This window comes from Oncorhynchus keta, chromosome 11 (genome assembly GCF_023373465.1).
Source record: "Oncorhynchus keta strain PuntledgeMale-10-30-2019 chromosome 11, Oket_V2, whole genome shotgun sequence".
In the NCBI taxonomy this organism is placed as follows: Eukaryota; Metazoa; Chordata; class Actinopteri; order Salmoniformes; family Salmonidae; genus Oncorhynchus; species Oncorhynchus keta.
Window position 1 is genome coordinate 52,341,138 of NC_068431.1, and position 123,798 is coordinate 52,464,935.

General features: G+C 41.7%; 7 protein-coding genes across 14 annotated transcripts; 3 read left to right on the forward strand and 4 right to left on the reverse strand.

Annotated features, from left to right (window-relative positions):
* Window positions 1-6,990: 6,990 nt before the first annotated feature.
* LOC118390793 (E3 ubiquitin-protein ligase TRIM39) lies at window positions 6,991-13,952 on the forward strand. Its single transcript, XM_035781501.2, has 10 exons — window positions 6,991-7,081; window positions 7,544-7,639; window positions 7,840-7,973; window positions 8,120-8,200; window positions 10,040-10,141; window positions 10,419-10,544; window positions 10,690-10,824; window positions 11,419-11,470; window positions 11,590-11,643; window positions 12,083-13,952. The coding sequence occupies exons 2-10, from the start codon at window positions 7,597-7,599 to the stop codon at window positions 12,616-12,618; spliced, it is 1,263 nt and encodes a 420-aa protein (XP_035637394.1). The 5' UTR covers window positions 6,991-7,081; window positions 7,544-7,596; the 3' UTR covers window positions 12,619-13,952.
* Window positions 13,866-25,019, reverse strand: tp53 (tumor protein p53). The gene is made up of 11 exons (XM_035781269.2): window positions 24,844-25,019; window positions 24,222-24,359; window positions 23,932-23,977; window positions 23,504-23,713; window positions 19,870-20,056; window positions 19,537-19,649; window positions 16,641-16,750; window positions 16,290-16,435; window positions 16,000-16,097; window positions 15,774-15,877; window positions 13,866-15,593 (listed from the first exon to the last, which is right to left on the reverse strand). The coding sequence occupies exons 2-11, from the start codon at window positions 24,302-24,304 to the stop codon at window positions 15,500-15,502; spliced, it is 1,191 nt and encodes a 396-aa protein (XP_035637162.1). The 5' UTR covers window positions 24,305-24,359; window positions 24,844-25,019; the 3' UTR covers window positions 13,866-15,499.
* Window positions 25,020-28,169: 3,150 nt separating this feature from the next.
* On the reverse strand, window positions 28,170-61,246 carry LOC118390578 (G protein pathway suppressor 2-like). 4 transcript variants are annotated; one of them, XR_004826968.2, is made up of 13 exons: window positions 59,801-59,969; window positions 58,738-58,855; window positions 52,620-52,729; window positions 52,412-52,524; window positions 50,426-50,511; window positions 50,244-50,323; window positions 48,195-48,372; window positions 47,787-47,870; window positions 45,034-45,110; window positions 44,720-44,815; window positions 44,345-44,428; window positions 28,718-28,852; window positions 28,170-28,310 (listed from the first exon to the last, which is right to left on the reverse strand). XR_004826968.2 is itself a non-coding variant. In XM_035781271.2 (13 exons), the coding sequence occupies exons 3-13, from the start codon at window positions 58,829-58,831 to the stop codon at window positions 28,772-28,774; spliced, it is 1,083 nt and encodes a 360-aa protein (XP_035637164.1). In that variant the 5' UTR covers window positions 58,832-58,855; window positions 60,670-60,787; window positions 61,094-61,246; the 3' UTR covers window positions 28,170-28,771. The 4 variants fall into 4 exon arrangements, 3 of the variants coding, with proteins under 3 accessions (XP_035637164.1, XP_035637163.1, XP_035637165.1); XM_035781271.2 differs by lacking the exon at window positions 59,801-59,969 and adding exons at window positions 60,670-60,787; window positions 61,094-61,246 and having other exon boundaries at window positions 28,170-28,852; XM_035781270.2 differs by having other exon boundaries at window positions 28,170-28,852.
* Window positions 61,247-61,408: 162 nt separating this feature from the next.
* On the forward strand, window positions 61,409-64,490 carry LOC127906202 (uncharacterized). The gene is made up of 2 exons (XM_052457451.1): window positions 61,409-62,109; window positions 62,476-64,490. Exon 2 carries the CDS (start codon window positions 62,980-62,982, stop codon window positions 63,925-63,927), a length of 948 nt encoding a protein of 315 aa, XP_052313411.1. The 5' UTR covers window positions 61,409-62,109; window positions 62,476-62,979; the 3' UTR covers window positions 63,928-64,490.
* Window positions 64,491-68,423: 3,933 nt separating this feature from the next.
* On the reverse strand, window positions 68,424-72,260 carry LOC118390579 (gamma-aminobutyric acid receptor-associated protein). Its single transcript, XM_035781273.2, has 4 exons — window positions 72,030-72,260; window positions 71,573-71,651; window positions 71,371-71,489; window positions 68,424-71,161 (listed from the first exon to the last, which is right to left on the reverse strand). The coding sequence occupies exons 1-4, from the start codon at window positions 72,117-72,119 to the stop codon at window positions 71,081-71,083; spliced, it is 369 nt and encodes a 122-aa protein (XP_035637166.1). The 5' UTR covers window positions 72,120-72,260; the 3' UTR covers window positions 68,424-71,080.
* A 9,278-nt stretch (window positions 72,261-81,538) lies between these two features.
* LOC118390580 (CTD nuclear envelope phosphatase 1A-like) lies at window positions 81,539-97,748 on the reverse strand. 5 transcript variants are annotated; one of them, XM_052457453.1, is made up of 8 exons: window positions 97,108-97,742; window positions 93,532-93,644; window positions 91,902-91,968; window positions 89,851-89,969; window positions 89,650-89,721; window positions 86,989-87,099; window positions 86,611-86,722; window positions 81,539-82,195 (listed from the first exon to the last, which is right to left on the reverse strand). In XM_052457453.1, exons 2-8 carry the CDS (start codon window positions 93,535-93,537, stop codon window positions 81,837-81,839), a joined length of 846 nt encoding a protein of 281 aa, XP_052313413.1. In that variant the 5' UTR covers window positions 93,538-93,644; window positions 97,108-97,742; the 3' UTR covers window positions 81,539-81,836. The 5 variants fall into 5 exon arrangements, with proteins under 5 accessions (XP_052313413.1, XP_035637168.1, XP_035637167.1 ...); XM_035781275.2 differs by lacking the exon at window positions 93,532-93,644 and having other exon boundaries at window positions 97,108-97,338; window positions 97,520-97,723; XM_035781276.2 differs by lacking the exon at window positions 93,532-93,644 and adding an exon at window positions 82,324-82,408 and having other exon boundaries at window positions 82,039-82,195; window positions 97,108-97,713.
* Window positions 97,749-105,049: 7,301 nt separating this feature from the next.
* senp3a (SUMO specific peptidase 3a) lies at window positions 105,050-115,445 on the forward strand (the record flags this gene model as incomplete). Its single annotated transcript, XM_035779561.2, has 10 exons — window positions 105,050-105,722; window positions 105,993-106,172; window positions 110,211-110,325; window positions 110,592-110,739; window positions 111,076-111,123; window positions 111,371-111,448; window positions 111,722-111,859; window positions 112,449-112,532; window positions 112,624-112,674; window positions 114,192-115,445. Coding segments are annotated over 10 exons (1,626 nt in total), but the record flags the coding sequence as incomplete, so codon positions are not given.
* Window positions 115,446-123,798: the final 8,353 nt, after the last annotated feature.

The window sequence follows — 123,798 nt, forward strand, 5'->3', positions numbered from 1 at the left end:
TGTAAGGAACAAAATGATGAACAAAAATATTAGACGCAACATGCAACAATTTCAAAGACTTTCGAGTTACAGTTAATATAATGTTGCATTTATATTTTTGTTCAGTATACATTGCCTTCATAAAGTAGTCACACCCCTAGACCTTTTACACATTTTGTTGTGAATTGAAAGAAATTCATCTATGGATTTCCCATGACTGGGAATACAGATGTGCATCTGTTGGTCACAGATACCTTTAAAAGAAGTAGGGGCGTGGATTAGATAACCAGTCAGTACCTGGTGTGACCACCATTTGCCTAATGCAGTACGACACACTTTGCATAGAGTTGATTAAGCTGTTGATTGTGGCTTGTGGAATGTGTTCCTAAACCTCTTTAATGGCGGTGCAAAGTTTCAGAATATTGGCGGGAACTGGAACACGTCGATCCAGAGCATCCCAAACATACTCAATGGGTGACATGTCTGGTGAGAATGCAGGCCATGGAAGAACTGGTACATTTGCAGCTTCCAGGAATTGTGTACAGATCCTTGTGACATGGGGTCGCGCATTATTATTCTGAAACATGAGGAGATGGCGGCAGATAAATGGCACGACAATGGGCCTCAGGATCTCGTCACGCTACTTCTGGGCATTAAAATTGCCATTGATAAAATGCAATTGTGTTCATGGTCCGTAGTTTATGCCTGCCCATACCATAACCCCAACGTCACCATTGGGCACTCTGTTCACAACGTTGACGTCAGCAAACCGCTCGCCCACACGGCACCATACATGTGGTCTGTGGTTGTGAGGCCGGTTGAACATACTGTCAAATTCCCTGAAACGACATTGGTCGAGAAATTTACTGCAGACATTCCTGCAGTCAGCATGGCAATTGCATACTCCCTCAAAACTCGAGACATCTGTAGCATTGTATTGTGTGACAAAATGTTACATTTTAGAGTGTCCCTTTATTGTCCCCAGCACAAGGTGCACCTGTGCAATGATCATATGGTTTAATCAGCTTCTTGATATGCCACACCTGTCAGATGGATGGATTATCTTGACAACGGAGAAATGCTCACTAACAGGAATGTAAACAAATTTTTGCACAACATTTGAGAGAAATACGCTTTTGTGCATATGGAACATTTCTGGGATCTTTTATTTCAGCTCATGAAACATGGGAGAAACACTTTACATGTTTCATTTATATTTTTGTTCAGTGTATATATGTATATATATATATATAATGGTGTGTATAGACATTATGGACAGTATCTGAATAGAAAATGTGTGTACAGCAGTAGTTATATAGGATGAGTCATGACTAGAATACAGTATATACATATAAAGTGGGTCAAAAAGTATGTAAACATTATTAAAGTGACCGGTGTTCAATGACTATAGATATAGGGCAAAGCAGTCTCTAAGGTGCAGGGTAGAGTACCGGGTGGTAGCCCGACAGGAAGCTCCCAATGGTACATCTATAGAAGTTTGTGAGGGTCTTTGGGGCCAAGCCAAATTTCTTAAGCCTCTTGAGGTTGAAGAAGCGCTGTTGCACCTTTTTTTACCACATTGTAGGCTGGTAGCCTAGCGGTTAGAGTGTTGGGCCAGTAACCAAAAGGATGCCGATTCAAATACCAACAAGGTGAAAAATCTTTTGATGTGCCCTTGAGCAAGGCACTTAAACCTACTTTACTCCGGCGCATTGTACTACTATTGCTGACCCTGTAAAACAACACATTTCACTGCACCTAACTGGTGTATGTGACAATAAAAAACATATTTTTTTGAAGGGACCATTTCAGGTCGTCAGTGATGTGCATGCCAAGAAACTTGGAGCTTTTGACTGCCTCCACTGTGGCCCGTAGATGTGGATGGGGGCGTGCTCTCTCTGCTGTCTCCTTCAGTCCACAATCAGTGTAGAAGGAGAGATTATTTTCCTGGCACCACTCCACCTGGGCTCTCACCCCCTCCATGTAGGCTGTCCCGTCATTGTTGGTAATCAGTCCCACGACTGTTGCGTCATCAGCAAACTTGATGATTGAGTTGGAGACGTGCGTGGCTACGCAGTCATGGGTGAACAGGGAGCAAAGGAGGGGGCTGAGCACACACCCCTGTGGGACCCCTGGGGCTCACCGTGGCGTAGGTGTTGTTGCCTACTTTCACCACTTGGAGTCGCCCCGTCATGAAGTCTAGGACCCAGTTGCACAGGGAAGGGTTTAGACCCAGGGACCTGAGCTTCGTGATGAGCTTGGAGAACATTATTGTGTTGAAGGCTGAGCTGTAGTCAATGAACAGCATTCTTACATAGGTATTTCTCTTGTCCAGGTGGGATAGGGCAGTGTGCAGTGCAATGGCGGATCTATTGGGGCGGTATGCGAATTGTAGTGGGTCTAGGTTGTTGGAGAAAAAGGGGCCGGAGGACGGGCTGCCTTCTAAGAATTTGTAGGCGATCGAATAAACCCTCACTTCGTTCCATTCTGCTAGCAAATGTGCAATCTTTGGACAATAAAATAGATGACCTACGCAGAAGATTTAAACTACCAACGGGACATTCACGGAGTCGTAGCTGAACGACGACACTATCAACATACAGCTGGCTGGTTATACACTGCACCGGCAGGATAGAACAGCGGCGTCTGGTAAGACAAGGGGTGGCGGACTATGTATTTTTATAAATAACAGCTGGTGCACGATATCTAAGGAAGTCTCGAGCTATTGCTCGCCTGAAGTAGAGTATCTCATGATAAGACGTAGACCACACTATCTACCTAGAGAGTTTCCATCTGTATTTTTCGTAGCTGTTTACATGCAGTCAGAGGCTGGCACTAAGACAGCATTGAATGAGCTGTATTTTGCCATAAGCAAACAAGAAAAGGCTCACCCAGACAGAGGCAGCGCTCCTAGTAGTCGGAGACTTTAATGCAGGGAAACTTAAATCCATTTTACCAAATTTCTATCAGCATGTTAAATGTGCAACCAGAGGGAAAAAACACAGAGACGCATACAAAGCTCTCCCTCACTCTCCATTTGGCAAATCTGACCATAATTCTATCCTTCTGATTCCTGCTTACAAGCACAAATTAAAGCAGGAAGCACCAGTGACTAGATCAATAAAAAAGTGATCAGATTAAGCAGATGCTAAGGTACAGGACTGTTTTGCTAGCACAGACTGGAATATGTTCTGGGATTCTACCGATGGCATTGAGGAGTACACCACATCAGTCAAAAGTCCATTGATGATGTCGTCCCCACAGTGACTGTACATACATACCAACCAGAAGCCATGGATTACAGGCAACATCCGCACTGAGCTAAAGGCTAGAGCTGCCGCTTTCAAGGAGCGGGACTCTAACCTGGAAGCTTATAAGAAATCCCGCTATGCCTTCAACGAACCATCAAACAGGCAAAGCGTCAATACAGGACTAAGATTGAATCGTACTACACCGGCTCTGACGCTTGTCAGATGTGGCAGGGCTTGCAAGCCATTACAGGCTACAAAGGGAAGCACAGCTGAGAGCTGCCCGGTGACATGAGCCTACCAGACAAGCTAAATTAGATGGGCTAAACTACTTATATGCTCGCTTCGAGGCAAATAACACTGAAGCATGCATGAGAGCACCAGCTCTTCCCGAAGACAGTGTGATCACGCTCTCCACAGCCGATGTGAGTAAGACCTTTAACCAGGTCAACATTCACAAGGCCGCAGGGCCAGACGGATTACCAAGACGTGTACTGCGAGCATGCGCTGACCAACTGGCAAGTGTCTTCACTGACATTTTCAGCCTCTCCCTGTCCAAGTCTGTAATACCAACATGTTTCAAGTAGACCACCATAGTTCATGTGCCAAAGAACACAAAGGTAACCTCCCTAAATGACTACTGACCCATAGCACTCAGGTTTATAGCCATGAAGTGCTTTGAAAGGCTGGTTATGGCTCACATCAACACCATTATCCCAGAAACCCTAGACCCACTCCAATTTGCATACCACCCCAACAGATCCACAGATGATGCAATCTCTATTGCACTCCACACTGCCCTTTCCCACCTGGAAAAAAGGAAAACCTATGTGAGAATGTAGCTCAGCGTTCAACACCATAGTGCCCTCAAAGCTCATCAATAAGCTAAGGGCTCTGGGACTAAACACCTCCCTCTGCAACTGAACCCTGGACTTCCTTATATGCCGCCCCCTGGTGGTAAGGGTAGGTAACAACACATCCACATCACTGATCCTCAACACAGGGGCCCCTCAGGGGTGCGTGCTCACTCCCCTCCTGTACTACACTCATGACTGCACGTCCAGGCACGACTCCAACACCATCATTAAGTTTGCCGATAACACAAAAGTGATAGGCCTGATCACCGACAACGACGAGGCAGCCTATAAGGAGGAGGTCAGAGACCTGGCCATGTGGTGCCAGGACAACAACCTCTCCCTCAACGTGATCAAGACAAAGGAGATGATTGTGGACTGCACCATCGAGAGCATCCTGACTGGTTGCATCACTACCTGGTATGGCAACTGCTCGGGCCTCCGACCGCAAGGCACTACAGAGGGTAGCACGAACTGCCCAGTACATCACTGGGGCCAAGCTTCCTACCATCCAGGACCTCTATTCCAGGGTGAGTCAGAGGAAGGTCCTAAAAATTTTCAAAGACTCCAGCCACCCTAGTCATAGACTGTTCTCTCTGCTACCGCACGGCAAGTGGTACCTGAGTGACAGTCTAGGTCCAAGAGGCTTCTAAACAGCTTCTACCCCCAAGCCATAAGACTCCTGAACTCCTAATCAAATGGCTAACCAGACTATTTGCATTCTCCCCCCCCCTCCCCCTCTTTTACACTGCTGCTACTCTCTGTTGTTATCATCTATGCATAGTCACTTTAATAACTCTACCTTCATGTACATAATACCTCAACAAACCAGTGCCTCCGCACATTGACTCTGTACTGGTACCCCCATGTATACAGTCTCGCTATTGTTATTTTACTGCTGCTCTTTAATGACTTGTTACTTTTATTTCTTATTCTTATCTGTTTTTATTGTTTTTAACTGCATTGTTGTTTAGGGGCTCATAAGTAAGCATTTCACTGTAAGGTCTACCTACACCTGTTGTATTCGGCGCATGTGACTAATACGATTTGTTTTGATTTGATAAGTAAACACAACCTCTGGAGACATACAGTATGAGTTTTATTTTGTAGCATGACACCTCCTATCAAATTAAGGCTAGTCTGTGTATACATTTACACTACCATTCAAAAGTTGTGGAACACCTACTCATTCAAGGGTCTTTCTTTATTTATACTATTTTCTACATTGTAGAATAATAGTGAAGACACTAACACTATGAAATAACACAAATGGAACCATGTAGTAACCAATTTTTTTTTTAAACAAATCTAAATATATTTGATATTTGATATTCTTCAAATAGCCACCTTTTGCTTTGTGAAATGTTGTTCCTTCTTAATGTGTTTGAGCCAATCAGTTGTGTTGTGAAAAGGTAGGGGTGGTATACAGAAGATAGCCCTCTTTGGTAAAAGACCAAGTCCATATTATGGCAACAACCGCTCAAATAAGCAAAGAGAAAATACAGTCCATCATTACTTTAAGATATGAAGGTCAGTCAATAAGGAACATTTGAAGAACTTTGAAAATTTGCAAAACCATCAAGCGCTAGGGTGAAACTGGCTCTCATGATGACCGCCACAGGAATGGAAGACCTAGAGTTACCTCTGCTGCAGAGGATAAGTTCATTAGAATTACCAGCCTCAGAAATTGCTGCTCAAATAAATGCTTCACAGAGTTCAAGTAACAGACAGATCTCAACATCAACTGTTCAGAAGAGACTGTGTGAATCAGGCCTTCATGGTCGATTTTGCTGGAAGAAAACTACTGCTAAAGGACACCAATAATAAGAAGAGACTTACTTGGACCAAGAAACACGAGCAATGGCCATTAGGCTGGTGGAAATGTGTCCTTTCGTCTAGTTTCCAAATTGGAGATTTTTGGTTCCAACCGCCATGTCTTTGTGAGACGTGGTGTGGGTGAACAGATGGTCTCCACATGTGTATTTCCCACCGTAAAGCATGGAGGAAGTGTTATGATGTGGGTGTGCTTTGCTGGTGACACTGTCTGTGATTTATTTAGAATTCAAGGAACACTTATCCAGCATGGTTACCACAGCATTTTGCAGCAATATGCCATCCCATTTGGTTTGGGCTTAGTGGGACTATCATTTGATTTCAACAGGTCAATGACCCAACACACCTCCAGGCTGTGTAAGGGCTATTTTAGCAAGAAGGGCAGTGATGGAGTGCTGCACCACATGACCTGGGTTCCACAATCCCCTGACCTCAACCAAATTGAGATGGTTTGGGATGTGTTGGACCGCAGAGTGAAGGAAAAGCAGCCAACAAGTGCTCAGCATATGTGGGAACTCCTTCAAGACTGTTGGAAAAGCACTCCAGGTGAAGCTGGTTGAGAGAATGCTAAGCGTGTGCAAAGCTGTCATCAAGGCAAAGGGTGGCTATTTGAAGAATATCAAATATCAAATACATTTGGATTTGTTTAGCATTTTTGGGTTACTACATGATTCCATTTGTGTTATTTCATAGTTTTGATGTCTTCACTATTATTCTATGATGTATAAAATAGTAAAAAATAAAGAAAAACCCTTGAATGAGCAGGTGTTCTAAACTTTTGACCGGTAGTGCATATAAATCGAGTACCAAAATCTGTGGTGTATTTTAATTTCGTAGATTTGATTTGTTTAACAAAGTTCATTGACTTTCTTTCTCTGTCGTTATGTTAAATCATATGCAGTAATAAAAAAAAGAAGAGCATCTCTACATTCAGGTAGATAGTAAAGATATGGTGGGTGATTTTGATCTGATGAAGGCTCGATCTGCTGGGATTGGGAATCCATAAAAAGGACCAAAGGTCGAGCTGATAGCAGCGTGACTCTCTGTCTGGGAGACTCAAGTCTCTCTGTACCAGAGGCTTTTGGTATTTTAGCTCTCTCTCACCGTAGCAGACGGAACACAACCTGGTCTCTGTCTCTTTCGCTTCTAGGCCAGGACCCTCACAGGGTAAGAGGTTTTTATCAGTTATATATATGTGCACTGCTTATATCAATTATTATGATTACCTCTCCGTTTAATTAGTGTCAATTTAAACATGCTCGATGAAGTTGAACTTGTTTTGGTTATCTTTCAATCAGTCTTGTGTGACATTTTTGTCTTTGCGAGGTGAGTCCATGTGATTATTACCATTTCATACAGTTATAGTAAATGTAAAAAATACAATTTTCTTTATTTCGCAATGATAACCAATAGCATGTCCTGTTCCTTTTGCATGGATGATAGTTATACGGATCGATAGGATATGTGACATTAATTGCCGCAGGTTTGCATATTGATTTGTGCTATTATTTGATAGCTCAGTGATAAAAGAAAATACCAATTCGCACACGCACTGCCAAACTGATCCGGCAGGCAACTATGTTTGTGTTGAAGAGAGTACTAAGGCCTGCTATGTGAATGTTGTTTCAGATTCTACACCAATAGCATTAAAAAAAGCAAGTGGCTCTAAAAACATCCAAAAAATGAGTATTCTCAAGAAGAGTATTCTCAAAGAGAAGAAGATCAGTAAGTTGTTTACTATTGCTGATTCAGCATTGTGACAGACTTCCTATGAGGCCTCTATATGATATGTAACCATGCCTGTAAGCCCCAGTAGCTGCATATGCACATAAGAAAACATTCCTTATCAGACAGATTTCATTTTAACCCATGTAAAATGTGTGTAATCAATTGACAAAGTTTGGTTTTGTGTGCATGTGTGTCAGAATTCGACGATGTCGAGGAGAGTGCAACGCAGAACAGCTCAATCGGGGCAGTACGATGGGAACTGCCAGAAGACCTACAGACTCACAACTCGGCACCTAAACTACAATTGAGCAGCAAACCATCCAGACAAAAGGTACAGGATGTACATTACAGTCAGAGAGAGAGAGGGAGAGAGAAAGAGAGAGAGATTGAGAATAAATTATATGGATAATGGCAGTGAAAGTGAGAGACAGTGAATTGACAGCTTGATTTTTCTTTTTTCAATCTCTTTCCTTATAGGGCCTAAAGGACCTGCGTAGCCTGCAGGACTGTGTTAGATTCATCACACAGTGGAAACAACAGGTGGAGGTCGTCTGCAAGGTAGGCCTGAGACTAAATATATAAGGTCTGCAAGATAGGCCTGAGACTAAATATATAAGGTCTGCAAGATAGGCCTGAGACTAAATATATAAGGTCTGCAAGGTAGGCCTGAGACTAAATATATAAGGTCTGCAAGATAGGCCTGAGACTAAATATATAAGGTCTGCAAGATAGGCCTGAGACTAAATATATAAGGTCTGCAAGGTAGGCCTGAGACTAAATATATAAGGTCTGCAAGATAGGCCTGAGACAGAAGATCTGTCTGGGCTGGGCCTTACTGTATAAGGTTTGGTTAGGTAGGCCTGAGACTAAGGGACTGGGTCCCAAGTTGGGCCCAAATCCTTTGTTGTATGTATATTTGTATATTTCTTGATCGGTCTTAATTCGTATGTGTAGGAGTACTGAAACACTGTATGGGAGCCGGCATTCTGTTGTAGGGTAATGTAGATTGACAGTTGAAATCATCAGTTACCCCTAGGTACACACACGGTATACTGGTATGTATAACACCTTTTATAAACTGGATGGTTCGAGCCATGAATGTTGATTGGCTGACAACCGTGGTATATCAGACCGTATACCATGGGTATGACAAAACGTTTATTTTTACTGCTCTAATTACGTTGGTAACCAGTTTATAATATCAATAAGGTACCTCTGGGGTTTGTGATATATGGCCAATATACCACAGCTAAGGGCTGTATCCAGGCACTCCGCGTTGGGTTGTGCATAAGAACAGCCCTTAGCCGTGATATATTGGCCATATACCACACCTCCTCAGGCCTTATTGCTTAAATATACTGAGTAAATGAAGCAAAAGGAGTGTAAATTAATCTCTGTTTTAAATGTACTTTTTGAAAGCTTTGTGGTTGCTGAGCAGATTCAATTGAAACACATGTCAAATTCTATTGAGTCCCGTTCTAACTAAAATGAGACAACTCAGCTTGATGTCTTAGTTTTTTATGGCTTAATAATGGAGTTTATTTCATGCTGTTAGAAAATGAATTTCCTGGTTATGGATTTGTCATTATGGTTTCCTGGTTGAGTTCTTTCGTTGTCTGCTTATGGATAGTAAAATCACTTCACATCATTTGAAGAAACTAAATGAAATCACTAAAGGAAACCATGCTTTGTTTTGGATTTGATCATTTGAGCTAAATATTATGCATCATATTCTATCTACAGTGTAGATGCACTGTATGTCAGTACGGCATGTAGATTATAGAAGGTCATATGTCCCCTTAATGAAAAACTACGACGAGATTTGAATCTGGGACAAGGAGATGTCGAAGTACAAAATCCCCCAAAACCAACTGATTAAATGGATCGCCGTTTATCTTAACCTTTATCCTGAGTCGTAATCCAGAGTGGCCCTTGACAAGGAAATAGAGCCTTCACTGTGGTTGTTTTATGGGTCTTTCATAAACGTTGCTCAGGACTGTATGCCATAAATCCATGGATCACTGTGGTTGATAAAAAAAAACGGTATAATTCTTATGAAAGAACTTACCAGATACTGGATCTAAATTTGGTGGGGGAGACGCTACATCAGCTCATTTGGGACAGGAGTGGGTATGGTGGGCTGACATATGAATGGGAAGAATCTTTGGGGCAAATTACAGAACGTCTTGCAAACCTTGCTTCAAATACTATTTGAAGTCATTTAAAATACTTTATCTGTGCTTGATTGAGCGTGCCTGACTTAATGGACCAATAGAACAGTCACACAACTGTAAACACCACCCATCGAGACTCTAGGCAGGCTAGAGGAAACGCTAGTATTTGAGTGTAAATTACAGTGCTGTGTAAGTCAACTTTTTGTTGTGTGTTGTTCTGCAGCGCAGTAAGAATGTCAGAGTGGACCAGCAGAGCGAACAGAGTCTGGAACAGTGTCGTAAACTCATCCTCCAATGGGCAGAGGAGTTGAAGAGAGTGGACACAGTGAGTGTGTTACTAACAATATTCTCACAAATCTCATCTCGAGCTACTTGCATATTCATACTGTGAAATATGGATGGGGTTGACTTGGACATGACAGAAAAAGAGTAGGGGGGGAGTGATCTCCTATACTTTACTACGATGTGAATAAATCAAACCAGGATGATCAATTGAGCATCCATTAATCTTAACTCTTAACAATTATTTATTTCATTTATACGAGACACTGACACAAGCACAATAATTGGCTATACTTCATATGTTTTACTCTGTCCCACAGAGTCCCTGGATACAGGAGAGATGTGACCTCATTGACCTGGAGAAGAACAGGGAGGATCCTGAACCCTCCACACAGGCAGAGCAGAGGATCATGGAATGGGCTAAGGAGCTGCAGAGTGTCACAGAGGTGTGTGTGTTTTTGCCAGCCATAGCCAACATTTCTGATTGGCACATATCATTGGTGTAGGTAGAGGTTGCCTGATCTAGGGTCAGAGTCAGTCTCAGTAAGATCAAATTCATTAATGAACCTTGCACTGTTTCTGTCCATTCAGAGATGTGGTCTGATGAGGGATGAGCTGACCCAGATGCTGAGACGGCTGGAGTTGAATAAGAAGAAGCTGGTGACTCTCCTCCCCTTCCTGGAGTTTATCACCTGGTCTCTACTGAAGGAACAGGACAGCAGCACGGTGAGGCACACAGCCCTAACCCTATGTTCAATTCTGACCCGAAACAAAACCCTAGCTTAATGTCCACATGCTATTTCAACCCTAACCATAACCCTGCCACCCACACATTTCTCTCAAACTTTGTAGGATCCAGTCTTATTAAATATCTTTACTATTTCAAGCTATGATTGGTACCATTTACCTTTTTCAGGTGCAAAACACACCATTTGAGTTAGGTTTCGATTCACCTAGAATATTGTCCTCGGATAACATATTGTCAATCAAAAGGGGAGGACAGCTCCAGATAAAGTTCATATACGCAAGCAGTGATAAGGCAAGCCGCCTAATCAAAGGGGCTATAGGCCAGCCAATATAAATCGTTATCAGATCAGACAATTCATCAGCAATACTTCATGCTGACCTTTCTATTACCGACAGTTGAGTCAACAGTTTTGGAATGAAATACTACCCTCTAGAACTGCCCATTGGTATCAAAGTGCCCTCCTTTATTACTCTTGTTCATGCCCTCTAGCCGCTGCTCTCTTTCTCGATCATCCACATCCACTGGCATTGCCCCTAATTCTGACGCAACCCTTCTCTTTGCTTCTCCTATAGGGTATCATTCCCCAGCTATGGCTGGCTACGAAACAACGCACCTGGAAAACAGGTATGCCCCCCCCCCTAACATCCAAATCTCTGTTTTCTGGCTGTGAATGTTTGAAAATGTATTTTTTACATTTGAATGTTATTGAGGTATCTTATCTTCTTCTTCTCCTGAATTGACAGAAACACCTAAGTACATCCCAAACTCAGTGTGGAACTGGATCTGCAGTGCTTCGGGTAATTATGCTTCATTTGCTGCATTTCATAATTCAGTACAGTGTTTTACCAACTCAGGTACTCCCAACAATGCATATTTTTGTTGTGGCCCCCGAAAAGCACACCTGATTCTACTTGTCAACTAATCATAAAGCCCTTGACAAGTTGAATCAGGTGTTTCTGTCTGTGGCTACAACAAAAATGTGTGCTGTTGGGGGTACTCGAGGACCGGAGTTGGGAAACCCTTCAGTAGAGTGACATGAAAATGTATTTTGATGGACAGATTTGATTAGATTTTTTTTTCTTTTAACGCAATTACAGCCACACAGGTGGACACAGTGCTTTCAGAATAACAGAGGATAATAGAAAAAAAGGTTTGCACAAATAATTTCAATTGTGGGTCCTCTATTGCCCTGAAACTACACTAAAACCTCTCCTCTCATGTTGTCCTCCTACATAGTTGACATTAACTTGGACCCTATGACCAACCACCCATGGCTGCTGCTCTCAGACGACCATAAGAAGGTCCAGGAGGCTCACTGCACGACAGAGGTGGCCTTCAGCACACAGCGCTATGACTGCTGGCCCTGCGTCCTGGGCTGGGAGGGCCTGTCCTCTGGACGTCACTACTGGGAGGTTACCCTGGCCAACAACGGATACTGGAGGGTCGGTCTGACCACCGCCACGTCCAAACGCCACGGTCGCTTCCCTATGACCCCCGCAGAAGGCTACTGGGCCCTGTGGCGCAGCACGAGGCAGTTCTATGCCTGCACCAAGACAGAGACCTCCTTGCCCATGGAGATGCTGCCCCGCAAGGTGGGCATCTTCCTGGACTACGAGGAGGGTCAAATCTCCTTCTACAATGCGGAGACCCGGGCACACATCTATACATTCACGGATAACTTCAAGGAGAAGCTGTATCCTCTGTTTGCTCCACTGGATGGACGCACCCTAATCACCATCTCATCCCCGAAGTATGTCACAGATGTCGACTAGACCCCCCCCTACCTAATCTTAGAACCTCAAACTCATGTGTGTCAGAAGAGCCTACCCTCTACCCATCATAGGGGCAGTTCCTGCTCGCACTGGACTAAAAAACTAACTCAGTGAAGATTCTCAGGTTTAGGCTTAATCAGTGTGAGGGAAACAACCCTATGGTGTACAGCAACATTGATCCTGGAACCGTGACCTCAAAATATCTGTTAAGAGCCCTCCTATTGCCTCCATGGATGATACATCTAGTATCTATGAAGTATATATTTAGTATCTCGACTGAACAAAAATAAACACAACATGCAACTATTTCAAAGATTTAGCTGAGTTACAGTTCACATATGGAAATCAATCCATTTATATAAATTCATTAGGCCCTAATCTATGGATGCAGGGGCACAGCCATGGGGGAGCTAGGCCCAGCCAATCAGAATGAGATTTTCCAAGCCTCCCAAGTGGCGCAGCAGTCTAAGGCACTGCATCGCAGCGCTAGCGTCGTCACTACAGATCCGGGTTCAATATTGGGCTGTGCCGCAGCCGGCCCGCGAGTCCCAAGACGCAGTGCACAATTGGCCCAGCATTGTCCGGGTTAGGGGAGGGTTTGGCCAGTAGGGATGTCCTTGTCTCCATCGCGCTCTAGCGACTCCTGGGGCAGGCCGGGCGCATGCACGCTGACAGTCACTAGGTGTACGGTGTTTCCTCTGACACATTGGTGCGGCTGGCTTCTGGGTTAAGCGAGCACTTTGTCAAGAAGCAGTGCGGCTTGGCGGTTCGTGTTACGGAGGACGCATGGCTCTCGACCTTTGCCCCTCTCTCTCGTACCGGAGTTGCAGCGATGATCATGCTGTTTAAATCAGCTTCTTGATATGCCACACCGGTCAGGTGATTGGATTATGTTGACAAAGGATAAAATGCTCACTAACAGGGATGTTACCAAGTTCTTGCACAAAATAAGCTTTTTGTGCATATGGAACATTTCTGGGATCTTGTATTTCAGCTCATGAAACATGGGACCAACACATTCATTTTTGTACACAATATATATGAGGAATGAACAGAACTTCAGTTGGTTTAATAGCCATCAATATGAACTAAAATTGATCAAGCTTGGACCAATCACTTTATGAAATATTTTCATCATAATAATGTAATGTGAGATGTATTGCCGATGCTTTTACATTCCATGCATGCTGTCACACTTACTAATACATATAATCTGTATATACAATAAATCGCACAAAGCCAAACAATGAATTTTTTTTTTTTTTCTTTAATAATTTTATGAAAAAGTCCATGTATTTCTGTTGCAGTGTAATAAAGTGTTTGTTTGGTAGATATTCTGGTGTATACACTTTCTCTTAACAAAAATGAAAAATGAAAAAGGGTACAAAAATTTTAAGATACAAAATTACAAAAAAAGTTAAGAATCAATAATTGGACCTTAAATATCCACCTAAGGCTGCAATTAACACTTTTTTACTAGATTTCTGCAGTGTCTTACAAACTCCTGTTCTGAAAACAGCAAGCATCTACCCGTGAGGGGAGTCTATTTGGCAGAACAGTAGAAGGTTCTCTACTCCAAACTTATTCTAGGCACACAGGACCAAATCAGCTACTCTTCCAGTAAGGCTGTCTTAAGATACTACCAAAGCATACATCATGGTAAAAAAGGGTTTCGCAGAACAGACATGTTGAGCTAGACACGTATAGGCAGTGGCAGGACAAAAATACTCAACTTTACGCTTCACAATATAAAATGACTTGGGAGGTAGATGTTCAGATGTTCACCCATTATTCAAGTGAGGATCTTATCAATAGGCCTTGCTAACTAAACATCATCAGTTATGAACTACAGTCAGGCCCCCTGTACTCTAATACATACTTTTCTTTCATATGCAAAAATGACTGAGTGATGGCCATGCTAGGTTGTTAGCTAAATGTACAGTGCAGAGAACACAGGAAAATGCACGTACTATATAGAAAAGTAGATAATTTCACAATTCTGCAAAAAGCAAGACAGTCTCACAGGACAGGAGTTCATTGTCCTCTGAGAGTGAATAAAACTATAGAACAGGGATTCAGGATCTGCATGGGCCACCAACCAACTGATACGGGCAGCTTTGGTGCACACAAGCATGACAGAATAATAACCTCAACCTGCACTTAAGAGACCTAAAACAGCTTGCTAACATCAGGCTAGTAAGCTGCAAGCATCAACAGTTCAACCGTACTTGCATTCCCTCAATCAATAGAAAGGAAGGTTACTTGGCAGAACAGAAACTAAGCATAATGGGTTAATTCTCTCTCTCTCTGGTTGTTCCACCTCAAAAAGCACAAGAAAGAGAATTAACACTCACCATCTCAGATTGTTCTGAAATCAATTCTGTAGTTGGTAACAGATATGATTAACATTCCTGAAACATTTTGTTGAAATATAATTTAATCTGAGAAATTAAGTTAATTGATTGCACCCAAATTGACAATTTTAATAGGATTCAGATAACACAATATAGAGCTCCATACTACTTGTCAAACAGAACTGAAACTGTATACTGGATGTTGGGGGTGGGCGTTTGACATTTAGGTGGCGTTTGACATTTATTTTGGGATTCATCATGTCTTACTCATTGGTAGGAAGAGGTTTTAGCCAAATCAGATGTTGGGTACTATATTTCTTAAATATTATCTGAATCCTATCAATTAAAAAATGGCCAACTTTTGTGCAATCAATAAGCTTAAATTCTCCAAGATAAAATGTACATATCAACAAAATGTTTTAGGAGTGCCAATCTTACCCGTTTCTAATTACAGAAACAATGTCAGAACAATGAGATGGTGGGTGTCATGGCTTGATGAAATGACATGGAACGACTCGTTCTCCTTCTCAGTCAGAGTCGCTCTTCTCCTCCTTCACCAGTAGTTTCTTCCCTTTCTTCGGCCCCACTCCGAAGTCCCGTTTGGCAACTCTCTTGGTGAGGCTGTAGGGGATTTAATGTTTCATTTGAATAAGACTCGGAAAAGGAAACGACCCACACACACACACACACACACACACACACGAGAGAGCCAAATGCACAAAAGGGAGAATTGTAATGTTGCATAAGGGAAAGAGAGCGGGAGAAAGCGAGGATGTGTGTCAGAGAAGTTAGTCAACTCACTGTTTCTGACGGTATTTTTCAGCGTCGGCAACAGGCACCAACTCACTCAGTTCAAGACTGTCATTGAACTTCTTCAGCATCTCATATTTTTCCTTCCCTCGAATCTGGATGGGCAGATGAGCCCAGTTACACACAGTATACACAAACAGCCAACAGCAGACTAGTGACTAGGCATCTCTGAAGGGGACGAGACAAACTTCCATTGGTCTGTTCTCTGAGCAGTTACCTGAAGAGTGTAGATCTCATCGTCACTCACAGCAGGGGAGGACTTGGTCTTCTTACTGGCCTCAGGCCGAGGGGCAGGCAGGGAGGCCTCCTTCATAGCTTAGAAGAACACAAACATGACACACACGATGAGGAACTGCTCACACTCAGGGTCATAGGTCAATGTCAACCTTTATCAGCCATCATCCAACTTTAAAGTGCAATGTCCAAAGATCTGGCATCTTTCTTTTTGCCATTTTATGTTAATCCCAACCCCAAGACCACCGCTTTAAGATTGTCAGGATCAATTACCACGTTTGATTCCCTGGGCAGGCTTGGTCTTGGTCTCCAGGGTTGTCTCCTGCTGCTTCTTCAGGTTGATCTCCTCTGTCTTCCTGTCTCGACCAGGACAGGCACACACACGCACCTCAAAGGAGCGCCGACCCAGGAGCTGCCCCCTGCAGAACGGGAGAGGAAGTTCCCACCACTGTCATACTATGACAAGACATTAGTTGGGGGTCAACCCAGGACCAGGGTTGGGGTCAATTCTATTTTAATTCAGTCAAATGATGCTTTTATAATTAGTAAAATGAAGAAGAAAAGACAAAATCAAAAACAATCAATGGAGCAACAGTCTAAAATGGATTATTAGATGACACTCACTCCTGTGTCTCCAGGGTGATGATGGTGAGGATGGGTCTGCGGTTCATCCCTCCCATACAGGAGCTGTTGCACATGAAGTTGTAGAGCACAGTGGTACACTCTGATCCCACCTGGGAAACCAGATAGAGAGACAGCTGTGACTGATGGACACCCCCAAACACACGCTCCCTCTTACAAAACATATACAGTGCTGTGAAAAAGGATTTGCCCCCTCTCTGATCCTCTCTACTTCTGCATATTTTTGAAGCGGAATGTTAAGCAGATCTTCAACCAAAACCTAATATTAGATAAAGGGAACCCGAATGAACTAATAACACTCACATAAACAAATGTATGCAACACCCAATACCCTTGAGTGAAAAAGTAATTGCCCCCTTACACGCAACTGGTTGTGCCACCTTTAGCTACAATGACTCCAACCATACACTTCCTGTCGATGTTAACCAGTCGCTCACGTCACTGTGGAGGAATATTGGTCCACTCTTCCATGCAGAACTGCTTTAACTCAGCGACTTATCTGTCCATCGAACATCCTTCCTAGAGTCTTGATGATCATCCAGGTGCTTTTTGGCAAACTTCAGTCACTTTTAAGGATGAATGCCATGTTGAAAGTCACTAAGCTGTTCAGTACTGGCCATTCTACTGCCAATGTTTGTCTATGGCGATTGCATGGCTGTGTGCTCGATTTTATACACCTATCAGCAACGGGTGTGGCTGAAATAACAGAATCCACTAATTTGAAGGGGTGGCAACATACTTTTGTACACACACACGGGATGTAACGTTTCACCGATACGCATCAGTCCCCAGTTCAAATGTTAAATATACAAAGTGCAACCGATCCAAATGTAGCATGCATCGGTCAGAAAAATCGCTTAAAACGTTATCAATCATCGGTTCACAAAATGTATATGCTCATAACCTTTTATCTACCTTCCAAAAATACCTCTCATCCTTCGTAACAACTGATGCCTCCCCTATGGATGTAACTACGTTGACATTCATTGATCTACAAGTCATTTTGCATGCCGAACAACCCCAGGCAATATCTGTAGCCTAGCCAAACTGCGGGCTGCTTCCTGGAGTGACCAATGAGAGGTAGGTGGCCTATTCCTGATCTTGCACATCTGCACGGCCCCTCCAGAACTCAAATGCGTGTAAAAATGGCTTGCACAATATTAGGTTTTAGTTGAGTGTCAACTAGGGCTGCCGCGGTGACCGTATTACCGCCACACTGGCAGTCACGGGTCATGAAGGCTGTCAAATTTCACATGAACGTTTAGTCGCAGTAATTAGGCTTCTCCAAGCTCTGATGCTGCTGATGGTCATTAGTAGCCTAGCAAACTTGCTAACTGCCTGGTACTCAGCACTCTATTGTCCCTCTAATCACTCTGACATAAATGAAAATGTGATCAAAAACCTAATCAAACACTTCATGAGAGCCCATGAGCTCATGTTGCGCAACATTTCTATAGGCTATGCAATTGAGCGAGAAAACAGGGTGATGGCCTCTACTAAATAGAGGAGGATTTCATCAGCTTTCTATAGGCTAGGCCTACTATATTTATTTCTTAACTTTCCTAATATTAAGCACATTGCTTATATTTACAACAGGAGTGTAGCCTACCTGGCTGGCATGAAAATGAACAACAGGAAAAGCGTCCTCCATTCACTATTTTAGTGCATAGATTACATGTATTTTCCCCCTGCTTCGAGACAGGTGCACGATAATGGTCCATTCTAAATCAAAACTAATTTCACACACATTTAGTATATGTAAAGACAAGGTTAAATCAAGAAAAGTCTGATGGGTGACAATACTAGCCTATCACTTGTGAATTATATATGGAACATTCGTGCTTATGGCCTACTGCCGTGTGCGCATAGCTGCGCTTATAATGTGAAGTAGCCTAATAGTCTATCAATATTTTAAGCCAAACGTTCTGATCTGTTGCATCAGCCCTCACTGAGTAAAAAAATTGTTTGATGCTAGTGGTTCTATTAACTGTCCCAGACTATGTTTAGAATATTTATTTTGGACAGAATAGAATGTCAACTTCTGTACTATGGGGGATAGTAGATTGGCTAGTGCTAGTGCTTTCGCTGTTCATTAGGCCTACTCATCTTGTTGGCTGACGAAAAATAAATGTGGACGATTCTTCCAATATCTTCAATATGCACCTCAGAATTGGATAAGGACATGCGTAGTTAAGTCCCTGATGTGTCTGTCTTCACTTGTAGCCTGTGAGAAAGACCCGATCGTGTGATAGAGAGACGTGTGAGTGAGGTGCTTCATTGCAGGCAGCACTCTGGGAGAAGGGCCACAAAAGGCATGGCTTTTCTTTAGGGTGCATTATGGCCACAAAGGGGATGCTGCCCGGGAAATCAGCTTCTCAAATTGTGAATGAGAGACAGACAAAGTGTATACAGCCTGCGCAAAAAAACAAAGCAGAGCTGATGCCTTTCAAGTGACTTTTTTCAAATCAGAGTTCATGCAGCCTTACAATGCATTAAAATCAAAACATATAGCCCAACGTTTGTAGAACAACTAAAGTTACTAAAGATATTTCTTTGTTAACCGCTCAATGAATAGCCACATGTGCACTCCCTCAAATCGTTTGAAGAAAATATTATTTATATTTGATTAATCTTTGTTCAATTGTATTCTTCATACAACAAAACAATGTCATGGAATTCTAAGCAAATCTTGTCTGTTAAATGAACTAGTGTATTACAGCCATATGGCATAGCCAGACCAGGACGACTCAGAGTATGCTATTCTGTTCTTCTGAAATAGACTACATTTTCTTCATATCATGTTTCTTTAGACCCATCTAAAATAAATCATGGATTTATTGTGAAGGTGTAGGCTATATTACATAGATTTAGATCCTACCTGAGGAGGCTCATAGGGGACGAGCACGCTCTGTCTCAGAGTGTTACGATCCTCCATATACTCTGATCGCTGGTTCCCCTCAACTCTGACCAGGTGACCTCGCGGGACAGGACCTAAGGCACAGAAAACACGAGTATTAAGCGACACACTGAGGATATCCTACCAGTCAAAACATTTGCGTTACTCATTCAATAGGCAACAAGTGTAAGTATAAAATGACATTTAAACTCCTTTTATAGCGTGGACCCCCTTATACTGCATCAAAGCACATTCTAGATCAATCTAACATGTTTTAGTATGGGTAAGAGTAGCCTTTCCTGCTGTGTTGTGTACCTTCGTTGTTCTCGCTGGTGCTCTGGTGGTGAGGGCAGCGTCTCACCACGTCAGCCACGTCACTCAGCTTCTTATAGATGGCCAGGGCTCGTACCACTGCCCCAGGAGGAGGAGGGTGGTCCACCACGATCTGAACTGGACAAGTCTTCGCCAACTGGCAGAACAACTTGTTCAGGTCTGGCGAGTACTGGAGAGAGAAAGAGTTTGTTAAATCAGAAACAATATATAGGTCTTTGTTTAACCTGTCAGCATTGTTCTAATCCCAGTGTGATAGATATTATGGCAACAACATACAAACTTCACCATACGAAATTTGGTCACTGGATCCAAACGGCGGGTGTCCTCATCCAATTCGGAGGTGCATATTCTCAGATTCCGAGGTGCATATTGAAGATATTGGAAGAACTGTCCACATTTACTTTGTCAGCCAACAAGATGAGTAGGCCTAACGAACTTCTATTTTTCTGATAGTTTGATTGAACTCACAAAATTATCATGTATACATGTCCAAAATTCACAAAGTAAATCCGATTCCCCATTGTTCTTGTCTGACTCTGCCCTGAACCTTTCCAAGTCCCCTTTGAAGCGTCGGACAGTAGAAAATGTAGTTATTTCTGAGCACTTAGTTTAGATCTAATTAGTGAAGGAAATTTGATCATTACAAGTAGTTTGGGCAAAAGAGGAATCTCTTTACCTTCTGTGTAAAATCCTCTTGATTCTTATCAACTGTATTAAAACTCTAGGCTGCTGTGGCAGCCCAGTATCCTCCAAATAAACATCACTCCTCTCCTGATATACTCTTCAGATTCTGAATGAGTCCCGATATCAAGCTGCTCCCCCAGTTCATATGGCCAGGACTGAAACCCCTCCCCCAGCCCTGCTTTGAGGCAAGTCAAGACATGTCCTCACAGGCAAACTTTACCATTGCCATTTAAACCTTATGCTTACTATGCTTTATTAAAACATTCCAGTGAAAGTATTATGTTTTACGACAGTACAATGTTAGGCATTATTAATATTACGTTTTTTTTTAGCCGCCACATTGCAAATGTACCATTATAAAGTAAATGATATAGCTCCCATCACATTTACAATGCCTGAATACAATGAGTTACATTGTACAAGTTTGATACCAACATCAGTAACATTGTTGCAAGTAGAAGACGTTTATGCGAATGTAACCATTTCAAATTAAAGTATTTTTCTGATTTTATTTCACAAAAACCCATAAACACCGAACAAAAATATAAATGCAACATGTAAAGTGTTGGTTCCATGTTTCATGAACTGAAATAAAAACAAAATGTTTTCCGAATGCACAAAAAGGTTCTCTCAAATGTGCATAAATCAGTAATTTCTTCTTTGTTAAGATAATCCATCCACATGACAGGTGTGGCACATTAAGAAGCTAATTAAACAGCATGGCAATTACGCAGGTGCACCTTGTGCTGGGAACTTATGAACTGTAACTCAAGAAAATTATTTTAAACGGTTGCGTTTATATTTTTGTTCAGTATATAATCGATATGCTATGTACGAGATACCTACTGGTGATGGAAGTAAGTTACTATTATAAAAAGACACTAAGATCAATATGAGATATTGTAATATCAAGCCCACACCTCATGTGACTTGTTAATTGTTTACTCCATGTGTAACTCTGTATTGCTGTCTGTTCACACTGTTATGCTTTATCTTGGCCAGGTCGCAGTTGTAAATGAGAACTTGTTCTCAACTAGCCTACCTGGTTAATTAAAGGTGAACTAAAAAAATTATAAATATGTGTATACTGCCACATTAACATGTGAACACTATGATCACATCCCCAAAAACATGAATAAAACATTGGGTATCAAGGTGCTAATAATTAAGAATAAGAGTGTTAAAAGAGAACATTTTACTGACCGGCAGTCAAACTGAGCACAGGACGCAGGGCGGGGAGGTGTCGTGTTAGTTAAATCTCTTATAGCAAAGATGGGGTTGTTGAAATCATAAACAAACCCGTCGTGTCTTAGGACAATGCCTTGTGAATCAGTGTTAAAAATCGACAAGATAGAGAAGGGCCACCATGAGACTCGTCTAACGTGTTGATGGGCCAAGTTGTTCAAAGATTTAGATTAAATCTAGCAATTGATTTTACAATAACAGAAAAGGATGATCCTGCCATGTTCTTGTGTGGCAAGGCTCCCTCTTCCTCTTTGAGACCTTCTGCTACACCACACAGATAAAGGAGGACTGGACTTTATTTAACTTTCTGCAGTGGCCCAGGTGATTTACTATATGCATTCAACGGATGCTTAACTGGATACGTTTGACTATATACTCGTCTGCAAATGTATGAATAGACTCTAGGACGATTAAGTGTCACAAAAAAAAAAAAGAAGGACTACCTTGTTGACCAATGTTGAATGGAATGTTAGTTATATTCAAAATTATCAACTCAAATGACAAAAACTACGGTGCTATACCGGTGCATTTCCATGTAAAAAGCCCCATGAGCACTAACGTGAAGTCCATAGGAGCACATCGAATTGTGTCAAATGAATGCTAAGAGTCTGTTTGTTTAGAAATTAAGGCATATGTACATTTCTCAAACATTTCCCGTCGGAAAAAACATGAAACAATGAAAGTTCACAGAAGTAACACGTAAAGTAAAACCAAATAATTAGTTAACGTTTCCACTAATAACAATTTAGTTTATGATTTATTAAGTGATTAAAATGCATCATTCTGTTACCAAATTGGTAACAGAAAGACAACCCCCCCCCCCCCATAAAATGGGGAATTTATCAAATCAAAATGTTGTGTCAAATGCACCAAATACAACAGGTAGACCTTACAGTGAAATACTTACTTAAAAGCACTTAAACAACAAGAACAACAAAAAATATTTTAAAAAGCTGTTAAGAAGCCTTTTGGACATAGACTTGGCGCTCCGGTACCGCTTGCCATGTGGTAGCAGAGAGAACAGTCTATGACTAGGGTAGCTGCAGCCAATTATATTGCCTTCCTCTGACACTGCCTGGTATAGAAGTCCTGGATGGCAGGATGCTTGGCCCCAATTATCTTAGTTTAACTAGGTACGTCAGTTAAGAACAAATTCTTATTTACAATGACAGCCTAGGAACAGTGGGTTAACTGGGACGTACGCACTACCCTCTGTAGTGCCTTGCGGTCGAAGGCTGAGCAGTTGTCATACCAGGCATAATGGCTAGGGAATGCGCTTGTTTGTGTTGTGTAACTGGTTAAAATGCCAAAACTAAAGACCCCCCCCCCCAAAAAAAAAAGTGTCAATGAACTGTTGACTGCAAAGTAGGCCTACTTGGCAGAAGAACATCATCACGAATTGCCTATCAATCAGGTGGGCATTTGTTTTGCCACATACATGCAGTACAGAATATTTTTTTCCCAGACATCAAAAGTGGTCTCCTGATGTGGTTTAAGCACTGTCGTGGACCAATGTTGTTCCTATGAAAAAGTGTGATTTGTTTGTGAAAACCTGAAGAAAAAAAACTGGGGGAGACTCAGAATTCTTCAAGGAAAAAAAGTCCTATTATTTTTGTGAAAAAATTAAATACAAATATTTTAAAGGCCCTAGATACATAGGTGAGGGTGTCAAATCCCTTAGACTTACTGTGCAAGTGACGGACTTGGCTGTGCTGGACTGGAGGAAACGTAGCTGGAACCCCAGGGCCCCGGGGTAGTCAGAGGTGGTTGGTACGGTGGAGGTAGGTGGCGAGCCAGTGTCCAGGGTAGAAATGGAGGGCTGGGGTGCAGGCTCCGTTGCAGACACCTCAAACAGACTCGGATCAAATTCCACCTGGAGAGGGGCCTCCATCATGAGCTGCATGTAAGAGAAGTATGTTTTTCTTAATACAACGAATGGTATCAGAGCAATACCTAAAAAAGATGGTTAGGTAAATAGTGCACTGCAATGGAGAGACCACCATCTGTTTCCAGCAACAACGAAATTGTAACTTGAGACAACATTAAAATAACTGGCAAAATAGTACATAGAAATAACATGCACAAGGAAAAATTACTTGCTGCAGTGAAACGTACATTATCATATCCCACCCAAGACTCGGTTACAGGTGGTTGAACTGCCCTGATATGAGAGAGAGAGAGAGAGAGACTTTAAAACAACCAAATGCAGACATTGATCATGCCACAATTCAACAGTTCAGATTGTCGAAACTTTGGAGCTGATGGTGATAGCAACAGCTGCTTTGCTTATGTCTACACTCACCAATGGTCATAAACCTGAGGATGGAGAGACACAACTGAGGTAGAAACAAAACATATTTCAGTATCCGACTCATTCAATTGTAATACTGCACGTTTTTTCTTACATCAGGTTCAAATTCATTTTCCACAGGTCCTCGAAAGACTCCTGGCTGAGGGGAAGAGACACGTTCTCCGCCATATCAGCCATGATGTTGTTCTCTAGCACCCCAAAGCAGCACGCAGGGAAGAAAAGCCAACCGGGGCTGAAAGGAGACAAGCAATTAGAAACATGCAATAAGAATGAGATGAAATAAGCGTTACAGTATTTACCATCTAACGTTAAACAGGATAAAATAAAAAAGACATATCAAAAATGTAAATGTAAATGTAAAAATGCTTAGCTCGTAGTAATTAGAATGGTAGGGCTCAAACATGCTAAGTGTGGTTCAAAACGTTGTCTTTCATACGTAACAGGCTCACTTCCGTGTTATTGCCACGATGACTATGCAATAGCTAAGAAACGTACATAATTTCAACACAATCGAACGTTAACTAGGTATAAAACAATGACGACGTACAATCTCCCTTGCTGGATAACCCCCATTCAAGGCAGTCTCATAGATCAAAGAAGTACAGTCATTGGCTACCTGAATGATGTATAACAAAACCCATAAGCCACAAATCAAGCAATGTTCTCTGGAAACTAGATTGCTCTGATCATTTGGTGGTGGACGTGAACTAACTTACCTTCTCCGATCTGATTACCCCGAAACTCCTGATTGCAGTGTTGCCGGTGAAGTGTAGCTAGCGAACTCGGTATATGTACATTCACATTTGTTATTTCCGGGGGTGTTAAGTTTGCCAGCACAATATGTTTATACTTTTCTTCCACGCGTTGGGGAATCCCCTAAATTTGACCTGTAATATGGGCGGAGTCAAATGGGTCATCCAGTCAAATCCAACCAACGAAAAGTAAATTAATTCAAATCAAGACTGCGCCGAGTGGATCGATAGATTTATAATATAATTTTAGTGATGTAAATTATAGTAAACTTCAAATAAAATACCAAAGGAATATTTTCATGTTGTATGACCAAGTGTTGATGGGTGCGTTCCAGAAATAGTCTCCCATGGAAAACGGACAAGTTTGACATTCCAGATACATTGGAGTTGTCCCGCTAGCAGTGGTGTAAAGTACTTAAGTAAAAATACTTTAAAGTACTGATTAGGTCGTTTTTTGGGGTAACTGTACTTTACTATGAATATGTTTGACAACTTTTACTTCACTACATTCCTAAAGAAAATTATGTACTTGTTACTCCATACACTTTCCCTGACACCCAAAAGTACCCAAAAGTATCCCTGGTCACCCCTACTGCCTCTGATCTGGCGGACTCGCTACACATGCTTAGTTTATAAATTATATCTGAGAGTTGGGAGTGTGCCCCTTGATATTCGTAAATAAAAATAAAAACTATAAAATGTGAGCTTTGCTTAATAGAAGGAATTTGACAATATTTATACTTTTGATTCCTAAGTACATTTGACCAATTACATTTACTTTTGATACTTAAAAGATTGGGTACTTTTCCACCACTGCCCACTAGTAGTGGGGGCTTTGCGCCCAAGGAATACTGTAACACGGGCTGGTGTCTACATAAGGCCCAAGTTTTTATGGAACAGGGAGCAGATCCTCACCTTTGCACCACAGGATCATAACATTTAGCAATCTGTCAGCTCTCTCTCCATCTTGCAAAGGCATGAATAATCTGGAACGCACCCAAATGGCCTGTCCAGAGCTGATTATTACAAAAGTGACATAAAATTATGAGAAGATGCTTTTATAGATTCAAATGAACAGAATACAAACCATTTACATGTCCACTTCACCGATCATACACCCACCTTCATATGAACTTGGACAGTGAAGCTACATTTTTTTTACATTTGGCTCTATACTCCAGCATGTTGAATTTTCATAAATATGTTTTAGCACTTTATGTATATAGACCCATCCGAGTGCCTTCATTTCTAAAACGGTAAATCAGATATGTATGAAAATACCCTCAAATAAAAAGGTGACAGTCTGTACGGTTGCCACCTATGAAACATTTTGATTTCAAAATGCTGGAGTAAAGAGCCATTTTAGCTTCACTTTCAAAACACAGGTACATGCTGGATTGCAATCCAAAAACACCAGAAAGAGTAGTGTGACGATTGCAGAGCCTCCATTTCTTTATATTAACTGAAAAAGTAGATAGACGTTTCAGTGGATATTTCATCATTTTCTTGACCATCTCAAAGTCAATACAGGCTACATAGTTATAAAATCCAACTTTTCAAACAAACTTTTGATATAATCAGATAAATGTGTAGACAAATACTTTACAGGGAAAACAGAGAGATTCTCTGAACATCCCTTTCTGCTTCTCTACCTCATGGGCACATACAATGGCTCTCTGTCACAGGCACATTCCGGACATGGTGAACAAGACTGACAAACAATACATAACTAACAAAACCAATACATGCAAGTAAATAATACATATATAATTCATTCAAATAATTATTGTAGATAATAGGCAGAATCTACCGCACACTTAAGTCAGATTAGTGAAGGCGCTGGAGGCAAATCGCTAAACTGGAGAAACAGGGAAAAAAACCTATCCACACACTTCGACAGATGCAAATGAATTTTAATAGTAGCTAAGCTGTCGGTCAGTCGACCTTTACCTTAAAGTAAATTATTCAAATAATTCATAAAATACTTTAAAAGCCTAAACACTAATGTATCAGTGTAAAATATATTTCTCAGATAGAAAAATGGGACTAATTACGTTAAAAACCTCCGAAACCATACGTTTAATTGAAATATGTATAAATTAACAATTAAAATTGCTCGACTGCGTAGCGTGTTCATCGAATATATCAATGGCAACCTACTCCTGCAATTGAATCACCCACCTGTCATCGGTGACGCCTGGAAAAGTAGTAGAGAAAGAGGTCTCCGTGAGTGGGTTTGAAACTCTGGGGAGATGGAAAGATTGAGGGGTTGCATAGAGATCCATGATAAACAATAGTGAACAAAAGACGTAAAATTGCTCCTATAATTCTGACTAAAAGCCCGGAAATAGGAGGTTTGGTCTGGGTATAGTCAAATAGAAGGTCAAAACATCAGGAAAAGAGCATCATTGGTAACCAATTGTATTGCTTGAACAGTTTCGGAAGTAGAAATCAACCGTTTTTTTATTTTTTTTAAATAAAGGAACACCCTCAAGAAGACCCCGTTATCTGTGAGGAAAATGTATAAACTTGAAGGATATTAGCCGATAGCCACCATGATTGAATGACAAATATAGGAAGAAAAGAAAATTGAGTAGTTGACGTCAAATGGAAAAGGAAAAAGCTATATACGAGAGAGAAAAAGGAAAACAAATATAAATATAAACACTCGCTCACTCCAAAAGCAACTGTACAAAATTCACAAAGATACATCACCCACATAAAAAGTCAAGTCATCCCAGTGCTTTCAACTACAAGAAAAAAGACTCAGTGATTCATTCAAATAACACACTGGTTTCAGTTTCATCAGTCCCATAGCAATGTGAAGAGTAAAATCCAGAAGGGAACAGGTCGAATCCAAAAACAGTAGGCTATATTTTGATATCTATCTCGACCTACTTATTTTCTCTTAAGTTGAAATCTGAAACATGACGAGTCACTGGAGAGCAGGCCATTTTTTTGTCATTTTTCGCGCTCTCCCTCTCTTCCTAACCACTAAAAAGTGCATAATCAACTTCCGCCCTTCTTCTCTCTCACAGACTGGCATATATTCAAGACTCTTCTGCATGTGATCCTTTAACACTTTGTTTTATGCTTTACTTCTTGTGAATGACCTCTCCTTAGATTCATCGCTGTATGAATAAATGTTTCTATTCCAAGCCATCATCTCAAAGTTCTTTCTTTCGTTTTTACAAAGATTAAGACCTTCACTTCCCTCCCACATATCTTGTCACATGTTCTCTTCTTACACATCACCATACGCCTCTGCATTAAATAAAAGCCATCGCATGTTTAATTTTCAAGTGCAATTTAATAAAATTAGTAGATTTTCATTTAAAAAGTTTAGGAAAATATGGCTTCCACAAATGCAGCATGTTTATTAAGTGAATCGAAGAGTTCTTCCTTGCAAATGATCATTTCCTCCATGGGCCCTGAGAAGGGTTTACATTAATCATTTAAAATGTTTTAAATAAGATTAAGAACAAATATTACGAGTATTTTAAGAGGCCTTCATTATCAGTAAAAAGTGAATAGCACAGAGTACTGAAGCTTGGGTTCATTTGCTAACACATCAACAATGAAAACAGCACCATTGTTTGGAATGCAAATATTATCATTCTGAATCTACCAATTCTCTATCATAGTATGTCATGATTGAGACCCCCGTTATGAAACAAAGCTTATCTATTGAAATTCAGATTTTGTTATATAACATTTTAAAAACATGCTAATGCATACTGAAAGTAGTCAATATACACATTATGGGATATAATGCAACATTTTGGCAGAAGAAACGCTACATTGATGTACTATTTCAGCAGTTAAAGTTGAAGCCTACATCTGTGCGGAGAATGATGCCAATCCCTAATTGCTGGTGGTGGTTGTTGCCAGTTTACTTGGTGTGGTGGTAGAACCTCTGTCCTGATTGGCTGTGGGAAAGGTAGGCATGCCGAGGAGAGCTCTGAAACGTTGCCTGTAAAAGACAAACAAGAAAGCATGAATAGATCCTTTAGAAACATCATACCATAGAAGTATAATTTAGTTATGCCATTTGTAAGCATCACGTCTAACTAAGCATGAGAATGACGAGTCAGTCAAATCAAAGCTAGGGTGCATCTAGCCTAAAAGTGACAAATACTCTATTCCATATTGTGACTAATGTTGATTTTCATGATGTATTCCTAGTATTTCGTCAAAGCCATTACCATTGGCCATTTGATCTACCTGGCAGCACCAAGGCTGTAATGGGTTTTGCTGCCCAGGTAGGTAGGGTTGTGATAGGTAGGGCTCTGCATTTAGGGAGAGTTATAAACTGACCTCAAGAGGCTGATAGTGCATCTTCTCACACCACGTGTGAATTAATTGTCACCCGTGCATACCATAATTATATAACAGAATTATTCAATTAGTCCAAAATAAATTCCCAACCATGTGGATTGACTTCAAAAAGGAAATTACTGTCAACACTTATTCCAGAGAAGAGGCAAAGTTGCAGGGTCTCTGCCCAAAATCTGCAGATTGAGCAGACTTGGTCAGCGTTAAGCAGACCAAGTGAGGAGTTTTTGTATTGGGGGGGGCAATGAGTGTCGAATTTGGTAAAGGTAAGTGATTTGCTATTTTGATACAGTAGTTTAAGGCTTATTGGATCAAATAGAAGTTCCATAGTGCTTAGATTGTTAGCATTGTATTAAATATTTTCTACAAAAAGATCATTGTCTAGCTAGAATGTTCCCACTTGATCTCGCCTCCTTCCACCTGCCTTTCACCTTTGCGGACATGCATTTCTATTGTTTGAGCCCTGTTCCCGGAGAAATACCGTCCTGTAGGATTTCACTCCAGCCCTAATCTAGCACACCTGATTCTAATAATTAGCTGGTTGATAAAATGAATCAGGTTAGTTACAACTGGGGTTGGATTGAAATACTAAAGGAAAGTAGCTCTCCAGGAACAGGGTTGGAGAACCCTGGTTTGAGGGGTCAGTCAAACATCTTGTATAAAAGTATGTATTTCTAAAATGGTCAATTGTAAACACCATATTAAGGTTCATTGCATGACAAAAAATTAGCAGGTCTATTTCGTTCCAGTAGATAGCCTAATCTGTCCATCCACAAATTACCTGTGGCAAGATGGTGGCATAACACCAGACAACAGAAAGAGCTGGCCACTACTATCCCAGAGATGACCTCTGCCCTCGACTTGCAATTAAAACAGTAAATTAATTTTTATTTGATTTATTTCACCTTTATTTAACCAGGTAGGCAAGTTGAGAACACGTTGTCATTTACAATTGCGACCTGGCCAAGATAAAGCGGTTCGACACATACAACAGAGTTACACATGGAGTAAAATAAACATAGTCAATAATACAGTAGAAAAATACATCTATATACAATGTGAGCAAATGAGGTGAGATAAGGGAGGTAAAGGCAAAAAAAAAAAAAAAGGCCATGGTGGCGAACTAAATACATTTACATTTTACATTTAAGTCATTTAGCAGACGCTCTTATCCAGAGCGACTTAAATTGGTGCATTCACCTTATGACATCCAATACAATATATAGCAAGGAAAACACTGGAATGGTAGATTCGCAGTGGAAGAATGTGCAAGGTAAAGATATAAATAATGGGGTGCAAAGGAGCAAAATAAATAAATACAGTAGGGGGAGAGGTAGTTTGGGCTAAATTATAGATGGGCTATGTACAGGTGCAGTAATCTGTGAGTTGCTCTGACAGCTGGTGCTTAAAGCTAGTGAGGGAGATAAGCGTTTCCAGTTTGAGATTTTTGTAATTAGTTCCAGTCATTGGCAGCAGAGAACTTGAAGGAGAGGTGGCCAAAGGAATAATTGGTTTTGGGGGTGACCAGAGAGATATACCTGCTGGAGCGCATGCTACAGGTGGGTGCTGCTATGGTGACCAGCGAGCTGAGATAAGGGGGGACTTTACCTAGCAGGGTCTTGTAGATGACCTGGAGCCAGTACGAGAGCGTACAGGTCGCAGAGGTGGGTAGTATATGGGGCTTTGGTGACAAAACGGATGGCACTGTGATAGACGGAATCCAATTAATTGAGTAGGGTATTGGAGGCTATTTTGTAGCCGAAGTCGAGGATTGGTAGGATGGTCAGTTTTACAAGGGTATGTTTGGAAGCATGAATGAAGGATGCTTTGTTGCGAAATAGGAAGCCAATTCTATATTTAACTTTGGATTGGAAATGTTTGATGTGAGTCTGGAAGGAGAGTTCAGTCTAACCAGACACCTAGGTATTTGTAGTTGTCCACATATTCCAAGTCAGAACCGATCAGAGTAGTGATGTAGGACGGACGGGCAGGTGAAGGCAGCGATCGGTTGAAGAGCAGGCATTTAGTTTTACTTGTATTTAAGAGCAATTGGAGGCCACGGAAGGAGAGTTGTATGGCATTCAAGCTCGCCTGGAGGTTAGATAGCACAGTGTCCAAGGACGGGCCGGAAGTATATAGAATGGTGTCGTCTGCGTAGAGGTGGATCAGGGAATCGCCCGCAGCAAGAGCAACATCATTGATATATACAGAGAAAAGAGTCGGCCCGAGAATTGAACCCTGTGGCACCCCCATAGAGACTGCCAGAGGACCGGACAGCATGCCCTCCGATTTGACACACTGAACTCTGTCTGCAAAGTAGTTGGTAAACCAGGCAAGGCAGTCATCAGAAAAACCGAGGCTACTGAGTCTGCCGATAAGAATATGGTGATTGACAGAGTCGAAAGCCTTGGCAAGGTCGATGAAGACGGCTGCACAGTACTGTCTTTTATCGATGGCGGTTATGATTTCGTTTAGTACCTTGAGCGTGGCTGAGGTGCACCCGTGACCGGCTCGGAAACCAGATTGCACAGCGGAGAAGGTACGGTGGGATTCGAGATGGTCAGTGACCTGTTTGTTGACTTGGCTTTCTAAGACCTTCGATAGGCAGGGCAGGATGGATATAGGTCTGTAACTGTTTGGGTCCAGGGTGTCTCCCAATTTGAAGATGGGGATGACTGCGGCAGCTTTCCAATCCTTGGGGATCTCAGACTATATGAAAGAGAGGTTGAACAGGCTGGTAATAGGGGTTGCGACAATGGCGGCGGATAGTTTCAGAAATAGAGGGTCCAGATTGTCAAGCCCAGCTGATTTGTACGGGTCCAGGTTTTGCAGCTCTTTCAGAACATCTGCTATCTGGATTTGGGTAAAGGAGAACCTGGAGAGGCTTGGGCGAGTAGCTGCGGGGGGCGGAGCTGTTGGCAGAGGTTGGAGTAGCCAGGCGGAAGGCATGGTCAGCCATTGAGAAATGCTTGTTGAAGTTCTCGATAATCATGGATTTATCGGTGGTGACCGTGTTACCTAGCCTCCGTGCAGTGGGCAGCTGGGAGGAGGTGCTCTTGTTCTCCATGGACTTCACAGTGTCCCAGAACTTTTTGGAGTTGGAGCTACAGGATGCAAATTTCTGCCTGAAGAAGCTGGCCTTAGCTTTCCTGACTGACTGCGTGTATTGGTTCCTGACTTCCCTGAACAGTTGCATATCGCGGGGACTATTCGATGCTATTGCAGTCCGCCACAGGATGTTTTTGTGCTGGTCGAGGGCAGTCAGGTCTGGAGTGAACCAAGGGCTATATCTGTTCTTAGTTCTGCATTTTTTGAACGGAGCATGCTTATCTAAAATGGTGTGGAAGTTACTTTTAAAGAATGACCAGGCATCCTCAACTGACGGGATGAGGTCAATGTCCTTCCAGGATATCCGGGCCAGGTCGATTAGAAAGGCCTGCTCACAGAAGTGTTTTAGGGAGCGTTTGACAGTGATGAGGGGTGGTCGTTTGACTGCGGCTCCGTAGCGGATACAGGCAATAAGGCAGTGATCGCTGAGATCCTGGTTGAAGACAGCGGAGGTGTATTTGGAGGGCAAGTTGGTCAGGATGACGTCTATGAGGGTGCCCTTGTTTACATATTTAGGGTTGTACCTGGTGGGTTCCTTGATGATTTGTGTGAGATTGAGGGCATCGAGCTTAGATCGTAGGACTGCCGGGGTGTTAAGCATATCCCAGTTTAGGTCACCTAACAGAACAAACTCTGAAGCTAGATGAAGGGCGATTAATTCCCAAATGGTGTCCAGGGCACAGCTGGGAGCGGAGGGGAGGGTCGGTAGCAGGCGGCAACAGTGAGAGACTTATTTCTGGAGAGATTAATTTTTAGAATTAGAAGTTCGAACTGTTTGGGTATGGACCTGGAAAGTATGACATTACTTTGCAGGCTATCTCTGCAGTAGACTGCAACTCCTCCCCCTTTGGCAGTTCTATCTTGACGGAAAATTTTATAGTTGGGTATGAAAATCTCCGATTTTTTGGTGGCCTTCCTGAGCCAGGATTCAGACACGGCAAGGACATCAGGGTTAGCAGAGTGTGCTAAAGCAGTGAGTAAAACAAACTTAGGGAGGAGGCTTCTGATGTTGACATGCATGAAACCAAGGCTTTTTCGATCACAGAAGTCAACAAATGAGGGTGCCTGGGGACATGCAGGGCCTGGGTTTACCGCCACATCACCCGCGGAACAGAGGAGGAGTAGTATGAGGGTGCGGCTAAAGGCTATCAAAACTGGTCGCCTAGAGCGTTGGGGACAGAGAATAAAAGGAGCAGATTTCTGGGCATGGTAGAATATATTCAGGGCATAATGCTCAGACATGGGTATGGTGGGGTGCGGGTACAGCGGAGGTAAGCCCAGGCACTGGGTGATGATGAGAGAGGTTGTATCTCTGGACATGCTGGTTGTAATGGGTGAGGTCACCGCATGTGTGGGAGGTGGGACAAAGGAGGTATCAGGGGTATGAAGAGTGGAACTAGGGGCTCCATTGTAAACTAAAACAATGATAACTAACCTGAACAACAGTATACAAGGCATATTGACATTTGAGAGAGACATACAGCGAGGCATACAGTAATCACAGGTGTTGAATTGGGAGAGCTAGCTAAAACAGTAGGTGAGACAACAACAGATAATCAGCTAGCACAACAGCAGGTAAAATGGCGTTGACTAGGCAGGGAGGGTCGGATTAACTACACAGAGTCTGAGTGCGGCTGGGGCCGACAGATAAAACATAAACAAGCAGAATGGAGTACCGTGATTAATGAACAGTCCAGCATGCATCAGCTATGTAGCCAAGTGATCAGTGTCCAGGGGGCAGGGGAGCTAGAGTGGCGAGTATTATGCAGGTAAAAAAAACTGGCTGGCTGTGCAGAAGGTAAAGGCCGCTAGCAGTGGCTAACAATGACTAAATATCTTGTAGCTAGTTTTTTTTAAAAACGTTTTTTTAACCTTTATTTAACCAGGCAAGTCAGTTAAGAACATGTTCTTATTTTCAATGACGGCCTGGGAACAGTGGGTTAACTGCCTGTTCAGGGGCAGAACGACAGATTTGTACCTTGTCAGCTCGGGGGTTTGAACTCGCAACCTTCTGGTTACTAGTCCAACGCTCTAACCACTAGGCTACGCTGGTTAGCTTCTGGAGGTTCTTGAATGTGTTCAAAAAATTTAAAATAATAGCGATTCCGTATCACATTGGGTGAGGCAGGTTACCGGAAGGTATAATCGAATTAAAAATCGAAAAGAGATTGAAAGTAAATATGGGTCCGGTGAGTGGTTGGGACGCGGCGATTCAGACGGTTAGCAGGCCTGTGCTAACAAGCTAACAGTTAGTAGGCCGGGGCTGAACAAGCTAACAGTTAGCAGACCGAATTAGCAAGCAAGGAGATAGCAAGGGCTAGAAAGTTACCCTTTGGGGGACGTCGCGATGGGGTGAGTCTGTTTATGCCTCTTCATGCGGTGACATCGATATACCGGTCGTGGGTCCGGATATTGTAGCCCAGGAGTATGCTTCGGTGGTAGCACAGGAGCTCTGGCCGGGCTAGCTTCAGGCTAAATGGATGGAAACGCTAACCAGGAGTAATCATCCGGGGTTGCAGTTAGCTAGTTGTGAAGATCCAGCTGAAAATGTTCCGTTTGCGGCGGGAATCCGGGGATAAAAAAATAATAATAGGTCCGTTATGCTCTGGTTAGAGTCGCGTTGTTCGAACTGGCGAGAGCTTTCCGCGCTAAAGGTTAGCTGATGACCGGTTAGCTGAAGACCGCTAGCAATGTTTTGCTGACTGATAGCTGGTAGTTAGCTGGCTAGCTTCAGTTGAGGGGTTCCGGATCCGAAGTAAATATAAATACTTTAGAAAAAAAGCAGATCCGCGCTACATTGGGTGAGGCGGGTTGCAGGAGAGTATTTAGAAGTTGAGGTTTAGCAAAATGTTTTAAAAGATATCCGAAGAAAAATATGTTTAAAAAAAACAAAACAATATATACAAGGGGCACGACAAGACGTCTGACTGCTACACCATCTTGGATTGTAATTGGATTGTAACTTTCTGAAGGACAGAGTTTTGAAAGCAGTGGAATTACAGTACGATAGCTAAGGAGATGGACATAATTCTGGCTTTTGATTGCAAATATGCAGAGGGAGTCGAAAAAAGAACACACAGAAGGCACCGGATCAAATCTTCAAACTAAGGGCAACCATGTTATCCGTGACAGAGGGAGAAGCGTCCATCCACGTAAGAGAGTCTAGCTAGCTACATTTTTAGATATTACACGCCTCTAATTTTGTCAGAAAGTCGATTTCAGTTGAAGTGAAAATGTACTGTTAGCTAGCTAGCTAGCTAGCTAGCTAACGTTACATGTATGATCTGTGTCGTAATATTATTCATATCTCAGAGCCATTTGCATTGTTAGTTATAGCGTAATGTTAGCTAGCTAACATTGAACCTGGTTGGTTAGCTACCTGCAGATTCATGAAGAGTAGTAACATTATGAGTTGGGATTATGGTTCATTGTTTAGCCAATGTCTAAACAAAAAAAGACTCCACTATGGAAGTAACTATTAAAATAGAATGTTTATGATGTCATTGCGACAACTGTCGATAAACGTAACTGGTAAATCCGCTCTGGCTATCTACTCCGATTTCAGAGCACTCATCTGAGACTGCCAGAGTGCAGAATAACTGACGAATTTACAAACGCTCAACACCCGTTGAATATGGCCTGTACCAGTAAACGTTGGCAAAAAAAGTCTAATTAAATTGTTACCAGCAGCAGAGTCGCAGTCACCAACACTCTGGTTAACATAAACCAACCTAACCAGCTCTGTTAGGGCAAGTAAATTGGTCAGAATGAGCTGTTCTCTTTTGTGTATGGAATTAGCTAGCAAGCTAGCCAACGTTAGCCAGTTAGCTTGGGTGCATGACTGCTTGTTAGGTCAGAACGCTCGGATCAACCCCTCAACCCAGTGTGCGCTCTGAACACTCCGAGAGCGAAACACTGAATTTACGAACAGCCAATCTGACAACGCTCTGAGTTTACGAACGCCCAGAGCACACTCTGGAACTACAGATGAAATTTATGAACACACCGGTAGTCAACACTGACTTTCAACTCCCTCCAAAGACTTGTTGTGGACAGGTGTCTTTTATACTGATAACAAGTTCAAACAGGTGCCATTAATATAGGTAACGAGTGGAGGACAGAGGAGCCTCTTAAAGAAGAAGTTACAGGTCTGTGAGAGCCAGAAATCTTGCTTGTTTGTAGGTGACCAAATACTTATTTTCCACCATAATTTGAAAATAAATTCATTAAAAATCCTACAATATGATTTTCTGGATTTTTTGCCCCTCATTTTGTCTGTCATAGTCGAAGTGTACCTATGATGAAAATTACAGGCCTTATCTTTTTAAATGGGAGAACTTGCACAATTGGTGGCTGACAATATTTTTTTGCCCCACTGTACATAGCCATGGAATCACCGGTCACTAATAATGGAACACTAGTCACTTTAATATTTACATACTGCTTTACTCATTTCATATGTAAATACTGTATTCCGTTCTGCTGTATTTTAGTCAATGCCACTCTGACATTGCTCGTCCTAATATTGATATATTTCTTAATTCCATTATTTTACTTTTAGATGTGTGTGTATCGTTGTGAATTGTTAGATATTACTGCACTGTTGGAACACAAGCATTCCGCTACACAATTAAAGAAGATAATCAGAACTGGAAATGTTAACTGCTGTAGAGCGTTCTCAACAAACACTTCTCAGACCAGGTAGTCAAGACAGAACTTAATTTATTGATAAGGCAGAGAGAAGAATTTCCCATCCATCGAGTTAGACTCAACCATGACTCCATGGTAATCATCCCAGTCTTTTACTGGCCAACAAGCTATGCATAATGATCAATTAGCCGATATAGCTACTACTGAATCAGACACAGTGGAATTATCAGAACCCAAATTAATTAAAGAACCTTACACCACTGATTGTTAATCCACATCAAGCCAGACTAAGCCCTTTCTAAAATAATGAAGAACTACTCTTCTCAACAGAGGAAGCCACCTTGCCGGGAGCCCAAATCTCTTTCAAAGAACTCAAAAGAGCATTGGATAGCATGAATAAAGGCAAAATCACCTGGATGAGATGGTATTCCCTGAGGTCCATTTAAAATTTTAGAATCAATTAGGTCCACTACTGCTCGGAATTAACACAGCCGTTCATTTGGAAGAGATGTGAAGACAGCACTAACGTCACTTTTTTTTTTTAAAGGATGCCACCCAGTTCTCACTATCGCCCCCTATCTTTGATAAACACAGATATTAAATATTAAAGAGTTTTTCAAAATGTTATCATCCCATTTCGAGACTTTACTACCCAAATTGGTCTACAAGGACGAAAGCAGGTTTGTTAAACATTTATCCTCTGCAACCTCCGACTATTACACATCTTAAATGCTTCATATGAAACAGCTCCTTGGGCTGTTTTATCTCTCAATGCAGAAAAATCTTTTGATAGACTAGATTAGTCATATCTTTGGTGTGTCTTGGAACATACAGTTCCAGTCACACAACTACTCATTCAAGGGTTTTTATTTTTACTATTTTATACATTGTAGAATAATAGCGAAAACATCAAAACTATGAAATAACATATGGAATAATGTAGTAACCAAAACAAGTGTTATACAAATCCAAATATATCTTATATTTGAGATTCTTTAAAGTAGCCACCCTTGTCTTGAAGCCAGCTTTGCAGACTCTTGGCATTCTCTTAACCAGCTTCATGAGGTAGTCACCTGGAATGCATTTCAATTAACAGGTGTGCCTTGTTAAAAAGTTAATTTGTGGAAATTCTTTCCTTCCTTAACTTCTCTAGGGTAGGGGGCAGCATTTGGAATTTTGGATGAAAAGCACGCCCAAATTAAACTGCCTTCTACTCAGGCCCAGGAGATAGGATATGCATATAATTAGTAGATTTGGATTGAAAACACTAAAGTTTCCAAAACTGTTCAAATAATGTCTGAGTATAACAGAACTGATTTGGCAGGTGAAAACCTGAGAAAAATCCATTCAGGAAGTAGGATGTTGTTTTGTTTGTAGTGTTCTATTCAATGCCATTACAGTATCCATTGACTTAGGACTCAAATTGCAGTTCCTATGCCTTCCACTAGATGTCAACAGTCTTTAGAAATTGTTTCAGGCTTGTACTCTGAAAAACGAGGGAGTAAGAGCAGTCTGAATGAGTGGACCCTGCCGTATCACAGAGCTATTTCATGCGCACGACCGAGAGAGTGCCTTCCTTGTTTACCTTTTATATTGACAACTTTATTGTCCGGATGAAATATTATCAATTATTTAGGCTAAACACAACCTTAGGATTGAATATAAACATCGTTTGACGTTTCTATGAACTTTACGGATAAAATCCAAATCGTTTGTCTGCCTATTGTGAATGCGTTTGAGCCTGTGGATTACTGAAGAAAATGCGAACAAAAGAGGTTTTTGGAGAGAAAGAGAGACTTGATCGAACAAAAGGAACATTTATTGAATAAATTAAGTGCAAACATGTGAAGATCATCAAAAGGTAAGTGATTAATTGTATCTCTATTTCTGACTTGTGTCACTCTTCTACTTGGCTGGTTACTGTTTGTAATGATTTGTCTGCTGGGCTATGTTCTCAAATAATTGTAAGGTACGCTTACGCCGTAAACATTTTTGAAATCTGACAGTGGTTGGATTCACAAGAAGTTAATCTTTAAACCTATGTAAAATAGTTTTATCTTTCCTGAATTTTTATAATGAGTATTTCTGTATTTGAATTTGGCGCTCTGCAATCTCACTGGATGTTGGCCAGGTGAGACGCTAGCGTCCCACATACCCTAGAGATGTTAATGCGTTTGAGCCAATCAGTTGTGTTGTGACAAGGTAGGGGTGGTATACAGAAGAGCCCTATTTGGTAAAAGACCAAGTCCATATTATAGCAAGAACAGTTCAAATAAGCAAAGAGAAACGACAGTCCATCATTACTTTAAGACATTAAGGTCAGTCAATGGGGAACATTTCAAGAACTTTCAACGTTTCTTCATGTGCAGTCACAAAAACCATCAAGCGCTATGATGAAACTGGCTCTCATGAGGACCGCCACAGGAAAGAAAGACCCAGAGTTACCTCTGCTGCAGAGAATAAGTTCAACTCAGCTCAGATTGCAGCCCAAATAAATGCTTCAGAGTTCAAGTAACAGACACATCTCAACATCAACTTAAATGGAAACTATGTGAAATCAGGCATTCATGGTCAAATTGTTGCAAAACCACTATTAGAGGACACCAATAAGAAGAAGAGACATGCTTGGGCCAAGAAACACAAGCAATGGACATTAGACCGGTGGAAATCTGTCCTGTGCTCTGATGAGTCCGAATTTGAGATGTTTGGTTACAACTGCTGTGTATCTGTGAGACACAGAGTAGGTGAACGGATGATCTTCCATGTGTGGTTCCCACTGTAAAGCATTGAGGAGGTGTTATGGTGTTGGGGTGCTTTGCTGGTGACAGTGATTTATTTAGAATTCAAGGCACATTGAACTAGCATGGCTGCCACAGCATTCTGCAGTGATACCCCATCCCATCTGATTTGCACTTAGTGGGACTATCATTTGTTTTTCAACAGGACAATGACCCACCTCCAGGCTGTGTAAGGGATATTTAACCAAGGAGGAGAGTGATGAAGTTCTGCATCAGATGACCTGGCCTCCACAATCACCCAACCTCAACCCAATTGAAATGGTTTGGGATGAGTTGGACTACAGAGTGAAGGAAAAGCAGCCAACAATTGCTCAGTATGTGTGGAAATTCCTTCAAGACTGTTGAAAAAGTATTCCTCATTGAAGCTGGTTAAGAGAATGCCAAAACTGTGCAAAGCTGTCAAGGGTGGCTACTTTGAAGAATCTAAAATACATTTTGATTTGTTTACAGTTTTTTGGTTCCTTCATGATTCCATATGTGTTATTTCATAGTGTTGATGTCTTCACTATTATTCTACGTTGTAGAAAATAGTGAAAAATTCATAAAAACCCTTGAATGAGTAGGTTTCCAAAATTCTGACTGGTACTTTGTGAATTGGTAAAATTTTGTAAAATACTATATGCCAATCCCTCAGCCATAGTTATAACAGGTAATATCTGCACTGCTCCTTTTATAATCACTAGAAGCAGCAGACAAGGTGAGAGAGCTGCTATTATTATTATTATCCATGGAACCCCTGGCTCAGACAATTCGTCAAATCGAAAGTAACACCACTTTCCCTCAAATCTACTGAGGACTTAATTTCATTATATGCAGAAGACATTTTACTATAACTAGACAATCTTTTAATCACCCTCGAACACATTGAAAATCATAGATTAATTTTATAACTTGAGATGAAGCTGAATTACAGTGCATTCGGGAAGTTTAGACCCCTTCACTTTTTCCACGTTTTGATACAATTTCTATTTTTGCAAATGTATTAAAAACTACATAAGCATTCAGAACATACATTTACATTACATTTAAGTCATTTAGCAGACGCTCTTATCCAGAGCGACTTACAAATTGGTGCATACACCTTATGACATCCAGTGGAACAGCCACTTACATTTACTCAGTATTTTGTTTAAGCACCTTTGGCAGCTATTACAGCCTCAAGTCTTCTTGGGTATGGTGCTACAAGCTTGGCACACCAGTATTTGGGGAGTTTCTCCCATTCTACTCTGCAGATCCTCTCAAGCTTTGTCAGGCTGGATGGGGAGCATCGCTGCACAGCTATTATCAACTATCTCCAGAGATGTTCTACCGGGTTCAAGTCCGGGCCACTCAATGACATTCAGAGACTTGTCCCGAAGTCACTCCTGCATCATCTTGGCTGGGTGCTTAGTGTTGCTGGCTTGTTGGAAGGTGAACCTTTGTCCCAGTCTGAGGTCCTGAGCGCTCTGGAGCAGCAAGATCTCTCTGTACTTTGCTCCGTTCATCTTTCCCTCGACACTGACTAGTCCCTGCTGCTGAAAAACATCCCCACAGCATGATGCAGCCACCACCATGCTTCTCCGTAGGGATAGTATTGGCCAGGTGATGAGCGGTGCCTGGTTTCCTCCAGACGGGACGCTTGGCATTCAGGCCAAAAACTTTCATCTGGGTTTCATCAGACCAGAGAATCCTGTTTCAAGATCTGAGAGTCCTTTAGATGCCTTTTGGAAAACTCCAAGCGGGCTGTCATGTGCCTTTTATTGAGTAGTGGCTTCCGTCTGGCCACTCTACCATAAACTCTGGAGATCTGTCAGAATGACCATCGAGTTCTTGGTCACCTCCCTGACCAAGGCCCTTCTCTCCCAATTGCTCAGTTTGGCCGGGTGGCCAGCTCTAGTAAGACTCTTGGTGGTTCCAAACTTTTTCAATTTAAGAATTATGGAGGCCACTGTATTCTTGGGGACCTTCAATGCTGCATAAATGTTTTGGTACCATTCCCCAGATCTGTGCCTCGACAGAATCCTGTCTTGGAGCTCTACGGACAATTCCTTCGACATAATGGCTTGGTTTTTGCTCTGACGTGCACTGTGTACACACACACACACTGACCAATCGAATTTACCACAGGTGGAGTCCAATCAAGTTGTAGAAACATTTCAAGGATGATCAATAGAAACAGGATGCACCTGAGCTCAGGTGAGGCTCATAGCAAAGGGTCTGAATACTTGTGAAAATACGGTATTTAATTTTTTTTAATTTTTTTTATACATTTGCAAAAATTTCTAAACCTGTTTTCGCTTTGTCATTATGTGGTAGTGTGTGTAGATTGAGGATTTTTCATTTAATCCACTTTAGAATAAGGCTGTAAGGTAACAAAACGTGGGAAAAGTGAAGGGGTTTGAATACTTTCCGAATGCAACGTAAATAGACATTTGATTAAAATAAATCTATATACATCTTTCATTCACTATAGAAATTAATGTAAAAACTTAAAAATGGAGAGGAAATCGCGATAACAGACGACAGTCTCAACCTTAGCCTACATAACATTCTAAAGCATTAAAAAAAAACATAAAGAAATAATAACGTAACCTAGGCTAGCACATGTGAATAGAGTTTTAGTATGGTTACGCTAATTGTCCATTGTGATAATAACCGATAATGATTGGCACTGGTGAATAAAATACTTGACCATACGATGACGCGGTTCTTTCAACATCAACGGAATTGTTTGAAACTGAGAGATATTTGTAATTGTACATTTGCAGAGCTTTTCCAGAACGGATTAATTTCGCTGCGGTTTGGTTTTGCATGGTGTGTGTATTGGTCCAGTTCTAATATTCTCTGGTGAAATTTGAAACAGAAGATAACCGCAGACTGCTTACCTTCCAACTGACCATTTGTTGGGGATTTTTTAAAATTCTGTATTGCCTTGAGAAATGTATGAGCTGGTTGATTGAAACTATTTTCAGAGTAAACCGGGTTATAATATGGAGTTGAGTTTCTTTGACCTGATGAAATGTATCCACACATTTACAGTTAACTGTCTGGTCTGTGCAGTGTACCTCATGTGTCAATGACTGCTAGTTCTGTTTTGACTTTATTGTAGGTGAGATGAATTCTGGATTTGTGTCTCTCAAACCACTGGATGAGGTCTAGTCGGCTCTTTGCATGTTAAGCAATTAGAGAAAGTTGCTTCTGCAAACCCTCAGCGTTAACCAACAACTTCTCCACTCTTAAGAGATCTGCTTCTCCGCCTCCACAAATCATGAGTAAAAGTGCAGGTACTCTCTGAATGATATCCGACAGCTTTGTACCAGGTACCCCATCGGGTTTTACATGGCTCGGGAGGAAGCTGTGTCAGCAGAGGGGAACTTGTTTCTGTAATGGGTCTCTGAGATGCTCTTTCTATCTAAGCTTTCTTCCTGGGCAATGTTTGAAGATGTTATTGATGACTGCAGCAAGTTTGTCAACCTCTGGGAAATGAGTTTGCCAGATATTGCTGGCAAGAGCCACAACACGGGTATTGCCAGTCAAACGCAACAATTTGATAACAACCCCCACAGAATGTAATTGCATGAATTCACCATGCATCTTGAATTGTCTGACACAAATCGAGTTATCTTTTTAAAATCAACCTAATAATATTGTAGACATGTTTAAATACTTTCAGACAGTGTTGAATAGTGCACTCCCTATAAATACACTATCAGCCAGAACAACTTTTCAATCTTCACCCAGCTCTCCTTGCAAGACAATCAAAATATGAACATATTGATCCAGTGTGTCAATTGAGTCGTCCAGTGTGTCAGTTTTAGTTCCTCTTCGTGTTTTGTGGCTACCTTTGGTAGATGTCGACTCCTGAGTTGGCTCCACCTAGGGACTGTGCCTCTGTTTTTCACATGTTTATATTTAATGAATGCGCGCATTTCGGGGTTATCAACTTTTTCTAGAGGGATGTTGGCACTTGCGAAACCCTCCACCATATCCTCCAGGACCACCCACCTGACTAAACGATCTTGGCCAGTAGTCCTAGAATTCTTATGAGACGGCGTAATGTTATTTCAAATGTCCGTCTATCCTGTCTTTGTGTTTACGAGCTAATGCTAAGTTGCATGTTTGGCTGAATATATTGTCGTCATCTGCAAAGAGCGTCCCTGTGGAGTATTGGCGCGTACTTTTTCTTAAAGCTATATTCTTATTTTGGAACTTTTCTTTCTCCTTCCATGGTTGGTTTCATCGACTCTCCATTTTAACTGCCCCATTTTTATACCCACCGATGACCAGAAATTGAGTCAGTTGGAGAGGATCAGTTTGAGCAAAGTAAGGTGCAGAATCACTTATCTACAAAAAGAGTTCCTTGCCAAAAAAAAAATGTATTCGCAGAACTACGCCTCCAATGGATCAGGCGAACCCCCGCAAAACACGCGTGTACATCCAGCCATTGATTGATTGGAAACAGCTTGTGTCAAATATAATTTCCTAGAAATTTCTGACAGCTGCGTCACTAGCAGAATAAGGCTGGAAATACCGGTAAAAGCACAGTGCTACATATCATCAACCAACACTCCAGGCCCTAGTGATAGGATACTCACTGGGTGAGACTGCTGTGGAGGAGTTCCATGAGTGAAGCTTCCTGGAGAAGCCGGACGGGGGGGATGGGTGTATGGCAAGCCAGACTATTCACACAGAACAGGAGGAGCAAGAAAGGAAGACATGACGTTATGAATTGATAAGGATAACTGACTAAGTGGCTTTGTGGTGTGTAATACCAGAGGGAAGAGGGTAGTACATACAGCAGGGTTGTATTTATTAGGCACAAAATGGAAGAAAACTGAGTGAAATGGAGAGGTACTAACTACACCGGTCCAATAAGAAACTCTTGTTTCGTTCTTCATTGCAAAGCATTTTGCTACTTTTGTCCTAATGAAGACGACCCAGGGCAGGTGGGTAAAGAGGGTTGGCCTTACCTTGGCAGGAGGGATCTGCACTGTGAGGGAGGGGGTAGGCAGCAGGCCTGCAGCACTGGCATGAAGAGCCTGAGGGTGCACGGACCGTAGAGCACTCTGAAACCACCACAAAAATACAGCAGACAAAGATTAACGGACAGTTACGTGTGAGTTAACCACAGACAGCCCGTCCACAAACAGATACAGTACACTGCTTGTGATCAACCTCTAAAAAGGTTTGTTTGAACACTGTATGGTTTATAACACTTAACACCATATTATTTAATTGTGTGCAATGCTACACTTCCACTCTACAAGGGGCCCAACAAACTCACAGAGTCAGTGAAGCCAGATTGTTGATTGGCATGTTCCAGTTGCTTCTGTAGAGGGATCCCAGCACTAGGGATAAATCCTGGTGACAAAATACAGAATATGTATAAAAGAGAAAAATGGAGGGAAGCAAGAGAAGTGAGTAGTAGTTTAAGCAGAGCATGCGACTAACTTTATTTCCTCACCATCCTGGTACCATCTGGAAGTGCAATTTCAACTGTCCCAAACTGATCTTGAACGGTCCCAAAATTAAAATAGTTCCAAAAAAATGTTTTGATATGCCAACATGGGTCTTTTGCAGTGCTTTTAAATGAATTGGTGTATTTCTGAGACAAATACAGAGAGTCTATACTACATCAAGTTAATTTGTTAAGAAAAAAAACGTCTTATTTTGAATGAACACAGGCAAACATCCATTACATTATTAATAAATTACAATTGATTAACTGAACATGCTAACCACATGTATACAATATATCTAAGAGAGAACAAACAATGTTATTGTGAACTGGTTACGGAATAAACTTAAGACATTACATTCCACCAGCAGCTGCCCCCTTAAACTACAACATACAATAAAGAACGGCGTGTGTGTGAGCGAGTGTGTTCCGCAGCCTTCACTGTCTCCGATTCACACTCCCTCTTCAGTCAGTGAAGAATGGTCACCTTGACCTGATTGACCGCCACCACCTGCTAACAGCCAGGGACTAAAATGTACTTTTTGGTACACCAGCCACTGTGACAGGTATTCAGATTTTTACCAGCCCAGATAAAAATTAAATCTCTAAAATTACACCAACAAAACATTTTTAAAAAAAACACAGATGAGCACGCTTTGTAATGTTTCTAAATCATGTGTTAGTAGCAAGAAGTAGTGTGTTATGTTGTTTAATTTCATAAAACATTTTGTGACCTAAGTCTTTTAAACAGACACTTAAAATGTTCACCGTGGTAATGCATGTTTTCGCCTGTGAGATTGAGTCTGACTAGTACCCACATTGCTTCTCCCTAGCAGTTGAAACTCAAAACATTGAAAAACCTAGCTGGTGAACAAAACTATATAATTAGCCAAGGAACACAAGGACAAAGTCTCACTTCAGTAGACTTCCGTTTCAATTAAATTAAAACAAACATTTCTGCCTGTGCATAAATAGAATACCATAGTAGATAGCCATAGCCTCAGCTCTGGGCCGGTGGACACGCAGACAGGCTGAGAGAGTAAAATGTGCATTCTAATAGGCCTATTTGCCCAACATTGGAATGATATTCTAATACACATTTCCATAACCTACATAATTACGTATGCGATGCCGAGCCAGCCATATAATTATTTGAAACCTGGACGTTTTACATAGCCTACAGCCAAAATCCGATCATAGAAAAAAGCAAAGATTTCCTGATTTGCCATTGAAACCAGCATTTCTTCTTCTACTGTCCAAAGGCAGGAAGGCACAATCCTATTGTTGCATCTTAATTGATTCCCTCTTTGTAAATTCCTACTATTATATCCATCTCTGTCACATTCTAAAAATAAAATATTTTTTAAAAAAAATTTAATTTTTTAAATCGCTCGCATCAGGTGCACGTTTGAGAATGGTGTTTTCGCATGGCCGAGACGAGTAAACACATTGCTGCGCTTATGTGAATTATTCATAGTTTATTAACTTTTAAGCTAAATATTATGAGCCGTTTCATTGGCCGCATCTTTGTGTTTAATTTTTTTTTCTGGCCCATAGTCCCACAACTGTCCGAATGTCTGTTTTGAACTGTCCCAGACATATTTATCGTCTAGGGCTGTTACAGTCTTGTAATTTGAGGTTAAGATAATTGGCCAGGCCAATGTACATGTCACCAACATCACCGTTGGGGGGAGGATTAGGCATATCAGACTCAAAAGAGAGGAGGCTTTTCTCTGCAACTTTACTATTATCATTACTCTTCGTTATTATTATTATTCAAGTTATTACCTCAAAATATTAATCTAGTATACAAATTAAGAAATGTCCGATTGGAGAGGAATTCCACAAAAAATATAGATTCCAATTTTGTCGCACTAAACCACTCACATCAAGCCCATCGCGTTTTTCCCTCCACTTTTCCCAAACAATTCGCATAACGTCACCAATGCTTCTGCGATCATTCTATGTGGCAATATTTTTGTTCAAAGTAGCAAGAGGACACAGTAACTAGAGAACAATCAAATACTACTGGAAAAATAATACGTTGCTGAAAATATTATAATATAGGCTATGCATCCTGTAGGATGAATCTTGAAGAGAGCTGGGCTACGTTTCATTCAGTTGCACCACATTTAATGAGAGGAAACGCAAAACTGGCACCTGTCGTCATTCCCTGCACTTCTCCACCCCCATGCATCTAGCGGATTAGCTGCTCGAGCATCCAACGACAGTTGGGAAAAGGAGGAGATGTAGACTAAGTTAGCAAATCAAATGCTTATCATCATTAGTAAACACTCCCGCTATTAGGTCAAGTTCACCTACATCAAAATGTTTATAAAAAATAAATACAGGCCTATTTAAACGTTTCTTTTAGGTTGTTTAATTTTCATGACGGACATCATCCATAAACATCAGTTATGGTTATTCAATTACTGACAGAGTCCTAGGTGCAGTCAGTACACCAAGCCATCCCAGCGCCTTTACGCATAAACCTTCTTAAACATACTGTGCCACAATCACGATAGGGCCTACGACAACATACAGATTTTAGTAGACACAGACACACAGGTGAAAGGTACCTGGCTGAGATGTAAAGTGGCTGTGTACAGCGTAGCCCTGCTGCTGTTGAGGCAGGTACTGCATGGCCTGGAAGGCTGAGGCACCTGGACACAAGAAGGGACATAGCGATGGGGTTTATGAATGAAGCATGCACAAACATTAGGTATCTCATTCTCATAATAACCGCAACATGGTCACCTTGAAAAAACATAATACCTAAAGATTCAACACCTGTTCCCAGATCCGTTTGTGCCATCTTGACAACTCCATTGATCGTTGTCAAACATGCTTGGCATTACAATGACAATAGGAGCGGGCAAGACAACAGATCTGGGAGCAGGCTACCAGACAAAATGATTTGCTTTAACATCTCACATAGACAACACGTCTCTGAAATAACAATTACATTAAAAATTCAAACCGGTCACCTCTGAGCTGTGAGCTGCTGGCGTAACTGACAGGGACAGACTGGCTGGGGGCGAAGGGAGTGCCGTGCTGTGCCTGGGTGAGCTGGCCGTAGGGGCCATGGGCTGCCTGGCTGGATGCATACTGCCCATGCTCCAAGCCTCCGGAGCTCATCCCTGGCTGGCTCTGGTAGTGACGCCCCTGTCAAACAACATACAGGACACGTTTTCAGGCATTCACTGTACTGGAATTGCATATATTATATAGTTATTACATTCAAGCCTGAACTAAATAAATTCTAGAACAATTAAGTACAACAACTAGGGCATCTTGTGTCCCCAGTCATTCCTCAAGTCACTGAAGTCCTAATTATAATCAACAGGAACAAGTGCCTGCTGCATACACTGACTAAGGTGGTTGAGGCCAAACTCTAAGAACCCCATTTCTAAACTGAACCAAAAGATAAAGGCAACATTTAACAGTTTCAAAGATTTCACTGAGTTACAGGTCATATAAGGAAATCAGTCAATTGAAATAAATTCATTAGACCCTAATCTATGGATTTCACATGACTGGGAATACAGCCACACTGTCCTTGTGGCTATCAAAAACATGGAGTACCAGTATATACAACATAAACGAAAAAATAAAATCTCTTATTTCCTTTTCAAAACATACACACTCCTTCACTCAAACGCTCATGCACACATACACATCGCGGTGATAAGTCTGCCATGAATGGAGTAATGTCACAACGCCTGTGGGCTTCAAGAATGTACATACTGTTTACAGATGTGTTGGGGTGTGGATCAGAAAACCAGTCAGTATCTAGTGTGACCACTATTAGTCTCATGCGGCGCAACACATCTCCTTTGCATAGAGTTGATCAGGCTGTTGATTGTGGCCTGTGGAATGTTGTCCCGCTCTTCTTCAATGGCTGTGCAAAGTTACTGGATATTGGTGGGAACTGGAACCCACTGTCATACACGTCGATACAGAGCATCCCAAACATGCTCAATGTGTGACATGTCTGGTGAGTATGCAGGCCACGGAACTGGGACATATTCAGCTTCCAGGAGTGTGTACAGATCCTTGCGACATGGGGCTATGCATTTTCATGCTAAAACTTCAGGTGATAGCAGGGCATGAACGGCACGACAACGGACCTCAGGATCTTGTCACGGTATCTCCTGTGCATTCAAATTGACATTGATAAAATGCAATTGTGTTCGTTGTTAGAGGTTTATGCCTGCCCATTTCATAACACCACCTCCACCATGGGGCACTCGGTTTACAATGTTGACATCAGGAAACTGCTCGCCCACACGACACCATACACATTGTCTGCTATCTGCCCAGTACAGTTAAATGCAGGATTCATCCACTTTTCCAGCATGCCAGTGAACATTGAATGTGAGCATATGCCCACTGAACTCGGTTACAACACTGAACTGCAGTCAGGTGAAGACCCTGGTAAGGATGACGAGCTCGCAATTGAGCTTCCCTGAGACCGTTTATGACAGTTTGTGCAGAAATTCTTTGGCTGTGCAAACCCAGTTTCATCAGCTGTCTGGGTGGCTGGTCTCAGATGATCCCGCAGGTGAAGGCGGCAGATGTGGAGGTCCTGGGCTGGCGTGGTTACACGTGGTCTGCCAAATTCTCAAAAACGATGTTGGAGGCAGCTTATGGAAAAGAAATTAATATTAAATTCTCTGGCAACAGCTCTGGTGAACATTCCTGCAGCCACAGCATGCCAATTGCATTCTCCCTCAACTTGAGACATCTGTGACATTGTGTTTTGTAACAAAACCTTATATTGTACCCAGCCCAAAGTGCACCTGTGTAATGATCATCCTTTTCAATCAGCTTCTTAATATGCCACACCTGTCAGGTGGATGGATTATTTTGGCAAAGGAGAAACACTCACTAACAGGGATGTAAACAAATTTGTGCACAAAATAGAGAGAAATATCCTTTTTTTGCATATGGAACATTTCTGGGATCTTTTATTTCAGGTCATGAAACATGGGACCAACACTTAACATGCGTTTATATTAAGTCTGCTCACTCACCGGAAGGACAGGGGACTGGAAGAGCTGTTTACTCCGTTCTCCTAGCAGGGCAGCAGAGCGGCCGTGACTCACTTGACCCGCTGATCATTGATATAGAGAGGAAGGAGACAGAGAGAAAGATAATACACAGCTTGTGTGTATTAACAATCAAACTTGTGATGCATAAAATCTATGTGAATTACCTTGCATGCTGAGCAGGTGTTGTCCTGAGTGGGAGTGGATAGCCATGCTGGGCTGGTACGTAGATGATGTCAGGGTTGTCATATCACTACAAGAAAACAATAATGTCCATAGTCACACACTAGCAGTCACAATGTGTGTATGTGTACGGTAACAATGTTAATGCTAATCTATAGGCAAATAGGACTCAATCTCACATCAAAAGCCAATAACCTAAGTAGGTTGCTGGGGAATGTGGGGATGTGTTAGCCTGGTGGTCCCAGATATGTACAGTGGGGCAAAAAAAATATTTAGTCAGCCACCAATTGTGAAAGTTCTCCCACTTAAAAAGATGAGAGGCCCGTAACTTTCATCATAGGTACACTTCAACTATGACAGACCAAATGAGGAGAAAAAAAAAATCCTTAAAATCACATTGTAGGATTTTTAATGAATTTATTTGCAAATTATGGTGGAAAATAAGTATTTGGTCAATAACAAAAATGTATCTCAATACTTTGTTATATACCCTTTGTTGGCAATGACAGACAGACATTTTCTGTAAGTCTTCACAAGATTTTCACACACTGTTGCTGGTATTTTGGCCCATTCCTCCATGCAGATCTCCTCGAGAGCAGTGATGTTTTGGGGCTGTTGCTGGGCAACACGGACTTTCAACTCCCTCCAAAGATTGCGGTTGAGATCTGGAGACTGGCTAGGCCACTCCAGGACCTTGAAATGCTTCTTACGAAGCCACTCCGTTGCCCGGGCGGTGTGTTTAGGATCATTGTCATGCTGAAAGACCCAGCCACGTTTAATCTTCAATGCCCTTGCTGATGGAAGGAGGTTTTCACTCAAAATCTCACGATACATGGCCCCATTTATTCTTTCCTTTACACTGATCAGTTGTCCTGGTCCCTTTGCAGAAAAACAGCCTGAAAGCATGATGTTTTCACCCCCATGCTTCACAGTAGGTACGGTGTTCTTTGGATGCAACTCAGCATTCTTTGTCCTCCAAACACGATGAGTTGAGTTTACCAAAAAGTTATATTTTGGTTTAATCTGACCATATGACATTCTCCCAATCTTCTTCTGGATCATCCAAATGCTCTCTAGAAAACTTCAGACGGGCCTGGACATGTACTGGCTTAAGCAGGGGGACACGTCTGGCACTGCAGGATTTGAGTCCCTGGCGGCGTAGTGTGTTACTGATGGTAGGCTTTGTTACTTTGGTCCCAGCTCTCTGCAGGTCATTCACTAGGTCCCCCCGTGTGGTTCTGGGATTTTTGCTCACCGTTCTTGTGATCATTTTGAACCCACGGGGTGAGATCTTGCGTGGAGCCCCAGATCGATGGAGATTATCAGTGGTCTTGTATGTCTTCCATTTCCTAATAATTGCTCCCACAGTTGATTTCTTCAAACCAAGCTGCTTACCTATTGCAGATTCAGTCATCCCAGCCTGGTGCAGGTCTACAATTTTGTTTCTGGTGTCCTTTGACAGCTCTTTGGTCTTGGCCATAGTAGAGTTTGGAGTGTGACTGTTTTGAGGTTGTGGACAGGTGTCTTTTATACTGATAACAAGTTCAAACAGGTGCCATTAATACAGGTAACGAGTGGAGGACAGAGGAGCCTCTTAAAGAAGAAGTTACAGGTTTGTTAGAGCCAGAAACCTTGCTTGTTTGTAGGTGACCAAATCCTTATTTTCCCACCATAATTTGCAAATAAATTTGTTAAACAACCTACAATGTGATTTTCTGGATTTCTTTTTCTTCTCATTTTGTCTGTCATAGTTGAAGTGTACCTATGATGAAAATTACAGGCCTCATCTTTTTAAGTGGGAGAACTTGCACAATTGGTGGCTGACTAAATATTTTTTCCCCCACTGTATGCGCTGTCACACCATAGATGTGGTCAAGACAGCACATACATATCTGGAACCACAAGGCTAAGGATAAGTGATGTTTGTAAGACCTCCAGAAAGTACATTCAAGAGCCAGTAGAGCCTTTACCTCTGTTCTTTCCTCCGTCTCTTCTCCTCCTCATGGAGCACTTTCTTCAACTGGAGGAAGAGCTGGTGTTTCTCCTCTTGTAGCCCTTGTAGCTTCTCCCCCATCTTCATGATCTAAGGCAGAGCGAGAGGGACACTCAAAGAGGAGTTGAATAAAAAAAAATAGAAAGAAGCAGGCACGGGCCAATGTAAAAATCTCAATAACGCACCTGCTCTTTTGTCTCATCTAAAGACATTCTCTCCTCCACCTCTTTCTTCCTCTTCCTTTCTTCCTCCTCCTTCTGCTTCTGCTCCATCATTTTGTCTACTTCTTCTTCCTCTATGACACAAGGTTGGATGAGGGGGTTTACAAGGACAGGAGTTGGTATCAATGACCACGTTCACATGCACACCAATATCCTGTTATTATTCGGGATACTCAAGTATTTTTCTTATGAGTTGGCGCACAACATCATATCCTGTTTACAAAAGCTTGTAACCCAGTTATGAGAAACCCAGATAAGATGCCTGGCATACTCTAATCTAAGACGGGATACTGTGGAATGTAAACATCTAACCCTGTTTACTGTTGTTTGTGTGTTCTGTGCAGGCTTAGGTTTGCATATCATTGGTGTTGCGTGATGTTTTCATCGGATTGCCAAACAATTCACTTCAAACAGTAGCATTCCTGAGCAGTTCAATCCACCATAATAACTTAGCCTATTATAATGAATTTACTACTGGCTACTTCAACCCCTAACTTAGACAATTCTGATTATAATTCCCGAAATCTGGTAGGCCATATTATAATTTCAGAAATTTGGTAGGCCATTTGTTTGTCATAACTTTTTGCCCCAGAAGACTAACTGAAAGTATTGCTCACCAGAATGTCTTACATTGACATAATTAACTAGATTACTAATTAATTCACTCTTTTGGGATAGGGGGCAGCATTTTCACTTTTGAATTAATAGTGTGCCCAGAATGTGCCTTCTACTCTGTCCCAGATGCTAATATATGCATAATATTATTAGTATTGGATAGAAAACACTTTGAAGTTTCTAAAACTGTTTGAATTATGTCTGTGAGTATAACAGAACTCTTATGGCAGGTGAAAACCTGAGAAAAATCCAACCAGGAAGTGGGACATTGAGGTTTGTAGTTTTTCAAAGCTTGGCCTACCGAATACACAGTGTCTATGGAGTCAAGTTGCACTTCCTACGGCTTCCACTAGATGTCAACCGTCTTTAGAAACTTGAATGAGGATTCTACTATAAAAGGAGGGGCTCAGGAGACCTGTGAGTCAGTGGTCTGGCAGTGTCTCAGGCTCGTGACGCGCGCACCCGACAGAGTTAGCTCTCGTTCCATTGCTTTTCTTCAGACATAGGAATTCTCCGGTTGGAACATTATTATTGTTTTATGTTAAAAACATCCTAAAGATTGATTCCATACATCGTTTGACTTGTTTCTAAGACCTGTTACAGAACTTTGAGTTTTTGTCTGGACGAAGAGCTCACGCCTCATGAAGATGGATTACTGGGCTGAACACGCAAACAACAAGTGGCTATTTCACCATAAATTATGGACTTTATGGGACAAATCAGTAATTTATGGGACAAATCAGTCATTTATTGTCGAACTGGGATTCATGGGAGTGCCTTCTGATGAAGATCAAAGGTTATTTCTAACTTCTGTTGACTCCAAAATGGCGGATATTTCTCTGGCTGGATTGGGCTCCAAGCACCGTTCTCAGATTATGCTTTTTCCGCAAAGTTTTTTTAAAAATCTGACACAGTGGTTGCATTAAGGAGAAGTCTGTCTTTAATTCTGTGAATAACACTTGTATATTTTATCAATGTTTATTATGAGTATTTCTGCAAAATCACCGGATGTTTTGGAATCAAAACATTACTGCACGTAACGCGCCAATTTAAACTGAGATTTTTGGATATAAATATTCACATTATCGAGCAAAACATACATGATGTCCTATGAGTGTCCTCTGATGAAGATCAAAGGTTAGTGATTCATTTTATCTATATTTCTGCTTTTTGTGACTCCTATCTTTGACTGGAAAATGGCTGTGTTTTTTTGACTTGGCTATGACCTAACATAATCAATCATATGTTGTGCTTTCGCTGTAAAGCATTTCTGAAATCGGACATGATGGGTAGATTAACAAGATGTTTCTTTCCTTTGCTGTATTAGACTTGTTTTAATGTGTGATATGTTGCATATTTCATAAAAAATATTGAATTTCGCGCGCTGCCTTTTCAGCGGAATGTTGTCAAGGGGTTCCGCTAGTGGAACGCCTGCCCTAGTAAGGTTAACACCAGTAAAGATGTATTTTGTTTAGGGACCAGGGAGAAAACGCAATAACTCCAAAACAGTAGAAAGACTTGTCATGTGTGAAATAAAATCAAATTTGAGTCACATGAGCAGAATACAACAGGTGAAGCCTTACAGTGAAATGCTTACTTACGAGCCCCTAAACAACAATGCAGTTTAAAAAAAAATATGGATAGAATAAAGAAATAAAAGTAACAAGTGATTAAAGAGCAGCAGTAAAATAACGAGACTATATACAAGGGGGTACCGGTACAGAGTCAATGTGCGGGGGCAACGGTTAGTTGAGGTAATATATAAATGTAGGTAGAGTTATTAAAGTGACTATGCAAAGATGATAACAAAGAGCAGCAGTGACATAAGAGGGGGGGGCAATCAAATAGTCTTGAGTGGGCATTTGATTAGGTGTTCAGGAATCTTAAGGCTTGGGGGTAGAGGCGGTTTAGAAGCCTCTCGGGCCCAGACTTGGAGCTCAGATAGTGTATGACTATGGTGGCTGGAGTCATTTACCATTTTTAGGGCCTTCCTCTGACACCGCCTGGTATAGAGGTCCTGGATGGCAGGACGCTTGGCCCCAGTGATGTACTGGGCCGATCGCACTACTCTCTGTAGTGCCTTGCAGTCGGAGGCCGAGCAGATGCCATACCAGGCAGTGGTGCAACCAGTCAGAATGCTCTCGATGTTGCAGTTGTGGAACATTGAGGATCTGAGGACCCACGCCAAATCTTTTCAGTCTTCTGACTGTCTTGGTGTGCTTGGACCATGTTAGTTTGTTGGTGATGTGGACGCCAAGGAACTTGAAGCTCTCATCTTGCTCCACTGCAGCACCGTCGATGAGAATGGGAGAGTGCTCAGTCCTATTTTTCCTGTAGTCCACAATCATCTCCTTTGTCTTGATCACATTGAGGGAGAGGTTGTTGTTCTTGCACCAAATGGCAAGGTCTCTGACCTCCTCCCTATAGGCGGTCTCGTCGTTGATCAGGCCTATCACTGTTGTGTCATCGGCAAACTTGATGATGGTGTTGGAGTCGTGCTTGGCCATGTAGTCATGAGTGAATGGGGAGTACAGGAGAGGACTGAGCACGCACCCCTGAGGGGCCCCTATGTTGTTAACTACCCTTACCACCTGGGGGTGGCCCGTCAGGAAGTCCAGGATCTAGTTGCAGAGGGAGGTGTTTAGTCCCAGGGTCCTTAGCATATTGATGAGCTTTGAGGGCACTATGTTGTTGAACGCTGAGCTGTTGTCAATGAACACATAAGTGTTCCTTTTGTCCAGGTGGGAAAGGGCAGTGTGGAGTGCAATAGAGACAGCATCATCTGTGGATCTGTCGGTATGCAAATTGTGGGTCTAGGGTTTCTGGGATAATGGTGTTGACGTGAGCCATGACCAGCCTTTCAAAGCCCTGTGAATGTTAACCTGTTTAAAGGTCTTACTCAAATTGGCTGCGGCGAGCGTGATCAGTCTTCCAGAACAGTTGGTGCTCTCATGCACGTTTCAGTGTTATTTGCCTCAAAGTGAGCATAGAAGTAGTTTAGCTCGTCTGGTAGGCTTGTGTCACTGGGCAGCTCTCGGTGGTACTTCCCTTTATAGTCTAATGGTTTGCAAGCCCTGCCACATCCGACGAGTGTCAGAGCCAGTGTAGTATGATTCGATCTTAGTCCTGTATTGACACTTTGCCTGTTTGATGGTTCGTTGGAGGGCATAGTGGGATGTCTAATAAGCTTGCGGGTTAGAATCACAATCCTTGAAAGCGGCAGCTCTAGCCTTTAGCTCAGTGAGGATGTTGCCTGTAATCCATGGCTTCTTGTTGGGGTATGTACGTACAGTCACTGTGGGGACGACGTCATCAATGCAATTATTGATGAAGCCAGTGACTGATATGGTGTACTCCTCAATGACATCGGAGGAATCCCGGAATATATTCCAGTCTGTGCTAGCAAAACAGTCCTGTAGCTTAGCATCTGCTTAATCTGACCACTGTTTTATTGATCTAGTCACTGGTGCTTCCTGCTATAATTTTTGCTTGTAAGCAGGAATCAGAAGGATATAATTATTGTCAGATTTGCCAAATGTAAGGCGAGGGAGAGCTTTGTACGTGTTTTTGTGTGGAGTAAAGGTGTGCTGATAGAAATTTGGTAAAACGGATTTAAGTTTCCCTGCATTAAAGTCCCCAGCTACTAGAAGCGCCGCATCTGGTTGAGCATTTTCTTGTTTGCTTATTGCGTAATACAGCTCATTCAATGCTGTCTTAGTGCCAGCCTCTGACTGTGGTAGTATGTAAACAGCTATGAAAAATACAGATGAAACCTCTCGGTATGTCGTGTGGTCTACAGTTTATCATGAGATACTCTACCTCAGGCGAGCAATAGCTCAAAACTTTGTTAGATATCGTGCATCAGCTGTTATTTACACAAATACTTAGTCCTCCACCCCTTGTCTTACCAGACGCCGCTGTTCTATCCTGCCTGTACAGCGTAGAACCAGCCAGCTGTATGTTGGTGTCGATAGTTTTGAATGTACCATTGGTAGTTTAATCTTCCACGTAGGTCATATATTTTATTTTCCAAAGACTGCATGTTAGCTAACAGAATGGAAAGAAGTGGGGGTTTATCATCTACAAATTCTCAGAAGGCAGCTCGCCCTTCAGACAAATTTTCTTAGCCTCCTCTTCACGCAAATTACGGGGATCTGGGCCTGTTCCTGAGAAAGTATACCTTTAGCGTCAGCCTCGTCAGACTCGTTAAAGGGAAAAATGGATTCTACCAGTCCGTTGTGAGTAATTGTTGTCCTGATGTCCAGAAGTTATTTTCGGTCATAAAAGACTAGACTGTAGCGGCAACATTATGTACAAAATAAGTTTTTTTTTTAAAGTTTTTTTTTTAAACAATCGGCTGGGGGCACATAAAACGTCTGCCTTCTTCTTGCGCGTCATCTTACCAAGTGTCTAGTGTCATCAGTTTGACCGGTTTTAAGGAAATGAAAAGCTGAGAAAATGACATTTTTCTGATAAAATATGCCCCCAAGAGGAGCTGAAGTCTTATGTGGTTGAAATACTGTATGCTTGCATAAGTGTCAAAGATAAAATGTGAATACATGTGTAATGTGTTATCAAGAGACGCAGAAAGAAAGAAATCAAATTTCTCTACTCCTTGTCCCCAGACAAGATTCACATTGCTCTATTGCCCTCAGCTATGTTTAAACTGTTGTGGTCCATGTTGCTGTTATCTAGTGTACTATAAAATAGATGGCTCTCCTATTCCACTTGCCCAGTCATATTCAAGGTTAGAACTACCTTTCTAGGGGTTCTGATGCTTCTAGCCTTGATATGCATTTTTGATAACACATCTACAGTATTTCACTTTTTCATGTGTATAGTATTGCATACTAGGTGTTGTCCATGTTCAAAAGAGGACATGTATTATACCTTTGTACTCCCTGATGAAGGCCATGCAGCCAAAACGCATCAGTTTTAAAACTTTGTTTCCATTGAACATGCCACACAAATGAAGGCATTTTAATTAATCATATTAAAGAGTGCCTTGGTCTTCCTAGCTTTTTGATGACCAGTTTACCCCTTTTACAAAAGAGCACCTTCTGTCTACCAAAATCTACTATTGTGTACCTTAGCAGCACTTCCCTTCCTTTTTTAAATATAGAAAATGTTTTAATAAAAGTCTGTTGTATCATTTCACTGAAATAAATGAATCATTCTGCAGGTGTTAATATTATACTATGTTACATGTGAGAGGTTATAGGACTACAGTCAGTGTCCATATTACAGTTACTATTCAATTTAACCCATATGAACTTAAGTTAGGAATATCCAGTTTATTCATGAGAATAGGGATACTCAGGATATCAAATGTAAACAGCTTATCCCGATTAAGACCTTAAGCGGGATATGAGCCACTATCCGGAAAACTGTGTGCATGTAAACATAGGCAGTAACTTTTTTGAGTTTGCAAACTCCCAGTGTCATTGGGTAGAGTGTTCTTTCTTACCTTGTCTCTTGCGGTCTCGCTCCCGCATGATGTGCTTGTGCAGGGCGCGTGCCATGTCATTGGACAGTTTTGGCCTCTCTAATAGAGCAGGCATAATGGTAGGGATTGGTGGGGCCAGCTAAGAACAGACAGATAGACACAGAAAAAAGTGAGCCCACAAATCATCACTGACATTGCTAACATGTTTACATCTAATTGTCTACCACAGTCCTTCATTAATCAAACCACAATACATGACTTAATCAGGCTGTTATAAATTCCCTAATAAGTAAATCACCACACCATAAATGTAAATCTAAACTATAATAATCTATAAAATTTAGCAAACGAGCTATGTCTGAAGCCAGCTACAATATGACTGACTAGCTGAAATGTCAGCAGCAGATTCTAGCTACTGTACTTAAATATGGTAGCCAATGTCGAGAATGTGATCATGATTTTGTGATTTGACAGCTGATTTGACAGTTTTGTGGCAACGTTATACAATATAAGTACGTAATATTACAAAATCATGATCACATCCTCGACATAGGCTACCATATTTAAGAATGATAACGACAAACTAACAGTATAATCAAGAATAAACTGCATGCTAAATTGTATTACTAACTGGCTAATAAATCGTTAATATAGCTAGCCAAGTTAGCTAGCTGGCTTTTAACGCCGACTTGCTTGTTGACTAATTGCACACTGGTAATCTCACACTAGCAGTTTAGCATTAACTAGCTAACGTTAACTTGGTGAATTTTTAAAATCAATCTGACTACTTTGAAATCACACACGGGAAGCCTGACTCTATAGCGAGCTAACGTTAGCTAGATAACAACGCTATCTAAAAACATCAAGAATGTACAGTTTAGCAAGCGAACGTTGTGTCTAGTTAAACGACACATCCTCGCATATCTAGCTAGCGAATAGTCTTGCAATAATATTGCGTGGAATCCTTTCAAAACGCACTTTTATCCGTGCCAGAAAAGATGTCTTTGTTAGTCTGATTTGCAGATAAAATATTATAAAAGCCCAACGTTAACACTACAGCTGATAATGTTGGGTGTGACGTTACCGAGTTTCTGAATGTTGCCAAAATCAACAACAAAAAAGCAGAGGAAATGTGACACTTCATGCATCAACTACAGCCAGAAATAATCATTCTTTTGTCGTCGTCGTCGTCGTCTTCTTCTTCTTCGGTGGAGTTTAACCGCGGTTGGCATCCAATTTGTTGCGTTACCGCCCCCAAATGAGCTATAGTATAAATCCGTTACACTTTGTGATACAAAATGGGTCAAATTCAATACAAAATGTTTTTTTCATTATCTTACTAACCCTTCACTCGTTAAAACCCACCACGTTATTCCACTACTTTAACCCCATCTGATCCTACCCCAGGCCAATGAATGACCTGAGAGGTCGGGACACTACCACTCAACACACCCTGTAACTCTTCTTTAGTCAAATCTCGTATCCTCAAGTATTTCTCTGCAGATGCCACCACGACATCCATTTTCTGTGATTTACGTTAAATCACAGCAGTACAGTTGATAGCCATTGCTATGAACGCTAAAAAGCCAATCTTACTAAAACATATCACTCATTGGCCTATCCATCTGTTCTGGCGCAGATCTACTATTCACACGAATCCTCTCAGAATCCCTCACCCTTGATCCACCTTCCTCTACTTTCTTCACTGCGTCAGAATACAACATTTTCTGCACTACTCTGACCCTGGCCACCTCAACCTGCCTCTCTCGCACCGGACACCTCCGATCCCCAGCAACATGTACACCCCTACAGTTTACACAGCTTTTCCCGGCGAAACTACACATTCCTCTGTCCCACACCTTCAAATCTCCTGTAACAGCATAACTCATATATCCTAACATTACATTGTCAGGTAAAGACTGAATCAAAGCTCAAAAGAACAGACTGTCTCACCTCTGTTTCACCACACTCCCCACTGGATCTGCGTCGCGCTAAACGGCGAGCGTCACAAACACCAGGAATCTCCAACGTAAATTGCCCCACCTCCACACTCCACTCCCTTCAATGGTACCTAAAGCATATGGGGGGTGGGGGGTGATGATATGTGCCAGAATTAAGCCTAGGCAAACATACCACCGTGTGGCTGTCACCAACCATTGAACATTGACATGACATGATATTTAACGCCTGCGTGTAACTACCATATCATCATACCAACACCTTACTAACGTCTGCATGAATGCGGCGTGTAACTAACATGTCTTCATACCAACAGCTTAAAAACGTCTATGTGACGTTTGCATGTTAATGAAAGTCATAAGGTGCATAGTTTATATTTATATTAATTAAATCTCAACAATAAATGTTAGAAACTGACCCGTGCAAGCCGACATTCCAGAGTAGTCAACCTTGAGTTATGGTGTAGCCTACAGCTTGTGTATTTCCTGTTATCGCAAATTGCCTAGAAAATATTATATCCAATCCAATCTGTTTTTCCCTCAACACCTCATGGCATAGTATGTTATGTTATCTCCCTGCATACAGATCTAAATGTTGTTAGCCAACCACAAACTGTGTTGTTACCCAGTAGCCTAAATCAGACAACCAATAAGAGGTGTGTCCATGGCTTTCAGTCGAATAGAGGAGTTTTTGAGCTATTTGGGATCCTTGGGATGTCCATACCCCAATCAAGTATCGAGGTAAAATAGTTAAGCTTAGTGTTAGTTAGGGGTTATAGTTTAGGGTTCAGGGTAGGGATGTTCAAAGGAATCCAGAGACGAACATGGTATTTAAGAGCTCGGAAGAGACACAGGCATTCATTCATTTGTTTCGTTTTTTACAAGCAGCAGAGTGTCTGCCCCCAGATAGTTTCCTTAGAGACGATGCAAAATAATTACCAAGATGTCTTTGATCCGATTGAGGAGTAAGTAGGCTATATTTATGTTGTGAGGAATATATTTAGGCCTACTGTGTTGATAAGGCAAATTGGGTTTATAAGAAAATAATGACGTTTTGTTGATAATGAGTTGATAACGTACTGTCGAAAGCAGGTAGGCAATATTATTTACTATGTTGATAAGGGAATAAGCTAGTGTAGAAAAATAACGTAATTTGATGTGCTAGTATAATTTATTTAATGTTTGAATTAGATTGTAAATTAAAATATACACACGTGGTTCTATAGGATATATACATATTTTACATTGTAAGACGATGCCCTTGTGTGCTGGAGCTATGGGTTTATTTTTCCACTGTCACTAGGCCTTCACACTCGAACTGAATTGAATAGGGGATGCATAACTACTTTTCACTGAAGAAGGGAACGGGGTACGACGTTCAACTTCGATCGAATACCTTCAAATCATGCCTGACAAGACCAATGAAATCATAACGGTATCCTAATATAGTGTGAATACGGGAGTAGCCTATTCTACAATAATGTAACGGCATGTGCTTGTATTATTTATCTAATTGATAAATAAAATAGTTAATGTGGATGGTACGCACTTCATTCAATGATAACGGTATTGGACAGGAGTAGATACAGGAGTAGCCTATAGTCTACAGTAATAATGTCATTGAATGTGCTATATTATAATTTATTTAATTGATTCATTCACTTGTAAATGGGGATGGGTAGGCTACCTCATTCAGTGAGTACTGAATGTCTTGCTATCTCTGGAAGTATGTTAATGAAAGCTTTTCAGCTGTTGAGCTAAGGCAAGGTCAAAATCATTTCTAAATCTATTTTTATTTTAGTCAAGAGGTGATGAGCCAGAGCAACCAATCAGCATCACTGTGGATGTTCTCCCCCACCATCCACACTGCTCTCCCACCACAAGCAACCACATCCTATTCTCCTGTTCAATTAATTTGCCGCCACACTGAAAAGGACTGTACATACGTACGTACCTCTGTGCCCATCTCATTGTAGCATGATCCATCCAAGGCCAAAGCTGGAAGCCTAAAACGTGAGAAATGTAAACAAGATGCGACTGTAGTTTGTGTGTGTGCGTGCGTGCGTGGAAGGAGTTCCAAGAAAATACATGAGAAGATGGCAAAAGAGATAGCGATGAGAGTGAGAGCATACAGTATGAAAATAAAGACTCCTTTGGATCTAAAATGAGTGTGGGATGCCCTCTTCTTGTGTCTCCTTTGTGTCTGTTTGGGGATACTACAGTCACCCCTGGTGGTGCTTCTTGGAACACTGCTATTTAAGTCTGAGCAGAGGTTGACAAAAACCTTCAATGGTGGTGGTGCCTTATGGCTAACGAGACGTGGTGTGGTCACAAAAGCATACAGGAACTCAAGTCCTTCTGTTCACCTGATTTAGAATTCCTCACAATCAAATGTCGACCGCATTATCTACCAAGGGAATTCTCTTCGATTATAATCACAGCCGTATATATTCCCCCCCAAGCAGACACATCGATGGCTCTGAACAAACTTTATTTGACTCTTTGCAAACTGGAATCCATACATCCTGAGGCTGCATTCATTGTAGCTGTGGATTTTAACAAGGCTAATCTGAAAACAAGACTCCCTAAATTGTATCAGCATATCGATTGCGCAACCAGGGCTGGCAACACCTTGGATCACTGCTATTCTAACTTACGCAACGCATATAAGGCCCTGCCCCGCCCTCCTTTCGGAAAAGCTGACCACGACTCCATTTTGTTGATCCCTGCCTACAGACAGAAACTAAAACAAGAAGGTCCCACGCTGAGGTCTGTTCAACGCTGGTCCGACCAATCTGATTCCACACTCCAAGACTGCTTCCATCACATGGACTGGGATATGTTTCGTATTGCGTCAGACAACAACATTGACGAATACGCTGATTCGGTGTGCGAGTTCATTAGAACGTGCGTTGAAGATGTCGTTCCCATAGCAACGATTAAAACATTCCCAAACCAGAAACCGTGGATTGATGGCAGCATTCGCGTGAAACTGAAAGCGCGAACCACTGCTTTAAATCAGGGCAAGGTGACCGGAAACATGACCGAATACAAACAGTGTAGCTATTCCCTCCGCAAGGCAATCAAACAAGCTAAGCGTCAGTATAAAGACAAAGTAGAATCTCAATTCAAAGGCTCAGACACAAGAGGTATATGGCAGGGTCTACAGTCAATCACGGATTACAAAAAGAAAACCAGCCCCGTCACGGACCATGCTCCCAGGCAGACTAATTCACTTTTTTGCCTGCTTTGAGGACAATACAGTGCCACTGACACGGCCTGCAACCAAAACATGCGGCCTCTCCTTCACTGCAGCTGAGGTGAGTAAAACATTTAAACATGTTAACCCTCGCAAGGCTGCAGGCCCAGACGGCATCCCCAGCCGCGCTGGTGTGTTTACGGACATATTCAATCAATCCCTATCCCAGTCTGCTGTTCCCACATGCTTCAAGAGGGCCACCATTGTTCCTGTTCCCAAGAAAGCTAAGGTAACTGAGCTAAACAACTACCGCCCCGTAGCACTCACTTCCGTCATCATGAAGTGCTTTGAGAGACTAGTCAAGGACCATATCACCTCCACCCTACCTGACACCCTAGATCCACTCCAATTTGCTTACCACCCAAATAGGTCCACAGACGATGCAATCTCAACCACACTGCACACTGCCCTAACCCATCTGGACAAGAGGAATACCTATGTGAGAATGCTGTTCATCGACTACAGCTCGGCATTTAACACCATAGTACCCTCCAAGCTCGTCATCAAGCTCGAGACCCTGGGTCTCGACCCCGCCCTGTGCAACTGGGTACTGGACTTCCTGACGGGCCGCCCGCAGGTGGTGAGGGTAGGCAACAACATCTCCACCCTGCTGATCCTCAACACTGGGGCCCCACAAGGGTGCGTTCTGAGCCCTCTCCTGTACTCCCTGTTCACCCACGACTGCGTGGCCACGCACGCCTCCAACTCAATCATTAAGTTTGCGGACGACACAACAGTGGTAGGCTTGATTACCAACAACGACGAGACGGCCTACAGGGAGGAGGTGAGGGCCCTCGGAGTGTGGTGTCAGAAAAATAACCTCACACTCAACGTCAACAAAACTAAGGAGATGATTGTGTACTTCAGGAAACAGCAGAGGGAACACCCCCCTATCCACATAAATGGAACAGTAGTGGAGAGGGTAGCAAGTTTTAAGTTCCTCGGCATACACATCACAGACAAACTGAATTGGTCCACCCACACAGACAGCATCGTGAAGAAGGCGCAGCAGCGCCTCTTCAACCTCAGGAGGCTGAAGAAATTTGGCTTGTCACCAAAAGCACTCACAAACTTCTACAGATGCACAATCGAGAGCATCCTGGCGGGCTGTATCACCGCCTGGTACAGCAACTGCTCCGCCCACAACCATAAGGCTTTCCAGAGGGTAGTGGGGTCTGCACAACGCATCGCCGGGGGCAATCTACCTGCCCTCCAGGACACCTACACCACCCGATGTTACAGGAAGGCCATAAAGATCATCAAGGACAACAACCACCCGAGCCACTGCCTGTTCACCCCGCTATCATCCAGAAGGCGAGGTCAGTACAGGTGCATCAAAGCTGGGACCGAGAGACTGAAAAACAGCTTCTATCTCAAGGCCATCAGACTGTTAAACAGCCACCAATAACATTGAGTGGCTGCTGCCAACACACTGACTCAACTCCAGCCACTTTAATAATGGGAATTGATGGGAAATTATGTAAAATATATCACTAGCCACTTTAAACAATGCTACCTAATATAATGTTTACATACCTTACATTATTCATCTCATGTGTATACGTATATACTGTACTCTATATCATCTACTGCATCTTTATGTAATACATGTATCACTAGCCACTTTAACTATGCCACTTTGTTTACATACTCATCTCATATGTATATACTGTACTCGATACCATCTACTGTATCTTGCCTATGCCGCTCTGTACCGTCACTCATTCATATATCTTTATGTACATATTCTTTATCCCCTTACACTTGTGTGTATAAGACAGTAGTTTTGGAATTGTTAGTTAGATTACTTGTTGGTTATTACTGCATTGTCGGAACTAGAAGCACAAGCATTTCGCTACACTCGCATTAACATCTGCTAACCATGTGTATGTGACAAATAACATTTGATTTGATTTGTTGTGTGTTATCTTGAATACCAGGCAGATGTGTGAGTATAGAATGAAATGGTGTAAACTTAACAGGCTAAACTTGTTGAGTACACTCTTTTGAGAAAGGGGTTCCAATAGGGTTCTTTGGCTGTCAGCAAAGGAGAACACTTTTTGGTTCTTCCAGGTAGAAGTCTTTTTGGTTCCATGTAGAACCCTCTGTGGAATAGAGTCCAAAAGGGTTCTACCTAGACACAGAAGGGGTTCTACCTGGAACCATAAATGGTTATCCTATTAGGGCAGCAGAAAAATCCTTTTAGTTTGTAGATAGCACCTTTTTATCCGAGTTTAGGCCAATATTAAAATTAATTGTATTGGTCACATACACTTGTTTAGAAGATGTTATTGCGGGTGTAGCGAAATGCTTGTGTTTCTAGCTCCAACAGTGCAGTAATATCTAACAATTTCACAACAATACACATAATACACACAAATCTAAAGTAAAGGAATTAAGAATATATAAATATTTGGACGAGCAATGTCAGAGCGGCATAGATTAAGACACAGTAGAATAGAATACAGTATATACAGTGGGGCAAAAAAGTATTTAGTCAGCCACCAATTGTGCATGTTCTCCCACTTAAAAAGAAGAGAGGCCTGTAATTTTCATCATAGGTACACTTCAATTCTGACCAGCTTTCCAGTCCCTGCCAATGAAAAACATCCCCACAGCATGATGCTGCCACCACCATGCTTCACTGTGATGGTGTTCTCAGGGTGATGAGAGGTGTTGGTTTGCGACAGACATAATATTTTCCTTGCTGGTCGAAAAGCTACATTTTTGTCTCATTTGACCAGAGTACCTTCTTCCATATGTTTGGGGAGTCTCCCACATGCCTTTTGGCGAACACCAAATGTTTTTGCTAATTATTTTCTTTAACCAATGGCTTTTTTTGGCAACTCTTCCGTAAAGCCCAGCTCTGTGGAGTGTACGGCTTCTAGTGGCCCTATGGACAGACGCAAAATTCTCCTCTGTGAAGCTTTGCAGCTCCTTCAGGGTTATCTTTCCATTGTGGTCCTTCTGTAGCACAGTTGGTAGAGCATGGCGCTTGTAACGCCAGGGTAGTGTGTTCGATTCCCGGGACCACCCATACGTAGAATGTATGCACACATGGCATATATTATTATATTATATGTTAATTCATGGTGTTTTATGGCGCTAGGAAAACGTTATGTGACTTGGGAGGTATCAGTAGCTTCACAAGGCTTAATTTTGGCATGTATCACCCCCCATATAAGAGCAAAGCAAAATACAGGTTTTCCCAAGTTGCGTTGCACGCAGCACCTGCTCCTTCTGATCTGAAGAAACACAAACAAACATCACAAGTCCGCTTCAGGTTACCTTAACAACTCATCAGCACCAGTCTTTTTCACCCAACCTGAAACCACCCATGGACCAGCCAAAAAGCCTGGTTCCACCCTCAATGCAAGGCTCGGGCTCCTCACAACAGCTTCTACCCCTTCCATTTCACCTACAGAACTCAAACTGGTGTCAGGCTCACTCTGAACTTGACACCAATCTTCCTCGACATACCCTATCCCTTGTTATTGCTAGCTTCAACAGATTCAACCCTATCCTCGATCTCCCTCAATCCTTTCAACCTCTAAACAAATGTAGGGATCTGGCAGTTCTTGGGGTATGGTCTTCCACAGCTAGATGATAGGCAGTTCAGAAAGATAGTACTGTATCTTGAGAGAAGGGAGCATAGACTAGACTTAGTTGGTGTGTTTGTTCAGCTATTACATTCCACTCCATAGAAATAGAATGAATTGAATGGGCATCTCCATTCAAGTCAATGATGGAATAAGGGGTGGACTGGCAGCCATTTTGAGTGCACCCATGCCAGGTAGTAAAAGCTAGGTTGAAGATGACAACCTAGAGTATAAGCAGGAAGTGTACCCTTCAATCTGTGCTGTGATTTGTTGAGTCTACTCAACTGACATTACAAATAATACATTCCATTGGATGAGCATCAGTTGATAGAACATTCCAAAGTACCATGGAAATTATTGCATCAGAATACCAGGCAGGCAGCTATTGCGAGTGTACTCGTGACTTTACCAGTCAAATTGCCAGGTTTAGAGCTTCCAGAGCCCATTCTATTCCTGCCATTTGCCAAAGAGACTGGCCTTTTGGCAATCTTGAAATAGGAACATTCTATCATTAATGAGCTTGAAGAGATCAAAACATTTGATCCTGACTCAATAACCCTCACGGCTATCAGCCAATCACAATGTTTATTCAAATTAGGCTGATGGGAAAACATTCTTAACTTAATTCATACATGTTCCTACTGGGGTGTGCCAATACATAGCATCAGCAATCCAGGGTTTATATACATCATTGCCTGCTACCCTTTGATAGGCTACAACTGTCTTAGCTCATCATTTTTTTTAAACTAAAGATACATCGTAGGCAATCAACTATTTGCACGTGACCATTTAACTTGTTTCATTGTTTACTGTTAACGGCTAAAAAAAAATATTCAAACATTACAACTAGACCAAAGATTGAGCAAACAAACATATACGGACAGTTTCCTGGACAGATAAATAATAATAATTTATTCAACTTTTATAGCACTGTTCATTATGGGCTTTAAAGCTAAACAAAAATGCATGCAATTTAGAAAAAAACATCACCATCATAAGATGGACAATCATTAGAAAGTTAATGGCTTGAGTGGTCATCTGAGGGAGGTGGTCACGCAGGGAGAGAAAGAAACAGGTCTGGCTTTCAGGCTAACATATCCTTCATATCACAGAAATAACCTTCATTGGTCTATGAAGCTACAGTAAGATGAATCACCAAAACTGTCCACAGAAATGTTTGGGTGCAATGTCAATGCATACTGTATAGATAAATGCGTATACAGTATATCACAAAAGTGAGTACACCCCTCACATTTGAGTAAATATTTGAGTATATCTTTTCATGTGACAACACTGAAGAAATGACACTTTGCTACAATGTAAAGTAGTGTGTACAGCTTGTATAAGTGTACATTTGCTGTCCCCTCAAAATAACTCAACACACAGCCATTAATGTCTAAACCGCTGGCAACAAAAGTGAGAACACCCCTAAGTGAAAATGTCCAAATTGGGCCCAATTAGCCATTTTGCCGCCTGGTGTCATGTGACTCGTTAGTGTTACAAGGTCTCAGGTGTGAATGGGGAGCAGGTGTGTTCAATTTGGTGTCATCGCTCTCACACTCCCTCATACTGACTGGTCACTGGAAGTTTAACATGGCAAAGAACTCTGAGGATCTTAAAAAAATAATTTCTCTACAAAAAGATGGCCTGGGCTATAAGAAGATTGCCAAGACCCTGAAACTGAGCTGCAGCACGGTGGCAAAGACCATACAGCGGTTTAACTGGACAGGTTCCACTCAGAACAGGCCTCGCCATGGTCGACCAAAGAAGTTGAGTGCACGTGCTCAGCGTCATATCCAGAGCTTGTCTTTGGGAAATAGACATATGAGTGCTGCCAGCATTGCTGCAGAGGTTGAAGGGGTGGGGGGTCAGCCTGTCATTGCTCAGACCATACGCCATACACTGCATCAAATTGGTCTGCATGGCTGTCGTCCCAGAAGGAGGCCTCTTCTAAAAATGATGCACAAGAAAGCCCGCAAACAGTTTGCTGAAGACAAGCAGACTAAGGACATGGATTACTGAAACCATGTCCTGTGGTCTGATGAGACCAAGATAAACTTATTTGGTTCAGATGGCGTCAAGTGTGTGTGGCGGCAACCAGGTGAGGAGTACAAAGACAAGTGTGTCTTGCCTACAGTCAAGCATGGTGGTGGGAGTGTCATGGTCTGGGGCTGCATGAGTGCTGCCGGCACTGGGGAGGTACAGTTCATTGAGGGAACCATGAATGCCAACATGTACTGTGACATATTGAAGCAGAGCATGATCCCCTCCCTTCGGAGACTGAGCCGCAGGGCAGTATTCCAACATAACGACCCCAAACACACCTCCAAGACGACCACTGCCTTGCTAAAGAAGCTGGGGGTAAAGGTGATGGACTGGCCAAGCATGTCTCCAGACCTTAACCCTATTGAGGGCATCCTCAAACGGAAGGTGGAGGAGTGCAAGGTCTCTAACATCCACCAGCTCTGTGATGTCGTCATGGAGGAGTGGAAGAGGACTCCAGTAGCAACCTGTGAAGCTCTGGTGAACTCCATGCCCAAAGGCAGTGCTGAAAAAGGATGGTGGCCACACAAAATATTGACACTTTGGACCCAATTTGGACATTTTCACTTAGGGGTGTACTCACTTTTGTTGCCAGCGGTTTAGACATTAATGGCTGTGTGTTGAGTTATTGAGGGGCCAGAAAATGTAGACTTATACAAGCTGTGCACTCACTACTTTACATTGTAGCAGTGTCGTCACAAAGATATACTCATATTTACAAAAATGTGAGGGGTGTGATACACTGTAGGTCTAAAAGCTAATCTTTCAAGTAAACTAAAAAAGATGATTGCTAGCAACAGAGTAATCGGGTAGATTTAAGGGCCTGTTTCTCAGACATAGACTAAGCCTATTCCTAGACTAAAACACATGTTCAATAGAGAATATATATAGTTTTTAATTCTGGACAAGGATTGAATTGTGTCCAAGAAACTATCCCTATGCCATTTGGGAGGTGAAACGAACAAACAAAAATGTGCTGTGGATAACAACTATGACAGGAGAACACCGATGTAGATTTGGTAGTCTGAATGTTAAAGCTAGAATCCGTAGTTGTCACATCAGTTTTTGGAATAATAAATTATATATACGCATTGATTCTTGAAAAATCTAACTTGTAAATGCCTCATGAGCTTAGATCAACTGTTGAACCCAAAATAGAAGCTTGTTTTACTCCAATGTTGGTAAACAACGTTTTAAACTACTGTATAGCCTCAAAATATTGTTAACTATAATTTTGATATCATGCATGCATCAGTCCTTGCATCAATAGCTCGGTCTATGAATTTGAGAGTGGTTACATTTCCACAGGTCCATCCCGTCGCTTTTTACCAAAACAAAGGCGGGCGGGATGGTCGCTTTATCGTTTCAATTAAGGATTTTAGCTTTAAAAGGGGAAAGGGGGTTTGAAAGTGCATTAAAAGATTAATCTGGTGGCAACTAAATTGCTTTTATTTATCTTTGTGACGATGCAGAGTCAGGCTGCAGATGTGCTGAAAGGTGGTTAGCTAGACTTTCGTTTGGCTGTTTCCGTAGACACTCTCGTCACTGTAGGCAATGTAAAGAAAGAAGTCCTCTTCGTGGTGTTCCTATTACAGAGATTCAACATTTGGTTAATCAGGAATGTGTTTGAGACAACAGAAAATCAAACATTTCAAGATATGTAAGATAGACCAGATGTAGGATGCCAAAGGCAGGAATTCCTGATTAATCAGGAGGAAATACCACAGCACCATGCATAATGTATACGAGGGAATTTCAAAAAAATAATCCCTGCCTAGATAAATAGGCGCAGTACCTGGTAAAGTAGTCCCATGGTGGCTGAGGTGGGAGGAATGACATTGTTGACAAAGAAGAAAAGGGCGTCCTCTGCCCGCAGGTGAATCCTCTTCCGTATTAGGAAGTAGAACTGTCCCACTTAAGAAATAAGAAAATACGTTAATTCAGATCAAAATGTGGAAATAGACCCAACACAATTCGATACATGTCCTGTATCTCACCTGTAAGATCAGAGGGTACAAGATATTTCTTCTTGTCCAAATCACCAATTCTGGCTTTAGGGGCTTTCTCCACTATCACCTGCAAATTAAATAAATGTCCCAGGCAGTCAGGTGACTAAAAATCTATTTATGAAATGCTTACCGATTCTCAAAGCAACACGTTAAAATATGTATATATATTGATAGTGTCAAAAAGGTGTCAATTTAGCAAAATAGCTGACGTTAGCTAGCTGGCTAGAATGACAGTGTAAAACGTTAAATCAAAACAATCTGTGACCAATTAATTTTAAAACTTTTTCCAAAATGTAACCATACATGTTAAGGTTGTAGCTAGTACCAACACTGTCGATGTCCTGAAGTTCCTCTCTTTGTTATTGTGTTGTGTGTGGGTGGGTGGGTGACAAGCGATGCGGTTAGCATTTCGCAAGCATTGGCTAGCTAGTTAGCAGCAACTCACTGGCACTCGATCTGGGTACTTCTTCCTGATCTTTTCCCCCTCCGATCTTCTCTTCTCAAATGGGTGCTCCTCTTTATACAGGAATTTCATTGTCACGGTTTAAGATTCCTCCAAACTCTAAATTTGTATGACAGTTCAAGCTAGCCTATGCCTGCCCTTTGTATGGCAGCAATTCTATCAAATCTGATCGCTTGTTGCTAATGCTAATTTTGTGACGTTGAATGTTATGACGAGGGGGATAGAACGATGACGTATCTAAACCTAGGTTAAACATGGGATTGATGCCGCGTTCAAAAAAACTGGGAACTCGGAAAAATAATGTATTACATTTATATAGCGCTTTTCATAATCTAAAAGCACTTCAAACGCAAAACAAACAATATATCACGACGGGTCAAACAATAGATGCCAAATTCACATGCTAGTCGGAACTAGGAAACTCGGAAATGTCCGACATGCTGATTCGTTGAAGGCGGTACGTGTAGAACTACAACCAGTTAGCAAGTTGGAAATGTCCTAGGTTCCGTGTTCCGAATAGCACATGAAAGCAGCAAAAGGCAAAATATTTGAAAACTGTATTTTCCGAGGATGGTAGACTATGGTGATGGGGTCTGCAAGTGATCTTGTAGAGAGCAAGTCTGGGAACCAGCCCGAGTTTTATAGCAACTGGACTTCTCTTCCACTCTGTATCAGCAGCTCTGGGCGCCAGAAAACGTATCACACAAAATTCAGAATAGTAGCGTCGTCCTCCCTACGAGCTCTCTGCCTCAGCACTGTTGTATTCATCTGTCTCCCATTCATCTCACGCTTCAGGCGATTCCTCAAAATATATTCTCAAAATATCAGGAATAGTCAGCCAGGTAAAACAAAAAAGATGGTACTGTTTCGAGATCAATTTTTTTTAAACAAAAGCTAGCTCGCCAAGCCAAAAAGTGAATCAATCTGCAAACCCGTGGTTTAAAAACGACCGATCCATGCAATTTAAAACAACGTTATCCAGGGGTGACAGTAGTTACCGGTACGGGACACCCAAGTGCGCCCACAAAACGTACAGGGTATACTACTCTGCTAACACTGGCAAACAGATCAATACAAACTTTTGTCTGATCCATATAATAGACCTACGAAAACGGGAGATATAAATACAATATGACGTCCATCTAACCTGGAGAAAATGATTGTCCAAAAACAAACAAAAGTGGTACTGACCCAATGATAAGATGAACATGCACACTCACCAAATCGTATAGCCTACATTCATAATGGCTCGTAATTTGGGCAGTGCGCGCTGCAAATACCAAATATATGATTGTTAAATTGCGACTGTCAGTGAAAAGGTGAGTAAGCAGCCAATGATCCTCTGTGGCCAAATAATGCTTTCTGGTGTAGTAGCCTATTTTCAATTATTTTGTCAAATGTCTGTATATACAGGAGTAAGGTTATTTTATTAAACCTCTATTTAACCAGGTAGGCCAGTTGAGAACACGTTTTCATTTACCACTGCGACCTGGCCAAGATAAAGCAAAACAGTGCAACAAAAACAACACAGTTATATATAAACGAACGTAGTCAATATAACACAATATAAAACAATGTATGTACAGTGTGTGAAAATCTAGAAGTGTAGGGAGGTAAGGCAATAAATAGGCGAAATAATGACAATGTAGCATTAACACTGGAGTGATAGATGTGCAAGTAGATATACTGGGGTGAAAAAGAGCAAGATAAATAACAATATGAGGTAGTTGGGTGTGCTATTTACAAATCCAGGTACAGTGATCGGTAAGCTGCTCTGACTGACAGCTGATGCTTCAAGATAGAGGGAGATATAAGTCTCCAGCTTCAGTGATTTTTGCAATTCGTTCCAGTCATTGGCAGCAGAGAACTGGAAGGAAAGGCGGCCCAAGGAAGTGTTGGCTTTGGGGATGACCAGTGAAATATACCTGCTGGAGCGTGTGCTACGGGTGTGTGCTGCTGTGGTGACCAGTGAGCTGAGGTAAGGCGGGGCTTTACAAATGTATGTCATTTTTGATTAAGCATCTCCAATGTGAGTCTGGAAGGAGAGTTTACAGTCTAACCAGACACCTAGGTATTTGTAGTTGTCCACATATTCTAAGTGTAACAGTTTAACATCTGTCCCCTCGCCCCGGGCTCGAACCAGGGAGCCTCTGCACACAACAGTCACCCATGAAGCATTGTTACCCATCGCGCCACAAAAGCCACGGGCCTTGAAGTAGTTGTTCCCCTTGCTCTGCAAGGCCTCAGAGCGAGTGATGTCACAGATTGAAACACTATTAGCAAGCACCACCGCTAACTAGCTAGCCATTTCACATCGGTTACATAAGTCAGAACCGTCCAGAGTAGTGATGCTAGTAGCAATCGGTTGAAGAGCAGGCATTTAGTTTTATTAGCATTTAAAAGCAGTTGGAGGCCACTGAAGGAATGTTGTATGGCATTGAAGCTCGTTTGGAGGTTTGTTAACACAGTGTCCAAAGAAGGGCCAGATGTACACAGAATGGTCTCGTCTGCATAGAGGTGGATTAGAGAATCAATCACCAGCAGCAAGAGCGACATCAGATATATCCAGAGAAAAGAGTCAGCCTGAGAATTGAACCCTGTGGCACCTTCAGACTGCCAGAGGTCCGGACAACAGGCCCCTTTGATTTGACACACTGAACTCCATCAGATAAGTACTTGGTGAACCAGGTGAGGCAGTCATTTGATAAACCAAGGCTATTGAGTCTGCCGATAAGAATGCAGTGATTGACAGAGTCGAAAGCCTTGGCCAGGTTGACGAAGACAGCTGCACAGTACAATCTTATCGATGGCGGTTATGATATAATTTATGACAATGAGCGTGGCTGAGGTGCACCCATTCCCAGTCCGACTGGGAAAAATCTTATGAAAGGTCATCCAACTTGGAATTTCAAGTCGGTAATCCGGCATCTTTCTTGAGCAACACATTTGACATGAAGATCAGATGTCATGATTTGACTTTTTTTATTTTATTCCTACAGTAGTTGTTACCACAGTGTGAGTCATAATGCCCATCAAACCTAGCAGTCAAACAACGTAATGGTTCCAATAGTTTTTTTTACCATACATTTTTCCCATTGGGGATTTTAGAAACACTTAATATAAGGCATGACATATGTGTCAATCTCTCTAGGACAAGGTGACTTATCAATATATTTGACTGTATTTACTCCCCCAAAATGAAACGCTAATTAGCTGCTGATGTGGCTATATCAAAGAATTACAAATACATTTATTTGTCACACATGCTTAGCAAATGTTATTGCGGGTGAGAAATGCTTGTTTCTCTAGCTCCAACAGTGCAGTAATATCTAACAATTCACAATCTAAAAGTAAAATGGCGTTAAGGAACATATAAATATTAGGATGAGCAATGTCAGAGTGGCATAGACTAAAATATGGTAGAATAGAATACAGTATATACACATGAGATAAGTAAAGCAAAAATATGTAAACATTAGTGACTAGTGTTCCATTTTTAAAGTGGCCACTGATTTCAAGTCTATGTATATGGGGCAGCAGCCTCGAAGGTGCAGGGTTACATAACCGGGTGGAATCAGCCTAGTGATGGCTATTTAAACAGTCTGATGGCCTTCATATGGAAGCGTTTTTTCAGTCTCTCAGGCACAGCTGCACCTGTACTGACCTCGCCTTCTGGATGATAGCGGGGTGAACAGGTCATGGATCGGGTGGATGTTGTACTTGATCTTTTTGGCCTTCCTGTGACATCGGGTGCTGTAGGTATCCTGGAGGGCAGGGAGTTTGCCCCCGGTGATGTGTTGGGTAGACCGCACAACCCTCTGGAGAGACCTGCGGGTGTGGGCGGTGCAGTTACCATACCAGGCGGTGATACAGCCCGACAGGATGCTCTCAATTGTGCATCTATGAAAGTTTGAGCGCTTTAGGTGACAAGCCAAATTTCTTCAGCCTCCTGAGGTTGAAAAGGCACTGTTCTGCCTCCTTCACCACACAAGTGTAGAGGAATGAATAAGAATATGTACATATAAATATATGGATGAGTGATGGCCGAACGGCATAGGCAAGATGCAGTAGATGATAGGTACAGTATATACATATGATATAGTAATGTAGGTACAGTATATACATATGATATAGTAATGTAGGGTATGTAAACATTATATAAAGTGGTATTGTTTAAAGTGACTAGTGATACATTTATTACATCCAATTTTTAATTATTAAAGTGGCTAGAGATGGAGTCAGTATGTTGGCAGCAGCTACTCAATGTTAGTGATGGCTGTTTAACAGTCTGATGGCCTTGAGATTGAAAAACTCTCGGTCCCAGCTTTGATGCACTTGTACTGACCTCACCTTCTGGATGATAGCGGGGTGAATAGGCAGTGGCTTGGGTGGTTGTTGTCCTTGATCTTTTTGGCCTTCCTGTGACATCGGGTGGTGTAGGTGTCCTGGAGGGTATGTCGTTTGCCCCCGGTGATTAGTTGTGCAGACATCACTACCTTCTGGAGAGCCTTAGGGTTGTGGGCGGAGCAGTTTCCGTACCAGGCAGTGATATAGCCTGACAGGATGCTCTCGATTGTGCATCTGTAGAAGCTTGTTTTTGGTGACAAGCCAAATTTCCACCCAAGGCACTGTTGCTCCTTCACCACAATGTTTGTGTGGGTGGACCATTTCAGTTTGTCAGTGACGTGTACGCAGAAGAACGTAACTTTCCACCTTCTCCACTACTGTCCCGTCAATGTGGATAGGGAGGTGCTCCCTCGGCTGTTTCCTGAAGTCCAAGATCATCTCCTTTGTTTTGTAGACGTTGAATGAGAGGTTATTTTCCTGGCACCACACTCCGAGGGCCCTCACCTCCCTGTAGGCATTTGTCATTGTTGGTCATCAAGCCTACCACTGTAGTGTAAACTTGATGATTGAGTTGGAGGCTTGCATGGCCACGCAGTCATGGCTGAACAGGGAGTACAGGAGGGGGCTGAGCACCCACCCATGTGGGGCCCGTGTTGAGGATTAGAGAGGTGAAGATGTTGTTTCCTACCTTCACTTTCTGGGGGCGGCCCGTCAGGAAGTCCAGGCCCCAGTTGCACAGGGCGGGGTTCAGACCCAGGACCCCAAAATTTAAATTTTGATCTTGGAGGGTACTATGGTGCTGAAGGCTGACCTATAGTCAATTAACAGCCTATACTTTTCATCATAGGTACACTTCAACTATGACAGACAAAATGAGAAGAAAAAGAAATCCAGAAAATCACATTGTAGGATTTTTAACAAATTTATTTGCAAATTATGGTGGAAAATAAGTATTTGGTCACCTACAAACAAGCAAGATTTCTGGGTCTCACAGACCTGTAACTTCTTCTTCAAGAGGCTCCTCTGTCCTCCACTCGTTACCTGTATTAATGGCACCTATTTGAACTTGTTATCAATATAAAATACACCTGTCCACAACCTCAAACAGTCACACTCCAAACTCCACTATGGCCAAGACCAAAGAGCTGTCAAAGGACACCAGAAACAAAATTGTAGACCTGCACCAGGCTGGGAAGACTGAATCTACAATAGGTAAGCAGCTTGGTTTGAAGAAATCAACTGTGGGATCAATTATTAGGAAATGGAAGACATACCAAGACCACTGATAATCTCCCTCAATCTGGGGCTCCACACAAGATCTCTCCCCGTGGGGTCAAAATGATCACAAGAACGGTGAGCAAAAATCCCAGAACCACACGGGGGGACCTAGTGAATGACCTGCAGAGAGCTGGGACCAAAGTAACAAAGCCTACCATCAGCAAGGGCATTGAAGATGAAACGTGGCTGGGTCTTTCAGCATGACAATGATCCCAAACACACCGCCCGGGCAACGAAGGAGTGGCTTCGTAAGAAGCATTTCAAGGTCCTGGAGTGGCCTAGCCAGTCTCCAGATCTCAACCCATAGAATATCTTGAGTTGAAAGTCTGTGTTGCCCAGCAACAGCCCCATAACATCACTGCTCTAGAGATCTGCATGGAGGAATGGGCCAAAATAACAGCAAGTGTGTGAACACCTTGTGAAGACTTACATAAAACGTTTGACCTCTCATTGGCAACAAAGGGTATATAACAAAGTATTGAGATAAGTATTTGGTCAATAATAAAAGTTTATTTTCCACCATAATTTGCAAATAAATTCATTACAAATCCTAATGTGATTTTCTGGATTTTTTTTTTTTTCTTCTCATTTTGTCTGTCATAGTTGAAGTGTACCGGTGATAAATTACAGGCCTCTCATATTTTTAAGTGGGAGAACTTGCACAATTGGTGGCTGACTAAATACTTTTTTGCCCCACTGTAGGTATTCATCTTGTCCAGATGGGATAGGGCAGTGCGATGGCATCGTCTGTGGATCTATTGGGGCGGAAAGCAAGTTGACGTGGGTCTAGGGTGTCAGGTAAGGTAGAGGTGATATGATCCTGAAGTAGCCTGTCAAAGCACTTCATGATGACAGAAGTGATTTATTTCAGTTACCTTAGCTTTCTTGGGAACAGGAACAATGGTGGACATCCTGAAGCAAGTGAGGACAGCAGACTGGGATAGGGAGAGATTGAATATGTCCGTACACACTTCAGTCAAATGGTCTGCGCATGTTCTGAGGATGCGGCTAGGGATGCCGTCAGCCCTGCAAGGGTTAACACGCTTAAATGTCTTACTCATGTCGGCCACGGAGAAGGCGAGCCCACAGTCCTAGGTAGCGGGCCGCATCGGTGGCACTGTGTTATCCTCAAAGCGGGCGAAGGAGTTTAGCTTGTTCAGATGCAAGACGGTGTCTGCAACTTAATAATAAATAATAATATAATAATATATGCCATTTAGCAGACGCTTTTATCCAAAGCGACTTACAGTCATGTGTGCATACATTCTACGTATGGGTGGTCCCGGGAATCGAACCCACTACCCTGGCGTTACAAGCGCCATGCTCTACCAACTGTACCAACTCTACCAACTGTGCCACAGAAGGACCAACTTGGCTGGTTTTCCCTGTGTAGTCCGTGATTGTCTGCCAAATACGTCTCGTGTCTGAGCCGTTGAATTACGACTCCACTTTGTATCTGTACTGACGTTTTGCCTGTTCGATTGCCTTACGGAGGGAATAACTACACTGTCATCAGCCATATTCCCAGTCACCCTGCCATGGTTAAATCCAGTGGTTCACACTTTCAGTTTTGCACAAATGCTGACATCTATCCAGTTTCTGGTCAGGATAGGTTTTAAATCACAATGGGTACAACATCCCTTACACTTCCTGATGGACAATGACAGTATATCCCGAGAAACTCTGTTTCACGGAAACATGGCTATGTTACAATCCCTGATGTCTCTCTGGAAGGAGATTCAACTTGAGCTCATCTACTTTATTATCCAGAGACTGAACATTAGTGAGTAATATACTCGGAAGCGGTGGATGGTGTGCGCGCCTCCTGAGTTGGACTAGAAGTCCACTCCGAATAGCGCTTCTCTGCCGGCAGTGTTTTGGATTAGCCTCTGGAATCAGTTCAATTGCCCTGGGGGGTACGAACAAAGGATCCAATTCAAAAGTTGTATTCCCGGTCATAATGCTGGCGAGTTACCGCCACTCTGATATCAAAAAGTTATTTACGGCTGTATGTAGTAAGACAAATGTCCTGGGCTGCTAATGTAAGAAATCGCACACAAAAACAAAAATACTGCAAAGTTGCTAAAGAGCTAGAAGCAGAGCTGCCCTATCTGTCGGCGACATCTTGCAAAAAGTGCCATGATCTGAACGAGACTAAGAATCTCTGGATGAACTACGTTAGCTAAATTTGGCAATGAATAAATCATCTAAATGTCTTTTAAAAAATTGACCATTCTATGAACAGTCTTGTGTAAGTTTTAAATGTAAACAATACCTGTTAGCAAACGTGTCAGCTGGAGATGACATGCAGTAGGTTGCAGGGACTTGAAGTCGTGCATGATGTCTACTTTGGTGCGAACTTGCATTTTCGAATTGGAGTAAATTGAGCCAAATATTGATAGGTCACCTTGTCCGAGGGAGATTTACATGGTTGTCACACGAAACACAGCCTTTATTTTAAGTGTTTCTAAAATTCCCTATGGAAAAATTAGTGGGAAAATGATTAATACCATTTTCCTGTTTGACTATGTTATTGATATCAGCTTATTGATATCAATAAAACGTCACAATACAGTGCAGAGCATTCAATTTGACTGCTGAACCCCAGCTCCTTTAAAACCATTACAAACTACATGCCGTTTAAGGGATTGTTCAATAAATGTTTGGTTAGAATACCAATCACCCCTTTAAGAGCATAGCCAGAAGAGCATATTTCCAATTTCCATCTTCACCCTAGATAAGTTATTATTTTTTACTAGGCCAGTCAGTTAAGAACAAATTCTTATTTTCAATGACGGCCTATTCAGGGGCAGAACGACAGATTTGTACCTTGTCAGCTCGGAGGTTTGAACTTGCAACCTTCCGGGTTACAAGTCCAACGCTCTAACCACGAGGCTACCCTGCCGCCCCAAAACCAACCGAGGAAGGAACTGCAACGTCAACCTCATGCTCCAGAGTTTCCACTAGATAAGTCAGATTCCACAAGCAAAGTAAAAAATTGGCTAACAAATTAGCTTTTTGGTGCTAATTTAAAGGTTACATATAAGGTTTGCAGTGTGGTTAAGGTTTGTTTTAAAATAAAATGTTAAGATCAATTGAAGGGTTTAACCATAATTCTGACTTTGTTAACTAGTGACAACCATCCCTGTTAGACCAGAGAAGCTTTGGTCCAGGGACCTGTATTATTGTCACTTACAAGAAACTCTCCATTAAATAACAAAAGATTGCTCTGAATTTAGATTGACATTGACAGCAAGTTAAGCTCACAAAATAAAATAGTAATAGAATAATCTACATAAGACGATCATGATCTAAAAGTCAGTCAAATGTTTTGTTTTTTTAAAGAGTATGATGCCTAGCATTTTATTGGAAACACTGATAGATGTGATTTTGAGCGACACAGAAAACCAACCAAGGCCTTTAGCGTACATTGTTCAATGGGCTGGGATGTTGGGGTTACATTGAAGGAAATGTGTACATGTGTACATGGTTGAAAGTGAATGGGTGTAAATCAGGCTTTAAAAAGTATGAGGAAGAAAACGTGCTCATGAATAGAATGCTTGTTGAATAATCAATCAGAAAACCCATCTTTGCTCTGTGGATGGAGAAGTACGGTAAGTCTTTATCAACTAAACGTTCAAGTAATTTTCAGTTATTTCTGTAAATCTCTGAATAGAACACAAATTATTTAAGAGTAAAAAAATATTCTCAACAAAGGGAGAAAATAACTAATTACTTAACCACCCTGTTGACCCCTCAGTAAAAATCCACATATCCCAATAATTGAAAGATATTGCCAACCTGGCCCGACCCAGTCCATCCCTAACCACTGAGTAAATATAGTTCTATTTAGGCTTGTTGATCAGTTATCAGTTGTTCCTTAATCTTAACTTTAACTCCAGAACCAAACTATTAAAAGTACCCTTACCTGAGAAGGTAGATGATAAACAGAAAAGATTAACAGACATGTTGAGAGAGAATGATAGACTGGGTATAGTAGTGGAGAGAGAGTTGAGTTCTAGCGGCATAAACTATAATAAGATGGGATGGGAAATAAGAAATGACTGGTTTCTTTAGTCTCATTAGTCTCATATCATCAATATTTCCAGTCAATAGTTAAAAAGATTACATAATTTATCTAAAAAAAAAAGTAGACTCACAAATTTATACAAACACTCGACATGAACTCCCAGAATCCAAGGACTGTAAAGGCAAGAGTTTCCATTCAGGAAAAAAAAAAAAACCTTGCCCTCTCCACTTTGTTTTTATAATACGTAGCGCCCCCCCCCTCCTCCTCTGTATTTGTGGCCCCCAGTCTTTGTCCTCCCTCTTCTTAAAAAGGGTCACACCATGGAGATTGAGAGATGTGGGCAGAGCAGAGGAAGGGGTCGTGCAAACCAGGAGAAACGGCATTCTAAAAAGAGAGGAAGTGGAGGTGCTGATACTAGCCCCGATGGACGAATCCCCATAGCCGATGCTGATGGAGTTTTCGACTGAGGACGGATCGGACATCTGAGGTGAACCTGAGATTGAGAGGAAGAGGGCATGATAAAGAAACATTACTATGGAAAATCAACATACTAATAAGTTATGATGAGCGGTATCACTAATCTTGGCAGCTCATCACAAGTGTAACATCTTTGTGACATACCTAAGTGCGTCTAGCATGGGAAGCAGGTTAAGTAGAGCTGTGTCGCTTGGGTCGCTGAACCACGATTTGATGGGTATTGCATTGTCTGTGAGGCGAACACAAATGTTTGACAAGGGGGTACGGAGCCAGGCCAGATCCAAGACAGAACTGTTACAAGCCAATAGCCCCTTCTGTATAAGCAATCCAATGAAAATGGCACTTGGCATCTACCTGAACTTAGTTTGAAATAATAAATAGCCAAATATTACTTGACATATAATCCAGTGTGAGTTGTACATGTAACTGACAAAGTAAAAGGAAACACCAACATAAAGTGTCTTAATAGGGCGCGAGCCACCAGAACAGAATCAATATGCCTTAGGATAGATTCTACAAGAGCCTGGAACTCTATTGGATGGATGTGATGCCATTCTTCCATGAGAAATTCCATCATTTGGCGTTTCGTTTATGGTGGTGGAAAACGCCGTCTCAGGTGCCGCTTATGGAGCGATTTCAGTGCCCTCAGAATTTCTAGGAATCTCATTTTGAATTTGCTTTAGGATATTGAATATCTTACTCAATTACCTCATATCCCTGCACAACTCAGTTCATTGTATATACCAAAGCTATCATTACTCATTGTGAATCAATTATTACATGTTTTACTTTTCTATTATTTCTCTATTTTCTTCTCTCTGCATTGTTGGAAGGGCCCGTAAATAAACATTTCACTTAGTCCACACCTGTTTACGAAGTATGCGACACAGGATTTGAAACTGAATTTAATGAATATTGTATTGTTTTAAAATGCAGTTTGAATATTCTAATCCAATATTTACATATTCAGTTTCAATATGGTAGATATTGCATTCATTGTCTGTGTATCAAGTTTAAACTATAATTTCAAGTTTAAGTTTCAAATAGCATATTCAACTTCTCAGACTCAGTTTTCATATTCAAACAGATAACTTCCTGGTACTTTGCCAGCCAAGAAAAGTAGAGGTGAACAGAACAGAATCAAATGCTCTAGGGGGAAACTGAAGCTTCTGACAGTTTTTGAAGCCAATGTGGTATTTTTAATTTTCTTCCTATGAATTTGGCTCTAGCATTTGAACCGTTTTGGCAATAAACTATTATGACCCCATTCCTGAAAGCAAAGACTCTGTGGAACATGGACATTCTCCTTTACGATGATCACAGGCTGCACAGAACACATTAGAAGTGTGTCACAATAATGCGCAATTTGGCCCCCATTAAGAATATAGTTGAATGGGCCTGTCGTAGCCCTTCTAAGGATAGATAGCCTTTTCACTCTATTTAAAAGCTTGCTCTTGTGACTGACTGGGTTCAAACTAAGTCTCCTACATGTCACAAGACTATGTTAGTCCACTTAGCTAAAGCCTATAGGGATACGTTCAAGAAGTTAATGTAAAGGACAACCTGCTTCTTGCTTAACGAGTACTGCTTCCCCCTGACTCAGCTCATACAGTACCGAGATCAAACGCAGGACTTTTGCCTCAAAACACACAACCGCCCTCCTGAAGCATTCCCAGCAATTGTGCTATTAAAAAAGGCCTTCAATTGTGCAAGAGGCGACCCTTCATGCTGAGAATTGAGTTCCACAAATCCCCATCTGCTACACTAATAGAAGTTCTCAAGGTCCAGCAAGGTTACTCATCAAAACAGTGTGGTTTGGTGATACATGCTAATATGAGCAACCTGAAGACCTGTTAGATGTGTTAGTTTCAAGTCTCCAGTAAGGGTAACGTGACCGTTGGCTTGCCGAGATAAAGCCTAGCCATTGGTCCTGTGACTTGGATAGGTCTATTCAAGGAGGTGGTCAAAGGGGGGTGAAATGTAACAGGTGGTTTGGTGACTACGCTTGTCGGAGACCCGAAAAGTTGCATTGTCTGGCGCACAGGAGACCTGGGCTAGAACCTCATTAGTCAAACTAACATCTCTTCAGGTCTCAGGCAAGGTTGCGCATCACCATGCATGGATCACCAAACCACCTTTGTTGCGCAGATCCTTGCCACTGAAATTGTTGTGCATTAAGCCTGATTTCAAACACAGGCCGTTATAATGATGCCAATGGATCTCAAATAATAGCTTGTTGCCAAAACGGTTAAAATGCTAGAGCCAAATTAATCGTAAGAAAATAAATGTAACATGCCATATTGTCTTCAGAAACCGCCAGAAACTTCTATTGGTTTCCCACAGAGAGCGTTTGATTCTATCCGTTCTCCTCTACCTTTCTTGGCTGGCAAAGTACCACGATGTTGGTTTAGTTTTAAATAGGAATTTAGAGAAATTAAATTGAAAACTGAATCTGAGGTTGAACATATGAAACTTTGATACACCTGAAATTATAGTTTGTACACTTGATACAGACAATGAATGCAATACCATATTGAAACTTAGCAATTTGAATATTCAATTAAATTTTACAACTGAAAGCAATATTCATTCAATTTCAAATCATGAAATAAAAGATCAATTTATGAATTAAATTATTACATGTGTGCATTGAATTCAAAAACACTCTGTTGGCCCTGAAATCGCTCCATAGCTGCTCCAGAATCTCCCATACTGCTCAGATCGGTTGACTGAGGCACACACACACACTGTTTAAATACCCTATGCTCCTTTGAGACCACTCAAAGTCACTGAGATCTCTTCTCGCCATGGTATTCAAAATGATGAGCAACTGGGCATTGTTATACATGACCTTAAGCCAGAGTCCTGCATGGGTCAGTTTTTTGGAGCCGCACCTGCCCAGCCACATCAATTCCGAGCCCCACCCAACATCAGGGAAGATCTCTCTGTAACCTGACCCACCCGCATTGAATTGTTCCCGAGAGCCAATCACTGACCCACCAAATTGATTGAAATTGTTATGACTCCAGGCTAATCCCCTTCCCTACATGAATTTGTCTGCATGTCTATCCAACATTTGGACAAAAGGAAACCATGCCATGAATTAATAACAATATCTTATTTTCCCCAATACGATGCAGCACATTAACGCAAATAACTTTTGGGAAAAAAGCTTTCTAATTAGCTTTCTTACCTAATGAAAGCCTGTAGCCGACATAACAAAACCTTTACATTCAATATTGTTTAGTTCAGCATGTGAAGTAGCTAATTAGCTGTAAAAAAAAATCGCTTAAACAAAATGCACTATCAATATAGCCGTCTACAATCTCACCATGTTCCACGTGCAGATCGACGTGCCTCGCAGAGTGGAGTCTGACATTCGCAATGGCCAATGACCTAAAAGTCGTATTCCTATTAACTTCCAGTGTAGTGAGTGGCTTTATTGCAATGCTACGTGATAACGGCTGGATTTCTGCCTGCTTGAACGGCAATAGCTCAGATACACATGAAATGGCCCTGGAAATCAATGGAACATCACTCAGCGATGCACAAAAACAGTATAACATTCAAAATGGGAAAATCGTTCCTTTAACTCAGGGGCCGTGCCTTCTTTCAATATACTTTATATCCCTCATTTACTTAAGTGTTTCCTTTATTTTGGCAGTTTCCTGTACATGTAGTAGGGTTGGGCGGTATCCAGATTATCATACCGTTTATGTACCATACCGGGGTTTACCGTATTACCGGAAGTGCACACGAGGCGCCATTTTTTTATTTTATTTTGGGGGAAAAATAAATTAAACCATTTAGGCAACAGTGATCTTGATCTAGAAAGGGATTGAACATCTAGTCTGGGTACCAGTCTTTTTAGCTAACATTCCACTCCATGTCATTGTCAAAGAGAAACGTTTTGGCAATCTCAACATTCAATATGCAGCTAGATGGACTGGTTTCGTCCGGACAAACAAAAAATGGTTGCTTAACAACTGGATACCAACGTGTTCTGTGGAAGAAAAAAAGGGATATAGTTCCAATATTTAGATAATCGTAATTTGATTATAGCTGTGAGGGTTATCAAATCATGATTAACTCCTCTGTTCTCCTCGAGCTCATTTAAGATGAATGTTCATATTTGAAGATGGCAGAAAGGCTAGTCTCTTTAGCAATGATAAGGTGTGGCAGGAGTGGAATGTTAGCTAAAGAGACTAGTACTCAGACTAGAATGACTCTGCTGCAACCAAAAGCTTGATTTTTGACTACTACCCACTTAGTAAACAAAATGCAAAGCTGGAGCCCTGAGCTGGATATAATTTGACATAAATAGTTATATGCAGGGGCAGAGCACACAGTGACTTATCTTTCTTAAAATGGTATACGGTATATCGCCCAAGCCTAACATGTAGTCATTATAACATGGTAACAGCTGCTTACCAGGGTGGATGCGGTAGGCTCCAGGCGAGTTGTCCAGGATGACTATGCTAGATAGATCATTGTGCACCACAGAAAGATCTTTAAAATAGCTACCCAGATCCAATGTACAGTGCTAAATAGAGAAAGGAAAATTAGGAATAAAAGTGAGTTTTATATGTTGCAAAAGAGTGATAAGTCTAACTTTACATAGAGAGAACCTTTAAATAATGACAGAGACGATCAGGGCCGGTTTCCTGGAGACAGAATTTTTATTGAAAGTGCTTTTAGGGTAAGACGAGGCATAAATCTTTATCCGGGAAACCAGCCCTCAGAGTGTAAGACTGAGCAGAGTACATAACTGTACACAGCTGAAGTGAACCTGTCAGTGGGTTTGTTTACCTGTCTGTAGTATCTTCGTTTAAGGATGTCTCCGTCTAGCTTGTCAGACACGGCTGAGCCATATATTTCCATACTGGCCGTGAAAACCACCAGCTCATACCACTGACTCACCTATAAAAAAAAAGTTTAAAAAAATAAATCACAAACAGCCAAGAGATCCACCAAAAATAGATTAACTGTATAGTACACAAACCAAAAAATGAAAATGTATTGATTGCTAGCTCAAAATACTTTTCAAATACATTTGTCGTCATCACTGTTGTCCAATTGCCCCTACCTTGACTGACAGTCTCCCCTCATACCATCACCAAGCACCCTACCCTGTCCAATCACCCTCCAGCAGAGGCTTTAAATACACACACACACACACACCTTTCCCTAATCATTGTGGCGAGCGTGGTAAAACTGAGAAGACACTGTCTGTCATTGAGTTTTGAAGCATTCTACCTGACAAAGTTATGTTAGAATATTTCAGTTATGCTGTAAGAGCTTTGGTGGTGAACACATTAGTGTTTCAGATGCCAAGCTTATGGTCATGTTGCAGCAGTGTGTAGGAGGGAGATTCCGAGATGTGAGAAGTGTGCAGGAGGGCATGGGACAAAGGAATGCGTAGTATCATTGAAAAAAGAATTGTGGTGGTGACCATGTTGCTGGGGATCAGAATTACCTGGAGACAAGTTGAGGCTGCCAGGGTCAGAGTAGAACAGAAGGTGTCATATGCTGAGGCAGTAAAGAGAGTAGAGCAGTGTTTCCCCGAAGTCGGTCCTCGGGGGTGCACGTTTTGGTTTTTGCTCTAGCACTCCACAGCAAATTCAAATAATCATCCTGCTTTGATGATTTGAAATCAGCTGTGCAGGTGTTAGGGCAAATACCAAAACATACACCCCTGGGGTCCCAGGACCGAGTTTGGGAAACACTGGAGTAAAGGATGATGGGTCAAGGATGAGTACCAGGCCTTGGGCAATACAAAGTGATATGAATTTCTGCTTCGGTAAGGTTGGATTCGTCACATTCATTGCCATGGTTATCAATGGGGCGGCAGGGGAGCCTAGTGGTTAGAGCGTTGGACTAGTAACCGAAAGGTTGGAAGTTCGAATCCCCGAGTTGACAAGGTACAAATCTGTCGTTCTGCCCTGAACAGGCAGTTAACCCACTGTTCCTAGGCCGTCATTGAAAATAAGAATTTAAAAAAAAAAGTAGAAATAGAACGGAAATCACAGAAAACAGATGGTTGTGGTGGGAGCTGCAGAGAAGTACTTGGGTGTATGGGGTTTTACTGCAGAAGAGTTACAAGGTGTGTGGAACGAAAGAGTACTGTCCTCCCAGGCCACTGGCCTGGTGTAAGATCAGTTACAGTCAAAGTAGTGTAATGGGGTGGTGTTAACATTTTTAGGAAATAGTGTTAGACAGTGTACAAAACAACTGCTCTTTCTAAGACAGACTGACCAGGTGAAAGCTATGATCCCTTATTGATGTCACGTATTAAATCCACTTCAAATCAGTGTAGCAGACAGGTAGACAGATTTTTAAGCCTTGAGACGGATTGTTACCGTGTGCCATTCAGAGGGCGACTGGGCAAGACAAAATATTTAAGTACGGGGTATGGTAGTAGGTGCCAAGCACACCAGTTTGAGTGCGTCAAGAACTGCAACGTTGCTGAGCTTTTCACACTCAACAGTTTCCCATGTGTATCAAGAATGGTTCACCGCCCAAAAGACACCCAGCCAACTTGACAACTGAGGGAAGGAAGCATTGGATATCAACATGGGCCAGCATCCCTGTGGAATGCTTTTGACACCTTGTAGAGTCAATGCTCCGACAAATTAAGGCTGTTCTGAGGGCAAAAGGGATGCAACTCAATATATTAGGAAGGTGTTCCTAATGTTTGGTACACTAAGTGTAGGGTTAGTTAGTCCTTTTTATTTTTGTATCACAAAATGTAACGTGATCGATTACACTCCCGCACAGTAGGTGGCAGCATAAACAAACAAAATGTGCAACCGCCATGATACCAAAGAAAAAGAAGCATCAGCTCCAGACCTTACCAGTTTGCAAGTGTTTGTTACAACACCTTTTCTCTTAACCTTTCCTTGGCGTTTTGGATGTGTTTATTGATCACATAAGTTCTTATTTATTGATTTGTATTAGAATTTTGAGAACATTTACTGTTACTAATTGATATGTTTACCATAACTTTATTTTACCCATTGCTTAACTTTCACTACAGTGATATTCCTTTGAAATGTTATGAGGTTTATGAGTACATTTATATGCATTTGTTTTACCATATATCAAATCACTCATGTATTTTTTTTTTCTTCCACTTAACCATCCTTTCACCGTAATTGTCCTAATATCCATTCATCCTTCAATATAATTTCATGATCTAAACTGCAATAATAAAACTGCCATCCTCCTCTGTATTTTAAATGGACACCACGACAATAGCCAACTCAAACGTCAAGATACAGTCCTTTATTCAAACCACAACTCTAACCAGTTTTTTTGACACCAAGAAGCACCACAGAGAGCATAAACAAGATGCGAACACAAAGTATTAAGCTGCTTGAAATCGTATATCCAAAGCTTAGTTGAATAATGTTCATACTTGCTACTATATTGTACTTATTTGGATGTTGACACAAAAGGCCTATCACTTACCACTTCTAAGAAGAAGTCCACATGCGGTCTTTTATGTACTAAAAACCTGACAGGATGTCTGTTGATCACCACCTTCATGGGAGGGAGAGAATATGAATAAAAGAGAACAGGTAAGGTTACGCGTGCGAGTCAGTCTGGCGTGTGTTGACAAGGTGACAGCATGACGCGAATTAATCACACAGTGAACATATAGGCCAATACCTTTAGGATGAAGTCTGGTGGAGTGCCTGGTCTCACTTTGGGTCTCACCAACCTATCAGGGTGGGAGTGGATTAGGGTCTCGTCAAGGTCCAGCACCAGAATCTTCCTCTTGACTGCATCTGATGAGCAGGAGCCCAAGTCCAATCACAGTCAATACCACGTGAAAGACTAAACAAGTAACCTCTAATTTTTCCATTTCAAAGCCATAAATCTCTGGCCTCTAGCCTGGTCCCAGATCCGTTTGTTAAGTCATACCAATAACTCCTACCGTCATAGCCTGGTCCAAGATCTGTTTGTTCTGTCATGGCAACCCTTACATTCAATGTCATGACAACAACAATAATAGTTTGGACATATTAATAGACATTTACAAGAACATGTTTCAGTACGATACAATACGCAAAAAAAATGTAAAAAAATATGCATTTATCAATAATGGCTGTTGATGCCGAAAAGGCTTTCAATTGTCTTGGTTTTTCCTATATAAAAAAATAAACTGCAATCCTTCAACTTTCCAGCTGAAACAAATGTAATAAAAATATTATAAATATCCTAAAGCAAAAATATACAAATAATACATGATCTGAAATTGCTTAAGACCATGACGTATTCTCTCCCCTGTTTGCACTGGCAATTGCAGAAAGAATGAGACAGGACCCAAAACGTAACAGCTATCAGTATTGGTAAACATGAATATAATCTAAACTTATTTGCCGTTCTCCTGATATACCTGACCAATATTGAAAACTCAACGCCCCCCTTGTTAGAAATATTTTCAGAATAATTACATTTCAGGATATAAAATGTACATGTAAAAGACTGAAATAATGGCAACAGGTAATATTTAAATAATAACTAGTGATCTACGGCAATCCTTTAAGTGGACCACAAAAAATACAAAATACGTAAGATGCTTAAGTGACAAAACAACAAATATAAAAAGATACCTTTATCCCATTTCTCAACAATATGAAAACAGAACTAATTAAATGTAACAATCTTCCCCTGAATCTTATAGGTAAAATAAACCTCTTCAGAATGGCATGGCTCCCAAAATGTATATATTTTTTATTCTCGGTAATCCCAATTACCCCACCGAAGACATTCCTTTAAAAAGTATACTCTGCCATAAGTCTTTATATGGTTTTAACCTCTCAGACTTGGAATTGTATCAACTCGCCACCCAAGGCTTTTACTTGAGACATACGTTTGAATGCACTACAGGCCTCCCGAGAGGTGGAGTGGTCTAAGATACTGCATCGCAGTGCTTGATGCGTCACTACAGCCCCGGGTTCGATTACAGGTTATGTCACAGCCGGCCGTGACCAAGAGATCCATGAGGCTGCGCACAATTGTCTCAGTGTCGTCCGGGTTAGGGGAGGCTTTGGCTGGCCGGGATTTCCTTGTCCCATCGCGCTCTAACGAATCCTTGTGGCAGGTGTTTCGTCCGACACATTGGTGTAGCTGGCTTCCGGGTTAAGCGAGCAGTGCAGCTTGGCAGGGTCATGTTCTGGAGGATGCATGGTTCTCGACATTCGCCTCTCCCGAGTCCATAGGGGAGTTGCAGTGATGGGACAAGACTAACTACCAATTGGATATCACGAAATTGGGGAGAAAACGGGGTAAATATATATTTTTATCAAAACAATTTTAATGCACTAAAAAGGAACAATGGTTACATATTGAAGATGGGTTGGACGATACTCATTTACTTTGGTATAAAAACATTTTTTTTGGCATAACTGGAAAACAACCAATCCCCCATCGTTAAGACAAGGGAAAAATAATATGCTTCATTATCTAAATATTGTCAGATGTGGGCGACAGAGGAACAAAATGGTGCAATTTGAGGACGTGGCAGAGAGTAGTGCAGGCACTGGAGATAGGGGTGAGAACAAGTTGGTCTGGGCAGGTGTGATGTGTGTGTGTGTGTCTGTATGTTGTCTTTTGTATGTTTGGTACTGTAAAAAAAAGCAAAGGCAGCAGTAACAGATCTGGGACAAGATTAAGACCCTTTGATCTTTTAGACACTATAGTGACAGGATACTTACTGAGTCTGTTTCTGGACACAGGCAACAGAGGTAGTGTGTCATAACGCACCGTTTGGTACTGGATTATCTGAAGAGGTAGAGATGATTAACTGTCACAATTGATCAACTGAAATGTCAAATTACCTAAACTCATCTCAAAATGTTTTGCGATAAACACAAATAGGCAGTTTGTTAAATACATTTGTGGCGAAATACCAGGATGCTGGAGTATTTTAAAATATATTTGTCGATTACACACATATTGTTTTGCTCTCTATTCATTTAGAACTAAGCCTAGATCAGTTGTGTGAACTGAACAACCCTCTGATGGGTTCCAGACAGATAAAGAATATAAACTTCTCTATAAAGAAGTTATTTCTGTAGGTGTCAGTGTATACTGACTGTCAGATAGTTGTGGGTACAGTACTAGTGATGCGCAGGTTGACTCAACCCGCAGTCCCCACAGGGGGGGTGCGGCAGGTTTTAGGGTCATGAAATATTGTGTGGATGAAGGGCGGGTGGGTGGCAGGCGGATTGAATAGAGAGAAAATAATGCATACAAAATGCCTACATGTATAATTCTTGTACCAGTTGTATCTATAGGCGACATGGAAGTTTCTCTCATTATTTTTTTATCTGGCGTTAGTGCATCGCCTTAGCCGAAGCTTTAGGGCCTAACTAGCATGCCAATTGGCAAAAAACTGTCTCAATATGGCACATCAAGGGAACTGAACTGTTCCAGCCTAGTCTCATAAACTAGACGCATCATAGTAAATGTAAATCCTGGACTCAAATTAGTAAGATGTGTTACATTTGGTATGGTTACATAAGACAGGTTACTTAAGGCAAAAACAATAGTAGGGTGATTGGTCAAGGTGGATGGGTGGACGTATAACTCGAACGTCTAGAAACCAGAAGGTTGTGTGTTCAAATCTCATCATGGACAACTTTAGCATTTTAGCTCATTAAGAACTTTGCAACTACTTACTACTTTTAAGCAACTACTTAGCATGTTAGCTAAACCTTCAACCTAACTCCTAACCTTAACCCCTAGCTAGCATTAGCTATGTCACTAACGTTAGCAAAAACAAACTGGAATTCGTAACATATTGTACGAATTACGATTGGTAACATATACAAAAGTACATGGACACTAAATAAGTGGGTTCTGCCATTTCAGCCACACACATTGCTGACAGGTGTATAAAATTGAGCACACAGCCATGCAATCTCCAAAGACAACCATTGGCAGTAGAATAGCCTTACTGAAGAGCTCAGTGACTTTCAACGTGGCACAGTCATTGGATGCCACCTTTCCAAGTCAGTTTGTCACATTTCTGCCCTGCTAGAGCTGCCCCGGTCAACTTTATGTGCTGTTTTTGTGAAGTGGAAACGTCTAAGAGCAACAACGGCTCAACCATGAAGTGGTAGGCCACACAAGCTAACAGAACAGGACGTCCAACTGCTGAATCGTGTAGTGCATAAAAATTGTCTGTCCTCGGTTGCAACACTCACTACCAAGTTCCAAACCGCCTCTGAAAGCAACGTCAGCAAAATAACTTAGTCTGGAACTTAATTAAATGGATTTCCATGGCCAAGAAGCCTAAAATCACTATATGCAATGCATCGGCTGGAGTGGTGTAAAGCTTACCGCCATTGGACTCTGGAGCAGTGGAAACGCGTTCTCTGGAGTGATGAATCACGCTCCTCATCTGGCAGTCCGACAGACTAATCTGGGTTTGGCGGATGCCAGGAGAACGCTACCTGCCCCAATACATAGTTTCAACTGTAAAGATTGGTGGAAAATGAATATTGGTCTGGGGCTGTTTTTCCATGGTTGGGGCTAGGCCCCTTAGTTCCAGTGAAGGGAAATCTTAATGTTAAATAATACAATGACATTCTAGACAATTCTGTGCTTCCAACTTTGTGACAACAATTTGGGGAAGGCCCTTTCCTGTTTCAGCATGACAATGCCCCCGTGCACAAATGAGGTCCATACAGAAATGGTTTGTCGAGATGGGTTTGGAAGAACTTGACTGGCCTGCACAGAGCCCGGACCTTAAACCCGTCGAATACCTTGGGGATGAATTGGAACGCCGACTGCGAGCCAGGCCTAATTGCCCAACATCTCTGCCCGACCTCACTAATGCTCTTGTGGCTGAATGGAAGCAAGTCCCTGCAGCAATGCTCCAATATCAAGTGAAAAGCCTTCCCAGAATAGTTGGGGCTGTTATAGCAGCAAACGCCATATTAATGCCCACGATTTTGGGAATTGGCTGTTCGACAAGTTGGTGTCCACATACACTAGGTGAGCAAAAGTATCATACAAAATGGATGATGGACATCCACAAATGAATAAATACCATACGAAATGTAACATATGATACAAATTTGAGTGTCCCGGATTTATATTACCTCAGTTCAGGTTGAATGTTCAGATGGGTAAAATGGAATAGTAGCCTAACTGAAATCTGAACACTGACTGTAGGTTTATAACCTCTCATATAGCCTACTACAATATGAGCTCCGGCAGAATTAAGGATTTCTTACAGTAAAATTATACACCAAATGTAAGTTGACTGGGAAACAATAGGGGAAAAATATTATTTCATTCTTTCAGCATCTTGAGAGAATGAATGCACGGTTAGGGATCATCTGTAAATGTGCTATCTTTGTCAGTATCATAAAAGCTGATAGTATTTCAACCACATAAAATATGCATCCAAGCTGAACTTAAATCTTATGAAAAACATGTTTGGTCATTTTAACCGCTTTCAGTTGCCTTAACCATTCAAACTGAAATTTGGGATGGGAAATTAATTAATTTAGAGTTATTGCATTTCTCCTTGGTCCATAAACATCTTTACTGAATGGGAGAAGCAGAAATTAAAGAAATGCATGCCTACCAACTTCAACTACACTTAACACAAATATAAAAAGGTGCAACTTGTGCTGGGGACAAAAGGCCATTACAATGTGCAGTTGTGTCACACAACACAATGCCACAGATGTCTCAAGTTGAGGGAGTGTGCAATTGGCATACTGACTGCAGGAATGTCCACCAGAGCTGTTGCCAAGAATTTAATGTTAATTTCTCTACCATAAGCCACATCCAAAAACATGCTAAGATAAATAAATAACAGTATGTGGATGAAGTAGTTGGACGGGCTATTTACAGATGAGCTATGTACAAGTGCAGTGATCTGTGAGCTGCTCTGACAGCTGGTGCTTAAAACTAGTGAGGGAGATATCTCCAGCTTCAGTGATTTTTCGTTTGTTCCAGTCATTGGCAGCAGAGAACTGGAAGGAAAGGCAGCCAAAGGAAGAATTGGCTTTGGGGGTGACCAATGAGATACCTGTTGGAGCGCGTGCCTCTATGGTGACCAGTGAGCTGAGACAAGACAGGGCTTTACCTAGCAGAGACTTGTAGATGACCTGGAGCCAGCGAGTATGGTGACGAGAGTGAAGCGAGGGCCAGCCAACGAGAGCATACAGGTCGCAGTGTTGGGTAGTATATGGAGTTTTGGTGACAAAACGGATGGCACTGTGATAACAAATTGGATGCAGTCTGAGTAGAGTGTTGGAGGCTATTTTGTAAATGACATTGCCGAAATCGAGGATCGGTAGGATGGTCAGTTTTACGAGGGTGTGTTTGGCAGCATGAGTGAAGGATGCTTTGTTGTGAAATAGGAAGCCGATTCTAGATTTAGTTGTCCACATATTCTAAGTCAGAACCGTCCAGTGTAGTGATGCTGGACGGGCGGGCAGGTGCGGGCAGTGATCGGTTGAAGAGCATGCATTTAGTTTTACTTGCATTTAAGAGCAATTTGAGGCCACGGAAGGAGAGTTGTATGGCATTGAAGCTCATTTGGAGGTTTGTTAACACAGTGTCCAAAGAAGGGCCAGATGTACACAGAATGGTGTCGTCTGCGTAGAGGTGGATCAGAGAATCACCAGCAGCAAGAGCGACATCCTTTATGTATACAGAGAAGAGTCAACCCGAGAATTGAACCCTGTGGCACCTCCAGAGACTGCCTAGGGGTCTGGAAAACAGGCCCTCCAATTTGACACACTGAACTCTATCAGAGAAGTAGTTGGTGAACCAGGCGAGGCAGTCATTTGAGAAACCAAGGCTATTGAGTCTGCCGATAAGAATGCAGTGATTTACAAGAGTTGAAAGCCTTGGCCAGGTTGACTAAGACGGCTGCACAGTACTGTCTTTTATCGATGGCGGTTAAGATATTGTTTAGGACCTTGAGCGTGGCTGAGGTGCACCCATGACCAGCTCTGAAACCAGATTGAATAGCGGAAAAGGTACGGTGGGATTCAAAATGGTTGGTTTGTTAGCTTGGCTTTCGAAGACCTTAGAAAGGCAGGGTAGGATAGATATAGGTCTGTAGCAGTTTGGGTCTAGAGTGTCTCCCCCTTTGAAGAGGGGGATGACTGTGGCAAATTTCCAATCTTTGGGAATCTCAGACGATACGAAAGAGGTTGAACAGGCCAGTAATAGGGGTTGCAACAATTGTTATTTTCTTCTCATCTATTTTTTTAACTTAACTTCTTAAAGCACTGTTGGTTAAGGGCTTGTAAGTAAACATTACCTGTTGTATTGAGCGCATGTAACATAAAATTGGTCAAATGCATATTCCCTCAACTTGGGACATCTGGAATTGTGTAGTGTGAAAAAAAATGCTTATTTTGGAGAGGCTATTTGTCCCCAGCACAAGGTGCACCTGTGTAATGATCATGCAGTTTAATCAACTTCTTAATATCCCACACTTGTTAGGTGGACGGATTATCTTGGCATGGGAGAAATGCTCACGAACAGGGTTGTATACAAATTTGGGCACAAATTGAGAGAAATAAGCTTTTTGTGTGTATGGAAAATTTCAGAGACATTTGTATTTAAGCTCATGAAACAATTTAAATGTTGCGTTTTGTTACGTGTTAAGACAACCCGTATTGATTACACCAGTCTGAGTTTTCCTCGAGGTCTTTGAAATGTTACCAAGATTTAATTTGGAATCAAATAGCACAGTGAAGTACATAGATTGGCTTGTGTGTGAGTTTCCGATTAACCGTCTGTCAAGAGCATTGGCAAATCCAAATGGGCCGTGTGAATATTAGTTAATCCAGTTTCCAATATCACTTATCCAAGTGATATTAATTAGGCGAAATACCTTAGCAGGGGCCAATATTATTACACTTTTAGTTCTAGAAAACTCACCGTCCGTAAATGTTTCCTGAGTATGTACAGAATAAACCCCCATATTCTAGATGTAACTCCGAAGAAAGTGTGAATGCCAAGTAAACGGTGATGAGTCTTCAGCATGGTACAACCCGAGCGACTCCAATTGAGTCGGGACCCAGCCTCTTCCCTCCCGAAACTGCAGGTCGAGTAGACACTGGCCAATGGCAATCGTGGGCTCAGTTCAAATCTCACTTTCGCCACACTCCACTGAAAATGAATGAAAAAATAAAACGTAAAAAGTAGCCTACAACGCAAAACCGTCATTAAATACGAAAGCGAGGAATCCAGACGAATAACATTCACTGGTTCTCGGTCACTACCTAGCAAGCTAGACTTTCACTAAGTGTGAAAAAACGTCTTTATGAAATGCAAACAATGCCCTTCTAACCTTGCTTAGTTTCGTTGATAAATAAGTTGGTTTACGAAATATGGCAAAGGTCCCAACTAGACGCCGTCAACGCAACTTTCAAAGAAATCAGGAATTGGACAGAGTGCCGCCATAAGTGTCTCGCGGTCACTTCCGTAGAGAAAAACATGCGCTCCTTTCAAATACTTTCCTCCCGCGAAATAGTCACATCCAGGCCACAGGCATTGACCTCAGTATGTTTAAGACCAGCATTGACCAACAGGCAGGTCATTAGAAATACACTACTGCATTGTAATATACTGTAATCTATTATGAAGCGCAATCAATGACCATGGTGGATAAAATAATGCCAGACAGAACTATTTTGTTACAACCAGTCCAGACAACCGCTCGGCTGCGGTGCTGTTCAAAAACTGCTCCAGTCCAGACAACCGTCTGCAGTGTAAATTGGGACCATAAAATTAGGAATTAGAATACTAGAATGGCCATGAACCTTTCTAAGATTGTCCAAATGTCAGCCACGTTGGCCAGGGAGTTGGTCTTACCCGTGATGAAATGTTTTCCACACACATATTGGACACCAGGTCCCCACATTTCCTACACCGAATTCACTGATGATAAAACTTAGACAAGTTGTAAATGCAACAAGTACTCATATGTTATTATATAATAGCACTAACAGCTTTCCAAGAAAACAAAATCTGAGACATTTATGGTCTGTTTTCAATTCTCTGGCATCAGCTCTGGTGGACAGTCCTACAGCCAGTATGCCAATTGTATATGAAAAACACATTTTAAAGTGGAATTTTAATGTCCCCAGCACAAGGTGCACCTGTGTAATGATCATGCTGTTTAATAAGGATCCGCACCTTTTTTTACATTTTCGCCTAAAATGACATACCCAAATCTAGCTGCCTGTAGCTCAGGACCTGAAGCAAGGATATGCATATTCTTGATACCATTTGAAAATAAACACTTTGAAGTTTGTGGAAATGTGAAATTAATGTAGGAAAAGAACACATTAGATCTGGTAAAAGATAATACAAAGAAAAAAGTTTTTATATTTTTTATATTTCTTTTGTACCATCATCTTTGAAATACATTTGAAAGGCCATAATGTATTATTCCAGCCCAAGCACAATTTAGACTTTGGCCACTAGATTGCAGCAGTGTGTCAGGAATCAATGTAAGACCCAGACGCAGACATGTCGAATTGACAATGGTTTAATATTCCAACAGGGGCTGGCATTAGACAGGTCAAAGCAGGCAGGGGTAGTAAACCAGAGATGGGGCAACGGTACCGGACGGGAGGCAGGGTCAGCAGAGGTCAACAATCCAGAGATGGGGCAAAGGTACAGGTCGGCAGGCAGGCAGGCTCAGGGGCAGGCAGAGTGGCATGTGGGCTCAGAGTCAGGACAGACAAGGGTCAAGTTTGGCACACCTGTATTTGGGGAGTTTCTCCCAATCTTCTCTGCAGAACCTCTCAAGCTCTATCAGGTTGAATGGGGAGTGTTGCTGAACAGCTATTTTCAGGTCTCTCCAGAGATTTTCGATTTTCAATCGGCCTCTGAGTGGGTCAAAGAGACTTGTCCCGAAGCCTCTTGTCCCGAAGCCACGTTGTCTTGGATGTGTGCTTAGGGTCGTTGTCAGTTGGGAGGTGAGGTCCCGAGCGCTTTGGAGCAGGTTTTCATCAAGGATCTCTCTATACTTTGCTCTGTTCATCTTTGCCTCGATCCTGACTAGTCTCCTAGCCCCTGCCACTGAAAAACATCCCCACAGCATGATGCTGCCACCACCATGCTTCACCGTAGGGATGGTGCCAGGTTTCCTCCAGACATGACGTTTGGCATTCAGGCCAAATAGTTCAATATCCGGAGCAGGATTTCATCAAGGATCTCTCTGTAACGCTTATCATTCAGCCCAAAGAGTTCAATCTTGGTTTCATCAGACCAGAGAATATTGTTTCTCATGGTCTAAGAGTCCTTTAGGTGCCTTTTGGCAAACTCCAAGTGCTGTCATGTGCCTTTTACCGAGAATTGGCTACCATCTGGCCACTCTACCATAAAGGCCTGATTGGTGGAGTGCTGCAGAGATGGTTGTCCTTCTGGAAGGTTCTCCCATCTCCACAGTGGAACTCTGGAGCTCTGTCAGAGTGACCATCGGGTTCCAGAAGGGTTTTGGTTCACGTCGCTTTTTTATTTATTTTAATTTCACCTTTATTTAACCAGGTAGGCTAGTTGAGAACAAGTTCTCATTTGCAACAGCGACCTGGCCAAGATAAAGCATAGCAGTGTGAACAGACAACACAGAGTTACACATGGAGTAAACAATTGACAAGTCAATAACACAGTAGAAAAAAAAGAGTCTATATACATTGTATGCAAAAGGCATGAGGAGGTAGGCAAATAATTACAATTAACACTGGAGTGATAAATGATCAGATGGTCATGTACAGGTAGAGATATTGGTGTGCAAAAGAGCAGAAAAGTAAATAAATAAAAACAGTATGGGGATGAGGTAGGTAAAATTGGGTGGGCTATTTACCGATAGACTATGTACAGCTGCAGCGATCGGTTAGCTGCTCAGATAGCAGATGTTTGAAATTGGTGAGGGAGATAAAAGTGTCCAACTTCAGCGATTTTTGCAATTCGTTCCAGTCACAGGCAGCAGAGAACTGGAATGAAAGGCAGCCAAATGAGGTGTTGGCTTTAGGGATGACTGACCAAGGCCCTTCTCCCCCGATTGCTTAATTTGGCTGTGAGGCTGTTGGTAGATAGGTAGATTCTCTGTGGTTCTAAACTTCTTTCATTTAAGAATGATGGAGGGCACTGTGTTCTTGGGGACCTTCAATTCTGAAGAAATGTTTTTTTTTTACCCTTCCCCAGATCTGTGCCTCGTCACAATCCTGGCTCGGAGCTCTATCGACAATTCCTTTGACCTCATGGCTTGGCTTTTGCTCTGACATGCACTGTCAACTGTGGGACCTTATATAGACATAAAAAAACATTTTTGCTTTGTCCTTTTGGGGTAATGAGTGTAGATTGATGATACGTGTTTTTATATATATAAGGCTGTAATGTAACAAAATGTGGAAAAAGTCAAAGGGTCTGAATATTTTCCGAATGCACTGTATAGTAAGCTCACATTAACTAGCTAGCTAGCTAGCTAACTTCGCTGGTTCATTGTACTTACTGTCTGACAGAGACATAGACCGTTTTGCCAACATTTAAGAGAGGTGGATGGCATTACTGTTCAACTTGTCAACAAGTAAGGTGAGTCAACATTTTAGTTCTACTTGCGCACGCCAACAAACACACACACACACACACACACACACACACACACACACACACACACACACACACACACACACACACACACACACACACACACACACACACACACACACACACACACACACACACACACACACACAGAAATCAGTACCATGGACAGCCATATGATATTTAGCAACGTTGACTGGACTAAATTGTTTTTGGTATCTTTAAGTTGGTTTCCGGTATATTAAACTAAGCAAATATAGCCTTTTTTATTTGATGTTTAAATGTTTAAGTTAAAATAGTGCTGGAATAGCGGAGGCAGTGCTCCTATTGACTTTGTGCTGACTTGCGGTAACTACGTGGTTCAAAATAGTAGTTGTTTAGTAAACTTTTGAAAACATGAACTTGCTTGACCATGCTACAGGTGATATAACTGTTTCTATGCAATATTTTCTTTGTGGACTTCACCGGACTGATGTTGCTTTTCGGTTTTGTGATTAAACAAATTAATGTGTAGTTGAATTTATTCCACCACTGTGTGACTGTTGTCTTTTTGTTGGCACAGCCTTATTTTATATCAAGGTGTCGTATGAACAAATGGGTTATAGAGCAAACAATGCAATTATCACACCATAGGTTGTAATATGTATTTTTTTACTGGCTTGGCTTCCTCAGTGATTTTACACACCTACCGCTACTGCCATACCATAATCCCACCATGGGGACCTCTGCTCACAACATTGACATCAGCAAACCGCTTGCCCACAGGACGCCATACACGTGGTTCTCCGGTTTGATATACTGCCAAATTCTTATGGTAGAGAAATTAACATGAAATTCTCTGTCAAAAGCTCTGGTGGACATTCCTGCAGTCAGCAGGTCAATTGCACACTCCCTCAAAACATTGGAATTGTGTTGTGTGATACATATATTTTAGAAATACTTTAAATGATTATTTGTGTGATAACTAGTATAAAATATCGACAATTGTGTACATTTTTGTCCTAATTATTAATTCACAAAGTATACCTCATGGGACACTTATTCTGGAGGATTCCAAAAATCCGTGACCCGGAAGTACTTAGTTATTGTTGTCTGGTTCACAGTGGCATAAGCTAGCGCCAGTTTTCATTGAATGGGAAAGCGTTTATAGTTTATTCGGTGTATTCAATTCAAATAACGGAAATACGCACAAAATGGACCATTGACAGTAAACGCTTTCGGAGAAACACTAGATCTAAACGGTAAGTAGTTGTTTTCTCCCTCACTCATCCAACCGACACCTCGCTTGAGAATCCAATTTTATGTGCTCTGCGCGCGCTTCATATGAAAGACAATTTGGCCAGCAAGATACTTCTTCTCTGACCTCCTATCCGGTTGGATGAAGTATCGTGTGTTTCATTTTATTTTCACTTATCACAACGAAGGTTCTTATTTACGACATACATTTAGCGGATCCCAGTTTGCTATAAACATATTCCGAAACTAAACTAAGCACTAATATTTCAGTAATCCGTACCATGGCCTCCCGTGATAAATAAACACTTAACCCATTTAATCCCATCGGTCACAATAGTTGAAACATTTACATTTGTACTTTACAGAGTCAAGAGAAGTTAAAGTTGTACTTATTAAAAAATAAGTTATATATTATGCATTATTAAGGTGTCAAGTAGGATTCAGGGAAGTTTCATGATTTCTCAAAATGGTCAAAAGACCCCTAAGTATAAATCTCATACGTGTACATTTTTTGACGAATTTGGTACCACACAGCTTTAAAAATAAATGCATTGTTGAATTTGTAAATATAATGTTTAATGTGTCTAGTTTACATATCTGCCATCATTTTCAATACATTGAATCTATGACCAAGAGTATGTAGACTCCTGCTTGTTGCTATAACAACCTCCTTTTGTTAAGGCTTTCCGCTAGATGTTGGAACATTGCTGTGGGGACTTGCTTCCATTCAGCCACAAGAGCATTCGTGAGGGGTAGAATGTCATTGTATGCTGTAGCGGTCAGATTTCCCTTCACTGGAACAAAATGGCCTAGCCCGAACCATGAAAAACAGCCCTGACCACTTTACTCCTCCTTCACTAAACTTTACAGTTGGCACTATCTATGTATTGGGGTAGGTAGCGTTGTCCTGGCATCCGCCAAACCCATATTCGTCCGTCGGACTGCCAGATGGTGAAGCGTGATTCATCACTCTAGAGAATGCGTTCCCACTTCTCCAGAGTCAATGGCGGCAAGCTTTACACCACTCCAACCGATGCTTGGCATTGCACATGGTGATCTTAGACGTGTGTGCGGCTGCTCTGCCATGGAAACCCAGTTCTTGACACTCCCGAAGAACAGTTCTTGTGCTGACGTTGCTTCCAGAGGCAGTTTGGAACTTGCTGGTACCGTTCTGTGAGCTTGTGTGGCCTACCACTTCGTGGCTGAACCGTTGTTGCGCCTAGATGTTTCCACTTCACAATTACAGCCCTTAGAGTTGACCGGGGCAGCTCTAGCAGGGCAGAAATTTGGCAATGACTTGTTGGAAAGGTGACATCCTATGATGGTGCCAAGTTGAAAGCCACTGAGTTTTTCAGTACAGGCCATTCTGCTGCCAATGTTTGTCCACCGTTCCTAGACCGTCATTGAAAATAAGAATGTGTTCTTAACTGACTTGCCTAGTTAAATAAAGATTAAATAAAGGTGTAAAAAAAAAAAAAAAAGACAGTCGCCAAATCGGCCTACAAAAATACCGATTTCCGATTGTTATGAAAACTTGAAATCGGCCCTAATTAATCGGCCATTCCGATTAATCGGTCGATCTCTAATCCACATATTATTGTATGTATAGTGTATAGCGGTCACATTTGCTCCAATTTATTATACATATTTAATTATAGCAGATGTATTTATTTTTTCAGTATATTTGAGTTGGTTTATGGATATACTTGACCAATATGATCTTACAGATTATTTTTCCATTCTCCATTAGCCTTTACATATGTGTTAAATCAGTGATTCTTCGAAAAACTTCATATTTAGTTATTTTGGGGAATTGGCCATGTATAGATACATCATAAACTGAATTAGTTTAATAACTTAACAAGTACTTAATGTCTAGGTTTCTCTCGATCAATGGTGGACCTGGTTTATGTGAGGTTTGCTGAATAATCACAAGGGTAGACCTGGTTTATCAGTGTTGGGACATAGCCACAGGTGTAAACCTGGTTCGTAGTGGTATTTGATCTGGAATATGCAGGGGTAGGTCTTTATATTAGCATTGGGACTCAAAGGTGTGGACCTGGTTTGTAAAAGTTCTGGAGCTGAGGTGCAGGGGTGGTTTACAGTTTGAGTATTCAGGCTTGGAGGACATTTAGACCTGGCTTAGTTTTACATTTTAGTCATTTAACGGACGCTCTTATCCAGAGCTACTCGAAGTCGTGAGTGCCTATATTTTCTAACTGGTCCCCAAAGGGGAATTGAACCCACAATCCTGCCTTTGCTAGCGCCATGCTCTACCAACTGATGCACATAGGACCAATTGACTAATTGGGTTTATGCACAGGTGCGGACTTTGTAGGTATGTAAATTGGAGCTGAAGTACAGGTGTGGACCTGTTTCGTATGAATATTAGGGCTGAAATGCAGGAGTACACCTATTTTTATCAATTGGGGCTGATGTAGCAGTAGACCTGTTTAAAAAAAAAAATCAAAAATAAACCTTTTTTTTTAGCAAGGCAAGTCGGTTAAGAACAAATTCTCATTTTCAATGACGGCCTAGGATTTTGACAGACAGATTTTTACCTTTTCAGCTCAGGGATTCGATCTTGCAAACCAGTTTTTTAAAACCAGTTTTCACTTTGATGAGGGAAATGTTTTATTTAATCCTTTTTTCGAATAAGGATGTTACGTAACAATGTGAAAAAAGTCAAAGGGGTCTGAATACTTTACGAATGTACTGTATTGGGGCTAAGGATTAGGGGAAAATGGCAGTTAATTTTATTACAGGCAGAGCACTATGTTATTTACTTAAATGTAATGTAAATGTTTCACTCTCTCTACTCTCTTCGCTCTCTAAAAAGCAATATGGATTACCACATGTTAGGGTTACTAATCGCATACGATTTGCATAGTGACTTGTCTGGGAAAAATGTGGGAATGAATGAATGGTTTAAGTATTACCTGGTCTAATACTATTGTTACAGTAGTTACTATCACCTGTTCCTTAACTACAATTTCCACCACTTGTTTTGTATTCCAGGCAGAGGCTATAAGCAGCTGTTGTTGGTGGAGGGCCCGTGGAGAGAGTGATACGAGACAGTGGAGACAGCTTGGCACAGAACCACTGGACCAATGAGCTGACACTGGCAGGTGAACCTGAGACAGTCAGACAGGAGGCCACTGGACCAGGATATCTGGTGGACTCCAGAACGCCTCACCATGTCCATAAAAGTTCCATGCATTTCAAGCTAGGGCGGCCTGAGGAGGAAGCTAGCATGTGGGGCATGGAAGAACGTATGGATATGGACCCCGAAGAGGATAAGGAGGAGGATTTCAGTTGGCAAGAACCAGGAGAGGATGATTGGACTGCACCACTTCTATCGCCATCACATCATCAGAGTAGATCCACAGCCAGTGACTCTGGTAGCCCCTCACAAATAAAAACACAGCCCAATGGGTTCAGGACGCGGAGGCTGCTGCGCTGGTATAGACTCAGTAGGACTGTGAACCGCCACACTCGCTTGGCCCTGCATTGGAGGACATGGTGCCAGCTGGCTAAATGGTCTGGGTCTTTGGGCCTGGGGTACAGGCGAGCTAGGCCTAGGAGGTGGCACCTCGGGAGCAGGAACAAACATCTCCACAACAGACGGAAGCCAGGAAGATCCTATCTGCATGGGGGAACTCAGGGCTGCTTTAAGGGAAGGGAAGATATAGAGGCTGGAGATGGTATGTATAATATTGTTGTTTTTGGACCAAATTTAATGTTGCATGTGTCATGAAACATTAATATATATTAATATATGCCAACATGTAAACTGGAAGTTGCATCAGAATGACTTGTTTCCCTCCACCCCCTTTATTTAATTTTTGTTTTAAAAAAGGAGCAGTAGCATTTCATGAAAGAAAGAATGATCACAGACTGTTCTGTAGAGCTGAAATGGTTAATAAATGTTAATATTTTTACATGATCTGTACCCATCTCCTATTTTTCCTCAGACCCTTGGGTGTGTGGGACAAATGGACACATAGGGAATGAGGTGGTGAGTAATGCAGCCAAGGTTGGGGACAAGGACGGGCTGGGCTTCCGGGAATCTCCTGTAAGCCTGCCAACCATCCACAGGGATAAACCACCACCTCAGCAGCAACTCAGCAGTGAACACATCTCCTGTGTACAAGGTAAAACAGCTTTGAATACCAGTCTACTTTTCTGTTAAAAACAAATGGAAAACCACACAAGGTAGGGCTGAACCTATTTAGTCGAGTGGTCGATTCTTTGGACTGATATTTCTTTAGTTGAGCAAATTCATGGTGCGCAAGACACCTGTCTGATTCGCTCCTGTCTCAGTAGACTAATCCATTGTGGGGGCCCACGGGGATTGCACATGTAATACTGAAGTTGTATGTGGTAATATTATGTAAAAATAATGGTGCAACACTAAGAAATTGAATATTATTTTATAACGTGCTTTCTCTCGCGTTGGATACGATCGCTGTCCGCGGTTCTGAATCATAATCTTAGGTGCGTCGTAGAATTGGCACCTTTCCCTATGTTGCTATGTGCTTAAAAGCAAAGTTAACCAGCGTATTAGGATTGAGAACAATGCGGCGGAGGCAGCAGCCGCAGAGACGAGAAAACAGCCCTTGCCTAAGAAAATTGAGGAGATGGGAAACCCAAACTTAATTAGGTCTATAATCAATAGCTTAACTGTTAAATGTGCCTGGCTTTATAAATCATCCATATACAGTATATTCGGAAAGTATTCAAACCCCTTCACTTTTTCCACATTTTGTTACGTTTACAACTAGGGATGCACGTTACAACTAGGGATGTCCAGTTTAACGCCGGTGTGCAAAACCGGTAGGTAAATGACGTAATGACGCCACATAAAATGATGCGCTACACTTGCAACACAGCATTCCTATCCTAGTCCACAATGTCTGCAGTGTGGATCGAGCAGTCAACAAGTCGAGCAGCCATTTGAAAGCGTAACAATTTCAGCGAGACAACTCAAAGGCGAATCCATTAACACCAGGAAAATGGATTTCATTGCCCTTGACAATCAACTGTTCTCTCTCGTGGGTGATGTTGGCTTTCGCCGACTGGTCGAGCACTGGTACACACTACCAAGTGCACTATTTTGCAGATGTTGCCCTAGCGGAGTAACAACGTCACTGCAATTAGCTTCACGACATAGTATGGAATGCTGTTTGGGTCTTTGCGTGTCAAAAAAGATACATGTCAAATGACACAGTTCTATTATAGAATGTTGTGTGTTCTGAATTTGCACGTGCAAGCCAAGCGCCACTACTACAATCGGTAGCACTGTCAAAGCTGTACAAAAAAAGTCTGCAAACACCGGCCATGAACAATGTGCTTACAATACCACATTGGTAATAAAGCATTATTTGCTCGACCGCAACTTCTGGACCTAGCTAGCACCAATACAACCAGCCTGAAAACAATGACCAGTAGAAACTGCAGTTATTGTCATTATTCTTAGCAATGATTTAGGAATCCTTTTGTTTGGTTCAGAGAATATGAAGTATACTTATTCATGTTACTGAGGGAGAGAGGGTAATGTATAACGTTTACATTATGCCAGGATATGTTATTGTTAGCCATAAGGGATCTTCTGGTAGGAGAAGAGACACGGCCTGGTACCAGGCACCATGACAGCCGTGAGTTGGGGAGGAGTGAGCACTGGAGTAGAGGTCAGATGACGTGAGGAAGAACCGATATCACTAAGGTTCTGTCTAGCAACAGAAATACATTGACTGTTCAGATGTGTAGGAGGAGCCTCAGTCTAGGAGTAACGGTTAAATATTAGAGGTCGACCGATTTTATTATTTTTTTCAACGGCGATACCGATTATTGTATATATATAATATAAATATTTGAAATAGTTACAATTACAACAATACTGAATGAACAATGAACACTTTTATTTTAACTTAATATAATACATAAATAAAATCTTATTTAGTCTCAAATAAATAATGAAACATGCTCAATTTGGTTTAAATAATGCAAAAACACAGTGTTGGAGAAGAAAGTAAAAGTGCAATATGTGCCATGTAAAAAAAAGCTCACGTTTAAGTTCCTTGCTCAGAACATATGCAAGCTGGTGGTTCAATATTCCCAGTTCTTTAATACTCCCAGTAAAGAAATATTAGGTTGCAGTTATTATAGGAATTATGATGCGTCGACTATTTTTCTCTATACTATTCATATTTCATATACCTTTGACTATTGGATGTTCTAATAGGCACTTTAGTGTTGCCTGCCTAATCTCAGGAGTTGATAGCGCTGTTTGACTTCAAGCCTGTGGTCAAGCATTGCTAAGAGCTGCTGGCAAACGCAGTAATCCTGAAACTATCATCTCGAAAACAAGACGTTTATTATTTCAGTGAAATACGGAGCCGTTACGTATTTTATCTAACGGGTGGCTTCCATCAGTCTAAATATTCCTGTTACATTGCACAACCTTCAATGTTATGTCATAATTACGTAAAATTGTCATTATGGGGTATTGTGTGTAGATTGATGAGGAATATAAAACAATTTAATTCATTTTAGAAAAAGGCTGTAACATAACAAAATGTGTAAAAAGTCAAGGTGTTTGTTTAATAGCCTTCTGATTCTGTGAGCACCAAGCCTCTTGCATCGGCAAAATGGAGGATAAAGCAATTTCACAGATTCGTTTATTTTTAATCTTTGCTATGCTGTAATAAAAGCATTACAATGTCTTCCTGTTAGAACAGACTGGTATTACTTATTTACACTGTTCCAAACAGGCATACAATTATATTGTAATCTAACAGCACCTGTTTGTCACACAATATGCACATAGCTCTCGCTCCTTTACCCTCCCTTTTTATTGATCTCCTTATTGTTGTTCAAATTATTATTATGATCATTATAATAATAATAATAAGTAATGTTGTTATCATTAGTAGGATTTGTATAGTATCCTTGTATAACCACCATCAAGCTGTAGGCCTAAGAGCACATCCTGTTTAGTCTTAATTACTTAGCCTAAATATTGAAATATAGACCTAAGTGTATCAATCAATCATGAATTCTGTTCATGCTATCACACAGCAAGACATTGAATGCTGTGAAATGCAATCAAACATTTTAGTTTTAAAATTAAATAACAAATGGAGCTTTTGAATAATTAGCCTAAACAATAAATAAACCGCAATTCACGAATGCATGCAACTGTTTTTAGTCTGCTGTAATAAAGGCTTTAAATTTCGCTTTTTGCTCCTATACCCTCCTTTTTCTGGATCTCCAGTAGTTTCCCCAACTAAGTCAAATGTCTTCCACAGACCTGACTTCCCCTTTCCCTCCTCAGCAACCAGTAAACTAACATTTGCCCATTTCAAGTTTATTTTTGACGTCCTCCTTGTTGTTACTGTGTTTTTTTTTTTTGTATAACCAAATTTATTGACGTGATTATGATAGGCTATAGGTCAGGCCATATTGGTCACATGCATGCGATGCTTACATGTTTCACTTAAAGAGAGCAAGGGTTGAGGGGAATAGGAAATGTTTTTCCTAAATTCGGGATTTCGGTAACAGAACATTTCAGTCAGAAATGGCTGTAATGATGTTGCAGCTTCAGCACGGACAGAGCAATGAACACTTGTTGTGCCGTGGTGCCTTTTCGCTGCAGTAGTTAGGAGAGTAAGACGACAGCACCAGTCACACATGCACTCGCTGTAAAAAAAAAATGTACACCGTGTGAGTCATTTGCATGTCTTCATTATTTAATCAAACAGTGTGCTTAAAGCATCAGACAAGCTCAGTGCTTATGTAGTTGATTTTATTCAAACTCGTAGGGTGTCTGTCTATATGGAAAAAATAAGTTGAACTATTTTGATTGGTCGAAAGAACTGGACGTCTCTCGGTCGACCAAGATTTATTTTAGTTAGGTACAGCCCTTAATTAATTCACTCCAGATGTGGTAGGCTAATGAAGAAAGATTCCTAAATGGTCCATTAATGGGTTAGGGTCAACGTTGACTGGGCAAATTGTTTTTACTATTTATACCAGAAATTGAGCTCAATCAATGCACAATCTCCAGACTGAAGCTTTAACCATCGACACAATATAACAAGGTGATTAAAACCAAATGTAATTTGGTGATTTATGTAATAAAGGTGTTATTTAATTTGTGTGGCTTTGTAACCGTCTCCCATCTCTCCCAGGTATGTTGAATGAATTCCTGCACCAGTACGGGAGCATGATCCCTATCCATGTGGATGAGGTGGTGGACAAGCTACAGGAAATCTTCCCCAGCAAGAGCTTCTCCGAGCCCCACAGGTTTGTCATGATAATTGGCCTTCAACCTCATCATGCTCATTTGCATTTCAGCATCCTGGGTCATTTTCATTAGACACACGATGGGAATTACTTTTCAGTGTTTTGCAGTGGGAAATGAAAACTAGCGTTTCTTATTGTACAAGTCCAAGTAGTCCCTCCCCGTCACACTGCTGTTCGAAACATTTGGTGTCTGTCTAATGAACATTTGTTTTTGTATTTTCGCGTTGAATAGTCTCTCATTAAGTGTTGTTGTGTCCCTTCCAAAGGAAAGTTGTTGTGCAGCACCTCCTCCAGTCTTACCAGCGTCTGTCTGGGCCTGCCATGGTGAGGGGGTTCCGTGTCAACTACAAGCGCCACACCCTCACAATGGATGACCTCAGCACATTGTACGGACAGAACTGGCTCAACGACCAGGTACTTCTACTCTTTAACATTTTGAAAAGAACACTGTATTCTCTGAGCCACGATAGCACATCTCAGTTGGTCTGTCTTGGTCAGGCCAAATCACCTCACTTTTTTTTACATTTTGTGAGTTTTTCTTTTTTACATTAGCAGTTTATGAAATATTTCAAATGTACTAATGATTTTCCAATTCTATATATGATTCAGTATAGAACAGAGTGTGAGATTTTCATTTATTTTTCAGTGTGTGATTTATGTAAACATTGTGACTAAATAATATAAATATTTGTGTTTTTAAGAAATGATATTAAAGTTTTGTCTTTAATAATATCTTGTCTTGAACCACAGATCATGAACATGTATGGGGATATGGTTATGGACACAGTCCCAGAAGAGGTGAGAAAATGATCATGCCTAGTAATAGGAATGTAAAATATATGTTTCGGAGAGAGAAATCCTGATGACATTTAGGTGCTGGCATCCTCTTACCTCATCGGTCATGTTATGCCCCATTCCTCATTTGACATTTGCCTACATTTTTCCCGCCAACACAGGAAAGCCCCACTATTGGGTGTGTGCACAAACTCAACTTGTGTATTATGTGTTCCTATTCACACTGTGGCTACTCTCCTCTTTCTTTCAGGTTCATTTTTTCAACAGCTTTTTTTACGACAAGTTAAGGACAAAGGGCTATGACGGGGTCAAACGGTGGACAAAAAATGTGAGTTATCACTGGCGGAATTTTATTTAGCAGGAGTTCCATGGTTGACTAATGTTGTCAAGTGTGTTTGTTGGTTTGTTTGTATACATTTTTTGTTTTTGAATCAAACATGCCAGAAGTGTTATTATAATTTATTTTACGTGAACAATGCACACTGATCAGCATTTCTGTACATGTATCACTGTAGTCCCTGGAGAGTAAAGAAAAGTAGAGGGAAAAAATATGGACAGAATTGTAATTATATATTTTTTTACATATATATTTTTTTTCCAGGTGAACATTTTCCAGAAGAGGCTACTGTTGATCCCTATCCATCTGGAGGTGCACTGGTCTCTGGTGTGTGTGGACGTCCCACAGCGCGCCATCACATACTTTGACTCCCAGCGCACCCTCAACCGCCGCTGCCCAAAGGTCTGTGTAGTGTAGTTCCCTGGGCTTAAAGCCTATCTGTGCAGTCAGACCCGTGCAGTTATACGAATGTGGAAAGTATAAATCTGCCTTTTATGCCAGTCCAAACAATACATTTGGTCAGTCTGTAATTTCGATCTATAGAAGTGGTATTCAAACTTTTTCAGGGGAAACCCCTTTTTTTCCCGCCAGAATTTCGGGTGACCTTATTTTTTTTCCCCAAAAAAGACCCCAACCCAAATCTAATGATACAACCTTAAAATCTTTACATTTACATTTTTACAGATTTTTTACAAATAACCTTCAATTCATTGCATTTTTATCTCTTATCAAAATGAAAAGAAGCCGGTAAATACACTTTTGAGTAAATGTTTCACATGATCGGTCTCAAACTTTTGTATACTGTCCCATACAATAATCTGTACTCTTGATTTTTCTTTTTGTTCATAAAATGTTTTGTTCCCCCGCGACCCTGACTTTGAATACCACTGATCTATAGGATTACACATCTGCTCCTCTGTGGATATACTTGTATTTTTGTTATCCCTCAGTGGATTCATATTCACCCATGTATTTCTCTTGTTTTTTTTAGCACATTGCAAAATACTTACAAGCTGAGGCAATCAAGAAAGAGCAGAAGGATTTCATCACAGGGTGGAAGGGTTTCTTCAAAATGGTAAGAGGGCCTTTGGATTTTTGGTGGGCAATGTTTACTTGTCAGTTGATACCATGTTTATGTGATTGTTCTGGTCCCATGTGTTTCCCAGAACGTGGGCAGGCAGAACAATGACAGCGACTGCGGAGCATTTGTCCTCCAGGTGGGTTAACTTAAATATCATTATTCATATTTCAATAACAGAACCTAAAGTGCAATATGTCTATCTAATCATGTTGTCTTGGTAACAGTTTTCATACTTCATTGTATGCTACACACAAACCGGTAGAAAAGTAATTTGAGGTACTCTACATAAATGCAGTACTCTACTGAACTCAGCAAAAAAAAAAAGAAACGTCCTTCCACGAAACAGTCAGTATCTGGTGTGGCCACCAGCTGCATTAAGTACTGCAGTGCATCTCTTCCTCATGGACTGCACCAGATTTGCCAGTTCTTGCTGTGAGATGTTTCCCCACTCTTCCACAAAGGCACCTGCAAGTTCCCGGACAATTCTGGGGGGAATGGCCCTAGCCCTCACCCTCCGATCCAACAGGTCCCAGGCGTGCTCAATGGGATTGAGATCCGGGCTCTTCTCTGGCCATGGCAGAACACTGACATTCCTGTCTTGCAGGAAATCATGCACAGAACGAGCAGTATGGCTGGTGGCATTGTCATGCTGGAGGGTCATGTCAGGATTAGCCTGCAGGAAGGGTACCACATGAGCAGGATGTCTTCTCTGTAACGCACAGCGTTGAGATTTCCTGTAATGACAACGAGCTCAGTTCGATGATGCTGTGACACACCGCCCCAGACCATGACGGACCCTCCACCTCAAAATCGATCCTGCTTCAAAGTACAGGCCTCGGTGTAAAGCTCATTCCTTTGAAGATAAACGCGAATCCGACTATCACCCCTGGTGAGACAAAACCGCGACTCGTCAGTGAAGCGCACTTTTTGTCAGTCCTGTCTGGTCCAATGACCGTGGATTTGTGCCCATAGGTGACGTTGTTGCCAATGATGTCTAGTGAGGCCTACAAGCCCTCAGTCCAGCCTCTCTCAGCCTATTGTGGACAGTCTGAGCACTGATGGAGGGATGGTGCTTTCCTGGTGTAACTCAGGCAGTTGTTGTTGCCATCCTGTACCTATCCCGCAGTTGTGATGTTTGGATGTACCGATCCTGTGCAGGTGTTGTTACACGTGTTCTGCCACTGCGAGGATGATCAGCTGTCCGTCCTGTCTCCATGTAGCGCTGTTTTAGGCGTCTCACAGTACGGACATTGCAATTTATTGCCCTGGCCACGTCTGCAGTCCTCATGCCACCTTGCAGCATGCCTAAGGCACGTTCACGCAGATGAGCAGGGACCCTGGGCTCTTGGTGTTTTTTAGAGTCAGTAGAAAGGCCTCTTTAGTGTCCTAAGTGACCATAACTGTGACCTTAATTGTCTACCGTCTGTAAGCTGTTAGTGTCTTAACGGCCGTTCCACAGGTGCATGTTCATGGGAAAAAGCATGGGAAACAGTATTTAAACCCTTTACAATGAAGATCTGTGAAGTTATTTGGATTTTTACTAATTATCTTTGAAAGACAGGGTCCTTAAGAAGGGACGTTTCTTTTTTTGCTGAGATAATATCATTACATTTGCCATTAACTTTGCTTTATTTTTCTGTTTTTTCCCCACAGTACTGTAAGTGCCTAGCCTTAGAGCAGCCTTTCCGTTTTGGCCAGCTGGATATGCCAAAGCTAAGGAGACTCATGTACAAAGAGTTGTGTCATTGCAAGCTCTCACTGTGAGTTTGAATGAAAGAACTATCGTAGAACGAAAGAAGATGTAGACTATTCACCCTTCCCTTCCCCCAGCTCTCTTGGCAGATATGTTTTTTACAAGATGGACGTTGTTGCATTTTTATTTTCTTGCTCACACCCACTCACTCTTTATATCTGTTTATTTTCCTTTTTGATACAAGTAAACTGTACTCCTATGAGGACACTAAAACAAAAGAACGGTTGTTGCACTTAGGGTGTGATTATTATAATATTTTTTTTAAATATATTTGACCATATTTTACTTTTTCTCCCCAATTTCGTGATATCCAATTGCGCTCTTGTCTCATCACTGCAACTCCCTAATGGGCCCGGGGAGGTGAAGGTCGGGTCATGCGTCCTCCGAAACATGACCCGCCAAACTGCTCTTCTTAACACCCGCCCGCTTAACCCGGAAGCCAGCTTCACCAATGTGTTGGAGGAAACGCCATTCAACTGATGATCAAAGTCAGCCTGCAGGTGACCGGCCCACCACAAGGTGTCGCTAAAGCGTGATGAGCCATTAAAGCCCCCTGGCAAAACCCTCATCTAATATGAACGACCCTGGGCCAATTGTGCTATCCCAATGGGACTCCCAGTCACGGCCGGTTGTGACACAGCGTGGGATAGAACACTGCTCTGTAGTGACGCCTCAAGCACTGCGCCGCTTGGGAGGCCACGCAAGATTATTTTTTGGTCCTTGATGTTGTTGGGGGATAGCCAGTGTTGAAAATAAAATAAATGAAAGTTAAATCTTGATGAAGTGTTGATGGATCACAACCTTATTTTCAGTTGATTTGTATTCATTTTTAGGGAACATGGTTTGTGGTCCATTTAGCTTTTGGCGAATTAATATTTCCTATTAGATGACAAGATAATTGATTTATTTTTATTTGAATCTGAAATCATTCAACACAAACTGTTTTGTTTTGTCTAAAGGAAATATTAATTAACGAGAAAATTAATGATTTGATTATTCAAATGTTGTTTTTAATTATCGGTTCTGGTTCAGCCTGTGCACCAGTACGTTTTGGCCAATGAATAGTCGTGGCTTGCTGACAACACAAATTATAAATGGGTCGTTCTTCATGTTTTTGAATTGACATATGTAATCGAATAAATGGATAAACGTTATTTATTTTGTAAATATATTATTTTCATTCCATTGATTTGATGATTGACAGTCACTATAGTGGGTCATGTGCCCAGTCCAAATTGGCCTAGGTTAGTGAGAGAGCCACTTTTACAACCCTAAGCACTTCAACTTGTAGTCAATATAATTGTGGATAGGCTCAATAACATGCAGCTGATCACCACAAGCTTCAGTGCCTATGAGCTTAGAAAACATAACCGCTCGATTTTACAGGAAAGCACGAATGTCATTCAATATTCCGTTATAGAGACATTTAATCGTGGGAAGGCAGCCGCGGTCTGGTGAATTTTGCGTGTTCATGATCTACACTGTGGTCATGACCCATGGGGAACAGTTTCTAGTTTTGCCCATTTCAGGATCTGGACATTTCTCATGAGCCTATAAACTATACTGAACAAAAATATAAACACAACATCAAACAATTTCAACAATTTTACTGAGTTATATACAGTTAATTTAAGGAAATCAGTCAATTTAAATAAATACATTAGGGCCTAATCTATGGATTTCACATGACTGGGCAGGGGCACAGCCATTGGTGGGCCTGGGAGTGCATAGGCCCACCCACTCAGAATGAGTTTTCCCCCACAAAAGTGCTTTATAACAGACAGAAATATGGAGGTCCTGGGCTGGCGTGGTTACGCATGGTCTGTGGTTGTGAGGCCAGTTGGACGTACTGCCAAATTCTCACAAATTATGTTGGAGGCGGCGTATGGTTGAGAAATGAACATTACATTCTCTGGCAACAGCTCTGGTGGACATTCCTGCAGTCAGCATGCTAATTGCACGCTCCCTCAACTTGAGACATCTATGCCATTGTGTTGTGTGACAAAACTGCACATTTTAGAGTGGCCTTTTATTGTCCCCAGCACAAGGTGCACCTGTGTAATGATCATGCTGTTTAATTAGCTTCTTGATATGCCACACCTGTCAGGTTGACGTATTATTTTGAAACATTAGAAACGTCTCGTTACAATTGACACATCAGTCAGCATTTGAGCTGACCACACAGTTTTTTCACAAACATTTTGCAGTAACAGTCTTTACAACTTTATGTCCTCAATGTGAGTTGTTTATTTTTGGATGCAGATGTTCAGACGTAGCAGTTCTCATCCAAATCGGAAAATGTAGGCTACATTATTCTGAGGAAAGCTGCTGTAATATTTAGGTAACTCTTGGCTGACAGAAGTCATAGTATGTATTAGCTAATAGCAATGACTATTTACAAATTATCAAGTTATATGATGGATGAGCTCACCAGTGATCAAAATAATTGAGTAAAACAGGTCAAAATTAATCCGACGGTGAGTAGAGCTTGTGCATGCCGCCATGTCTGTGTTTGTGTTTCTGCGTCAACCAAAGAAAAGAATAGGTGACAAGATGAGATGGGTCTGTTTGCAGTATGCATGTTGAGGCAAAGGGGGTGTGAAGTCTACATCATTCACTTCTGGAAGTTTACTCGACATCTTTGGTCAGACAGTCGTTTACGTGACACCAGAGATTTAAACTAAAAAAATAAATGTCCTCTCACTGTCAACTGCATTTTATTTACAGCAAACTTAACATGTGTAAATATTCGTATGAACATAACAAGATTCCACAAATGAGACATAAACTGAGCAAGTTCCACAGGCATGTGACTAACAGAAATGTAATAATGTGTCCCTGAACAAAGGGAGAGTCAAAATCAAAAGTAACAGTCAGTATCTGGTGTGGCCACCAGCTGCATTAAGTACTGCAGTGCATCTCCTCCTCATGGACTGCACCAGATATGCCAGTTCTTCCTGTGAGATGTAACCCCACTCTTCCACCAAGGCACCTGCAAGTTCCCGGACAATTCTGGGGGGAATGGCCCTAGCCCTCACCCTCCAATTCAACAGGTCCCAGACATGCTCAACGGGATTGAGATCTGGGCTCTTCGCTGGCTATTGCAGAACACTGACATTCCTGTCTTGCAGGAAATCACGCACAGAACGAGCAGTATGGCTGGAGGGTCATGTCAGGATTAGCCTGCAGGAAGGGTACCACATGAGGGAGGAGGATGTCTTCCCTGTAACGCACAGTGTTGAGATTTGCTTGCATTGACAAGCTCAGATGATGGTGTGACACACCGCCCCAGACCATGACGGACCCTCCACCTCCAATTCGATCCCGCTCCAGAGTACAGGTCTCGGTGTAATGTTCATTCCTTCAATGATAAACGCGAATCCGACCATCACCCCTGGTGAGACAAAACCTCGACTCGTCAGTGAAGAGCACTTTTTGCCAGTCCTGTCTGGTCCAGTGTCGGTGGGTTTGTACCCATAGGCGACGTTGTTGCCGGTGATGTCTGGTGAGGACCTGCCTTACAACAGGCCTACAAGCCCTCAATCCAGCCTCTCTCAGCCTATTGCGGACAGTCTGAGCACTGATGGAGGGATGGTGTGTTCCTGGTGTAACTCGGGCAGTTGTTGTTGCCATCCTGTACCTGTCCCGCAGGTGTGATGTTCTGATGTGCTGATCCTATGCAGGTGTTGTTACACGTGGTCTTCCACTGCGAGGACGATCAGCTTGTCCGTCATGTCTCCCTGTCTTAGGACATTGCAATTTATTGCCCTGGCCACATCTGCAGTCCTCATGCTTCCTTGCAGCATGCCTAAGACACATTCACGCAGATGAGCAGGGACCCTGGGCTCTTTCTTTTGGTGTTTTTCAGTCAGTAGAAAGGCCTCTTTAGTGTCCTAGGATTTCATAACTATGACTAATTGCCTACCATCTGTAAGCTGTTAGTGTCTTAACGACCGTTCCACAGGTGCATGTTCATTAATTGTTTATGGTTCATTGAACAAGCATGGGAAATAGTGTTTATACCCTTTTTGAATGAAGATCTGTGAAGTTGTTTGGATTTTTACTAATTATCTTTGAAAGACAGGTTCCTGAAGAAGGGACGTTTATTTTTTTGCTGAGTTTATATACAATGCATTTTGAAAGTATTCTGACACCTTGACTTTCTCCTCATTTTGTTAACTTACAACCTTATTCTAAAATTGATAACATCATTTTTTCCCCCTTATCAATCTACACACAATACCCCATAATGACAATGTGAAAACATGTTTTTCGAGCAAAGTACGGAGAGATCCTTGATGAAAATCTGCTCCAGAGCGCTCAGGACCTCAGATTGGGGCAAATGTTAACCTTCCAACAGGACATCAACCCTAAGCACACAGCCAAGACAGTGCAGGAGTGGCTTCAGGACAAGTTTCTGAATTTCCTTGTGTGGCCCAGCCAGAGCCAGGACTTGAACCCAATCGGCCATCTCTGGAGAGCCCTGAAAATAGATGTCTAACGACGCTCCCCATCCAACCCGACAGAGCTTGAGAGAATATGCAAAGAAGAATGGGAGAAACTCCCCAAATACAGGTGTGCCAAGCTTGTATTGTCATACCGAAGAAGACTCAAGGCTGTAATCATTGCTTCAACAAAGTACTGAGTAAAGGGTCTGAATACTTATGTAAATGTAATATTTCAGTTCAGTTATTTGCAAAAATATCTAAAAACCTGTTTTTGTTTTGTGATTATGTGGTAATGTGTGTAGATTGATGAGGAAAAAAACAATTGAACTCATTTTAGAATAAGGCTGTAACATAAGAAAATGTGGAAAAAGTCAAGGTCTGAATACTTTCCGAATGCATTGTATAACGACGAGGTGCTCATGTCTCTGCCCTAACGTCCCAAAGGCGGGAAGGCAGGCAATAACCTTAGGTACAAAATAAGCCAATAGAAACACATTGGGCTTATTTTGGACAGTTTTGGAGATGGATAGTAAAACCTTCTGCTTTGCCTCTTCCTCTCTGGTGATACCCAGAATGCATTGAATTATGGCAACCAACATGGCTCCACACATATCCGGCAAATATCTTAGCGTAATCAATACAACCTTTTAAGTATTTTACACGTGTCCATTACAATCTATGCAAGAATCGGAATGCATGATTTATCACCACTACTTGAAAATGTGAATAAAAAACAGTAAATAAAGTAATGATTACCACACAAACCAAAGTGGTGCGTGTTGCTGTTATTCTACTGACGCTTTGACGCAACAGATGGTTGGTTTATGTTTCTACCGTTGTGGCTAGATGGAGTAGCTAGGCCTAAAATGGCTCTATCTAGTGGATGCGTCAGGGACAACAGTTGTTGACAACTGTAGCATTGTAACTAAGCCTCGTACGACAATTGGTACAGCAGACCCACACTCTTCCAGCATCTTCCAGTTCAAGGACGAAGGTCGACAGCTGGCAGTAAAGTGGCATGACAAACGAGTCCATGTCCTTTCCACTGTCCATACAGCAACCATGTCAGACATGATAAACAGCTTTGTGAAATGCCATTTGGAAAATGGCAGGTAGTATAAGAATATATTTTTCCAACTGATCGACACTGCTGTCTTCAATGGCCACATAATTTACAGTCAGCTAACAGGTGAGATGATTACTGAACATGATATTTTTTGTAATTGGATATACAATTCACATACAAATAACATACAGTTCCATTATACAATTATATTGACTATCTCACCCACCTGCCCACTCACTTATCCTTTCCACCCCCTCTCCCCCATAAGTGAGGTGATTACCTACCAAAAGTACAGAGAGAACATTTACATTACATTTACATTACATTTAAGTCATTTAGCAGACGCTCTTATCCAGAGCGACTTACAAGAACCTCATGAGAGAGCTGCTGGAGGAGCACCACACCCCTCAAAGTCCATCCACGAAGGGCCATCCTGCTGCAGACAGTGGGTCTAGGGTTTCTGGAATAATGGTGTTGATGTGAGCCATGACCAGCCTTTCAAAACACTTCATGACAAACAGATCTGAGTGCTATGGGCCTGTAGTGATTTAGGCAGGCTAAGTTAGTGTTCTTGGGCACAGGGCCGATGGTGGTCTGTTTGAAACATGTTGGTATTACAGACTCAGGCAGGGACAGGTTGAAAATGTCAGTGAAGACACTTGCCAGTTGGTCAGCGCATGCTCGCCATACACGTCCTGGTAATCCGTCTGGCCCTGCGGCCTTGTGAATGTTGACCTGTTTGAAGGTCTTAATCAGACGCGCTACGGAGAGCGTGATCACACAGTCATCCAGAACAGCTGATGCTCTCATACATGCTTCAGTGTTACTTGCCTCGAAAGCGAGCATAGAAGTAATTTAGCTTGTCTGGTAGGCTGTGCTGTGCTTCCCTTTGTTGTCTGTAATAGTTTGCAAGCCCTGCAACATCCAACGGGCGTCGGAGCCGGTGTTTTGGAGCCTTATGGATGTATAAAGCTCATTGAGTGTGGTCTTAGTGCCAGCATCGGTTTGTGGTGGTAGGTGGGCAGCTGCGAAATATACAGATACACTCTTGGTAAATAGTGTGGTCTTCAGCTTATCATGAGATACACTACCTCAGGCGTGCAAAACCTTGAGACTTCCTTAGATTTCGTGCACCAGCTATTGTTTACAAATATATATAGATGTACATATACATAGATGAATTAATTATTATATTCAAGATAGAAACTCAATGAGTTCTGAGGGCCGATCTGTTACCCGAAGATTATTATTATTACTATTAAGAGTGCATTATAATTAAAAACATCCCTTAAATATTCTCTGTAAGGTTTTACATTTCTAACTCAATATCACAGACCAGATTTACCCTAATGAAAAATGACTCTTAGATATTAATTTAGAATCTTCCAATCCTCTAAATTGAATTACATCAAGGAACTTTTTATTGATCTGCAAGTATTTTAATTTAGAAGCCGCGTCATACCAATTATTATTGGATTATTCACCATGGTAACCACGTGTTAGTATTAAAAGAAGCGAATTCAATCATATATTTGTACCAGTGTAGATGCTGTTTTTATTTACACTAGTGGTGGACAGCTGGAGGCATTTTGTTTTCACAAGCGTAGCAGGCTGTGAATTCTGAAAACAATGTTTCCATGATGAGCTATTTGCAGGACAATATACTCTACGTACCTTTACAAAAGGATAGTCTAATAGCTTGGCTATGTGTGAAAAAGAATCCCCCCAACTTGCAATGTCTTAAGTACTCTAAAGATTTACATTTCTAACTCCAAATCTCATGCAACCACAAAATGTCGGATGAAGCATATATAGTACTGTATAGTATTTGTTCATCAACATCTTCATGCTTTCGTTAATCAAATAATGACACAAATATTTTTTCAAAATGCAGATGTTTATTTCAACTATCAGCAGGACAATAGACTCTTGCCGAGTCATATCAAATTGTATTTGTCACATACATGTGGTTAGCAGATGTTAATGCGAGTGTAGCGAAATGCTTGTGCTTCTAGTTCCGACCATGCAATAATATCTAACAAGTAATCTTAACAATTTCACAACAACTACCGTATACACACACAAGTGGAAAGGCGGGGAATGACACGTTGAAGAGGGCGAGGAACGAGATGGAGTCGCAACCCATGCCAGGCACACCTCTCTGGAACTCCACCTCCTGTTTGTGAACTCTGCAAACAACGTGTCCTTGATGGGCTAGAAGCCATCCACCCTTGATGGGCTATCAGCAGGACAATAGACTCTTGCCAAGTTTAGGGACTTTAAATGGAGAGTATTAATGAGGGTTTGCGAGGCATGTCACTTCTCCGATCTCTTTTACATAGCCCACCAAATGCACTGTTTTCTAATCACATCTGGATGGATCCATAACGAATTACTATGGGAATAAATATAACTGAATGACAGAGCATGGGGACTGGTCTTTATAAATCAATCAGATTTTTATGTGGAAATGTAAGGATTATTTTGCTCTTCACTCGCAGTCACTTAGTAGCCTAGGCCTACTCCCTACTGGTCACCTTGTACAGTGCCTTATTTCTCTAACTGAAACCCACAATTAAATCGCTTTAGCCGTGATTGTAAAATGAATCAAGGCTCCCTTTGTTATTTAGTTTTAGAACTAAAATGCTTGACTGTATTTAAAGACATGGATGACTTGTATGCTGTTTGATGACGTGGACAAATTAATGAGTGATTGATTGATTTACTGTATATTGAAGTAAGCCTTTATGCCGATAAGTAAGTTACGCTAAAACAGCTGCAATAAGGAAAGCGTTTTCGTTTTTCTTGGGATAGAATACCATTCATCAATTTAATTAATGAATTAAGCTACATTTAAAAAAAATAAAATAAAATCCCACATAGTCTGTTCTATTCAAGGCTGCCTTTGACCCTTACATGCTGACCAGACCGGAAACGTGGGTTGCAAAAATAAATTTACACATACATGTAATTCAATCATGGCTCGGCAAGATAGCTAGCGTCTGCATGGCCAGGCACTAAAATAGAACTTGGTTCTATTTGTGACGCTCAACGCCTGCAAGTCCTGCCTTTCAAATCTCCTCATTGGTTTTTAGGTGCATATACCCACATGGGTGAAAGAAAGATGAACTGATGTCCACAATCCAGTCTGTAATGTTGGTTGCCAACCATCATATAAAGTCCAAAGAAGAAAAATAAGCCTAAAGGAAGGAGGTGTCACACCCTGACCATAGTTTGCTTTGTATGTTTCTATGTTTTGTTTGGTCAGGGTGTGATCTGAGTGGGCATTCTATGTTGTGTGTCTAGTTTGTCTGTTTCTGTGTTTGGCCTGATATGGTTCTCAATCAGAGGCAGGTGTTAGTCATTGTCTCTGATTGGGAACCATATTTGGGTAGCCTGTTTGGTGTTGGGTGTTGTGGGTGATTGTTCGTCTCTCAGTGTTTGTTCCACACGGGACTATTTCGGGTTTACACGTTTGTTGTTTTTGTAGTTTATTCATGTATAGTTTTCTTATTAAAAACAAACATGAATTTCAACCACGCTGCATTTTGGTCCTCCTCTCTTTCGACACAAGAAAACCGTAACAGAATCACCCACCACAACAGGACCAAGCGGCGTGGTGACAGGCAGCGGCAGCAGGAGCAACGAAGTCTGGATTATACGACTTGGGAGGAAATAGACAGATGGGCGGTCGACCCAGGGAGAATGCCGGAGCCCGCCTGGGATTCGCTGGAGCAGTGCGAGGAAGGTTATAGGAGAAGGGAGTTGGATGGAAAAGGACCCTGGGCACAGCCTGGAGAATATCGCCGCCCCAAAGAAGAGCTGGAGGCGGGGAAGGCGGAGAGGCGCTGGTATGAGGAGGCAGCATGGCGGCGTGGATGGAAGCCGGAGAGTCACCCCCAAAAATCCGCCACACAGGAAGTGTGGCGAAGCCAGGTAGGAGACCTGCGCCAACTTCCTGTGCTTACCGGGGGGGCTAGAGAGACCGGGCAG

Coding starts and splice junctions, on each gene's coding strand:
- LOC118390793 (XM_035781501.2), top strand. CDS start 7,597: ATGAGTATTCTCAAGAAGAGTATTCTCAAAGAGAAGAAGATCA. Junction 10,825..11,418: donor AGGAACAGGACAGCAGCACG/GTGAGGCACACA, acceptor CTTCTCCTATAG/GGTATCATTCCCCAGCTATG. Junction 11,471..11,589: donor ACAACGCACCTGGAAAACAG/GTATGCCCCCCC, acceptor CTGAATTGACAG/AAACACCTAAGTACATCCCA.
- tp53 (XM_035781269.2), bottom strand. CDS start 24,304: ATGGCTGATATGGCGGAGAACGTGTCTCTTCCCCTCAGCCAGGAGTCT. Junction 23,978..24,221: donor AAAATGAATTTGAACCTGAT/GTAAGAAAAAAC, acceptor CTCTCATATCAG/GGCAGTTCAACCACCTGTAA. Junction 16,751..19,536: donor TCCCCTATGAGCCTCCTCAG/GTAGGATCTAAA, acceptor CTGGTTTCCCAG/GTGGGATCAGAGTGTACCAC.
- LOC118390578 (XM_035781270.2), bottom strand. CDS start 59,860: ATGAAGTGTCACATTTCCTCTGCTTTTTTGTTGTTGATTTTGGCAACA. Junction 52,730..58,737: donor GCGAGACCGCAAGAGACAAG/GTAAGAAAGAAC, acceptor CTTGTGTCATAG/AGGAAGAAGAAGTAGACAAA. Junction 52,525..52,619: donor TAGATGAGACAAAAGAGCAG/GTGCGTTATTGA, acceptor GCTCTGCCTTAG/ATCATGAAGATGGGGGAGAA.
- LOC127906202 (XM_052457451.1), top strand. CDS start 62,980: ATGGCTAACGAGACGTGGTGTGGTCACAAAAGCATACAGGAACTCAAG.
- LOC118390579 (XM_035781273.2), bottom strand. CDS start 72,119: ATGAAATTCCTGTATAAAGAGGAGCACCCATTTGAGAAGAGAAGATCG. Junction 71,652..72,029: donor AGTACCCAGATCGAGTGCCA/GTGAGTTGCTGC, acceptor TTTAATTTGCAG/GTGATAGTGGAGAAAGCCCC. Junction 71,490..71,572: donor TGTACCCTCTGATCTTACAG/GTGAGATACAGG, acceptor TTATTTCTTAAG/TGGGACAGTTCTACTTCCTA.
- LOC118390580 (XM_035781274.2), bottom strand. CDS start 97,395: ATGACGGTTTTGCGTTGTAGGCTACTTTTTACGTTTTATTTTTTCATT. Junction 89,970..91,901: donor TGTGTCCAGAAACAGACTCA/GTAAGTATCCTG, acceptor CCTGCTCATCAG/ATGCAGTCAAGAGGAAGATT. Junction 82,196..86,610: donor AGCCTACCGCATCCACCCTG/GTAAGCAGCTGT, acceptor TCTCAATCTCAG/GTTCACCTCAGATGTCCGAT.